General features: G+C 48.5%; 1 protein-coding gene across 2 annotated transcripts; it reads left to right on the forward strand.

Moving 5' to 3' along the window:
* The first annotated feature begins 1,349 nt into the window (after positions 1-1,349).
* RAB41 (RAB41, member RAS oncogene family) lies at positions 1,350-82,100 on the forward strand. Of its 2 annotated transcripts, none has more exons than XM_075324000.1 (8): positions 1,350-1,532; positions 18,574-18,632; positions 40,659-40,712; positions 46,012-46,120; positions 55,638-55,749; positions 61,107-61,200; positions 67,300-67,366; positions 79,845-82,100. In XM_075324000.1, the coding sequence occupies exons 1-8, from the start codon at positions 1,457-1,459 to the stop codon at positions 79,907-79,909; spliced, it is 636 nt and encodes a 211-aa protein (XP_075180115.1). In that variant the 5' UTR covers positions 1,350-1,456; the 3' UTR covers positions 79,910-82,100. The 2 variants fall into 2 exon arrangements, with proteins under 2 accessions (XP_075180115.1, XP_075180116.1); XM_075324001.1 differs by having other exon boundaries at positions 1,351-1,532; positions 46,015-46,120.
* Positions 82,101-144,179: the final 62,079 nt, after the last annotated feature.

Here is a 144,179-nt window from a genome sequence, read left to right on the forward strand (position 1 = left end):
CCTGCTGCCTGCACATTTAGTTGTTGCTGTCTCGCTGTCACACACAGCGATGTGTGCTTCACAGCGGGACAGCAACAACTAAAAAATGGCCCAGGACATTCAGCAACAACCAACGACCTCACAGCAGGGGCCAGGTTGTTGCTGGATGTCACACACCGCAACATCGCTAGCAACGTCACAAAAGTTGTTCGTTAGCAGCGATGTTGCTTAGTGTGACGGGGCCTTTAGAATGGAGTTCCAAACGTTATTCCTTATTGTTAGTAGTTTTTCGTTTGTGAACCCTCCCCACACACCTATTGCCAATCCATATCATACGCATATATAGCCTGGGTCTCAGCTTCCCATACACGGTAAGTTTTTTAACTGCATGAGAGGACACACACAAACTAGGGACCCCAACGTAGAGAAATACTTTGGCGTAGTGTTGGGGCTCTATTGCATTGATCAATTCAGTAGCTAAATTTCTCTTTATTCATATGTTCATGGCAGTAATGCAGATTCCATTTTTCACATTTTCACTTTTACACATAGCTATTGGATTTTTCAAGTCAGTATTCACACAGCAGTTTCTGCTATTTCATGTATTCCCCTTACATAGTCACTGGTGTGCATATCTTTTCAAATTAATAGTATGGACGATTGAGTACGTTTGATTACGCATGTATAGCATTATATAACATAGATTTACGTGAATAACTTCTTAACTACACATAGACTTGATAATTTTTTTAGCAAGTATTATTCAGGACATTGAGATGTTCATTTTGAGCACTTGTGGTCCAGGGAACCTCTTTTGAAAGTAAACTTATGTATGATTGATTACATTTGATTATGCGCGTATAGCGTTATGTAACACAGATTTCCGTGAATAACTTCTAAACTACACATAGACTTGATAATTTTTCTGTCAAATATTATTCAGGACATTGAGATGTTCATTTTGAGCACTTGTGGTCCAGGGAACCTCTTTTCAAATTAAACGTATGGACGATTGAGTACGTTTGATTACGCTTGTATATAGTATTATATATCTTAGAATGTCAAATTCATACAGAACCTTGAGACACTCATTTTGAGCACTTGTGGACCAGGCACCTTGATCAAAATAAAAATTATGTATGATCAGTTGGTTTTAAAACAGTTGGTGCAGCATAGATGAATGAATATCTAATAGCTAACGTCTAACTGCAGACTAACTTGAAACTGGTCACGGGTGGCCATTCTGTATGTACACCATCACACGGGCAGCGCACACCGGAGGATCACCGTCTCTCCGGCCTCACCCTGGGTGTAGTAATATGGCGGCGGATCAGCTGCCTCCTCGGGAGCGCGCACGGACCCTCCCTCCTTCCCTCACACGCTCACGTGCAGCGAACGCGTTCTGTTTGGTGTGCGTGCTCGCTCCTCGGTTCTGGTCGGTTCTGCTCCAGGTCGGTGATTCGGCGTCTGTATCGTCATGACCTCGACCGGCGGCGGAGAGTTTGGAAACCCCCTGAGAAAATTCAAGCTGGTGTTCTTGGGGGAGCAGAGCGGTGAGTGAGCGCATGTGCGGCCGGTGCACCTGGCTGTGTACACAGGAGTGGTTCTGGGGATGGCGGAGGCCTGCGGTGTACGAGCAGAGAGGGAGCACCGGTAATATCGGCCACAGGCAGCCTGATTGGCGGTATATCCGTGTACACCGCCAGAGCTGGGGCTTCGTGACGTCATTTGTGATGTCATAGCCCCGGTCTGATAAGTGTACAGTCATAGCTGCTGATGATGTGTGATATGGATGTCTGATGTCATAGCCTTGGTTTCATCAGTGTACACGTCACAGCTGGAGATGGATGTGTAATGTTATAAATGTGTGTGTGATGTCATTGCAGGGGATGGATGTGTGATGTCATAGCCCTGTTCTGATCAGTGTACATGTGATAGCTTCTGATGTGTGATGTCATAGCTGTGGATAGATGTGTGATGTCATAGCCCTGTTCTGATCAGTGTACATGTGATAGCTTCTGATGTGTGATGTCATAGCCCTGTTCTGATCAGTGTACATGTGATAGCTTCTGATGTGTGATGTCATAGCCCTGTTCTGATCAGTGTACATGTGATAGCTTCTGATGTGTGATGTCATAGCCCTGTTCTGATCAGTGTACATGTGATAGCTTCTGATGTGTGATGTCATAGCCCTGTTCTGATCAGTGTACATGTCATAGCTTCTGATGTATGATGTCATAGCTGTGGATAGATGTGTGATGTCATAGCCCTGTTCTGATCAGTGTACATGTGATAGCTTCTGATGTGTGATGTCATAGCCCTGTTCTGATCAGTGTACATGTCATAGCTTCTGATGTATGATGTCATAGCTGTGGATAGATGTGTGATGTCATAGCCCTGGTTGTTCAGTGTACACCTCATATCTTTCAGTATGTGTGATGAGATGAGGATTACTCCACTTATGTGTATGAGTGCGGCTGGTGTCCTCTTCACTAGAGATCTGTATTTGCGGTGCATCTATCCTGTATCCGCTGTCACTATGGTGTGACGTTATCCACTGATGTCTTTATTTTCCGTGCCTACACATCTGGTATTTCACCTCATTCCAGATATAAAAAATGGGGAAAATGGCTGACATTACTGATGGTCACAATTCTGTCTAGAATTGGCCCATTGTTGACCTCTTTGGCATGTACTGTCAGGGCTACCAGCATCCTCCACAATATTTTACTGGACCCAATCACGAGGACACAGATTTTTCTGAACATATGCCCTGTCCCTTTTTAAAGAGAACCTGTCACCTATAATATGCGTTCTGACCTATCAGCAGACGCATGTGTGCCCTAATTACACCTCCCTACCCATCCTTGTGTTATAAAATTGTATAATACGAAAGTAATAAACATTTTAATACTTTCATATTTCCTATGTAAATAGCAGGGTATTTGGTCACAGGGGCGGCGCCTTGCCCCTGCATACTTTTTGTGGTATCACGCCCCTGTGGGCATGTATCATGGAGTCACATGAGCGACGTCCCCGTCGCTCATTCTATCCTGCGCACGTTTACACTTACTATTGCGGCAGGCTTCTCTTCCGCATTCTCCTTGTCAGTTTCAGACGCGCACTGCGCATGATCAGTGTGCGTCTGAAGCCGGCACGTGAACACCCGGAAAAGAAGCCTGCCACTATGCACGCAGGATAGAATGAGCGATGGTGACGTCGCTCATGTGACTCCATGATACACGCCCACAGGGGCGTGATACCACGGAAAGTATGCAGGGGCAAGGCGCCGCCCCTGTGACCAAATACCCTGCTATTTACATAGGAAATATGAAGGTAATAAAACGTTTTTTATTACTTTCATATTACACAATTTTACAACACAAGGATGGGTAGGGAGGTGTAATTAGGGCACACATGCGTCTGCTGATAGCTCAGAACGCATATTCTAGGTGACAGGTTCCCTTTAATGCCACCCCTATGTCTGTCACTCAAAGCGCCCTCCTCATAAAAGCCGTGCAGCCCATAGATCACACAATTAAAGGGGCTGCACAGCACTTGCTGGAGGTAACATGCTTTTTGTGCACTGTCCTTGAGTTTCCTGACAGTTGTTTCTTGTATAGTGTGAGCCCTCCTACACACCGGACTGTCCACTCACCCATTGCTGCCAACAAAGCTCTCCATGTCTGCCCTGACCTCTGCAGACCAGCGCACCTTCACAGCACAATGCCACTGATTCCATGGTCTTTGTTCGATAGTGTGTATAACACTACAGAACATGGTGAGGGCAGAGCAGAAAGTCTGATCTTCAGCATAAATCCTAATCTGTTTTCTACTTGGGCTGTTGAGACGTTTTACCTGTCCTAACCCTGGAGGTAACAGCTACGCTGCCTCGTGAAATATCAGGGACTTCCCTATAAGAATAAACTATTGTCTTCTGTCCAGACACAATGGATAAATGTTGGTGTATCCTTCCGCTGGTAATCTTGTGCGTGTGGAGGTGACCATCTATTCTCAGACATCGGTTGTCAACCATCTTAGATTTTTTGATGGCCTTTACTCCCCCTTTGACAGTGTTTGATCGTTTTTTATTTGTTTTTTTTTTGGGGGGGATCTAAACTATTATCTCCAAAAGTGGGGGAAAGACCTAAGGCGTTTCTGTTCCTTACCCCCAGTCCTCTGTTTAATGCTCAGGGGTGATGTGGTGCCCATGACATGGAGGCATCCTGCCGCTGTATGGTAGCTGGTGGTGCCAATCTCTCCGTCGATAGGGCAGAACCTCCCCATCAGTATACTCACTTTGAAACCTTTTAGGTTATGTACGCACATTGAGTATTTGGTTGCAGAAATTGCACCATTTCTGCATTAAAGGGAACCTGTCAGGTGCAATATACACCCAGACCCACAAGCAGTTCTTGGTACATATTACTAACCCCAGCCTAACAGTCCCTGTATACACTAGCATAGATAAAGAGATATTTTGAAAAGTATTTCTAAAGATCTTATACCATATGTTAATGAGTGAGGGGACTAGTCCCCTGGGCATTAGTTCCCCTGCCAGTCAGCTCCATTAGCATGTTAGCACGCCCACAGGGGTGTACGATCATGCTAATAAATGTGCAGCGTCAGAGGATGATCTCACTCACCTCTCTGATGCCATCACCGCCCGGCGCTGGATTTTGGCTCAGTGCACATGACCCCAGAGTGTCGTTCATGCGAACTATGAAGCCGGGTGTACGCGTCCTGGCTTCAAGCTAAAGTAGTGTGCATGACCAAAAGTCAACGGTCATGCGCACTGTGCCGAAATCCAGTGTCGGGCGGCGATGGCAGCGAAGAGGTGAATCAGATCATCCTCTGATGCTGCGCATTCATTAGCATGATAGCACACCCACAGGGGCGTGCTAACATGCTAATGGAGCCACCTAGCCAGGGAAGCACCGCCCAGGGGACTAGTCCCGTCGCTCATTAGTATAAGATAAAAAAATCTTTAGAAATACTTTTTCTAAAGATCTCTTTATCTATACTACTGTATACAGGGAAGGTTAGGCAGGGATTAGCAATATGCAACCAGAACTGCTCATGGCTCTAGGTGCATATTGCACCTGACATGTTCTCTTTACGACCACAAGGAGCTAAATGGAGGGGCCTGTTGTACATGCGTCCTGTCACTCCCATAGACCGTGCTAATGCAGCCACAGGAGGGACCTGAATCCTCAGTTGTGGTGACTGGTGTTGGCCTCCATACACCTCAAGACTAATGTTGGCAGAAGACTCCAATGTGGACTGGTTCTGCTGACAGTCCAGTATGTATGGGGGCTCCGGGTTTGGAGAGATGTTGATTGCCCATGTTAGAATTTAGCCTCCCGAGCGTTTTGTTGTCACCAGACGTGAGCTGGTAGAGTTTTCATAGTGAATTCAGGAACGCTCAGTTGACGAGTGCTCCTGTGAGTGGGAGAGTGGTCTGAGATGCTGACAGCCATCGTGTGTATGGCCAGCTTTAGGTTCTGTTCGGATCACGTCACCCATATGTCAGGAGGACTCCCTGCAGCCTTCTACCTCCGGTATATGTCATCCTATAGAGTTCTAGAGGGGCACATCACTCATACGATCATCTCCACTTCTTTGCAGCCATGTCTGCAGATACAGGAGACTTCTTTTCTGCAGGTGTCTGAGTGTGGAGCTGACATTGGGCTTTGTAGATGAAGTTCAGATACATGTTAAAGCTTTTTGATCTGACATTTGCTGAAGCTCTGTCACTCCTGATGCCCTGTTAGTGCTCACGGAGTCTTTAGAGCACCACCGAATGATCTCCAGACATGAGTGTCGGCTGCCAGACAGATCAGAGAAGCACCAGGCAGGGTTAGGGGGTGCTGAATAGGGGCTCCACATGGAGAAAAACACAGCGTGCTGCAGAGTCACCCCCGCAGAGCATGCATGTCACAGCCACTTAAAATAACGACCTCCAGACCACTTAACGCCAGTCCTCATATTGCTGGTAGGACGGCAGTGGGCTGAATAGTGAGGGCTCTAGGTGAGCCATAGACTATACGTGAGAGCAGCGGGGGCAGAGCTGGCACACAGCCGGTCACCGCTCAGCACTGAGTAATCCCACTTAGGCTATGTGAGCACTGAGCGTTTTTTTGACGCTGCTTTTTTGTACGTTTTTGGCCACAAACGCACCTGGAAAAAAACGCTTGCGTTTTTACCTCATTTCGATGGTTTTGGCTGCATTTTTCCAATGCATTGCATGGGTGAAAAACGCAGGAAACAGTTGACATGTCCATTTTTTTTTTACCTCAAAAACGCAGCTAAAAAAAAAAAGTTGTGTGCAGACAGCAAAAATGAAAAGTCATAGATTTTGCTGGGGAAGAAAAGCCATGCAGTGTTGAGGCCAAAAACACACCCGAAAAACGCGCAAAAACGCTCAGTGCGCACATAGCCTTACTGATCTGCAGGTCACCGTTTGTGTGCAGGAGATGGCGGCCAGTCAGAATGGCAGATTAGGACTTGTACTTAATGCCAGCAGTGACCTGTCAAGAGATGTGTGATGGATGCCAGGCTATGGCGCCCCCAGGCTATGGCGCCCATCATCCATAGACTCCCAAGTTCAAAGTTTAAGAAAAAAAAAAAAATCCTAATGAACTGTAATTAATTTTTGCTGGATTTACTTGTATGGTATAGTTAATGCAATGTCCTAAGACAAAAGTGAGCGCTTGAATCAGACTTACTATAATTCCTGCTGCTGGTTCGTAGGCAAAAAACCCCACAAATTGCCTGGGCAGAAATAATAAAATAACTGAAATTTCTCTATATATAGAAAATTTCAAAAACCAGCGCTGGATAGTAAGATTAATACTTTTTAATATCAAACACAAAATGGCAGCCAAAAGACCAAAATATACATACAATCAATAAACACCAGAAACAAAATTATTCATTAGAATTTAAAAAATAATAAATGCTCGTGGAGCCCCGGCCGGTGGCAATCAAAAATATTAAAAGTTAAACCAAATATGAATGAAATGTTGGTGAAAGTAGTTATCCAGATAAAAAGAAAAAAAGCTTCCTCAGAAAGGTATTATTTGCAAAGGTTATTCCTAGGAGACGCCACCTCCGTGCCAGTCCATATACAATGGCAATATTCTTTCTCACAAATAGTTGTGGTAGAAGGGAAACTTGAAAGTTCGTTGGATAAATACTGAAAAACCACACTGCACACTTCCACAGGCCCTGAGTGAAGTGTGAATGAGCCGCACTCTTGCCGAGGAGTCTAGCGGACAGAGGGATCAGTGCACCGGGGGCTTATTACAGGTCCCCGGTGTATATTACCTGACACCACCGCTGATGTTACGGGCTCCGTGGTATGCGGTCCTTGTGTGGCTTTAAATCTTTCTCCCACTGGAGAGGAGGAAATGGTACTGGATCGCGGTTTGCGTATCCTTAGATCCAAGTTGCAATGTACCAATTGAAAGTTAATAGTGCAGGATTGCACTCTCCCGAAGCAACAGAGTCCTTCGTGCACCTGCTTAAGCCTGCTTAGATGTCCACCTGTTCATGGGCCGGCAGATTCCGTAACAGGTAAGAACGAGCAGACAATTACGTCCACTCTGCAATGGTAGAATTAAAGACTGAGCAAAATCCGACGCGCGTTTCGGGGGCGTCACCGGTCCCCCTTCCTCAAGGATAGCTCAGCCATTTCATTAGAACCTATTTATAGCATGGAAAAAGAAAAAAAGAAAAAAAGGAAGAGACTGCGGATTCCCACAGAAAAATACAAATGTGACCATATAAAAACATGTATAAAATTAGTGTATGAGACATTTTACATAGTATATTTAGCGCAGAGATTTTTTGGAGGAGACATTCTCCAAATGGATTTTTTTAAAAAAGATTACTCAAAGAATTCCAAAAAGATTCCAAAGAATTTGCAGAACAATTGCAAGAAAAAAATTTTGGTTTTAATTTACTTGTTCCCATCCATGGTTCATAGGAGCTTTTTTTTTTTTTTTTTGATGAACTGTATATAATAACATACACATAAAAATATAAATATATAAATAGATAAAAAACCGAATATCTTATATAAAACATAAAAAATATATATGCACATATATATACATAGATAGATATACCCATATATATATATGTAGCATTTAATAAAAAACTCCCTTATTTATTAGGGAATATCTTGACTTACATTTTCATTCCTATTGTCATTACCATTAACATCCATTAACATTTATCTAATTTCATTGTTATTTATACTTTTATCTTTACTTTTATTTTTATTTTTATTTTTAATCTTTATCTATACTTTTGATCTATAGTCCCAAACAGGGGGTCCAATAACCCCAACCCCATACCCGTGCCCATATATACACACAAGGTGCACATGCATGGGTATGTCCACATGAAAAAGGGGAAATGAATTCATATAAAAAACCTTTTATATAAAAAACCTTTTCTACAAACAATTTTTTACAAAGAATTTTTTACTCAAAAAAAAAAAAAAAAATTCCTTCCTGAGTACACATCTCCCTAAATTACTCAGTCAAAGGCAAAGAGTTCAATGTCACTATTGAGTCCATTCGGTCTTAGTGTGTTCAACTCAAAGATCCATTGGCTCTCAGTCCTTGACATTTTCCTAATAAAATCACCTCCCCTCCAATCTTTCATTACCTTTTGTATGCCCCAAACTTGAGAGCCTTTAAAAGAACCCCCATGTTTCAACAAAAAGTGCTTAGATAGTGGGTGTTTACTACATTTGTTCTTAATATTTCTAATATGTTCACCCACTCTTCTACATAGGGGTCTAATTGTTCTGCCTATATATCTCTTCTGACAGGGGCATTGAATACAATAGATGACACCTTTAGTATGACAGGTAATCAAGTCATTAATGAACATCTCCTCCTGTCCTTTCAAAAAGGTCTTCCGTGTACTATTTTTTACATTCCTACATACAATACATTTTTTACATGGGAAGTAGCCTTTTAAATTACATATACCTCCATAACCAGAGGATTTTTTCTTTTTCCCTTTTTGTATAGTTGGTGCCACCAAGTTACCCAAGTTATTAGCCTTTCTAAAAACAAACTTTGGGAGGGAAGGCAACAAATCGCCTATTATTTTATCTTCCTTAAGGAGGTTCCAATATTTTCTAACAATATTTTTTAAAACTTTTGTTTGTGCTGTATATTGTAAAATTATTGGTATATTTAACTCTTCTTTTTCTTTTTCATGGTGCATACATACAGTAGATTTAACCTGGAGTAGGTCTTTTCTCTCAATTAATTTAGTTTGTTGATATGCACCCTCCAAAAACTCCTCCTCATACCCCTTTCCCATGAATTTACTAGTTAAAAGGGCAGCTTCCAATTCAAAATCCTCCATCCTACTACAATTCCTATAGGCCCTAATATATTGACTTTTTGGGACATTAAGGAGCCAACTAGGTAAGTGACAGCTAGTTAATGAGATATAACTGTTAGTGTCTGTTGGCTTGTGATAAGTTTTTGTCTCAATCTTGTCATTTTGAATAAAAATATTTAAATCTAAAAAATTAATCATTTTGGTACTGAATATATATGTAAATTTTAGGTGAAATTCATTTGTATTCAAACCCTCCAAAAACTCAACAAGGGAACATTCATCACCTGACCAAACGAACAGTATATCATCAATAAAGCGACGCCAGAGGACCAGGTTCTCCCGAATCACGCCTCCCGGAAAGATGTTAGCCTCCTCCCATCTACCCATATACAGGTTTGCGTAACTCGGGGCGAACCTGGTCCCCATAGCTGTGCCCCACCGTTGAAGAAAGTATTGGACCCCATTACGAAAGTAGTTGTGATTTAATATAAAACACCTGTAATAAGCCCGGTGCACTGATCCCTCTGTCCGCTAGACTCCTCGGCAAGAGTGCGGCTCATTCACACTTCACTCAGGGCCTGTGGAAGTGTGCAGTGTGGTTTTTCAGTATTTATCCAACGAACTTTCAAGTTTCCCTTCTACCACAACTATTTGTGAGAAAGAATATTGCCATTGTATATGGACTGGCACGGAGGTGGCGTCTCCTAGGAATAACCTTTGCAAATAATACCTTTCTGAGGAAGCTTTTTTTCTTTTTATCTGGATAACTACTTTCACCAACATTTCATTCATATTTGGTTTAACTTTTAATATTTTTGATTGCCACCGGCCGGGGCTCCACGAGCATTTATTATTTTTTAAATTCTAATGAATAATTTTGTTTCTGGTGTTTATTGATTGTATGTATATTTTGGTCTTTTGGCTGCCATTTTGTGTTTGATATTAAAAAGTATTAATCTTACTATCCAGCGCTGGTTTTTGAAATTTTCTATATATAGAGAAATTTCAGTTATTTTATTATTTCTGCCCAGGCAATTTGTGGGGTTTTTTGCCTACGAACCAGCAGCAGGAATTATAGTAAGTCTGATTCAAGCGCTCACTTTTGTCTTAGGACATTGCATTAACTTATTTATTTTAACCCCTCTCTGATGAGCTGCTGAATCATATGTGTGTACACTCATACATACATATATGTGTATGTGTATACACATTAATATTGCATGATTCGTTGTAATCCCATTTTTCTAATATTTTGTTTTACACTTATACCCCTGTATAAGTAACAAATGGGGGATCTTTGGGAAAATCGCAGAGATAGAATTGTGAAAGTGCAGAGATTTTTTGGATATTCTGAAGTTGCTAATGACAATGTCATAAATATCCCAGATATAAAAAAACAATTAAGAGAATTGGAGCAACTACTTTTGAAGGAAATGCGTGATTTGTGGGAAGTGGCCACACTTGAGAGATACTTGGAGGCTGACATTATACCTAAAGGGTTGGTGGTCTCAAAAGCTCTTTCAGGGGACATAGGTGACCGTCAGACTTTGATAGAGTGGGATGAACTCTTTAAAGAATTTTCTAGGAAAACAGTCCAATTTATTATAGAAAAAAGAAAAAAACAACTAATAATGAGTAAAAATCGAATTTTACAGCTTTTTGATGAAATAAAACCTTTTAAAAATAATCCGGATATTTCTAATCTATCTAAAAATATTTTAAAACGTATACAAGTAAAGGAAAGAGAAATTATTGAGAAAAAAGAGAAGAAATATGGAAGGGATCTGAGTCTTTCAGTCTTTTCAAATAAGGGAAACCCCAGTATACAGAATGGTCCTAGGAGAAGGGAGTCAGCAGATTTTGGTCATTTTGAGATTTTAGATGAAATTGAATGCACTCCTGAATTAGAATCTATAGAAGATGTGGATTTGTTTTCTGTGCATGAAACTTCTACAGAACAACCTATTCAGAATTTACCGAATGAACCAGCAGGCACTCGAAATTCATTAGGTATTCCTCAGATTGACAATTGTGTCTCTGACCAATTGGTTAATCTAGGAAATGAAAATGCTGTCCCTCAAGTGGAAATATTAGATAGTCTTAGTAATAATGAACCATCTACATCCTCGAGACGGAGGTCTAGTGTAATAGGGGAAGGTAGTGCTTTAACCAGTAGAAGAACGAGGCAGACACGAACACAACCCTCAAAAAATGGAAGGAAAAGTGGGGGCCCTGTAAATCCCCCCAAAGTAGTACGCACTATCACCACTCTGGATTTTTTCAGGGTGGGAAAAAGAAACGCAAGAGGGGATGTAGGGGAGGGGCACTCACCAAAAAGAAAATAAAGAATCAGTCAGTAGATACCTCACAAAAATTTTTTAACCTTAGTCATTACCATTTAAAAACCAATGAGATTTCCCTACTTCAGAAGGGTTTAAAATTTGCGCCATCTACAGGCTTTAATAAGTTTCAGGCTTTTATAGGCATTAAGCAATTTATGAGGAAGTTAGCTCTAAAAAAATATTTTTTGAAAAATCCTGTAGTGAGACAAATAGAGATGAATCCAGGTTTGTCACCTACTATGACAGTACAAAATACTAATTTAAAGAATAAGTCCAATTTTCACCCATTAAGTGAATATTCTGATTCATTTCTCACCTTTCAGAAGTGTGTGGTGAATGATATTAGATCTTTAAAAAAACCTAACAAGTACCAGACTAAGAATAATTTAACGAGAAAAGAAAAACTTGCGATTGAACACTTGCAAGAAAATGAAGGAATTATAATACGACCTGCTGATAAGGGTGGGGGGATAGTTCTGATGGACTTGTTAGATTATGAGAATGAATCAGCTCGACTTCTGGGTGACAAAATTACATATGAAGTTTTAACCTCTGACCCCACTAGTAAGTTTAAGGAGGAGCTAAACTCCTTGGTAAAAAAAGGCCTTGATAAGGGAATTTTAAATAAAGATGAAGCTCTATATATAGGAAATCAGACCCCCAGGCTGGCGGTCTTTTACCACATACCAAAAATACACAAGTCACTTGTGAACCCTCCGGGGCGCCCTATTATTTCGGGGATAGGTTGTTTGACAGCCAACCTGTCCAAATATATAGATGTTCATCTTCAAAAATGTGTTCCACTCTTACCTGCCTATTTGAAAGACAGCACACAAGTTTTACAATTATTACAAGAACTTAAATGGGAAAGAACCTTTATCCTTGGTTCTATAGATGTTATATCTTTGTATACTGTCATTGAACACCAAAGAGGGGGTGAAGCCTCAAAATATTTTTTGAACAAGTCGGGCCTGTATCCCCAACAACAAGTTGATTTTTTGGGGGAATGCATCCATTTTATATTAAATCACAACTACTTTCGTAATGGGGTCCAATACTTTCTTCAACGGTGGGCCACAGCTATGGGGACCAGGTTCGCCCCGAGTTACGCAAACCTGTATATGGGAGGAGGCTAACATCTTTCCGGGAGGCGTGATTCGGGAGAACCTGGTCCTCTGGCGTCGCTTTATTGATGATATACTGTTCGTTTGGTCAGGTGATGAATGTTCCCTTGTTGAGTTTTTGGAGGGTTTGAATACAAATGAATTTCACCTAAAATTTACATATACATTCAGTACCAAAATGATTAATTTTTTAGATTTAAATATTTTTATTCAAAATGACAAGATTGAGACAAAAACTTATCACAAGCCAACAGACACTAACAGTTATATCTCATTAACTAGCTGTCACTTACCTAGTTGGCTCCTTAATGTCCCAAAAAGTCAATATATTAGGGCCTATAGGAATTGTAGTAGGATGGAGGATTTTGAATTGGAAGCTGCCCTTTTAACTAGTAAATTCATGGGAAAGGGGTATGAGGAGGAGTTTTTGGAGGGTGCATATCAACAAACTAAATTAATTGAGAGAAAAGACCTACTCCAGGTTAAATCTACTGTATGTATGCACCATGAAAAAGAAAAAGAAGAGTTAAATATACCAATAATTTTACAATATACAGCACAAACAAAAGTTTTAAAAAATATTGTTAGAAAATATTGGAACCTCCTTAAGGAAGATAAAATAATAGGCGATTTGTTGCCTTCCCTCCCAAAGTTTGTTTTTAGAAAGGCTAATAACTTGGGTAACTTGGTGGCACCAACTATACAAAAAGGGAAAAAGAAAAAATCCTCTGGTTATGGAGGTATATGTAATTTAAAAGGCTACTTCCCATGTAAAAAATGTATTGTATGTAGGAATGTAAAAAATAGTACACGGAAGACCTTTTTGAAAGGACAGGAGGAGATGTTCATTAATGACTTGATTACCTGTCATACTAAAGGTGTCATCTATTGTATTCAATGCCCCTGTCAGAAGAGATATATAGGCAGAACAATTAGACCCCTATGTAGAAGAGTGGGTGAACATATTAGAAATATTAAGAACAAATGTAGTAAACACCCACTATCTAAGCACTTTTTGTTGAAACATGGGGGTTCTTTTAAAGGCTCTCAAGTTTGGGGCATACAAAAGGTAATGAAAGATTGGAGGGGAGGTGATTTTATTAGGAAAATGTCAAGGACTGAGAGCCAATGGATCTTTGAGTTGAACACACTAAGACCGAATGGACTCAATAGTGACATTGAACTCTTTGCCTTTGACTGAGTAATTTAGGGAGATGTGTACTCAGGAAGGAATTTTTTTTTTTTTTTTTGAGTAAAAAATTCTTTGTAAAAAATTGTTTGTAGAAAAGGTTTTTTATATAAAAGGTTTTTTATATGAATTCATTTCCCCTTTTTCATGTGGACATACCCATGCATGTGCACCTTGTGTGTATATATGGGCACGGGTATGGGGTTGGGGTTATTGGACCCCCTGTTTGGGACTATAGATCAAAAGTATAGATAAAGATTAAAAATAAAAATAAAAATAAAAGTAAAGATAAAAGTATAAATAACAATGAAATTAGATAAATGTTAATGGATGTTAATGGTAATGACAATAGGAATGAAAATGTAAGTCAAGATATTCCCTAATAAATAAGGGAGTTTTTTATTAAATGCTACATATATATATATGGGTATATCTATCTATGTATATATATGTGCATATATATTTTTTATGTTTTATATAAGATATTCGGTTTTTTATCTATTTATATATTTATATTTTTATGTGTATGTTATTATATACAGTTCATCAAAAAAAAAAAAAAAAAAGCTCCTATGAACCATGGATGGGAACAAGTAAATTAAAACCAAAATTTTTTTCTTGCAATTGTTCTGCAAATTCTTTGGAATCTTTTTGGAATTCTTTGAGTAATCTTTTTTAAAAAAATCCATTTGGAGAATGTCTCCTCCAAAAAATCTCTGCGCTAAATATACTATGTAAAATGTCTCATACACTAATTTTATACATGTTTTTATATGGTCACATTTGTATTTTTCTGTGGGAATCCGCAGTCTCTTCCTTTTTTTCTTTTTTTCTTTTTCCATGCTATAAATAGGTTCTAATGAAATGGCTGAGCTATCCTTGAGGAAGGGGGACCGGTGACGCCCCCGAAACGCGCGTCGGATTTTGCTCAGTCTTTAATTCTACCATTGCAGAGTGGACGTAATTGTCTGCTCGTTCTTACCTGTTACGGAATCTGCCGGCCCATGAACAGGTGGACATCTAAGCAGGCTTAAGCAGGTGCACGAAGGACTCTGTTGCTTCGGGAGAGTGCAATCCTGCACTATTAACTTTCAATTGGTACATTGCAACTTGGATCTAAGGATACGCAAACCGCGATCCAGTACCATTTCCTCCTCTCCAGTGGGAGAAAGATTTAAAGCCACACAAGGACCGCATACCACGGAGCCCGTAACATCAGCGGTGGTGTCAGGTAATATACACCGGGGACCTGTAATAAGCCCCCGGTGCACTGATCCCTCTGTCCGCTAGACTCCTCGGCAAGAGTGCGGCTCATTCACACTTCACTCAGGGCCTGTGGAAGTGTGCAGTGTGGTTTTTCAGTATTTATCCAACGAACTTTCAAGTTTCCCTTCTACCACAACTATTTGTGAGAAAGAATATTGCCATTGTATATGGACTGGCACGGAGGTGGCGTCTCCTAGGAATAACCTTTGCAAATAATACCTTTCTGAGGAAGCTTTTTTTCTTTTTATCTGGATAACTACTTTCACCAACATTTCATTCATATTTGGTTTAACTTTTAATATTTTTGATTGCCACCGGCCGGGGCTCCACGAGCATTTATTATTTTTTAAATTCTAATGAATAATTTTGTTTCTGGTGTTTATTGATTGTATGTATATTTTGGTCTTTTGGCTGCCATTTTGTGTTTGATATTAAAAAGTATTAATCTTACTATCCAGCGCTGGTTTTTGAAATTTTCTATATATAGAGAAATTTCAGTTATTTTATTGTATGGTATAGTGCAGCCGAGATATCGGTCAGTCGGGGACCAGCATGACCGTTTCCCAGTCTTTGGGCTAATGGAGCCATATGGATGTGCAAGCAGACATCAAGAATGTGAACATGGCCATACTTGGGTGTTATATGTATCGTGGGTATATATACATCCAGTCTCGTATGATGAGGGGACGAGCGTTGTAAAGCTACAGACATCATATGTAGCACAAGAAGTTGTGGACTGAGCAACACTAATGTGCAGGAGCAGATGCCCAGGTCATCAGGACCAGGTCCATGTACACATATGATGTAGGAGACAGTGCCTTCACCTTAGGCTATGTGCACACGCTGCGTTTTTTTGACGCTGCGTTTTTGTGCGTTTTTGGCCGCTAAAAACGCACAAAACTGCACCCGCGGCAAAAAACGCGTGCGGTTTTGGCTGCGTTTTGCTACATTTTTTATCTCTGCGTTTTTCCAATGCATTGCATGGGGGAAAAACGCAGGAAAGAATTGACATGTCCATTTTTTTTTTTTTTTTTTTTTTAAGCTCAAACGCAGCTTAAAAAAAAAGTTGTGTGCGAACAGCAAAAATGAAAACTCATAGACTTTGCTGGGGAAGCAAAGTCATGCAGTTTTGAGGCCAAAAAACGTCGCGAAAAACTCACTGGGTGCACATAGCCTTATACAGCGCACCAGATCTGTTCTCAGTGCTTGTATGTGTATAGAGAGAATTACCTCGGCTGGACATACCGTAAGTGCAACCATAAAAACACAAGATAGATATCAAATGTCACGAACCCAAAATTGAGTCAAATTATGTTTATCAGAATGCATTAAACAGAGGGTACAACAAGAGTGTACAATTATCTGCTGGTAAGTGCCAGAAGTACTAACCCCCTCCCCCAAGTAAAGCAACATTAGCCACTGTAACCATCCATGTACAACTACAGAGACTAAATACAGCCTAAGACTATGTGCTCACGTGTGCGTAATTCATGCAGTTACGCTGCGCTTTGTAGCGCAGCGAAACTGCATGCGTCCTGCGTCCCCTGCACAGTATGGAGATTGTGCAGGGGCCGTGCGCACGTGGCATATTAGAACGCAGCGATTCGGCTGCTGCCCGAATCGCTGCGTTCTAAGAAGTGACATGTCACTTCTTCCGTGCGCTTTGCCGGCAGCCCCTGCTCTGTCTATGGCAGGAGCTGCAGGCAGAGCGCATGTTCTCGCCGGCACCATGCGCTTCAGAACGGAGCTTTTCAGCTGCGCTCTGAAGCGCACCTTTTCGGTGCGGTGCAGAGCGCACACGTGCACATATAGTCTTAAGTCCCCCTTTGCATGTCAGTGATTCCGGTACGTGTAACGTCCGTTATCATATGTACCTGAGACATGGACATATGCAGACCCATTAAAATCAATGAGTCTGTGCACACAACCCTGTATTTTCATGGACGTGTGTTTCGCACAGAGATAATTCTGTTTTTTTTCATCATCACTGATGTCACACGGACCGCACAGTGGTGCGATCAGTGTGACACGTACCAGAGAAAACACGTGTCTTTGAAATCGATTTTCTATACTCGCCTGTCTCCAGCCGCTGTCACTGGCTTGGCCCACTTGCTATGCTGATGAATATTCACTGCACCGCAGACTTGGAAGCAGCAGCAGCGGCAGGGACATGGGAGTATATAAGCACACGCTGAAAACGCACACAACACACATATACACATATGCACCCACAACACAGACTGAAAAACATGCATTTTTATCACAGATGTGTGAAGGGGGCCTTAAATCGAGCTAAAGACACAGAGCAAAGGTCCTGCAAGATGCAAAGAGGGGTTTGTGTATATATCGCTCTATATCTATTATCTATCTATATCCTGTTGTGGGTGGAGGCGGCTCTGTCTTATAAGACTACCATTTACACAACAATCTGTAGGGCTCCAAAGCTGTTTAGTAAAAATGTCACTTTTATTGTCAAATCCTGAGATTTTCCGTAAGCTGATTATTGTCTTTACAGTGCGGCTATAAGGTCAGAGGGTGTTTGAGGTGAGGGCTCACCAAAGCTCACTGTCTTAATTGAGATTCCTATGATCAGATTAAGGTGTAGAGGATACGGTCACGTGTAGGGTTTCTAGACCACCCTATACTGCTCATCTTGAATTGGGCCACTGTGACGTATGCACTGCACCTTACACTGCTGTTATTAATGGTTCATTGTAGTAACATTTGGCTGTTGGCACAAGTTGACATTTTACCTTGTAATGTATGTGAATGAGTCTATATGGCTGCCCACATACGGAGGGCGGTGTGGCTGCCGGCATACAGGGGCGGTGTGGCTGCCGGTATACGGGGCATTGGTGTGGCTGCTGGTACATAGGGGCGGTGTGGCTGCCGGCATACAGGGGCGGTGCGGTGGCCGGTATACAGGGGTGGTATGGCTGCCGGTATACGGGGGCAGTGCGGTGGCCGGTATACAGGGGTGGTATGGCTGCCGGTATACGGGGGCAGTACAGTGGCCGGCATACGGGGGCGGGGCGGCGGCCGGCAGACGGGGGCGGGGCGGCGGCCGGCAGACGGGGGCGGTGGTGCGTCAGCTCACATATAGACGAGTTTGTGAGCTCATTGCCACAAGAGTTCTTATCAAGTGGTCCCTTGGCTTCAGCATGTATCCTGCATACGTTGTGCATAAACTAACACTCTTCTATGTCTTGTCCACTCCATTTAGGATCAGTGGCGCTCTCCTGCCCCACACCTGGTGGACGATAGTGGAATAGCTTTTTAATAATTTCCCTTTCTCCTGCAGTCGGGAAGACCTCGCTCATCACTCGCTTCATGTATGACAGCTTTGATAACACGTACCAGGTGAGTGTCTTGGATCCTGATCTTTGACAGTGAACTAAAGCTAATGCTCCTTTATTATTTAGAGATTACTGTAGCTGGAGGATTAGGTAAAGCAGGCAGCTTGTGGAGACCTCTAATCACCTGTCAGGGATGTGTGGTCTGGCGGTAATCACTAGCTCAATGTTTTATTGTTTCTGTACCAGCTAGGGCTGCACTCTGTGTACACAGCCTGATAAGGAAGCACAAACAGTGCAAATCCTAAAGGAGGGCTCCATTATTAAACCCTTAAGGCCCCTTTACACACTGAGACTTTCTAGCGATCCCACCAGTGATCCCAACCTGGCCGGGATCGCTACAAAGTCTCTGGTAAGCTGTCAAACAGGCAGACCTGGCCAACGACGCAACAGCGATCCGGACCTGCAGAACGACCTAGCTAGTCATTGGGGACGTTGTCAGACCTAAAACACACATCCGTGAAAACCACCGTGAAAACTGTCGGCAGACAGCAGACAGAGTAGCGCAATGAGAATGAACTCGGGTGAACTTCACCCGACTTCATTGTCATGCCGCGGCTCTGTCTGTGTGCTGTGTACTGATTAGCGGTCACCTGTGAAGGATTCACCTGTGGCCGCTAATCCCCCGAGTGACTGAAGTGTCCCCCCCTCTCTCATACTCACCGATCACTGGCGCTGCACGGCGTTCACACTGCTCCGGCGGCTTTTTCTAATTTGAAAAAGACGGCTGCTCATTAAACAATCTCGTATTCCCTGCTTTCCCCGCCCACCGGCGCCTATGATTGGTTGCAGTGAGACACGCCCCCACGCTGAGTGACAGGTGTCTCACTGCACCCAATCACAGCAGCCGGTGGGCGTGTCACTATGGAGTATAGAAATAAATAAATAATTAAAAAAACCGGCATGCGGTTCCCCCCAAATTTAATACCAGCCAGATAAAGCCATACAGCTGAAGGCTGGTATTCTCAGGATGGGGAGCTCCACGTTATGGGGAGCCCCCCAGCCTAACAATATCAGTCAGCAGCCGCCCAGAATGGCCGCATACATTAGATGCGACTGTTCTGCGACAGTACCCGGCTCTTCCCGATTTGCCCTGGTGCGTTGGCAAATCGGGGTAATAAGGAGTTATTGGCAGCCCATAGCTGCCAATAAGTCGTAGATTAATCATGTCAGGCGTCTCCCCGAGATACCTTCCATGATTAATCTGTAAATTACAGTAAATAAACACACACAACTGAAAAATCCTTTATTAGAAATAAAAAACACAAACACATTCTCTGGTTCACCACTTTATTCAGTCCCAAAAAGCCCTCCATGTCCGGCAGAATCCAGGATGGTCCAGCGTCGCTTCCAGCTGTGCTGCATGGAGGTGACCGGAGCAGCAGAAGAAACCGCCGCTCCTGTCACCTCCACGCAGCAAATTAATCATGGAAGGTATCTCGGGGAGACGCCTGACATGATTAATCTAGGACTTATTGGCAGCTATGGGCTGCCAATAACTTCTTATTACCCCGATTTGCCAACGCACCAGGGCAAATCGTGAAGAGCCAGGTGCTGTCCCAGAACAGTCGCATCTAGTGTATGCGGCCATTCTGGGCGGCTGCTGACTGATATTGTTAGGCTGGGGGGCTCCCCATAACGTGGAGCTCCCCATCCTGAGAATACCAGCCTTCAGCCGTATGGCTTTATCTGGCTGGTATTAAATTTGGGGGGGACCGCACGCCGGTTTTCTCTAGTCCCTTCCACGACAGCATAGGAGGTTGTCTCTCCACGCCCTAATTGGGACAGGAAGCACAAGAGAGGTTAAAAAGACCCTCCCACCTCCCATAGCCAGTGTCTTTCCTGTCCCCATGGGGCATGGAGAGGTTTTATTTTTCTCCTATGCTGTGGTGGCCGGCGAACTGCAGTATAGATAATTTTTTTTTTTTTTTTTTCCCCTATCTTAGCCGGGCAGTATCGGTCGGGCCTTCGCCACTCCTCCTCCTCCCATACTGTTTCCTCACTCTGTGTGGGACCGCTGCTCCAGCCTTCTGGAGCTCCTCTGGGGTGATGTGGGCTGTGTAGCTCCCCGGCCGGCGTCCTCCCTGAGCCGCCGGCCGCCTCCTGTATGCACGCTGCAGTACGACCCGGAAGTGCTACCGCGAGCGGGACTTCCGGTCTCGCGACTTCCGGTATGGGCACTTCCGGTCGCGGAGGCAGCGTGACAGACACGCCGTCGCTTCCACGGCCTATCAGGGACCTGATGCGGGAGGCGGGGAACGTTCCCTGTCACTGGGGGGGGCAGGCCCTTCTACATAAAGGCCACCCTGAAGACTTCAGAATCATGGTAAGGACTTCTACTGTGCTTCCTGACATGTCTTCCCCTGCATCTGCATCTGCAGAGCCCAGTGTTCCCCCTGCCACAGTAAGTAAGGAGGGGGGGGTGGTCCCTCATGCATGGTCTCAGGCTGGTATTTATGGCTCCTTCTGGTCTGTGTTTTCCAGGAGGACAAGGCTGCTAAGAAATCTGACAAATGTGACAAGTCAGAGAAGTCTGAGAAGTCTGATAAGCCTGACCGCTATGAAAGGACTGAAAAGATTAAAAAGTGTCCAGTCTGTATAAAAAAGCTCCCTGCAGTCTGGGATAAGAAGCTTTGCCAACAGTGTACGGACCAGATTGTTAGGGCTGAACAACCGTCCCTGGTAGACGAGCTGCGGTCCATGATGAAACAGGAGATTCAGGCCTCACTAGCCTCCCTCCCTGCTCCTGGCCCTTCTTCCCCAAAGAAAAGGAAACTCCAGTCAGCCCCGTCTGATCATGAGGAGGCTGATTCCACCTCGGAGGGTCCCGACGAAGGTTCTTCCTCCGGGAGGTCTGACCAGTCCTTCCTTTTCCCCTCAGAAGATTTGGGGGATCTTATTGGGGTGGTCAGGAGCACTATGGGGTTAGAGGAGGTGCAGGTTCTTCCCTCGGTCCAGGATGAAATGTTCGCTGGCCTGAAAACCGTCAAACAATTAGGGTTTCCGGTTCATGCCAATATTCTGGATATTGTCTCTCAGGAATGGGAATTTCCTGAGAAGCGTTTCCGGGGTGACCCCAGGCGCCGTTTTCCCCTGGAGGCTTCTGGGTTGCATTGGGAGGTCCCCAAAGTGGATGTACAGGTGGCCAGGGTCGCTAAACAAACGGCGCTCCCCTTTGAAGATACTTCCCAGCTTAGAGATCAGATGGATAGGAAGGTCGAGGGCCTCATGAAGCGATCCTGGGAGGCATCGTCTTCTACCATTCAGGCCAATATTGCCTCCACTTGTGTCTCCCGGTCCCTAAGCTTAGGTGGCTCGACCAGTTGGAGGCTCATATTTTCCTTTCGTCACGACAGCACCCATGAGAGAGGGATCCGTCCCCTTCAGGACAGGAAACCTACAGATAAAAAAGGGGCGGTCCCCCTCCCTCATCAGTTGGTTTCCTGTCCTGCATGGAGAGGAACCTACAGTACCTGGGTCCGGTTGAGTCCGTGCGGTCTCCGAGGGAACGGCGGAGCTCAGGGTCCAGAAGCACGGTCGGTGGAGCTCCCCTCGTGGACTCCGTCCTCCGGTGCACCTCGTCCTCTTTCCTTTGGTCCGGCTTTGCCTCCAGGGACACATGCGCGTGCCTACTTCTTCCGGGTTGCTCTGCTCCTGCCGCGTCAGCGCGCGCTCTCTGCTGCCATGTCCCGGAAGTGCACAGGAGCGCTTCCGGGGGAGTGGATCGGGAAGGTTCCTGGTGAAGCCCGTGGACCCCTCCTTCCTGAGCCGGCCGCGGCATGGTCGGTAAGTTGCTGTCTGTCGCCGGCAGTGCACGGAGGCCGGCGCCTCTCCCTGTGTGGCGGTCTGCGGATTCCGGCTGCACGGCGTGTGCGATGTGTCCGGGGCCGCGTCCGCGCTCTGTCTCCTCGGCGGTGACCCGGCAGTGCACGGAGGATCATCAAAGAGTCTCTGCCTGCCCTTCCCCCTGCCGCCCGTCCGGGGTCGGTGCGTTGCTTCAGGCCCGGGAGCGGGCCTTTGGAGCTGGATTCTGCCGCATGGACGGCGGCTGGGCCTCGTGGCCCCTGTGGTCTCGTGGCCTCGGGGCCTTTCTGGCCTCCGGGCCTCTGTGGCCTCCGGGCCTCTGTGGCCTCCGGGCCCCTGTGGCCTCTGTGGTCTCCGGGCCCCTGTGGTCTCTGTGGACTCTGGGCCCCTGTGGCCTCTGTGGACTGCGGGCCCCTGTGGACTCCGGGCCCCTGTGGCCTCTGTGGACTCCGGGCCCCTGTGGACTCCGGGCCCCTGTGGCCTCTGTGGACTCCGGGCCCCTGTGGCCTCTGTGGACTCCGGGCCCCTGTGGCCTCTGTGGACTCCGGGCCCCTGTGGCCTCTGTGGACTCCGGGCCCCTGTGGCCTCTGTGGACTCCGGGCCCCTGTGGCCTCTGTGGACTCCGGGCCCCTGTGGCCTCTGTGGACTCCGGGCCCCTGTGGCCTCTGTGGACTCCGGGCCCCTGTGGCCTCTGTGGACTCCGGGCCCCTGTGGCCTCTGTGGACTCTGGGCCCCTGTGGCCTCTGTGGACTCCGGGCCCCTGTGGCCTCTGTGGACTCCGGGCCCCTGTGGCCTCTGTGGACTCCGGGCCCCTGTGGCCTCTGTGGACTCCGGGCCCCTGTGGCCTCTGTGGACTCCGGGCCCCTGTGGCCTCTGTGGACTCCGGGCCCCTGTGGCCTCTGTGGACTCCGGGCCCCTGTGGACTCCGGGCCCCTGTGGACTCCGGGCCCCTGTGGCCTCTGTGGACTCCGGGCCCCTGTGGCCTCTGTGGACTCCGGGCCCCTGTGGCCTCTGTGGACTCCGGGCCCCTGTGGACTCCGGGCCCCTGTGGCCTCTGTGGACTCCGGGCCCCTGTGGACTCCTGGCCTCTGTGGACTCCTGGCCCCTGTGGCCTCTGTGGACTCCTGGCCTCTGTGGACTCCTGGCCCCTGTGGCCTCTGTGGACTCCTGGCCTCTGTGGACTCCTGGCCCCTGTGGCCTCTGTGGACTCCTGGCCCCTGTGGCCTCTGTGGACTCCTGGCCCCTGTGGCCTCTGTGGACTCCTGGCCCCTGTGGACTCCTGGCCCCTGTGGCCCCTGTGGACTCCTGGCCCCTGTGGACTCCTGGCCCCTGTGGACTCCTGGCCCCTGTGGACTCCTGGCCCCTGTGGCCCCTGTGGACTCCTGGCCCCTGTGGCCTCTGTGGACTCCTGGCCCCTGTGGCCTCTGTGGACTCCTGGCCCCTGTGGCCTCTGTGGACTCCTGGCCCCTGTGGCCTCTGTGGACTCCTGGCCCCTGTGGCCTCTGTGGACTCCTGGCCCCTGTGGCCTCTGTGGACTCCTGGCCCCTGTGGCCTCTGTGGACTCCTGGCCCCTGTGGCCTCTGTGGACTCCTGGCCCCTGTGGGCTCCTGGCCCCTGTGGCCTCTGTGGGCTCCTGGCCCCTGTGGCCTCTGTGGGCTCCTGGCCCCTGTGGCCTCTGTGGGCTCCTGGCCCCTGTGGCCTCTGTGGGCTCCTGGCCCCTGTGGCCTCTGTGGGCTCCTGGCCCCTGTGGCCTCTGTGGGCTCCTGGCCCCTGTGGCCTCTGTGGGCTCCTGGCCCCTGTGGCCTCTGTGGGCTCCTGGCCCCTGTGGCCTCTGTGGGCTCCTGGCCTCTGTGGGCTCCTGGCCTCTGTGGCCTCTGTGGGCTCCTGGCCCCTGTGGCCTCTGTGGGCTCCTGGCCCCTGTGGGCTCCTGGCCCCTGTGGCCTCTGTGGGCTCCTGGCCCCTGTGGCCTCTGTGGGCTCCTGGCCTCTGTGGGCTCCTGGCCTCTGTGGGCTCCTGGCCCCTGTGGCCTCTGTGGGCTCCTGGCCCCTGTGGCCTCTGTGGGCTCCTGGCCCCTGTGGCCTCTGTGGGCTCCTGGCCCCTGTGGGCTCCTGGCCTCTGTGGGCTCCTGGCCCCTGTGGCCTCCTGGCCCCTGTGGTCTCCTGGCCCCTGTGGCCTCTGTGTATCCTGGCCTCTGTGTATCCTGGCCCATGTGGCCTGTGTATCCTCCTGGCCTCTGTGGCCGGTGTGTGTCCTTCTGGCCTCTGTGGCCTCTGAGCCTTCTGGCCTCTGTGGCCTCTGAGCCTTCTGTCCTCTGTGGCCTCTGGGCCTCTTGGCTTCTGCGTCCTCTGGGCCTCTTGGCTTCTGTGGCCTCTGGACCTCCTGGCCTCTGTGGCCTCTGGGCCTCCTGGCCTCTGTGACCTCTGGCCCTCCTGGCCTCTGGGCCTCCTGGCCTTTGCGCCTCCTGGTTTTGGGTCTCTGGGCCTCCTGACCTCCTGGTCCCTGTGCCTCCTGGCCCCCTGGCCTCGGGCCTCTGTGTCTCTTGGCCTCGTGCTTCCTCGCCTCGTGCTTCCGGGCCTCGTGCTCCTGGCCTTGGTCCTCTGTGCCACCTGGCCTTGGTCCTCTGTGCCACCTGGCCTTGGTCTTCTGTGCCACCTGGCCTTGGTCCTCTGTGCCTCCTGGCCTTGGTCCTCTGTGCCTCCTGGCCTCGGGCCTCTGTGCCTCCTGGCCTCGGGCCTCTGTGCCTCCTGGCCTCGGGCCTCTGTGCCTCCTGGCCTCGGGCCTCTGTGCCTCCTGGCCTCGGGCCTCTGTGCCTTCTGGCCTCGGGCCTTTGTGCCTCTTGGCCTCGGGCCTTTGTGCCTCTTGGCCTCGGGCCTTGTGCCTCCTGGCCTGGGGCCTCTGTCCCTCCTGGCCTCGGGCCTTTGTGCCTCTTGGCCTCGGGCCTTTGTGCCTCTTGGCCTCGGGCCTTTGTGCCTCTTGGCCTCGGGCCTTTGTGCCTCTTGGCCTCGGGCCTTTGTGCCTCTTGGCCTCGGGCCTTTGTGCCTCTTGGCCTCGGGCCTTTGTGCCTCTTGGCCTCGGGCCTTGTGCCTCCTGGCCTGGGGCCTCTGTCCCTCCTGGCCTCGAGCCTCTGCGCCTCCTGGCCTCGGTGCCTCCTGCCTTCGGGCCTCTGTGTGTCCTGTCTCTGTGTCTTGTGCTTCCTGGCTGCGTGCCTCGGTTGCCTCCTGGCCGCGTGCCTCTTGCCTCTGTGCTTCCTGGCCTCTGTGCTTCCTGGCCTCTGTGCTTCCTGGCCTCTGTACCTTCCTGGCCTCAGGGCTTCCTGGTCTCTGGGCCTCCTGGCCGCTGTGGCCTCTGTGGCTTCCTGGCCTCTGTGGCTTCCTGGCCTCTGTGGCTTCCTGGCCTCTGTGGCTTCCTGGCCTCTGTGGCTTCCTGGCCTCTGTGGCTTCCTGGCCTCTGTGGCTTCTGGCCTCTGTGGCTTCCTGGCCTCTGTGGCTTCTGGCCTCTGTGGCTTCTGGCCTCTGTGGCTTCCTGGCCTCTGTGCCTTCCTGGCCTCTGTGCCTTCCTGGCCTCTGTGCCTTCCTGGCCTCTGTGCCTTCCTGGCCTCTGTGCCTTCCTGGCCTCTGCCTTCCTGGCCACCTGGCCTCTGTGCCTCTTGGCCTTTGTGCCTCTTGGCCTTTGTGCCTCTTGGCCTTTGTGCCTCTTGGCCCTCTTGGCCCTTGTGCCTCTTGGCCTCTGTGCCTCTGTGCCTCTTGGCCTCTGTGCCTCTTGGCCTCTGTGCCTCTTGGCCCTTGTGCCTCTTGGCCCTTGTGCCGCTTGGCCCTTGTGCCTCTGTCCCTCTTGACCTCTTGGCCTCTGGGCCTCTGGGCCTCTTGGCCTCTGTGCCTCTTGGTCTCTGTTCCTCTTGGTCTCTGGGCCTCTTGGTCTCTGGGCCTCTTGGTCTCTGGGCCTCTGTGCCTCTTGGCCTCTGTGCCTCTTGGCCTCTGGGCCTCTTGACCTCTGTGCCTCTTGACCTCTGTGCCTCGGGGCCTCATGGATGTGTGGGCCTGTGTTTCTGGTCCTGCGTCTCTAGGCCTTGCGCTTTTGTGCTTGCTCCTTGCGGCACTCCTGCCTTGCGCCTCTTACGCCTTGCACCTCCCTGGCCTTCCTCCTGGCCTGGCGCCTCGGGCTTCCTGCTTCGCCTCTGAGTCTCTGGTCTTGCGTCCCGGCATAGGGGGGGTGTTGTGCCTCCCTTTTCTTCGGACTGGGTTCCTGTCCTCCCGGGGCGGCTCCCTCTCTCGGGGCAGCGGGAGGGCCTGGCTCCGGTGTTCCTTCCTGCTCCCTTCGGGCCCGGGCATCCCTGGTTCTCCCTCCTGCGTCGCGTGCCTGTCCTGGGCCCCTGGGGTCTTCTGTCCCGGCCGGCCCTCCTGTCCCTGTGTCTTTCCTTCCTCGCCGCGTCACGGGACCCGCTTGCCGGCGTGCCTTTTGACGGACTTTCCTGCCATCCCATCCTTGCTGCATAGTTGACGGCCCCTCCCCACTTGCCCTTTGGTCGGCTATGGATGCTTTTCCTTGCCTCCCTTCCTGCTTCTTCCCCTGCTGTGGTCACGATGCCCTCTCTTCTCCTCCTCGTCCGGTGCAGTGCTGTCCCTGTTCCTCTGTCTCTTGGTCGCCCTTGCTTCTGCCGGGCGTGTTCGCGCCCGTCCGGCCCTGTCCGTTGGTCCTCCCTTCCTTGGGGTGTTCCGGTTCCGGTTGTTCTTCTGCCGAGCAGGGTGTCTTGCCGGGGTGGCGTCCAGGTTTTTTCCCGCGCTGGGTGCTTTCTCCATTCCTTCGTTTCGCTGCCTGATCGGGGGCTCTGTCCTAGCCTATGTCGCTTAGTCGGCCCCTTGGCGGCGGGGGTTGGTCTTTGTTCTTTTGTCTTTCAGGATTCCGGCTGTGGTCCTCGCGTGGCGTGGCGTCCCTTGTCCCGATGGCTGTGGGATGCTGTTTCCATCTCATCTGTGGTGAAGCAAGTTCCTCTGGCCTCCTCGGTGACGGATCCTTCTCCTGGGCGGTGGCCTCCCCCTTGGGTGGCTGTGGCCGGTGTCTCCATCGACTGTTTTTGTACGGCTGCGCCCTGGTCCTCTCCGTCCGCCTTTTCCGGGCTCTGCCGGTTGGCCTTTGTTCTTCCACTGTCTTCCGTTGGAGGCTTGGCCCTTCACGCGGTTATCCCACCCTCTGAGTATTCTCTCTAAGTCTCTCGTGGGTGCTGTCGTGACGAAAGGAAAAGACTAAATTACTTACCGGTAATGGGATTTTCCTGAGTCCACGACAGCACCCTTTACACCCCTGCCCTTTCTTGTTTGTTTTTCACCATTCGATGTCCTGGGATTCGTCTGTTTTGTGTATTAATTCATTGGCGGTTCCTCTCCCGTTTCTCTGCAACCAACTGATGAGGGAGGGGGACCGCCCCTTTTTTATCTGTAGGCTTCCTGTCCTGAAGGGGGCGGATCCCTCTCTCGTGGGTGCTGTCGTGGACTCAGGAAAATCCCATTACCGGTAAGTAATTTAGTCTTTCCCAGGGTACCCCTCGGGATGAGTTGCTGGAATCCCTTCCCTTAGTTAGGAAAGCTACCAGTTTTTTGGCGGATACCTCGGTGGAGTCGGTCCGCTTGGCTGCCAGGACCTCGGTCTTGTCTAACTCTGCCAGACGTGCCCTCTGGCTTAAGGCCTGGAGTGGAGACTCCACCTCCAAAATGAGACTTTGCTCCCTTCCGTTTAAAGGGGATTTGGTGTTTGGGCCTGCCCTGGATGACATTCTGGACAAGGCGAATGATCGTAAAGCCTTGCCAGATCCTAAACCCTCCAGGAAGCGGTCCTTTCGTTCCCCGATGCCTCAGGCCTCCCAGCCCAGGGGGAAAGGGAAGTCGGGCCGGTGGAGCTATCCTAAGGGAAGAGGGAGAAACATGCTCATCCCTTCCCATGAACAACATCCTCAGCAGGACAAACCGTGACTCTGCTCGAGTAGGGGGACGACTCTCGGCCTTTCTTCCCCAGTGGCAGTCCATCACCACCTGCCAATGGGTCCTGATGATCGTCTCCGAGGGTCTATTGATAGAATTCATCTCCCCCCCTCTACCGGGCCCCCGAGTCACGGCTCTGGCGTCACAGGGTTCGCAGGCCCTGCTGTACTCAAAGATTCAGGAGCTAATGCACTCGGGGGTCGTTTCCTCAGTCCCGAGTCAGGAAGGAGGGGTAGGCCACTACTTCCGTCTCTTCCTTGTCAAAAAGCCGTCTGGCGACGTCCAGATTATCATCAATCTGAAGCGTCTCAACCGGCAGGTCAGATACCGGCGTTTCAAGATGGAGTCTGTGAAATTGGCTATCCCACTGATAGGTCTGCACCACCAGATGGCCTCAATAAACCTGAAGGACGCCTACTTCCATGTGCCCATCCATCCGTGTCACAGGCAATACCTCAAGTTTGCGGTTCTGCACGGGGAGCTTCATTTCCAATTCAATGTACTTCCCTTCGGGATGTCCTCGGCTCCAAGGATCTTTTCAAAGATCATGGCAGAGGTGGTCGCCTTCATACGATTGCAAGGTGTCTGTCTGGTTCCGTATTTGGACGACTTTCTTCTCGTGGCTCCCTCCGCTCAGACCCTCCGGAGCCATGTGGAGAAGTCGTTAAGCATTCTTCGTTCCTTGGGCTGGATCCCCAATCTCAAGAAGTCCCAGCTGCAACACTCCTCCACTCTGCGGTTTCTCGGGGTGCTGCTGGACTCCGACAGACAGGCATCCTTTCTCCCGGGAGACCACAGGTTGACCCTGCTAACCAAAATCTCAACGCTTCGCCGACAGGCTCGCCCGACCCTTCGAGCGACTATGTCGGCTCTAGGTTCTATGACGTCCTGCATTCCCTCAGTCATGTGGGCTCAGGCCCACTCTCGTTGTCTACAGGATCATATCCTGGCGCATTGGGACAGACTCCCTTCCTCCCTGAACAAACGGTTTCGCCTCTCAGGGACCGTCTCCTCATCCCTTCTCTGGTGGCTGCGTCCCAACAACCTGAAGGTGGGGGTTGCCTGGACTCGGACGCCCCTGGTTACACTGACAACCGATGCCAGCCTGCGGGGATGGGGTGCTATGGTGGCAAACTCCCCATTTCAGGAGTCTGGAGTCCTTATGTCAGCTCCCAATCCTCCAACTACCGGGAGCTCAGGGCGGTCAGGGAAGCCCTCCTTGCTGCTCAGGATCTCGTCCGGGACACTCCCGTCCTGGTCTACTCAGACAATGTCACCACAGTAGCACATCTCCGCCATCAGGGCAGTACAAGATCGGGCGCCCTGAAGTCTGTGTCATCCCGGATCTTCCACTGGGCAGAACGGCCCCTGCTATCCCTTTCTGCAGTCCATCTAAAGGGATCCCTAAACCTTCAAGCAGATTTCCGGAGTCGTCGGGATGTTCACCCAGGGGAGTGGAGCCTGGACCAAGCAGTGTTCTGCTCTCTGGTGGCAAGGTGGGGTAGTCCAGAAGTAGACCTCTTTGCTTCAGCAGGAAATCGGAAGGTCGCAACATTTTTCTCCCTGAACCCTCGGGACAATGCGTTGGGGGTGGACGCCTTCTGCCACAATTGGTCCTTTTGCCTCGCCTACGCCTTCCCCCCCAATTCCTCTTCTCGCACGAACCCTGAGGAAGATCAGAGACGACGGAGCCGCAACTATCCTGGTAGCTCCTCTATGGCCGCGGCGGAGTTGGTACAGCCTGATCCTGACTCTCGGGATCGACGGACCGGTCCTCCTGGGTTCAGACCCCAGTTTACTGTCTCAGGGTCCGATTTTCCATCCGGACCCCCAGATACTCAAGTTGGCTGCCTGGCTTCTGAGGCCCGGGTACTGAAGGCCCAAGGACTTTCTGACAAGGTCGTGGCTACTCTACAGAACAACCGTAAACCGGTGACTAATAGTATTTACAATAAAATCTGGATGAGATTTTCCTCCTGGTGTGGTTCTCGGCCTCCTGACCCGCTCCGGCCTAACATTGCGCAGATTCTCGACTTCCTCCAGAGTGGATTGGACTTAGGCCTTCGGCCCAGCACCCTGAAGGTGCAGGTCTCGGCGCTCAGTGCAGTCTTTGACACTGCTCTGGCAGATCATCGCTGGATCCGCCGTTTCTTGGTGTCCGCTAGTAGGCTCTGTCCGCGGCAGAGGGTCCTGACACCTTGCTGGGATCTCAATGTGGTCCTTACCGGACTATCTCAGTCGCCCTTTGAGCCTCTGTTCTCCTGTAGCATCCGTTCTCTCTCTCACAAGACTGCCTTTCTCGTGGCTATTACGTCCGCTCGGAGAGTCGGGGAGCTTCAAGCATTGTCTATTCGGGAGCCTTACCTGACCGTCAGAGATGACAGCATTGTCTTTCAGCTGGACCCTTCCTTCCTTCCCAAAGTGGTTTCGGATTTTCACTGTTCTCAGTCCATCGTCCTGCCTTCCTTCTGTCAGCATCCTAGGACTCCGGGGGAGGAAGTGTTCCATTCTCTGGACGTTCGTCGGACAGTGTTGCGCTACCTAGATATTACTGCACCTTGGCGTATTGATCATAACCTATTTATCCAGCCCTTTGGTCGAAATAAGGGCAGGAAGGTGGCTAAGAGTACCGTCGCCAACTGGATTGTGCGGGCCATTAGAGACGCCTACCTCGCTCAGCATCTGTCTCCGCCTACCGGATTTACGGCGCACTCCACCAGGGCTACCTCTGTTTCCTGGGCTGAACGGGCAGGGGCTTCTCCTGATCAGATCTGCAAGGCGGCTACGTGGTCTTCCCTCCATACTTTCACGAAGCATTATCGTTTGGATCTGGATTCCAACAGGGATTTGGCTTTTGGCAGGAAGGTCCTGCAGGCTGTGGTCCCCCCCCTAGGTATCAATTCGTTGGTATTCCTCCTATGCTGTCGTGGAAGGGACTAGAGAAATAAGAATTATTCTTACCGTTAATTCGGTTTCTAGGACCTTCCACGACAGCACGTAATTCCCTCCCTTATCCTCGATATTCCTGGATATGTTTGTACTTCTCATATGCTATGGGTTCTTTGTAAGACACTGGCTATGGGAGGTGGGAGGGTCCTTTTAACCTCTCTTGTGCTTCCTGTCCCAATTAGGGCGTGGAGAGACAACCTCCCATGCTGTCGTGGAAGGTCCTAGAAACCGAATTAACGGTAAGAATAATTCTTATTTTTTAATTATTTATTTCTATACTCCATAGTGACACGCCCACCGGCTGCTGTGATTGGGTGCAGTGAGACGCGTGTCTCACTGCAACCAATCATAGGCGCCGGTGGGTAGGGAAAGCAGGGAATACAAGATTGTTTAATGAGCGGCCGGCTTTTTCAAATTAGAAAAAGCCGCCGGAGCAGTGTGAACGCCATGCAGCGCCGGTGATCGGGGATCGGTGAGTATGAGAGAGGGGGGGACACTTCAGTCACTCGGGGGATTAGCGGTCACCGCCGGTGAATCCTTCACAGGTGACCGCTAATCAGTACACGGCACACAAACAGAGCCGCGGCATGACAATGAAATCGGGTGAAGTTCACCCGAGTTCATTCTCATCCCGCTACTCTGTCTGTCTTCCGACATGTAGTAACGACATTTTGCATCACACACGGATATTTCTCGGAAGATCAAATAACACGTACGTGTGCCTTGAAACATAAAAAAACATATGTGCACGTTTGGTCGTATCTCCGGTATGTACGGAAATGGACCAAACACGCACGTTTTAAACGGATGTGTGTTGCAGGTAAAGCAGCTTTTTGAAAGGGAAGTTGCTAACAAAGTCGCTGTAAAGTCCCTTTTACACACTGAGACTTTGCTGCACAGCAGGAAACAAAGGACCAAGGAATGGTCCTGAACGATTTGTAGCGATCAGCAACTTCACAGCAGGGGCCAGGTCGCTGATGTGTTTCACACACTGCAATGTCGCTGGGGAGGTCGCTATAACGTCACAAAACCGGTGACGTTACAGCGATGTCGTTTGCGATGTTGCAGTGTGTAAAGCCACTTTTACACTATGTGCACACGTTGCGGTTTTTTGACGCTGCGTTTTTGTGCGGTTTTGGCCTCTAAAAAGGCACAAAAACGCACCCGCGGCAAAAACGCATGCGTTTTTAGCACGATTTGGTGCGTTTTTGGCTGCGTTTTGCTGCATTTTTGATTTCTGCGTTTTTCCAATGCATTGTATGGGGGAAAAACGCAGGAAAGAATTGACATGTCCATTTTTTTTTTTTTTTTTTTTTTTAGCTCAAAAACGCAGCTTAAAAAAAAGTTGTGCGAGGACACGAAAAATGAAAACTCATAGATTTTGTTGGGGAAGCAAAGTCATGCAGTTTTGAGGCCAAAAACGCACCTGAAAAAAGTGCAAAAACGCCGCAAAAATCGCACTGTGTGAACTTACCCTTATTAGTTGAGGGGAAAATCGCAGTATAGCTAAAAACAGAGCGATATTCACAGTGTGTAATGGCTACTAATAATATAATATCATTTGATTCTCGCAAAACGAAATCTTTCAACTTGGTTATCGCTTGTCAGCATAAAATTTTACTGTGTAATATGTCGTTACCGCCTCATCAGACATGGTTTTCTGAACGACTAGCCATCATTCGAGTGACCATTAGCTTGTGTAATAATTAGCTTATACGCATGATAACGATGTGGTAACTATCCACTCGTTAAACAATATGGTTAAAAAAATGTCCCTGTCTAATAGGGTCTTCAGAGCCCCACTGTACAACTACGTCCTGTGTGTGTGTGTGTATGTATATATGTATGATGTATATGTGTGTGAGTGTGTATGTATATATATGTATATGTGTATATATATATATATATATATATATATATATATATATATATATAGAGATATAGATATATATATATATATATATATATATATCTCTATATATATATATCTATATCTCTATCTATCTATCTATCTATATCCCTAGAATGCATATTGGGGGCCTTTTAGGCCCCCATGCTTACATTTTGGCTATTATCTGCAAAATTACTTTAGTTAGAATTTTGAAACTCCAGGTATTCCTCAAGTATGTCGTTGTTGATAATATCCAGTTGTTCATATAATTTTTTTTCATAGGCATTATGGTGTAACAATGTTTCTTTGGTGAAAACTACATCTGTACGAATTGGGGGCCTTTTAGGCCCCCGCTGTTTTTATCATGTTCTCCGAAGTGTTTGTGTCTCAAGATACTTTATTTGTACTCAGTAATGCTGGTGGAGGGGCCAGGGTGTGGATAATAACATGTGAGGATGTCATGTGATTTTTGGAGGGAGTGATAAGGCCATGACATCACCTCAGGTCCTCTGAACACAGTAATGAGCTGTGTATAGAGTACTGAGCAGGGTCGTGGAGTCGGTATAAAATGCACCGACTCCGACTCCTAAAATATATAATAAATTGGGGACAGTAGTGCAATGCAGAATGTGCTGAATATTTTACTAAATAATATTTAGTATAATGCTTATATTTAAGTGAAAAATTTATTGTAGTACAATGTGAACATCAGACATTTAATTATTTTTATGATACAATAATCAAGATATTTGGATAGAACATAAAATATTTATTGGAATACAACTTTAGAACACAAAAAACTAATAAATTGTAAATATGTAATACAATATTTAATATATATGTATATACATATATATATATATATATATATATATATATATATATATTTTATATATAATATATTTTATATATAATATATATATATATATATATATATATATATATATATATATATATATATATATACACACACACACAGATACACAAGATATATATGTAATCTACTGTATATTACATAGTGTGTTACATATTTACAATTTATTCGTTTTTTGTGTTCTAAAGTTGTATTCCAATAAATATATTTTATGTTCTCTCCAAATATCTTGATTATTGTATCATAAACATTATTAAATGTCTGATGTTCACATACACAAGTTCATGTACTACAATACATTTTTCACCTAACTATAAGCAATATATGTAGGAGCCGGAGTCTGAGTCGGTGCAAGAGAAATTGAGGAGTCGGAGTCGAAGGTTTGGCTTACCGACTCCACAGCCCTGGTACTGAGGACAGTATACACTGTGAGCTAATAGCTGAAGGACCTGTGATAAGATAAGCTGTTGAGAAGAAATCGGATTCATTTTCAGTTTCTGTTTCTAAGAAGCTTGCAAAGGCTAGAGCTTGTGAGCCACAAAAATCCAGAGAATTGTACACCACCTAAAAGTTTAAAAGGTAAGAGCTGCTGAGGGTGAGAGGAAGAAGGGGGGACATTACACTTACAGTGTGTCACACACAAGCAAAGAGTGGACAACTCTGATTGTGTTCATTGTTTTTTCTTTTAGTTTGCTAACATCTAGTCAGCAATGGCACAGTCTTCCTCCAAGTGTCTGACTGACCAAGAGATTGAAGCGATTATGTTTCAAAGCGATGATGAAAGTGAACTATCTTTGTCTGATGAAGAATATCTGCCACCAGCTAATCAAACATCCTCATTCAGTGATTCTTCTGATGATGAAGTGAATCTAGTGGATCCTCAAGAAGTAATAAGTAGAACATCCAAAACAAATGTTTTTTGGGACAGTAATACTACATTAGTCGGACATACTCCAATACACAATATTGTGAGACATGCTCAAGGAGCTGTGGGAAGTCCCAGTTACTTTACCCCTAAAGATGTATTCTGTACTTATTTTTCTGACAATATTGCAGAAGAGGTCCTATCATGTTCAAACCTAGAAGGAAGACGTATTGCTTCTGCAAAAAGTCCTGGAAAAATATCTCAAAAGAGGAACTTTATGCATATATTGGACTTTTACTGCTGGCAGGGAGTCAAAAATCGTATGATGTCCCAATACGAGAATTATTTCTGGACCCACTTTCTGATCCACACTATAAGCCGACAATGTCAGTGGGCAGATATGAGGAAATTAGAAGAATCATTCGCTTTGATGATAAGCAAACTCGTGCAGCGAGGTTTGAAACAGACAAATTAGCCCCTATCAGTTATATCTGGAACATATTTATCAAAAATTGCACAAAACTTTACAATCCTAGTACTAATGTTACTGTAGATGAGCAACTTGTACCGTTCAGAGGACGCTGCAAATTCATACAATACATGCCCAGCAAGCCAGCCAAGTACGGAATAAAAATCTTCTGGATGTGTGATTCTGCAAATTATTATGGCATAAATGGCGTAATCTACTGTGGCAAAGAGGTTGGTGCACCAGTACAGAAGGATCTGGGGTCTGAAATAGTCAAAACTCTTGCTGTTCCAATATTCAATTCAGGTAGAGACATCACCATGGACAATTATTTCACCAATGTTAAACTAGGCAATTTTCTGCTTGCAAAAGCTATTACACTTGTTGGTACTATAAAGCAAAACAGACGAGAAATTCCAGCAGCACTCAAACACAATCGTCAGCGAGCACTTTATGAGAGTGTCTTTGGATTCAATAACAAAGCGACTTTGGTATCTTACAAGGCGAAGAAGGAGAAATCTGTAATTTTACTCAGTACCTTGCATCACGATTGCAGTGTTGACAGCAATAACCAAAAATTGAAACCAGAAATCATCCTGCATTACAATGCAACAAAAGGAGGTGTAGATAAAATGGATGAGATAGTGGGAGAATATTTGTGTAAGAGGCAAACAAAACGATGGCCTGTAGTACTATTTTCAAATATGCTTGATGCAGCCCTAAATTCATTCATTATTTATACAGAAACTCATCCGGAATTTCATGCACAGAGGAAGGACAGGAGACACATATTCTTGAAGGACCTTTGTCATGAACTTGTAATGCCTCACATGATAGAGCGAAGCGATTTGAAATGCTTGCCAAAGCAAACTAAAGAAGCAATGAAACTGTGTGGCGTACAGTTTCAGATTATTCCAGAGCCAGGAGAAAGAAAACGAAAGCGTTGTTTCATGTGTCCAAGAAACATAGAGAGGAAAACTGAGCGATATTGTTCCACTTGTAAGGAAACTTTGCAAAGAACACTCTTCTGAAAAAATAACATGTCAGAATTGTTTGGAAGACTAATATAATAGAAAAGAAAGTTAGAATAAAAATGTAGCTGCAGCTAGTTTGCTATAGATTGCTATGCGTTTTTGTGTGTTTTCATGTCTTTGCGTGAAATTTGGGGGAAAAAAAACATTTTTTGCTGTTTTCTGTGAAAAATTATAATTAAAATTTTGTCCACTATTCATATTTTATTGAGCAATTTTGAAATAAACTTGTGAAAGTTATTTAAGTGTGTTTTTCTACATTATGTGCATGGGGGCCTAAAAGGCCCCCAATACGTTAATATGTACCGTATTTTTCGGACCATAAGACGCACTTTTTTTCCTCCAGATTTGGGAGGAAAGTGTGGGGTGCGTTTTATGGTCTGAAGCTGCGGGGTAGGGAGTTGTGGGGGAGTCAGCGCTATGCAGTGGGATCACAGTAGGCGGTGAGGGTCGCTGCTGCAGGAAGCCGGCTGCTGGAGAAACCACGTGTGCCCGCTGCTTAAAGTCAGTGAATATTCATTAGCTGCTCCCCGCCCACCTCTCTCTGCAGTCAGCGGGTGTGAGGAGCAGCTAAGGCTGCTTTCACACCTCCGGTTTCTGCAATGCGGCACACTCCGGCACTTTGCAGGAAAATCGCAACCGTTTTTTTTGCTGCCGGTTGCGTTTTTTCTGCATAGACTTTAATTAGTGCCGCATTGTGCCGCAAAGCCTTGCGTTCGATCCGGTTTTTGCCGCATCCGGCAGATTTAGCCGATGCGGTGGCCGGATGGAACATTGCCTGGCACGTTTTTTCGTGTGTCAAAAAACTCGCATCGCGCCGCATTCGGCCGATGCGGCGCATTTTTCAATGCATGCCTATGGCGGCCGGATGCGGCGCGATGCGGCAAAAACCGCATCCGGCCGCCGCATGTGGTTTTTGCCACTGCGCATGCTCAGTAGCATGCCGCAAGCGGCAAAAACCGGACGGGCCGCAAGGGAAAAACTTATGCAAAGGATGCGGTGTTTTCACCGCATCCGTTGCATAGCTTGCACAGCCGGATTGAGCCGCAGAGCTCAAGCCGGATGTGTGAAAGCAGCCTTATGAATACTTGTTTAATGTAAACAGCGGTCACACGTGGGTTCTCCAGCCCCCGGCTTCCTGCAGCGGCTGAGGAGACTGTGTGTCCGCTGTGTAGGAGGCAGGAGCAGGGGGCCGCTGCACTCATGTATGGCCCGGGGGGAAGTGCAGATCACTGCAGTGTCCGGGCCAGAGCATGGCATACCTTCACAGCACAGCCGCAGTCTGTGCTGAGGGCTCAAATTACTTTCACTTTGCTCCTGCTGCCTCACTAGAAACAGTCTCACGTAGCTGACAAGGTCCTACAGTGATGTAATGCAGAGGGGTGGGCCAGAGCAGCACAGAACAGCACAGTGCTCGCCTCTTCATTACATCACTGCAGGTCCTTGAGATATGTGAGACTTTGTTTGTAATGCCAGAACCAAACTGAAGCATGGTGAGCAGCACAACAGTAAAAGTAAGGCAATAAATAGTATAGTATATAAAGGCATTACTGTACACCTGGATGGGGTTGGATCATATATATACATACATACATATATATATATATATATATATATATATATATATATATATATATATATATATATATATATATAATTAGTGCCTACAAGTAGTATTCAACCCCCTGCAGATTTAGCAGGTTTGATAAGATGCAAATAAGTTAGAGCCTGCAAACTTCAAACAAGAGCAGGATTTATTAACAGATGCATAAATCTTACAAACCAACAAGTTATGTTGCTCAGTTAAATTTTAATAAATTTTCAACATAAGTGTGGGTCAATTATTATTCAACCCCTAGGTTTAATATTTTGTGGAATAACCCTTGTTTGCAATTACAGCTATTAATCGTCTTTTATAAGACCTGATCAGGCCGGCACAGGTCTCTGGAGTTATCTTGGCCCACTCCTCCATGCAGATCTTCTTCACGTTATCTAGGTTCTTTGGGTGTCTCATGTGGACTTTAATCTTGAGCTCCTTCCACAAGTTTTCAATTGGGTTAAGGTCAGGAGACTGACTAGGCCACTGCAACACCTTGATTTTTTTCCCTCTTGAACCAGGCCTTGGTTTTCTTGGCTGTGTGCTTTGGGTCGTTGTCTTGTTGGAAGATGAAATGACGACCCATCTTAAGATCCTTGATGGAGGAGCGGAGGTTCTTGGCCAAAATCTCCAGGTAGGCCGTGCTATCCATCTTCCCATGGATGCGGACCAGATGGCCAGGCCCCTTGGCTGAGAAACAGCCCCACAGCATGATGCTGCCCACGACCATGCTTGACTGTAGGGATGGTATTCTTGGGGTCGTATGCAGTGCCATCCAGTCTCCAAACGTCACGTGTGTGGTTGGCACCAAAGATCTCGATCTTGGTCTCATCAGACCAGAGAACCTTGAACCAGTCTGTCTCAGAGTCCTCCAAGTGATCATGAGCAAACTGTAGACGAGCCTTGACATTCTATAGAATGTAAGCCCGCAAGGGTAGGGCCCTCTTCCCTCTGTACTAGTCTGTCTACTGTAACTTGTATACGTATTTTGTATGTAACCCCCTTCTCATGTACAGCACCATGGAATTAATGGTGCTCTATAAATAAATAATAATAATAATAATGACGCTTTGAAAGTAAAGGTACCTTATGGGCTCGTCTGGAACGGAGACCATTGCGGTGGAGTACGTTACTTATGGTATTGACTGAAACCAATGTCCCCACTGCCATGAGATCTTCCCGGAGCTCCTTCATTGTTGTTCTTGGGTTAGCCTTGACACTTCGGACAAGCCTGGCCTCGGCACGGGTGGAACCTTTCAAAGGCTGTCCAGGCCGTGGAAGGCTAACAGTAGTTCCATAAGCCTTCCACTTCCGGATGATGCTCCCAACAGTGGAGACAGGTAGGCCCAATTCCTTGGAAAGGGTTTTGTACCCCTTGCCAGCCTTGTGACCCTCCACGATCTTGTCTCTGATGGCCTTGGAATGCTCCTTTTGTCTTTCCCATGTTGACCAAGTATGAGTGCTGTTCACAAGTTTGGGGAGGGTCTTAATTAGTCAGAAAAGGCTGGAAAAAGAGATAATTAATCCAAACATGTGAAGCTCATTGTTCTTTGTGCCTGAAATACTTCTTAATACTTTAGGGGAACCAAACAGAATTCTTGTGGTTTGAGGGGTTGAATAATAAATGACCCTCTGAATAAACTTTTCACAATTTAAAAGAAAAATAAAAAAAGAAATAACATTCTTTTTTGCTGCAGTGCATTTCACACTTCCAGGCTGATCTACAGTCTAAATGTCACAATGCCAAGTTAATTCTGAATGTGTAAACCTGCTAAATCTGCAGGGGGTTGAATACTACTTGTAGGCACTGTGTATGTGTGTGTATGTATATATATATATATATATATATATATCTATATATCTTTACACACACGCACACACACACTATAACTATATACACACACACACACAATCCAGATTGGAGGATCACACACATAATGATGGGGAACATACATATTCCACGATGGGGGCCATATATACCTGGAAGGTACCCAGAATGGAGGATATGAGGACAGAATTTGGGGATATTATTACCTCAGTAACACTGTCAGCAGTAAAATAAGTGTGTCATGACCACATTCTTTTACTTTAATTTTATTTTTTTCTATTTTTTCCTCCTCTAAAACAAGGGTGCGTCTTATAGTCCGGTGCGTCTTATAGTACGAAAAATACAGTATATTTTTAAAGTCATGCGTTCCAGGGATAGATATATATATATATATATATATATATATATATATATATATATATATTAGTGGCATTAGCCTGTATTAATAGATTATATACAATATTAGTACAGGATAAGGCCCCATGCACACACTTAGTATTTGTAGCCAAAGCAAGGAGTGGAACAGTCAGAGGAAAAGTGTAATGGAGACATGGGCACCACTTCTGTATTTATCACCTACTCCTTGTTTTAACTTTTAACTACTGAGGTAAAAACTCCCCAAATCCTCAATGTGTGCACGTGGCCTAAAGCCCAATAAGTACCTAGCTTTGTACAGACCATTATTGCTGTGCTGTCACTCGCCTTGATGCAACTATTGAATGCTGGTTTCTGTGTAAAGTGTATTCTATTTTACAGGCTACGATTGGCATAGACTTCCTTTCCAAGACTATGTACCTAGAAGACCGCACGGTGAGTGATGAATTCCTTTCTCTATGACTTCTGTATGGTTGTTTTTGTTTTTTTTATTTTTTCTAGCCAACCGCGCTTTATAATAATAATAATAATCTTTATTTCTATAGCGCCAACATATTCCGCAGCGCTTTACAATTCAGGAGGCTCATATACATATACATATACATATCATATACATAAACATATACAAACAAGTAACAATTATAGAAGATACAATATTTAAAGGGAAAAATGGCAACCCTGCTCGTGAGAGCTTACAATCTACAATGAGATGGGGGGAGGGGCAAGGTACAAGTGCTTATTTACAATGACAATCCAGCCATCTCATGGGGGATAGATAATGGCTTCCTGGACCAGTTGGCCAGAGCCTTGAGATGCATTTGGGTGCCATGGAGTTTGACGTGGGGTTATGTTCTGAGAAGTTGTAGAGGGATTAGGTGAAATTAGTTTGGCTAGGGAGTGTGATAGGCCGCCCTAAAAAGATGCGTTTTTAGGGAGCGTCTGAAGCTGAGTAAGTTGTGATTTGTTCTAACTTCTTGGGGTCGAGCGTTCCATAGGTTTGGTGCAGCTCGGAAGAAGTCTTGGATTCGGGAGTGGGAGGTTCGAATTAGTGTGGATGTTAGTCGAAAGTCATTTGCAGAGCGTAGAGAACGGGTGGGGTGATAGACAGAGAGGAGGGTGGAGATGTAGGGGGGTGCCGCACTGTGGAGAGCTTTGTGGGTGAGAACAAGCTGTTTGAATTGGATCCTGTGATATATGGGCAGCCAGTGCAAGGACTGGCAAAGAGCAGAGGCATCCGAGTAGCGGTTAGCCAGATAGGTGACCTTGGCTGCTGCATTAAGGATGGACTGTAGAGGGGAGAGTCTAGTTAGGGGGAGACCAATTAATAGAGAGTTACAGTAGTCAAGGCGAGAGTGGATCAGGGCCACGGTGAGGGTTTTTGTCGTTTCCATTGTGAGAAAGGGGCGGATTCTAGAGATGTTCTTGAGGTGTAAGCGGCAGGTGCGGGCAAGAGATTGTATGTGGGAGGTGAAGGAGAGATCAGTGTCAAGTATAACACCCAGACAGCGGGCCTGCAGCCTAGGACTTATCGTTGTGCCACACACAGAGAGGGAGATGTCAGGTTTAGGAAGGTTGGGAGATGGAGGGAAAAGCAGAAGTTCAGTTTTGGAAAGGTTAAGTTTCAGATAGAGAGCAGACATGACCTTGCAAACTGCAGTCAGGCAGTCACTTGTGTTCTGTAGTACAGCGGGGGTGAGCTCAGGGGATGAGGTGTATAGCTGTGTGTCATCATATATTTATGATTTATATTCTATACTGGCTCAATCCTGAGAGGGCGATGAATGATCTGCCCAGTGTATGTCCTGTTCAGATTGTGGTGCTGGGGGCGAGCGCTCGGCTCAGCTATAAGACTGAAGAAGGGTGCTGAGTACTGAATCGGAAGTCTCGGCATTTTCGATACTTTGCACATATGCTGGGTGCATAAGGCTACATGCGCACGCTGCAGTTTTTTCTGCACACAAACTGCAACTAAAACCACCTTGTCATAGAGAGCCTGCAAATGTAAAAAAAAAAAAAACGCTTAAAATGTAGGTGCGTTTTTGCTGCGTTTTTGTTAATGCGGTTTTCAAAGGAGAAACAAAATGATAGGATCGGATAATGGATAGATGGCTGGAATAGATGATAGAAAAAAAATAGAAATATAGATACAACATATAGAAAGCACAGAATACATAAAAAGAAATACCAGAATAGCTTGATAGCTTTTTTTTTTTTTTTTTTTTTTTTGGGGGGGGTTAAAAAAGAATGATGTGGAGCCCCCCCCATTTTTTTCATATCCAGCGCAGGAACAGCAGCAGCTTCGGGCTGCAACCCTCAGCTGTGTGCTGTACCTGGTCTGGTTATGAAAAATTGAGGGGATCCCACACCACACCTTTTCTTCTTCTAATTATATGAATTATTAAAAAAAAATGATGTGGGGTTCCCCCCCTTTTTGTAATACCAGCCAAGGTACAGCAGACAATTGGGGGCTGATATTATTAGGGTGGGAAGGGCCATTGTTATTTGTCCCTTTCCAGCCTAACAATAGCAGCCCACAGCAGCTCCAGAAATGGCACATCCATAAGATGTGCCAATTCTGGCGCTGGACCCAGAATTCTTCCCAATTGTCCTGGCGCGGTGGTAATCTGGGTAATAAGGGGTTATCAGCAACCCACAGCTGCCACTAAGCCCTAGGTTTGTGATGTCAGGCGTCTGAGACACCCCACATCACTAATCTGTAAGTGAAATTAAATAACCACAAACAGAAAAAAATCCTTTATTTGAAGTAAAATAAAAAGCCCCCTTTCACCACTTTAACTCCAAACATCCCTCCAGGTCCGAAGTAATCTACACGAGGTCCCACGGTGCTTCAGCTCTGCTATATCCCTGTCCTGTCACAGCGAGCATCATAGAATATGACTGCCCGCTGTGAGTGCAGATAAAGCCGCAGCGATCAGAATTAACTGGGGTGAACACTTGACGTCACAGCTACGGACCCCGCATTACGGCATGTGTTGCAGCATTGATGTCACGGGTTCACAGCTGTGAGGTTCAGCCCGCTACTGAAGTGAGTTGCGCCATCAGCGGTGCCGTCACTCACGTGAGTCCTCCAGCTGCCGCTCACTTAAGTCATGGCCTGATTTGCACTCACAGGTGGAGGTCTCCAGCTGAGACCACATCACCTGAGTGACAGCACCGCTGATCTCTCGGCTCACTTCAGTCACTTGGGTGATTTTCTGTCACAGATGGAGGACTCCAGCTGTGGCAGCGGCTAACCTTAGTGACGTCACCACTGATTGCGCTGCTCACTTCAGTTGCTGCGTGGAGCTTACAGTGAGCAGTCTTGTTCTATGGTGCTTGCTGTGAGTGTCAGATGTAGCAGTGCTGGAAGAGTCATGGGACCTTGTGTGGATTACGTTGGACCTGGAGGGTTGTGTGGAGGTTAATTAAGTGGTGAAAGAGGGTGCTTTTTTTGTCTTTTATTTCAAATAAGGATTTTTTTGGGTGTTTTGTGTTTTTAGTTTCACTTACAGATTAGTAATGGGGGGTGTCTCATAGACGCTTGCCATGACTAATCTTGGGCTTAGTGGCAGCTATGGGCTGCCATTAACTCCTTAATACCCCGATTGCCACCACACCAGGGTAATTGGGAAGAGTCGGTAAAGTCCCGAGGCTGTCGCATCTAATGGATGCGGCAATTCCAGGCAGCTGCTGGCTGATATTTTTTAGGCTGGGGGGTTCCCAATAACGTGGGTCTCCCCAGCCTGAAAATACAGATGTAAGGCATTATCTTGGCTGTACCGCATGCAGTTTATTTAAATTATTTATTGTACTGTACGATGTAGACACACCCACCGGCAGCTGTGATTGGTTGCAGTCAGACACTCCCCCATGCTGAGTGACAGCTGTCTGACTCAGGGCTGTGGAGTCGGTAAACCAAACCTTCGACTCCGACTCCTCAATTTCTCTTGCTCCGACTCCTACATATATTGCTTATAGTTAGGTGAAACATTTATTGTAATACATGAACATGTGTATGTGAACATCAGACATTTAATAATTTTTATGATACAATAATAAAGATATTTGGATAGAACATAAAATATATTTATTGGAATACAACTTTAGAACACAAACTGTAATAAATTGTAAATATGTAATACACTATGAAATATACAGTAGATTACATATATACCTTGTGTATGTGTGTGTGTATGTGTATATATATATATATATATGTGTATATATATATATATATATATATATATATATATATATATATATATATACAATTTATTAGTTTTTTGTGTTCTAAAGTTGTATTCCAATAAATATATTTTATGTTCTATCTAAATATCTTGATTATTGTATCATATAAATAATTAAATGTCTGATGTTCACATTGCACTACAATACATTTTTCACTTAAATATAAGCATTATACTAAATGTTATTAGTTAGTAAAATATTCAGCACATTCTGCATTGCACTACTGTCCCCAATTTATTATATATTTTAGGAGTCGGTGCATTTTATTCCGACTCCACCAAAATGAGCTCCGACTCCACGACTCCGACTCCACAGCCCTGGTCTGACTGCAACCAATCACAGATGGGGGGGAGGAGTGAATATGTATGAGCCTAATGAGCAGGTGCAGTGAATGTCATGAGGCTATCGTACGGGTCGGGAAAAATAATGAGGCCGCGGGAGCAGTGTGACAGCCGCGCGCATCGGTGAGTATGAAGCGCTTGGAGAGAGACACCGACATGCCAAAATCACTCCAGCTTTGGTTTTGCCATTTTGGAACTAAGTTGGTGTACTGCCTTTTTGTTGACAAAACCGTGGGTAAAACATATGCAAAACGCAAACTATTTGTAACCATGCGTTTTTCCTTGCGTTTTTAATCCCGTTATTGATTGCTGGCTCCCCTCCATTTTTCGTTTATTGATTTAATGGGTGACAAAATGTGACAAAATTGCAAGAAAGAATGAACATGTGGCTTCTCTTTTGTCACAAACTTTTGTCAAAAAAAAGTGCTGACAAACTGCAAGGTGCGCACAGCAAATCTGACTTCTCATAGACTTTGCTGGGAAGTCAAAAGTGAAAACGTTCTGACAACAAAACTGAAGACTGGCATTTTACTGGGAAAAAATGAACCACGAGTGTTTGCCTATTGGAAAGCAGCTGCTTGTCGCAGTATCTGTAATGGTTGATGGGTTCTGACTGCAATAGCAGAGGAGGTCTCCAATAGTTATGGTACAGCTGAATGAAGACACCCCCCCCCCCCATGGTGCAGACAAGATTTGGCATAATGCTGCCTGCACTTTGTATAATATGGACAGCAACAGGACATAAATATTGGGTCAGCCTTAAAGAGAACCTTATTCTGTAGATATTCATAGAGAGTTTATGTTGGATTAATCTGATTTTTATATGGGGGACGCTGATAACCTGTTGTGAGGTGATGAGCGGCCTGTGAGGGAGGCTGTACTAATGAGCAGGAGGGGGACCTGTATACTCCTATATTAGTGAGTGCCCCCATCCATGTGCCCATCACGTTTGTTAATATAAAGTGGACAGCACCTTTACGTTTGAGCTTTACCATAGTGGTATATTACTGTAGCTGGGACAGCAATGTAGCGGTGAAAGTGGTGTAATGCTATGCATTAATGTAGCTTTTCTGCTCTTGATGAATTCCCTCCTTACAATATCTGTCCTTGTGTTTCCCTTTCTGCCGTCATTGGCCTGGTACCAGCAGGTGCGGCTGCAGCTCTGGGACACCGCCGGACAGGAGCGCTTCCGCAGTTTGATCCCCAGCTATATACGTGACTCCACAATCGCTGTTGTTGTATATGATATTACAAGTGAGTGACATCAGTACATGAAAAGCTATGTCTAGCCATACACAGGGTCCCATTGTATATGGTCTATACTATATTTCTCCATAGGAAGCGTAAAATAAACATATTTGTATCAACACATGATAAAAATATAAAATGAATCCAGTCCATAAACGCTGTAAGGCTGCGTGCCCACCATTATTTTTTGGTGTGGCTTCTTTATGCTACATATTTTTAGTGTATTTATGCAACATCTATGTGCTTATGATCTGTAGACCGTGCGTCCTTCCTATGGTGCCACAAGTGATCTCCGCAGGAGCACACAGTGGTCCGTGCACACAATTCGGGTCTGGGGCGCTGTGGACGTTTGCTGTGTTCTGCCCTCTGAGGACACTCGCGTCTCCGCACCATAAATTGACATTCTGCTGCTCGGGAAGCCGCACCACAGGTAAAAAGCGCCACAGTGGGCAGGAGATTACTATAAATCCCATCCACTGTGCTTGTACTGTACAACACAGCGTTTTGGACTCCACAAAAACACTGTGGGCACATACCCTTACCGTTCCAGCAAAGTGGATGGGATTTATAGAAATCTCCTGCCCACTCTGCTTCCCTTTTCCTCAGCATAATCTGACCTGTGGTGCCCGTTTTGAAATTTGCAGCATGCCAATTCCCTTGCAGTTATGCAGAATTTTATGTACAGATTTTCCCCATAGACTTGCATTAGATGCCAAAAATCCGCAGGTATAAATTGCATAGGTGTGTTTGCAACAGAAATGCACCAAAAGCCCATGTAATCTACACATGACTTTGTAAAATCCTAATACCAAGAAGTATCAAAGACAAAGTAGCTTATTTAAAGCATAAAGTATGACATGCCTAGGGCTAGGTTCACATTTCCATTGTTTTGCATCAGTCACATGCGTTGCTTGACGCATGTGACTGATGCGTTGTACAACGGATGACAAAGAACAGAATGCATTGTCGGACTCCGTTGTGTGCGGGGGGCGGAGCGCAAGGGGGCGGAGCCAAGCGGGGCCGTGGCGCTGAGGACGTCAGGGACTGCAGGGCTGGGGACAGGTGAGTGTGTGAGTACACATGCGGAGTGCGGGAGGGGGCGGAGCCGAGCGGGGAAGTGTCGGCCTCCCTGCACACGTATCCAGGGTAAATATCTGGTAACTAACCAAAGCGCATTGCTTAGTAACCCGATGTGTATCCTGGTTACGTGTGCAGGGAGCCAGAGAGAGCATGCGCAGCAAAATCCTACGGATTGCGCTGCGCAAAAAACGTTACAGGCTGCGTACCTTCTGCCCCGCGGTCAGTCGTTCCACGACTGATCAGTCGGGCGGAGGGTGCAACGCAGCATCATTAGTCACAATACGCCGCTCATACAAGTCTATGGGAGCAACGGAATCCGACAAACGGATTCCGTTGTTTACAAGAGCAGCGGATTGTGACTGATACAATGTAACAGAAGTGTGAACCTAGCCTAAAAGAGTCAAAAACGCAATAAAAGTGCACACACAAACGCAAGTAATCTAACTTGCCTAATAGGGGCAGAAATACCCGAAATATTCTGCAACATCAAAAGTTCATCATGGAAAAGAGGGCTTTAAAAGAGTGTTAACACAGCACCTTGAAATAATAATAATAATATAATAATAAACAGTGAAAATGAATTACATTATCATATAACCCCCAAATGGTATCTGCAAAAAAACAAACAAATAAGCCCTCACACAGCTTTATTCACGGGAAACTTAAACAGTTACGGGTCTTGAAAAATGCCGACATAAGCCAAAAATAATTTTTACAAGCTTATGACTTTTCTTATCACCAATTAAATCTTAAAAAACGTTTCATTCTAATAACCTGTAGCTGGTGAGTAACTTTTAATTTAAAGGGGTTGTCCTATGAACAAAGTACCTTTTTGATGACTAGATCTTGGAATAATAATTTTCCACAATTGAATGTGTTTATGTAAAATGTTCCTGTGCTGAGATAATCTTATATACGTGTCCCTGCTGTGTACCGTGTAATGGCCGTGTCTGACCGTACAGGGATATGGTCTGATCATACCACATCTCCTGGGCCGGGGAGGAATCAAGAGTATAAAGATATTACAGCACAAGATCGTAAATTATTCATTCTTTGAGGTAAAACATTTTTAAATACAGGCAGAGAAATGTTTTACCTCACAAAAAGAATCAGCTGTGATCCTGTGCTGTAATGTCTTTATACTCTTTCCATCCTCCCCTGCCCAGGAGATGTGGCATGATCAGACAATGTCCCTGTACGGTCAGACACGGCCATTACACAGTACACAGCAGTGGCACATGTATAAGATCTCAGCACCGGAACATTTTTTTTAATCACATCCATTTGTGGAACTTATTTTTATTAAAAGCTCTTAATTTAAAATGTACTTTGTTCGTGGAAAAAACCCTTTCTTTATCATTCCTTTGGGAGACCCATACCATGGGTGTTTAGCTTCTGCCTCCGGAGGACACACAAAGTACTACACTTAAAAGTGTAGCTCCTCCCTCTGAGCTTATACACCCCCTGGTAGCCAGTCCTAGCCAGTTTATTGCTTTGTGTCAGGAGGCATACATCCACACATGCATTCTCATCTGATTTGTTTGACTTTTGGAAAGAGTTTGAAGAAAAGCGGGTCCATGTCTGGACTCCCGGCATGTCCCTTCTCACCCCACTGTGTAGGCGGTGTTGTTAAGGTTGATTTACAAGGCTGCAGCCTTACATGCCGCGCTCCTTCACCATCCCTTCTGGGCTCTGGCTTGAAGTGGGAGCCAGCACGGTCTCCATGCCTGGCAGGAGTCCGGTCTCCATCCACAGCCCCTTGAGGATTCTGTTGGACCGGAGCACTCATCCCCAGGGACATGGCCCTGCGTCTCAGCAGCTAAGTACCTGAGACGTTTATGTTGGGGGTCCCGGTTCTTTATTGTAAGGGTAGAGTATGCTGTATATGATTGTTTTAACTTTTCCGGCGGATTCTCTAGCTTTTGCCTGAGAACCGCGCCGATGGTGCCTGCTTGTCGGCCTCGCCGCTTAAATTTAGGCCCCGGCTTCGCCGGAGGCCTAGTTTCATTTTCCTGCCCTCGCATGTCACTCATGCAGAGGGACAGGTTCAGCTCCTCCCGGCGGCCGTTCTACACAGGGGAGGGACACTCCCCACTGCTGGGGCGTCCCTCCTTCCCTGCAGGTCTCTGTAGCCCTCCAGTTCCCGCTCTTTTGTAGGAACGCCCTCTTCTCAGGCAGAGTTCACTCTGCTCTGGGACATCCTGCATTCTGCATCTCTGCTGAGGTGCTGCGACTGGGGGACCGGGCTTCGGGATCTGGAGGGCACACAACACCGCGCTCAGCGGTCTGGTAAGCCACAGCCGGTCTCCGGTTGTGGACCTCTGTATACCAGCATGTCTCACACAAGGAGCAAGGCCCAGTGGTCTCTCAGGCTGCTGCTGCACCTGTGATTGAACCCCTGGCCTGGGTAGAGTCCTCGCCTAAGAGAGGGAAGAGTGTGTTCTTTAACCACTCCAGTTTTCAGACCGCTGTGACCAAACCCAGGGCCTGCCCTGACAAAGCGTGGTTCTGATGACCGGTTTCCATTTCCACCTGAGGTGGTCAAGGAGTGGTCTCACTCCCCAAAGGTAGATCCCCCGGTGTCTAGGCTATCAGCCCGGACCGTTGTGTCGGTGGCTGACGGCACCTTACTTAAGGATTCCACTGACCGTCAGATTGACCTTCTGGCCAAATCTGTGTAAGAAGCTGCGGGGGCCGCGTTTTCCCCGTCTTTTGCAGCAGTGTGGGCTCTCAAAGCCATCTCTGCTTCTCTAGAGGAGATGCATTCCCTCACCAAGGAATCTATGCCTGAGATGGTTACCTTAACTGCTCAGGCTTCAGCCTTTTCATCTTATGCCATGTCTGCCATGCTGGAGGCTTCTCACCGCACTGCGGTGGCTTCAGCTAATTCTCTTGTTATTCGCAGGATTTTGTGGCTTCGAGAGTGGAAGGCAGATGCTTCTTCCAAGAAGTTTCTTGCTGGGCTCCCTTTTGCTGGTTCACGGCTGTTTGGTGAACAGCTGGATGAAATCATTAAAGAAGCTACTGGCGGGAAGAGTACTTCCATGCCACAAACCAAGACCAGGAAACCCGCCCAGGGTAGGAATCAATCGAGGTTTCGTTCCTCCAACTGGTCATCCTCTAAGCCTTCCGCCTCGTCCGCTAACTCAGCCAAGGATCAGAAATCCAACTGGCGCCCAAAAGCGCGTCCGCAGAAGACCGCAGGAGGTTCTCCCACTAAGGCAGCTTCCTCATGACTCTCGGCCCGCTCCAGCCACGTCCTTAGTCGGTGGCAGGCTCTCCCACTTTGGCGACGCTTGGTTAAAGCAAGTCTCCGATCAGTGGGTGAGAGATATCATATCTCACGGCTACAGGATAGAATTCTCTTCCAGCCCTCCAAACAGATTTTTTCTCTCAACTCCCCCCTGCTCCAAGGCCGCCGCCTTCTCGCAGGCCGTGGCGTCCTTGCAGGCAAACGGAGTGATTGTCCCAGTTAACGCTCAGGAACAGTTCAGAGGTTTTTACTCAAATCTCTTCCTAGTTCCAAAAAAGGACAGTACCTTCCAGCCCATCCTGGATCTCAAGCTTCTCAACAAGCATGTCCGGGTGCGGCATTTTCGCATGGAGTCTCTGCGATCAGTCATTGCCTCTATGACCCAAGGGGAGTTCTTGGTGTCCATCGACATCAGAGATGCCTATCTACATGTGCCAATCGCAGTGTCACATCAGCGTTGGTTACGTTTTGCGATAGGAGAGGATCATTTCCAATTCGTGGCTCTCCCCTTCGGGTTAGCCACGGCCCCTCGGGTATTCACCAAGGTCATGGCGGCAGTGATTGCGGTCCTGCACCTCCAGGGGTTAGCAGTGCTTCCTTATCTGGGCGACCTTCTGGTCAAGGGTACATCCAGCGCAGACTGTCAGCGGAGTGTTTCGCTCACTCTCGCCACCCTAGCCCAATTCGGGTGGATTGTCAATCTTCCTAAATCCACTCTGACTCCGACCCAGAGTCTCACGTACCTAGGGATGCAGTTCGAGACTTTGCCGGCACTTGTGAAGTTGCCCTTAATCAAACAGCAGTCTCTCCGGCTAGCGGTGCGCTCTCTCCTGAGGCCCCGCCGTTATTCCCTCAGGCGCCTGATGCAGGTGCTGGGTCAAATGGTGGCCTCCATGGAGGCGGTTCCCTTTGCCCAGTTCCATCTGCGTCCTCTGCAGCTGGACATTCTCCGCTGTTGGGACAAGCGGCCTTCCTCCTTACAGAGGTTAGTGGCTCTGTCGCCACGGACCAGGAGCTCTCTTCAGTGGTGGCTTCGACCCCTCTCCCTGTCCCAAGGGCGCTCCTTCCTGACTCCGTCCTGGGTGATTCTTACCACGGATGCCAGCCTTTCCGGCTGGGGAGCGGTACATCTCCACCACAGAGCACAGGGCACTTGGACTCCGTCCGAGTCAGCCCTTTCAATCAATGTGCTGGAAACCAGAGCTGTGCTTCTAGCTCTCCTAGCCTTTCACCACCTGTTGGCGGGCAGGCACATTCGAGTCCAATCAGACAACGCGACAGCGGTTGCCTACATCAATCACCAAGGCAGGACACGCAGCCGCCTGGCAATGTTGGAGGTCCAACGCATTCTTCAATGGGCGGAGGACTCCAAGTCCACCATATCCGCAGTCCACATCCCTGGCGTAGAAAACTAGGAGGCAGATTATCTCAGCCGTCAATCCGTGGACGGTGGTGAGTGGTCCCTGCACCCGGCAGTGTTTCAGTCAATCTGCCGCAAGTGGGGCACTCCGGACGTGGACCTAATGGCATCCCGTCACAACAACAAGGTTCCGGTTTACGTGGCTCGCTCCCACGATCCTCAGGCCTTCGCCGCGGACGCTCTGGTTCAAGACTGGTCCCAGTTTCGTCTGTCCTACGTGTTTCCCCCTCTAGCTCTCTTGCCCAGAGTACTGCGCAAGATCAGAATGGAGGGCCGTCGAGTAATCCTCATTGCACCGGACTGGCCCAGGCGAGCTTGGTATCCGGACCTGCTCCAACTGTCCTTGGAGATGCCGTAGCATCTTCCGGACCGTCCAGACCTGCTCTCGCAAGGTCCGTTTTTCCGCCTGAATTCTGCGGCACTCAAATTGACAGCGTGGCTCTTGAGTCCTGGATTTTGACGGCTTCTGGTATTCCTCCTGAAGTCATCTCTACTATGACTCGGGCCCGTAAGTCTTCCTCCGTCAAGATCTATCACAGGACTTGGAAAATTTTCCTGTCCTGGTGTCGCTCTTCCGGCCATTCTCCTAGGCCATTCTCGTTGCCGACCCTTCTGTCTTTTTTACAGTCCGGTCTGCAGCTAGGACTGTCCCTCAACTCTCTCAAGGGACAAGTCTCAGCTCTATCAGTGCTGTTCCAGCGGCGTTTCGCCCGGCTGGCTCAGGTCCGCACCTTCATGCAAGGTGCGTCTCACATCATTCCGCCTTATCGGCGGCCCTTGGATCCCTGGGACTTTAACTTAGTCCTCACGGTATTGCAGAAACCCCCTTTCGAGCCCCTTAGGGAGGTTTCTTTGTATCGTCTTTCTCAAAAGGTGGCCTTTCTAGTTGCCATAACTTCTCTCAGGAGAGTCTCTGATTTGGCTGCGCTCTCCTCGGAGTCACCTTTTTTGTTTTTTCACCAAGACAAGGTAGTTCTCCGTCCGACCCCGGACTTTCTTCCTAAGGTGGTCTCTCCCTTCCACCTTAACCAGGATATTTCCTTGCCTTCCTTCTGTCCAGCCCCTGTTCATCGCTTTGAGAAAGCGCTGCATACTCTAGATCTGGTGCGTGCTCTCCGGATTTATGTGTCTCGCACCGCTGCGCTTAGGCGGTGCACCTCTCTTTTTGTGCTAACCACAGGGCGGCGCAAGGGTCTCTCTGCTTCTAAGCCGACCTTGGCCCGTTGGATTAGATCGACCATTTCGGACGCCTGCCAGAGTACTCAGGTGCCTCCCCCGCCGGGGATCAAAGCACACTCGACCAGAGCTGTCGGTGCCTCTTGGGCTTTTAGGCACCAGGCTACGGCTCAACAAGTCTGTCAGGCTGCCACTTGGACTAGCCTGCATACCTTTTCGAAGCACTACCAAGTGCATGCTCATGCTTCGGCAGATGCGAGCTTGGGCAGACGCATCCTTCAGGCGGCTGTCGCCCACTTGTGAAGTTAGGCTCCGCCTACTTCTTAGTTTTTCTGTTTATTCCCACCCAGGGACAGCTTTGGAACGTCCCATGGTATGGGTCTCCCAAAGGAACGATAAAGAAAAAGAGAATTTTGTTACTTACCGTAAATTCTTTTTCTTATAGTTCCGTATTGGGAGACCCAGCTCCCTCCCTGTTGCCTGTTGGCAATTTTCTTGTTCCGTGTGTTATCACCGGCTGTTGTCGTGGACAGAGTCTCCGGTTGTTCCGGTTCTTACTCGGTTCTACTTGTGGGTGGCTATTCTCCTTCAGCTTTTGCACTAAACTGGCTAGGACTGGCTACCAGGGGGTGTATAAGCTCAGAGGGAGGAGCTACACTTTTTAGTGTAGTACTTTGTGTGTCCTCCGGAGGCAGAAGCTAAACACCCATGGTATGGGTCTCCCAATACGGAACTATAAGAAAAAGAATTTACGGTAAGTAACAAAATTCTCTTTTTTACTATGAACATCCCCTTTTAAAGGGAATCTGTCGTTTAAAAAAAACCACACTATTAATCTGTACCTATCGGGTTAATTTTTTATTTATTTTTTTTCTTATTTGCTTTCAGTCCTAGAGACACGGTTGTCGTGGTTTCACCGCTCTGTGCATAGTGAACCACAGCTGTAACCGGCACTGACTGCCAGCCAGCACTGTACTGTGAGGTACTGCTGAGCCGGCTGTCAGTCAGTGCCAGAGGGGCGGTTACATCCGCCGTTCATTATGCATGGAAATGTGACTGAAGCCGTGTCAGCGCCACCCCTATGACTGAAAGCCAGGGCTGCTGGGAGGAAAGTTAATTTCCTTATGACTATGGAGCTCTGTGTTGCTGCTGCATGGGATCCGGATGTTATTAATTAATTTAATAACTTATTTAATTTAATAATTTAATACAGATTAATAGGTTGTGTTTTTATCTGATACTTCCCCATTATATCCTCTCGTTAGGGCTTTTTCTGTGTCTGCTCTGTATAGATCACATCCTGTTGCATTTGTAAAATGGCGACATACCGTATTTTTCGCTTTATAAGACGCACTTTTGTTCCCCCAAATTTTGGGGGAAAGTAGGGGGTGCGTCTTATAAGCCGAATATACGGGGGGGGTGTATATATATGTATATATATATATGTATATATATATATGTATATATATATATATGTATATATATATATGTATATATATATGTATATATATATGTGTATATATATGTGTATATATATATATATGTATATATATATATGTATATATATAATATTATAGTGTATGTACACTGCAGGGTCCAGGAGAGGTGGGGGCGCTGTGCTGGGAGCAGGTGAACGCTGCGGCGGCAGCGTTTGATCTCCTGCTCCCGCTCATATAATATGCACAGCCACTGTCCATCTCCAATGGTGCTGAAATCGCACCGCAGTGAGGGGCTGGGGCAGCAGTGTATATTATGTCTCTGCGCCTCCCTGTGATTGCACACGCGCCTCCCTGTGTTAGATTTGGCCCCCAGGCTGCTGCTCATCCTAAAATAAAAAAGCTTTACTTACCCCCTGCAGCGTTTCTCTCCATGTCCCTGCTTCCACTGTGATCAGGCAGGCAGAGATCTCAGTGTGCTGTGCCGATCACATGACCGCACTGAGAACCAGGAAGTAAGGAAGAGAAGCACGGAGGGAGACAGGAGGGAGATAAACGCTGGAGGAGGTAAGCAAAGAGGGTTTTATTTTACTATGGGCAGCAGCAGGGGGGCGATATCTAACACAGGGCGACTTGTGCGATCTATATAGGGGCTATGGGCAGCACTATGGGGGTGATATCTAACACAGGGGGACTTGTGCGATCTATAGGGGCTATGGGCAGCACTATGGGGGTGATATCTAACACAGGGGGACTTGTGCGATCTATAGGGGCCACGGGCAGCAGCATGGGGGCGCTATCTAACACAGGGGAACGTGTGCAATCCATAGGGGACCATAGGCAGCACAGGGGAATGTATGCAATCCATAGGGGGCCATAGGCAGCACAGGGGAATGTGTGCCATCACAAGGGGGTTATATTCAATATAAGGGGGCCATATCCAGATTAAGGGGGCTAATTTTAAGATGGGGGGCTATGAGGGACATATACCCTATATGATTTGTTAGAGGGACACTGGCATTATAAGATGGACCCCATTTAACATTAAAAAAAAAAAATTCTCTTTTCCTTCACCAAATTTGGGGGTGCGTCTTATAATCAGGTGCGTCTTATAAAGCGAAAAATACGGTAAGTCTAATCTCTTCCTTTTTAATTCAGATCTAAACTCCTTCCAACAAACATCCAAATGGATAGACGACGTCCGAACAGAGAGAGGAAGTGATGTAATAATCATGCTTGTGGGGAATAAGACGGACCTGGCAGATAAGAGGTAACAGCACCTGAGCTGACCGGACACACCAGGGCTCAATCGCTGCGTTAATGCATTGTACAGCCGCACTTCTAGCACTGCATGTGTGTGCTGCTATTTCTTCTTTTTATATGGGTTTTAACTTTGCTACCGCACTTTTCCCTGCATCTCCCTCTACATCTTGGCCTGTAGAGGGAGTGCTTTCTGGGGGGATTCCTTCTAAATACAGCAGTGGGGCATAGGAAGAGGAGTTCTCTGCTAGACAATACTTCATATGACGTTCCAAAGCGGCTCCACACTGTGCACCGAGCTCTAGGTGGCTTTGATTTGATGGGCGTGGCAAAAAAATATATAGAAGGATATCCCAGTTTACACCGTTGTCCAAAGATGAGCATCATCATAGCATATGCCACCATGCTAATTCTCCTACATCGTCAGATTGTCTAGTCAACTGATTTCACCAAATTGGTACATCTGCCCTATTGTGTTAAAGCAAAAATCCAATCGTAAAAGTGGCATCAGGGGCCACATGTTCATGATGAGGAGAGTGCGCTGAGGAGGTGTCCGGACACTTCCACCCTATAGGCAGGGATAATAAATGTCTTGTCCGATACCACTACCACTTATACACAGGGGGCTTTCAATAACAGGGTATTCGTGCATTACATCTTTCCGTGCTCTGGATGTAAGCTGAGCAGTTGACAATCTTTGTAATAAACTGCAGGACTAATTTCTAATTTTTGGCTTTTCTGGCTTACCGCCCTCCCATTGTTACCATATCTGTATATGATGGGATGTTACATCCACTGCATGGCTTTTTTTTTTTTCTCCTGCCGCCAAGATATCTATAGTGCTTTATGAGCAGCAGTGTGAGCCAAGTCTCCCACTTCTGCTGCTCCACTCCTCAAAACCTCCCGAAATGATAGAGCACGATAAGCTGCAGCTGCATCTCCCTCCTTCCCAATTTCCTTGCATGTTACTGCAGAAGAATGCTATTGGGAAGAGGCCACTTTACCAATCAAACATGTATTACCAATGTTGTATAAAGGACGCTGATACATGGAAATGAGCAAGCTGTGTAGTATTAGATGACTTTCAATTTAATTTCCAGCAATACTCTTCATTTTGTACAGTATTTTATTTTTCATGCTAATTTTTTATTTTATGCTTTTTTTGGTTTTTTTTTGTTTTTTTCTTCATTGTTCATTTGTTTCCTGAATGCAAAATTAAGTAACTTTCCAAAAATGTTATTAATAATCTCCTAGCATTTTCATGTAAGACACTCATTCTACAGAACTGTGCTCCTAGGCTTTCATGGCTCTCCCTCCATTCTCTCCACATAAGGCCTCACTCACTGCAGAAAAGAAAATATCAGTTTTCATCTGTTTTTGGTCAGTGTTTTTTGTTGTTTTTTTTTGTTTTTGTTTTTTTTTAAACAATTTGTCTGCCATCATTTTGTTATATGCAAAAGATCAAAATACAAATCTAAGGCACTGATTTATTAAGACTGGCGTTTCATACTCCAGCCTAATGGCTGGCTCGCTGGAGTACGATGCCCTGTCTTCATTAACCCCTTAACAACCACGGGCAGTAATATTACGTTCTAGCGGTCATAGTGTTACTCCCCGTAGGCTGCTCAGCTGAGTTATACAGCTGTCATGTGTGCCTGCTAGGCACGAGTGGAATTGCGTTCCACCCATGCATTTTAACCCCTTAGGCTAGGTTCACATTTCCGTCAATTTGTATCAGTCACAATCCGCGGCTCTGGTAAACAACGGATCCGTTTGGCGGATTTTGTTGTTCCCATAGACTTGTATGAGCGGCGGTTTGTGACTGATGATGCTGCGTTGCATCCTCCGCTCGACTGATCAGTTATGGAACGACTGACCGCTGGGCGGCAGGAATGCAGCATGTAGCGTTTCTTGAGCAGCGGAATCCTTTTGATTCCGCTGCGCATGCTCTCTCTCGGCGGCCGAACGATCAGCTGATCACCCGGCGGCCTGCTTCTATGAGCGATCAGCTGATCACCCGGCGGCCGGCTTCTATGAGCGATCAGCTGATCACCCGGCGGCCGGCTAATGAGAGCGATCAGCTGATCACCCGGCGGCCAGCTAATGAGAGCGATCAGCTGATCACCCGGCGGCCGCCTTCTGTGAGCGATCAGCTGATCACCCGGCAGCCGCCTTCTGTGAGCGATCAGCTGATCACCCAGCGGCCAGCTAATGAGATCGATCAGCTGATCGTTCTCTCTCTCACGTTTTACAACGGAGTCTTGACAATGAATTCTATTCTTGTCATCCGTTATACAACGCATCAGTCACAAGCGTCAAGCAGCGCATGTGACTGATGAAAAACAATGGAAATGTGAACCTAGCCTTAAATGGTGCTGTCAATATGTGACAGCACCATTATAATAGCGATTGCTCTAACTCATTTATATGTATAAATACATGTGTGGTCAATATAAAGGACTGGCACATGACTTATTTCTTCCAAAGACAGTACTAAGGACCAGGGGGCACTCACTGCGAGTGGAAGAAAAGCGATTCCGACACCTAAATAGGAAAGGGTTCTTTACAGTTAGAGTGGTCAGACTGGAATACACTACCACAAGAGGTAGTAATGGCAGATACTATAACCGCTTTTAAAAAAGGGCTGGATGATTTCCTCAGTACACACAACATTGTTGGTTATAAATGACTCAGTGACTAAATGTAGAACTGGTGGAGGAAGGTTGAACTAGATGGACCTAGGTCTTTTTTCAACCTAAGTAACTATGTAACTTTACTCACAGGCCGATAAAGTAAGTCACATGATGTGATCACACGGATCCGGTGGTTGTCATGGTAGCACAGGGTCATGTGATGACTCCGACAGCCGAGTGCTGCTTGTTACAAGAGATAATTTCTCCTGGTCTTAGTGGTGTTGCTCTGATCGGGAGAAATGAATGAGCGATCAGACTGCAGATCGTTATAGTCCCCTAGTAAGATTAAAAAAAAAAAAAAGTTTTAAAAAAAGCTAAACGTTCAAATTTTTGCCCCATTGAAAATTAAAGGGTTAAAAAAATAAAAACATATACACATTTGGTATCACCACGTTCAGAAATGCTCGATCTATGAAAATATATAAAATCAATTAATCTGATCGGTAAACTGCATAGCGGCAAAAAGATTCCAAACGTCAAAATTAAGTTTTTGATCGCCACAAATTTTGAGCTAAATACAATAACAGGTGATCAAAACGTAGCATGTGTGCAAAAATGGTACCATTAAAAACGTCAGCTCAAGATGCAAAAAATTTGCCATCACTGACTGAGCCATAGATCCCAAAAAATGAGAACAGTACGGGTCACGGAAAATGGCATAAAACGTGCGCCACTTTTTTTGGACAAACTTCAGATTTTTTTTAACTCCTCAGATAAAAGTAAACCTATACATGTTTGGTGTCTACGAACTTTTACTGACCTGAGGCATCACACAGACACATCAGTTTTACCATATAGGGAACACAGTGAATAAAATCTCAAAAACGATCGTGCAATTGCACTTTTTTTTGCAATTTTTCCGTATTTGGAATTTTGTTTGCCATTTCCAGTACACTATATGATAAAACTCATGGTTTCATTTAGAAGTAGAGCTTGTTCCTCAAAAAATGAGCCCTCACATGACCATATTGACTGAAAAATAAAAAAGTTACGGAAGAAAAATAACGGAAAAAAAAAGGAAAGCACAAAATTGGCTGGTCGTGAAGGGGTTATTAGGTGTAATTTGGCACATGCTCTGTGGCGTGTGCCTCGTCATACATGCTTCACCAGTCAGGGAATGAAGTAAGATTATGTGGCGTCAAACGCCAGCACTTTTGCTTAATTTGAGGGGTAGTCGTGCTTTGTCTGGCTTCTGCCCATTCTCGCAGTGTATCTTCAAACTGGCATGAAAAGGGCAAAAGTTAAATTTTTCCCATTTTCATGCTTCAAAAAAAAGGGCAGCTTTTCAAAGCATTTTCTGCTATTATTCTTACGGACCTGTTCACTTGAATGGGCGAGTTTGATCAGTATATTGGGTCAAAAATGGATACAGATGTGCATTCTGCCAGTGAAAAACATGTGAATGAGGCCTTATGGTATGTGCACACGATCAGGACCCGCTGCACCTCTTCCGCAGGAGACTGCAGCTGCTTCGTGCCTATGATCAGGGTTTGGGCCGCTGCTGTCTTTCTCCCTGCAGAGAACACTCGTGGCTCCACAGAACTGACATTGCTTGCAGCTCGGAGAGCCACACCGCAGGTCAGTCTACACTCTGGGCAGTACACACACAATGGGCATGAGATTTCTAGAAATCCCATCCACTGTGCTTGTACTGTACATCACAGCATTTTGGACACAGCTGAAACACGCTGTGAACCCTGATCGCAGCCTTAGAGAGGAGGGGGCATTGCAGATCTGAATGTGGTTATGGGTCTAAGGATCTATTTTCTCAGGGAAGGCAGAGCATACTAGGTGTAGATGGGGAGGTAAGTATATGAAGAGGAAATCCCCGGTGGAGACAGCCGCAGCCGGCACACACTGATCTCACAGCCAACATTTATTACGGGGAGGGACACACTACTACAGTAGAATCCTGAACTTGGAACAGATCTCTTATCAGGAGCTCTGAAATAAATAAATGAGGATTGTGTAGTCACACGAAGTGCAAACCTTTCCTTTCTCTAACAGTAACCACTAACCGTGTAAATAATACAAATTCTGTTGTAGGTGTCCGTAGCCTTTGCTGTAGCAGGGATGCCATTGTCTTGCAGGGATGCCATTGTCTTGCAGATATATTTATGCACTGCCCATTTTTCCTTTTCATTTGCTCACTTTCTCAGTTTGTGTGTTACTTTATTGGTTCTTATTTCTCCATTCTTCATTTTGATTTGCTCTGATTTTTATTTCCGTTCATCTGGTTTTGTTCCATTGCTGTAGACAGGCTTCTGTTCAGAGGGCGAGAGACATCTCGGGGACTGAATGTCTTGTATATTGAAACAAGTACTAAAGCAAGCTGTTGTGGCTCACAGGTACGTGTCTGGCTGCTGGAGGCCATGGGTAGCACTCCTTACTACGGGAACACTCTTTTGCTGCCATTAAAATACATGGTGAAGGAGTGTGATTGTTAGTGCAGGGGTGCTGCAATGTGGCACACAAGTGATGGTGCGATCTGCTTATGTATGCTGGGGCGCTAGCTCTACTCCAGTCATCCATGGTGGAAGCAATGCTGGGAATGTGCTCTGAAGCATTAATAACAAATAATACTCCACCATGTGGCTGCTTTCCGTGTGGTGCAGTAAATAGACATTCCTTAGATCATTTTACAATCTTTTTGTGTTTCCTTCATTACAAATAGGCAAATTACCACTGAGGAGGGAGAGCAGAGAGCCAAGGAGCTCAGCGTCATGTTCATCGAAACTAGTGCTAAAACGGGCTACAATGTCAAGCAGGTAAGTGTCGTCCCTCCACAATATTTTCCCTCCAGGCTATTAGCCATATCTAGGAGTGTTTTCTTCTGCTGATCTGTACATAGCCCTATGGTGATATTTGCTTCAATAGAAGCGCAAGGGATCTGATTGTCACATCCAAAAATCAGGCTGTTCACAGCTGCTGCGGCTTAAATCAAAAACACCAAATTTATCAGCTCCATCGACATCGGACAGCTGACCTGTCATTAGCCATACACCAGCCAGCCATATAAATATATGCCTCCAGACCTATAGACGCATTCAGGGCCAGGTATACCCATTACACTTGGGTGTCATGTAAATGAAGGCTCCTGAAAACCAACAAATCTAAAAGTTGGAGCGATTTATTATTACACTATTATTGATTAGACCTTGACGATCCACATGAAAGTTAAGGGGAGTCAAACTGCGAATACAGTATGCAGGATAAAAATGTAAAGTAATGAATATGAACAGAATGGAATTCATCAGCCTCCTTATTTGTCCCACATCAGGTTCCCTGTAACCGCTTCAGAGCCGCCAACTGCAAATATACGTCTGCATATGCTGGGTTTTGCGCAGCGCCGACGTATAATTACAATCCGCGAGAGCAGAGAGCTCCTTCTCTTACCTCTCCAGCTCCTCTGTGACGTGATCACAGTGGTGCTGAGGGTTGTCATGGCAACCGGAGGTCACAGCCTGCAACAGGGTCTGACAGGCGATCTGCAGCCTGACAATGATAGTATAATGCATTGCCATGCTGCTAAATGGCAATGCATTAAACAACGATCAGACTAAGAAAAGTGAAGGTCCCCCTTAAGGACTAGGTAACAAAGTAAAAAAAACAAACCTTGCAAAATGTAAAAAAAATAATCCCAAAACAATACATATATTTATTTAAAAACAAAAAAAAGACCTATTTGGTATCGCCAGCCCAACCTGATTTATAAAACTGTCACACTGTTTAACCCCTTCATTGAAAAGTTTTTTTATAAAATACAGCAAAAAATGCTTTCTCATCGTACTGCAGAAAAAAAGTAGAATAAAACACAACCAAAAAGATGAACATAAACAAAAATGTTATTACTGAAGTTACATTTTGTCCCGCAAAAAATGATCTGCCACACTGCTCCATCAGCTGAAAAATATTATAGTTCTGTGAATACAGCAATGCCCCCAAAAATGAAAAAAAAATTGTGTAAAAGCGGAAAAACATGATATAAGGCCCTGTGCGCACTTGCCGGTTTTTGCCGCGGATTTCCTGCGGTTTTGCTGCATGTTTCGCTGCATGTTATATTCATAACATCTCTGCAGTGATTCACCAGCAAAACCTATGGGAAAAAAATGCTGTGCGCATTATGTGAATTTTGGCAGCTGCATGTTTTGCTGCGGGATTCCCACAGCAAAAACAATTGCATGTCACTTCTTTTCCGCAGTTAGCTGCGGCATTTCACTCCATTGACTGCCATGTAATCATGAAATCCCACAGGGAATAACACAGGCAACAAATTCTGTGCGGTTCATTGCGTTTTCCTGCGTTATTCCCTGCGGTATTTCGCGGTTTCGGGACATAATGTTCATTGCTGCCCTGCGGTTTGCAGGGAAGTGATGTCATTATGACAGGAAGAGGAAGCTGAGCAGAGAGTAAACACACACAGACAGACATCACAGACATAGAACACAGACATATAGAATACACATAGAAAGCAAACGGAAATATAGAAAGCTCCGCCGTATTTTTACCGTCCAGCCGAGGTAAACACACAGCGGCGTCCCGTATTCTCAGGCTGGGGAGGGTGAGGGGCAGGGTTAATGCCCCCCTCCTCCTGCAGCCGAGAATATCAGCCGCAGCTTCCCCGGGACTGTCGCATGCATTATGCGGCAGTACTGGAGTGTCCCCGGCTCTTCCAGATGCCGTGATGCGGTGGCTATCCAGGTAATAATGAGTTAAATGACAGCGGATCGCCGCCATTATCTCCTCTTCCCACAATCGCGTACAAGATTCCTCCCGTGCATCCCCCATACTCTGGAACGCTCTACCTCAGCACATCAGACTCTCCACTACCGTGGAAAGCTTCAAGAGGAACCTCAAGACCCAGCTCTTCCAACAAGCCTACAACCTACAGTAGCCCTCAGTCCAGTAGACCACTGCGCAACCAGCTCTGTCCTCACCTATTGTACCATCACCCATTCCCTTTAGACTGTGAGCCCTCGCGGGCAGGGTCCTCTTTCCTCCTATACCAAGTCTGTCTTGTACTGTTAATTGTTGTACGTACACCCTCTTTCACTTGTAAAGCGCCATGGAATAAATGTCGCTATAATAATAATAATAATTTAAGTCCAGGCTTGATCATGGCAGCGTCTGAGACAGCTGACATGATCAACCCGTAAGTAAAGTGAAAAAACACACACGCCGAAAAATCCTTTATTTTAAATAAAACACAAAAAAGCCCCTGGTTAACCCCTTTATTAACCCCCCCCCGAAACACACAGCTCCGGCGTAATCCACGTCCTGCGATGCTTGCATCCAGCCGCGACTGACACACAGCGCTGAATGCAGCCTCGCAACGAGACAGACAGCAGAGAGGTAACCACAGGGCATTTCCCAAGGCCGGTAATGTGAACACACTACCGCCGGGAAAAATGCAGCGTTTGCTCACAGGGACTCTGTCCCCTCTGTCTGTCTGTCCCCTCTGTCTGTCTGTCCCCTCTGTCTGTCTGTCCCCTCTGTCTGTCTGTCCCCTCTGTCTGTCTGTCCCCTCTGTCTGTCTGTCCCCTCTGTCTGTCTGTCCCCTCTGTCTGTCTATTTATCTATCTATCTCAGAAGGAAATTACTTTTGTTTTTTTGTTTTTTTTTCTTTTTCAATGTGCTTTATTGCATTGAATGCATTAAAGCACATGTACCAACCCGCATGCAGCAAAACCGCGGCAATACCGCAAACAATACCGCGGCAAACCGCATGCGGTTTTCGGGTGCGGATTGCCGCGGTTTTTTACCGCGGGTGCGGTAATCTTTCAGATTTTCAGTACGCACAGGGCCTTAATGTGGTATCGCGATAACCATACTGACCTGAACAATAAACCTGTGTTGTTACTTTTACCAAACAGTGAATGGCATTAAAAAAAAAATCGCACAAAACCAGTTCCTGTATTGTTGTTTCATATTAATTCTGCCTACCAAAAATGAGAATAAAGTGTCTTTTTTTTGGGAAAAACATGGTATTTATTAACTATTTGTGTGACATAACTCTCTGGTTTAAGGGCATTAAGATGAAAGGTTTGGAAACTGCGTCATTTTCGCCAAAGTTTCGATATTTTCACAATAAACGTAAAAGATATTGTCTTAAATTTACCACTATCCTGAAGTACAATATGTCACGAAAAAAGTGTGAGAATCACCGGGATCCGATGAAGCCTTCCAGAGTCTGTCAAAATGACACTGGTCAGAAAAGAAAAAAATGGCCTGGTCATGTAGGCAAAAACAGGCTCTGACGCGGAAGGTTAAAGTGCAGCTATTGATGCGATCACATTATACAGTACAGACCAAAAGTTTGGACACACCTTATTCAAAGATTTTCTTTATTTTCAGGACTCTGAAAATTATAGATTCAGATTGAAGGCATCAAAACTATGAATTCACACATGTGGAATGAAATACCTAACAAAAAAAGTGTGAAACAACTGAAAATATGTCTTGTATTCTAGGTTCTTCAAGGTAGCCATCTTTTGCTTTGATTACTGCTTTGCACACTCTTGGCATTCTCTTGATTAACTTCAATCAATTGGTTCTCACTTCACAGGTGTGCCCTGTCAGGTTTAACACGTGGGATTTCTTGCCTTATAAATGGCGTTGGGACCATCACTTGTGTTGTGCAGAAGTCTGGTGGATACACAGCTGATAGTCTATTCAGTAGGACTATGTCCCCACGGGAGCTCGTACCTGTGGATGTATCCGCAGGTACGGCTGCAGGTTTCCCACAGCTGCCCGTCGGCATCCGCAGCTATTTTTAGCTGCGGTAGTACAGCGGAATAACTGCGGTAAACCTGCGGATATTCATGCGATTTACCTGCAGACATCCCGGCCTCTATCTCCATAGTGGAGGGCTGGGATTTCCGCAGGTAATTCCGCAGGAATAATTGACATGCAGTTACGTGCGGCTGCGGGACATCCGCAGCATATTCCGCAGTCGCACATTCCGCAGCGTGGACACACACTCCCCATGACCCATAGGATAACATGGGGAGTGTCTGTACATGCTGAAACCTGCGGATTTATCTGGAAAATCCAGAAAAATCCGCAGGTTTTCCGCGGCAAAATTCGCAGAAGCAAGCTCCCGTGGGCACATGGCCTTAGAATTTGTATTATGGCAAGAAAAAAGCAGCTAAGGAAAGAAAAACGAGTGGCCATCATTACTTTAAGAAATGAAGGTCAGTCCGTCCAAAAAATTGGGAAAACTTTGAAAGTGTCCCCAAGTGCAGTGGCAAAAAACATCAAACGCTACAAAGAAACTGGCTCACATGAGGACTGCCTCAGGAAAGGAAGACCAAGAGTCACCTCTGCTGCGGAGGATAAGTTTATCCGAGTCTCCAGCCTCAGAAATCGCAGGTTAACAGCAGCTCAGATTAGAGACCAGGTCAATGCCACAAAGAGTTCTAGCAGCAGACACATCTCTAGAAAAACTTAAGAGGAGACTTTGTGTAGCAGGCCTTCATGGTAAAATAGCTGCTAGGGAACCACTGCTAAGGACAGGCAACAAGCAGAAGATACTTGTTTGGGATAAAGAACACAAGGAATGGACATTAGACCAGTAGAAATCTGTGCTTTGGTCTGATAAGGCCAAATTTGAGATCTTTGGATCCAACCACCGTGTCTTTGTGCGACACAAAAGGTGAACTGATGGACTCTACATGCCTGGTTCCCACCGTGAAGCATGGAGGAGGAGGTGTGATGGTGCTTTGCTGGTGACACTGTGTTGGGGATTTATTCAATATTGAAGGCATACTGAACCAACATGGCTACCACAGCATCTTGTAGCGGCGTGCTATCCCATCCGGTTTGCGTTTAGTTGAACCATCATTTATTTTTCAACAGGACAATGACCCCAAACAACCTCCAGGCTGTGTAAGGGGTATTTGACTAAGAAGGAGAGTGATGGGGTGCTACGCCAGATGACCTGGCTTTCACAGTCACCAGACCTGAACCCAATCGAGATGGTTTGGGATGAGCTAGACCGCAGAGTGGAGTCAAAAGGGCCAACAAGTGCTAAGCATCTCTGGGAACTCCTTCAAGACTGTTGGAAAACCATTTCCGGTGACGACCTCTTGAAGCTCATCAAGAGAATGCCAAGAGTGTGCAAAGCAGTATTCAAAGCAAAAGGTGGCTACTTTGAAGAACCTAGAATATGACATATTTTCAGTTGTTTCACACTTTTTTAAGTATTTCATTCCACATGTGTTAATTCTTAGTTTTGATGCCTTCAATGTGAATCTACAATTTTCAGAGTCATGAAAATAAAGAAAACTCTTTGAATGAGGTGTGTCCAAACTTTTGGTCTGTACTGTACGTGCAGTCTGATCTGTCAGTATCGTGATGGAGCTGAGTAGAATGGTGCATTGCTCTGTGGGGAAGGACTCAATATACTTTACAGTATAGTCCCCGAATCCCTGCTGACTCTGGGTCCAAGCAGGCAGTGACTGACAGCTATGTGCACGCACACTCAAACAGGACAGGCGGTCAGTCAGCAGGAAGCCGAAGGGCATAAACTATAAGATATATTCAATCTGTTCCCCACAAAATGACAAACTTACTGTAGGTGATGCTGACAGATCACACTGTACAACGTGACAGGTTCCCTTTAGTGCACAACAGGAAACCATTGAAGTTTTGGTGAAAACCTCAAAAAGCGTTCTTGACTAAATGTCAGTGTTCATTTCTGGAAGTGTTGCCAGGGATTTCCAGACCCATCATAATAGAAAAGTTTTTTTGTTTTAAATAAAGCCCCTTAAATCTAGGACCCTCTTGTGTCGGCTATCCTTTGATGATAATGGCTGTGTTGTTGTCGGGTCCGTCTGTAACTTCTGACATTTCTTCTCCCATGTCAGCTCTTCCGCCGTGTGGCTGCTGCTCTGCCTGGTATGGATAACACAGCAGAGAAAAGTAAAGAAGACAGTATCCTTTTGTAAAACAGTCCATGGAGCGAATACTGACACTCGGTATAGTTATCTCCTGTGACTTCAGCCATGTTCTGCGATAACAATACATTAGTGCAGACAGCGTATGACCCACACACAGGGAAGCTGCAGCGCTCGCCGCCATACATTCCTCAACTTTATTTAAAAAACTTAAAACTTCAATAAAAAGAAAAAAAAACTTAAAACAGCAGGTGACAGGTGTAACACTAAACCCGGACATCAGCAGTTTTGTGCTAGGTGTGCGCTTTGACCTGGTCTTTTTTATTGTAGGTGAGTGATAGTAACAAGAGGTTACAGTAAACCATACAAAGAAGAGGAAACTATCATCTGGCTGCATATCATGTAGTTAAGAACTGCTTTATCTTAAAAAGGTCGGACACTTTTTGGCGTAATTTCTACAGTGTAAATGATTGTGTACTGAACTAAGCAAGGCACTCACATTCTTACCCCTGTGCTGCATGTTAACCCCTTCCCGACATTGACAATATGGGTACATCCAATTTTGCAGTATGTTCTCAGAAATGGGTGTACTGGTACAACCTGGTGATTGTGCAGGCACAGGAAGTGTGCCCGCACCATCGCCACCCGGAGCTCGGCTTCAGTAATAGGTGAGACCCAGCTGCCACAACGAGGGCCGGTGCCTGCAGTACCACCCCTGGTTGTTTAACCCCCTAAATGCTGCGATCAATAGTGATCGCAGCATTTAGGAGGCTGCGCTCCCACCCATTAGGGACCCCTGCGTCGTGATCACAGGGTCCCGATTGTTGCCATGGTAACTTGAGCTCAAATGACGAACTCAGGGTTACCTGTCTACAGGGAAAAGAAATTTAAAAAAACTCGCCAGAAAAAAAGCCACCAACCAACAAAGGTCAAAATGGCAAATACACTTGCAGGTTGCAGCCGGCCCACTATAATAAAGGTGGGGGCAACACAGGTGCAGTATACAGATGAGAGAACCACTCACAGCCTACCAACTCATGGAGGGGGTGGCTGCTTGTATTGAACATGCACACTAGTGAGGTTTACATAGGGCGCCATTCACACAGGTACATGCAACTGTCTACAGTGGCCTTTTAGACCAGGACAGGAGCATGGTCTAAGAAGCGATCTGTCAATGTAAGGGCTCATGCGCACGTAATTGCTGAATATTCTGCAGCGATTTGACAGCACATGTGCGCTTCAAATCGCTGCAGAAACACTGCATAATGGATGCAGTTTTTTGTATAAAAAAAAGCCAATTTCATGCGCTATGGCTGCTGCCCCCACCATAGACAGAGTGGGAGCTGCACAAATTAATTGACATGCTCATTTTATGAACGCACGGATTTGGGTCACAATTTTAGCATCCAAATCGCTGCGTTCATAAAGGCATTGTGCGCACGTATCATGCACAATCTACATAGATTGTGCAGGGGACGCAGGACGCATGCATTAACGCTGCAGTGCAATACGCAGCATAAATGCATGTAATTACGCAATATGCGCATGAGCCCTAATACTGACAGGTATAAAGTATTGCAGTGCTGGTACATTGCAATGCATTATACCTGCAATCAGACTAAAAAAAAGTTAATGTCCTATATAGGAACCATGTAGAAGTGGAAAAAAATGTAAAAATATTTAAAAAATAAAATCAAAGAATAAAAAAATTGAATAAACGTATACCAATAAATACGTATATTCATGTAAAAACAAAAATACAAATTAGATACTGCTGCTATCTATAAAAGTCACACTAGCTACCCCTTTAGTGAACTCTAAAAATAAAAATATCAAAAATTGTCTTTTCATTTTACAGCTGACAAAAAGTGGAATGAAACTTGATCAAACTCGCATGTAAATAAAATTGTTACAGCTGAAAATGTCAACTTGTCTCAAAAAACAAGCCACCATACAGCTCCGTCAGTGAAAAAATAAAACTGCTATAACTCTCAGAATTCAGCAATGCAAAAAACAATTTTATATTTCGATAAAATTGGTTTTGTATGACAGCATCAAAATATAAATATGGTACCACTGTAATCGTATTGACCCCAAGTATAAAGCTCTCATCACTTTTACAACACCGTGAACAATGTACAAAAAAAATCCCAATTGCTTTTTCTTGTTGATTTTGACTCCCAAAAAGCAGAATAGAAACCGTTCAAAAACTATTGTGGCCCAAATACTACCAATAAAAGCACCAACTCCTCCTGCAACAAAGCAAGCCCTCACATGACTGTCGGCAGAAAAATAAAAAAACTATAGCCTTCAAAATAGTGATGCAAAAAACCTTTATTTCTTCATCGTTCCTTTGGGAGACCCAGACCATGGGTGTTTAGCTTCTGCCTCCGGAGGACACACAAAGTACTACACCTAAAAGTGTAGCTCCTCCCTCTGAGCTTATACACCCCCTGGTAGCCAGTCCTAGCCAGTTTATTGCTTTGTGTCAGGAGGCATACATCCACACATGCATTCTCATCTGATTTGTTTGACTTTTGGAAAGAGTTTGAAGAAAAGCGGGTCCATGTCTGGACTCCCGGCATGTGCCTTCTCACACCACTGTGTCGGCGGTGTTGTTAAGGTTGATTTACAAGGCTGCAGCCTTACATGCCGCGCTCCTTCACCATCCCTTCTGGGCTCTGGCTTGAAGTGGGAGCCAGCACGGTCTCCATGCCTGGCAGGAGTCCGGTCTAGATCCACAGCCCTTTGAGGATTCTGTTGGACCGGAGCACTCATCCCCAGGGACATGGCCCTGCGTCTCAGCAGCTAAGTACCTGAGACGTTTATGTTGGTGGTCCCGGTTCTTTATTGTAAGGGGAGAGTATGCTGTATATGATTGTTTTAACTTTTCCGGCGGGTTCTCTAGCTTTTGCCTGAGAACCGCGCCGATGGTGCCTGCTTGTCGGCCTCGCCGCTTAAATTTAGGCCCTGGCTTCGCCGGAGGCCTAGTTTCATTTTCCTGCCCTCGCATGTCACTCATGCAGAGGGACAGGTTCGGCTCCTCCCGGCGGCCGTTCTACACAGGGGAGGGACACTCCCCACTGCTGGGGCGTCCCTCATTCCCTGCAGGTCTCTGTAGCCCTCCAGTTCCCGCTCTTTTGTAGGAACGCCCTCTTCTCAGGCAGAGTTCACTCTGCTCTGGGACATCCTGCATTCTGCATCTCTGCTGAGGTGCTGCGACTGGGGGACCGGGCTTCGGGATCTGGAGGGCACACAACACCGCGCTCAGCGGTCTGGTAAGCCACAGCCGGTCTCCGGTTGTGGACCTCTGTATACCAGCAGCATGTCTCACACAAGGAGCAAGGCCCAGTGGTCTCTCAGGCTGCTGCTGCACCTGTGATTGAACCCCCGGCCTGGGTAGAGTCCTCGCCTAAGAGAGTGAAGAGTGTGTTCTTTAACCACTCCAGTTTTCAGACCGCTGTGACCAAACCCAGGGCCTGCCCTGACAAAGCGTGGTTCTGATGACCGGTTTCCATTTCCACCTGAGGTGGTCAAGGAGTGGTCTCACTCCCCAAAGGTAGATCCCCCGGTGTCTAGGCTATCAGCCCGGACCGTTGTGTCGGTGGCTGACGGCACCTTACTTAAGGATTCCACTGACCGTCAGATTGACCTTCTGGCCAAATCTGTGTATGAAGCTGCGGGGGCCGCGTATTCCCTGACTTTTGCAGCAGTGTGGGCTCTCAAAGCCATCTCTGCTTCTCTAGATGAGATGCATTCCCTCACCAAGGAATCTATGCCTGAGATGGTTACCTTAACTGCTCAGGCTTCAGCCTTTTCATCTTATGCCATGTCTGCCATGCTAGAGGCTGCTCACCGCACTGCGGTGGCTTCAGCTAATTCTCTTGTTATCCGCAGGATTTTGTGGCTTCGAGAGTGGAAGGCAGATGCTTCTTCCAAGAAGTTTCTTGCTGGGCTCCCTTTTGCTGGTTCACGGCTGTTTGGTGAACAGCTGGATGAAATCATTAAAGAAGCTACTGGCGGGAAGAGTACTTCCATGCCACAAACCAAGACCAGGAAACCCGTCCAGGGTAGGAATCAATCGAGGTTTCGTTCCTTTCGTTCCTCCAACTGGTCATCCTCTAAGCCTTCCGCCTCGTCCGCTAACTCAGCCAAGGATCAGAAATCCAACTGGCGCCCAAAAGCGCGTCCGCAGAAGACCGCAGGAGGTTCTGCCACTAAGGCAGCTTCCTCATGACTCTCGGCCCGCTCCAGCCACGTCCTTAGTCGATGGCAGGCTCTCCCACTTTGGCGACGCTTGGTTAAAGCAAGTCTCCGATCAGTGGGTGAGAGACATCATATCTCACGGCTACAGGATAGAATTCTCTTCCAGCCCTCCAAACAGATTTTTTCTCTCAACTCCCCCCTGCTCCTAGGCCGCCGCCTTCTCGCAGGCCGTGGCGTCCTTGCAGGCAAACGGAGTGATTGTCCCAGTTCCCGCTCAGGAACAGTTCAGAGGTTTTTACTCAAATCTCTTCCTAGTTCCAAAAAAGTACGGTACCTTCCGGCCCATCCTGGATCTCAAGCTTCTCAACAAGCATGTCCGGGTGCGGCATTTTCGCATGGAGTCTCTGCGATCAGTCATTGCCTCTATGACCCAAGGGGAGTTCCTGGCGTCCATCGACATCAGAGATGCCTATCTACATGTGCCAATCGCAGTGTCACATCAGCGTTGGTTACGTTTTGCGATAGGAGAGGATCATTTCCAATTCGTGGCTCTCCCCTTCGGGTTAGCCACGGCCCCTCGGGTATTTACCAAGGTCATGGCGGCAGTGATTGCGGTCCTGCACCTCCAGGGGTTAGCAGTGCTTCCTTATCTGGACGACCTTCTGGTCAAGGGTACATCCAGCGCAGACTGTCAGCGGAGTGTTTCGCTCACTCTCGCCACCCTAGCCCAATTCGGGTGGATTGTCAATCTTCCCAAATCCACTCTGACTCCGACCCAGAGTCTCACGTACCTAGGGATGCAGTTCGAGACTTTGCCGGCACTTGTGAAGTTGCCCTTAGACAAACAGCTGTCACTCCGGTTGGCGGTGCGCTCTCTCCTGAGGCCCCGCCGTTATACCCTCAGGCGTCTGATGCAGGTGCTGGGTCAAATGGTGGCCTCCATGGAGGCGGTTCCCTTTGCCCAGTTCCATCTGCGTCCTCTGCAGCTGGACATTCTCCGCTGTTGGGACAAGTGGCCTTCCTCCTTACAGAGGTTAGTGCCTCTGTTGCCACGGACCAGGAGCTCTCTTCAGTGGTGGCTTCGACCCTTCTCCCTGTCCCAAGGGCGCTCCTTCCTGACTCCGTCCTGGGTGATTCTCACCACGGATGCCAGCCTTTCCGGCTGGGGAGCGGTACATCTCCACCACAGAGCACAGGGCACTTGGACTCCGTCCGAGTCAGCCCTTTCAATCAATGTGCTGGAAACCAGAGCTGTGCTTCTAGCTCTCCTAGCCTTTTACCACCTGTTGGCGGGCAGGCACATTCGAGTCCAGTCAGGCAACGCGACAGCGGTTGCCTACATCAATCACCAAGGCGGGACACGCAGCCGCCTGGCAATGTTGGAGGTCCAACGCATTCTTCAATGGGTGGAGGACTCCAAGTCCACCATATCCGCAGTCCACATCCCTGGCGTAGAAAACTGGGAGGCAGATTATCTCAGCCGTCAATCCGTGGACGGTGGTGAGTGGTCCCTGCACCCGGCAGTGTTTCAGTCAATCTGCCGCAAGTGGGGCACTCCGGACGTGGACCTAATGGCATCCCGTCACAACAACAAGGTTCCGGTTTACGTGGCTCGCTCCCACGATCCTCAGGCCTTCGCCGCGGACGCTCTGGTTCAAGACTGGTCCCAGTTTCGTCTGTCCTACGTGTTTCCCCCTCTAGCTCTCTTGCCCAGAGTCCTGCGCAAGATCAGAATGGAGGGCCGTCGAGTCATCCTCATTGCACCGGACTGGCCCAGGCGAGCTTGGTATCCGGACCTGCTCCAACTGTCCGTGGAGATGCCGTGGCATCTTCTGGACCGTCCAGACCTGCTCTCGCAAGGTCCGTTTTTCCGCCCGAATTCTGCGGCACTCAAATTGACTGCGTGGCTCTTGAGTCCTGGATTTTGACGGCTTCTGGTATTCCTCCTGAAGTCATCTCCACTATGACTCGGGCCCGTAAGTCTTCCTCCGTCAAGATCTATCACAGGACTTGGAAAATTTTCCTGTCCTGGTGTCGCTCTTCCGGCCATTCTCCTAGGCCATTCTCGTTGCCGACCCTTCTGTCTTTTTTACAGTCCGGTCTGCAGCTAGGACTGTCCCTCAACTCTCTCAAGGGACAAGTCTCAGCTCTATCAGTGCTGTTCCAGCGGCGTTTCGCCCGGCTGGCTCAGGTCCGCACCTTCATGCAAGGTGCGTCTCACATCATTCCGCCTTATCGGCTGCCCTTGGATCCCTGGGACCTTAACTTGGTCCTCACGGTATTGCAGAAACCCCCTTTCGAGCCCCTTAGGGAGGTTTCTTTGTATCGTCTTTCTCAAAAGGTGGCCTTTCTAGTTGCCATAACTTCTCTCAGGAGAGTCTCTGATTTGGCTGCGCTCTCCTCGGAGTCACCTTTTTTGGTTTTTCACCAAGACAAGGTAGTTCTCCGTCCGACCCCGGACTTTTTTCTTAAGGTGGTGTCTCCCATTCCACCTTAACCAGGATATTTCCTTGCCTTCCTTCTGTTCAGCCCCTGTTCATCGCTTTGAGAAAGCGCTGCATACTCTAGATCTGGTGCGTGCTCTCCGGATCTATGTGTCTCGCACCGCTGCGCTTAGGCGGTGCACCTCTTTCTGTGCTAACCACAGGGCGGAGCAAGGGTCTCTCTGCTTCTAAGCCGACCTTGGCCCATTGGATTAGATCGACCATTTCGGACGCCTACCAGAGTACTCAGGTGCCTCCCCCGCCGGGGATCAAAGCACACTCGACCAGAGCTGTCGGTGCCTCTTGGGCTTTTAGGCACCAGGCTACGGCTCAACAAGTCTGTCAGGCTGCCACTTGGACTAGCCTGCATACCTTTTCGAAGCACTACCAAGTGCATGCTCATGCTTCGGCAGATGCGAGCTTGGGCAGACGCATCCTTCAGGCGGCTGTCGCCCACTTGTGAAGTTAGGCTCCGCCTACTTCTTAGTTTTTTCTGTTTATTCCCACCCAGGAACAGCTTTGGAACGTCCCATGGTCTGGGTCTCCCAAAGGAACGATGAAGAAAAAGAGAATTTTGTTACTTACCGTAAATTCTTTTTCTTATAGTTCCGTATTGGGAGACCCAGCTCCCTCCCTGTTGCCTGTTGGCAATTTTCTTGTTCCGTGTGTTATCACCGGCTGTTGTCGTGGACAGAGTCTCCGGTTGTTCCGGTTCTTACTCGGTTCTACTTGTGGGTGGCTATTCTCCTTCAGCTTTTGCACTAAACTGGCTACCAGGGGGTGTATAAGCTCAGAGGGAGGAGATACACTTTTAAGTGTAGTACTTTGTGTGTCCTCCGGAGGCAGAAGCTAAACACCCATGGTCTGGGTCTCCCAATACGGAAGTATAAGAAAAAGAATTTACGGTAAGTAACAAAATTCTCTTTTTTGTAAAATAGTGGATTTTAGTATGATAGTAGCCCAAAAAAACTATAGACATCTAGTATCTCTCTAATCGTACTGACCTGAGGAATAAAGCCTCAATATAAGAATAAAGGAGTCACTTATACTGCAAAGTGAACACCATAAAATATAGAAATAAAGCTAGTTCTTCAACTGCTGTTGAATTATTTATTTTGCCTCCCAAAGATCGCAGTAAAGCGCGGCTCACATTTATCCTCTGCCCTATGCTGAGCGCTTACACTGGGGATTGCGTGTAAATCTCTGAAAAAGAAAACGTGATTCAGACAAAATTCCAATGGATAATTCACTGTACCGAAACGGCTTTGCAGCTGTCACTTTGAGCTCTCATCTGACCTGTGGTTCGGCGGTGTTCATCTTTTTACATGTCTTGTTAGACATGCACAAAAGTGCGGTCAACAAAAGTTGTTTGTTTTTTTGTTTTTTTTTTTACTTTTTGAAAAGACAGACTCTGCTGAACAGAGGACGAACAGAGTCCGGACTAACTCTGTTGCCTCATTATAGTGAATGGATCTGTTGTGAGTTTCACCTGCATCATGTATTCCAGAAATGTAGGTGGAAACTCTGATGTAAGTGCTCAGCATAGAGCCAAGGATAAAAGTGAACTGATCCAAAATGTTCTCTACTCAAAATTGCCACCAAATAGCATTCATCTCAACCCACAGAAAAAGTCCCCACTCAGGCAGGTCCGTCACCTGTTAATGGAAATATAAGAGACTTCCACGTTTTCTGGTAGCACAAAGGCTCTGGAAAAGCTCTATGGCTCCCCTCCTACCAATCCAGCTCCTTCCACAGTGCTGGTGCTGTGTGGCATGCATTGTTGTGGTGGTTTTGTGTTGGTGGGGCGGTGTGGCCTTGAGCCATGGAGGCTCAGCCTAGCAGTATGGTGCTGTGGGGCACCAGGTAACCTGCCCTGCTGGTGCACTGTTGCTGTGGTTAGCACACGGCGCCGCACCTTTTAAGGCTTAAAATAAGTTAGGGGCTCACTCATAGGTTCGCTGTGACATGGCAATGGGCTTCATACAGTCTGATCAGAATGTTATAAAAGTAAACCACACCCAAAATAAACTATCGAGGTAAGATTCATAAGAGACCACCTGAGACAAACCTCTAAAACATAAGTCTTTATTGATATTAAAACAATGAGACACCAAGTGTCTAATAAACATAGAGGACAAAAGACAATGTGCTCGTGAAGGGCCAGATGGAAGGTAGAGAAAGCGTGCAGGAATATACTAATAAATGGATAGTTAGATGAGTTCTAAGCAATCTAAGAGGGACTTAGGGTACCTTCACACTTAGCGATGCAGCAGCGATCCGACCAGCGATCTGACCTGGTCAGGATCGCTGCTGCATCGCTACATGGTCGCTGGTGAGCTGTCAAACAGGCAGATCTCACCAGTGACCAGCCCCCAGCCAGCAGCGACGTGCAAGCGACGCTGCGCTTGCACGGAGCCGCCGTCTGGAAGCTGCGGAGACTGGTAACTAAGGTAAACATCGGGTATGGTTACCCGATGTTTACATTAGTTACCAGCGCACACCGCTTAGCTGTGTGTGCAGGGAGCAGGGAGCCGCGCACACTGAGCGCTGGCTCCTTGCTCTCCTAGCTACAGTACACATCGGGTTAATTAACCCGATGTGTACAACAGCTACATGTGCAGAGAGCCGGAGCCGGCAGCACAGGCAGCGTGAGAGCTGCAGAGGCTGGTAACTAAGGTAAATATCGGGTAACCACCTTGGTTACCCGATGTTTATCTTGGTTACAAGCTTACCTCAGCTGTCAGACGCCGGCTCCTGCTCCCTGCTCGCTTCATTTGTCGCTCTCTCGCTGTCACACACAGCGATCTGTGTGTCACAATGGGAGAGCGCCTTTGAAGAAAACGAACCAGGGCTGTGTGTAACGAGCAGCGATCTCGCAGCAGGGGCCAGATCGCTGCTCATTGTCACACACAGCGAGATCGCTAATGAGGTCACTGCTGCGTCACAAAAAGCGTGACTCAGCAGCGATCTCGGCAGTGAGCTCGCTGTGTGTGAAGCCCCTTTAAGTAGATCCTCCACTTATCCACTTATCCTTCCTACCTGCGGAGAGTGTTATAATGTACTGAACACGCCCCGCTCCAGGTGGCTATCTATGGCTGTCCCTGATTTTCCCTGGCCTATGCCCACCACCAACCAGGTGAATTGTGTACAAACCAGAACAAACATATAAAACAGTTAGATTTGTTGGTTCCTGAACTGGACTGAATCCTATGTTCCAGTCAAAATACTGTATCAACAGCAGTTAGGATCAAGCTCCTGGGTCCACCAAGTAGGCCGGTACCCAAAGCTTCTCTGATCAGAATGTTATACCATGAACCTCATGTTCAGGTATATATATTTTTGCTTAGCTGTATTAGATCACAGTGATTTTTAAATGTGTGGTTCATGTCTTTTTCTACAGCTATTGGATTAGTATTCGGAGGGTACTAATTCCTTTGGAGCCAACCACCAAGATCCTGTAGATCCACAGTGAAAGAAAGGAAGGACCTACACACAGTCACGTGGAGATGCTTAATTAGGATTTACTCAGAATATCTCATATCCATCCATAGATTACATCGCTGTCAGTATAGAAAAGAAAAACAATATATTGGGTAAATACCCTTCATCAGATGTGTTGTGATAAATGCTCTCAAAATTAAGGTACCGTCACACTAAGCGACGCTCCATCGATCCCACCAGCAACCTTACCTGGCAGGGATCGCTGGAGCGTCGCTACACGGGTTGCTGGTGAGCTGTCACACAGGCAGATCTCACCAGTGACCAGCCCCCAGCCAGCAGCGATGCGTGGAAGCGATGGTGGACGAAGGTAAATATCAGGTAACCAACTGTGTGTGCTTCACAGCGGGAGAGCAACAACTAAAAAATGGCCCATGACATTCAGCAACAACCAGCGACCTCACAGCAGGGGCCAGGTTGTTGGATGTCACACACAGCAACATCGCTAGCAAGTCGTGCCTCAGCAGTGATGTTGCTAGCGATGTTGCTTAGTGTGACGGTACCTTTAGGAAGGACCAGAGTTTGTGATGGCTTTTCCCAGAGCAAAAGTAGGCAAACTAGGATCAAGTATTGTGTAAACTGATTAAGGGTAGATAGAAAAAAAAAAACAAACACCGTAATGTATTGTGTATACCGTATTTTTCGGACCATAAGACCCACTTTTTTCCCCCCAAATGTTGGGGGAAAGTTGGGGGTGCGTCTTATGGTCTGACTGTGGCTGCGGGGAATGAGGTGCTGCGGTGGAGCTGGTCATCGGGGGCACGAGCAGGCTGTAGCAGCCTGCTGTGGACATGTGGGCCCGCTCATTACATATGCACGCCCATCCTCCCGCCCATTTCTCAGCGCAGAAGCCGGCGCTGACAGGTGGGCGGGAGAACGAGCGGGGACGCGCGCATAGTAAAGAGCCGGTCCGCATGATCACCCCTGGCAATTACAGCCTGGGGTGATCATGTGCGGCTGTATTCACTGCCCCCCACGCGTCATCATCAGTGCGGGGTGCAGTGAATCAGTACACTCACCGGTCCCAGTGTATGGAGCCGTCCCCCTGCAGCACGCGATGTCTTCCTGTCTGTGCCGGTGGTCAGTGGTGCAGAGAGGAAGATGATCGGTGCTGCAGGGAGTGAGGAACAGGTGAGTATAAACGTTTATTTTTTTTTTCTCTGTGCTATAGGATACAGGCCATATACCAGGATGGTATATGAGCACGATGGAGGCATATAGCAGGATGGGAGTATATGAGCAGGATGGATGGGGGTATATGAGCAGGATGGATGGGGTATATCAATAGGATGGGGGTATATGAACAGGATGGATGGGGGTATATGAACAGGATGGATGGGGGTATATGAACAGGATGGATGGGGGTATATGAACAGGATGGATGGGGGTATATGAACAGGATGGATGGGGGGTATATGAACAGGATGGATGGGGGGTATATGAACAGGATGGATGGGGGTATATGAACAGGATGGATGGGGGGTATAGGAACAGGATGGATGGGGGGTATATGAACAGGATGGATGGGGGGTATATGAACAGGATGGAGTATATGAACAGGATGGGAGTATATGAACAGGATGGGAGTATATGAACAGGATGGGAGTATATGAGCAGGATGGATGGGGGGATATATCAATAGGATGGGGTATATGAACAGGATGGATGGGGGAATATGAGCAGGATGCTGGAATATTAGCAGGATAGGGGTATATGAGCAGGACGGGGGTTTATAGCAGGATCATATACAAGGCAGGAGGATCATTACCAGGATGGAGTACCTTAGTAGAGAATTTGGGGACATTACCCCCATAACAGTGTCAGCAGCAGATCCTCGCCCCATAACAGTGTGTCATGACCACATTTTTTTTGCTTAAAGTTTTATTTTCCTCCTCTAAAACCAGGGTGCGTCTTATAGTCCGGTGCGTCTTATAGTCCGAAAAATACGGTAGTGAAGGTGGTGTAATCTATGGATCTGAGGTTTTCTGAATTGTAATTGCTCTACACGTGCCTTATGGTGTGCAGATCTTCCACCCATTGCCAGTTGAAATTGTCCCATACCAGCTGAGTTCACTGGTTCCACAGTGCAGTAATCACTGGCTCCTCTGGTTTCTGCTCTAAGGGTAATAATTTAATGCTTGTCACAAAATGATAACATGATGTATTCGGCAGCTGTAGTGACTTTATTTCCGTTACGTGTCATGGTTTGTAATAAAAGCTACATAGTGAAATATTAGTGATAAGTTCTCTATTGGTGCATGCACAAACCATTGCTAGTACTTGGATTACCCTCAGACCAAGTAGTATTCCTTAACCCGTGTCTTCTAGTGATTGACATCAAGCTGGAGAAGCCTCCTGAGCAGCCGGTGACTGAGAGCGGCTGTTCCTGCTAACAGTCAGACTTCAGTCTGCATCGGAGAGTCCGCTGCTGTCTAAATGCATTAAAAGAAAAAGCAAAGCGTATATTTATCTTAGATTCCCAGTGTGTGGATGCAGTATGTGTTTCATCATCTTTAAGGGGGATGTTGGATACCCGGGAAAACGCCACAGCCCGCCTCATCTCACTCAAACTGCATGGTGTCGTGTAAGACTGGAGAATGAGAATATTATGTATGTATAGTTTTTATTTCTTGCACTTTTGGGCACCCAGTTGGTGTCTACTTAACTCTATCAATGTGATAAACTTAAATGGAACTTTGTGCTGACATGTTCTTGTCTGTTGCGGTGGCCAAACCAGGATGCAGACATTGTACAAGTAGCAGGGTGCACGGAGTTAACTCAAAACTCGGTAAAGAAAACTGAGGTTGCTTTACAAGAAAAAGGGGCTATCTGTGTGCCATGGCCTATGTTTCCCCCAGTTAGATTTTTCTTGTAGTGCCCTGTGTTCCTCACAAATGCTAGCTTTCTTTTTCTTATGTATACTTTTTATATTGTTATGGTTGACGACTGTTTATTCTGCTTACTGATTCTACATCTGTTCCTGTTGGCACGTTGACCAAAGTGACTTCACCTTCAAAGTTGCCTATTTTTATTATCTTGTCTTTCTTACACACTTCATATACAACAGTTATTAAAGGGGTTCTCCCAGGAAATAAAGACTTAGCAAATGAAAAAATAAATACATATTATATATTGACTTATTCAATTTTTTACACTTGGGGTAATTAAAAGCTTTTTGTTTGTTTTGGGGTTTTTTTGTTTTAAATGGCTGCCGACACATTACTGCACACAAAACCATCTCACACATATGGTAGGATTGGTTGTGTGACTAGAGCACTCTTGCCTTCTCTGGTCGTTCCCTATGAGGAGAGGCAGGAGGGAATGTATGTGCACCAAAGCTAAGGAAACCTCTCAGCTGAAGCACAGGCAGCTAGGTCAGAGGTTGTGAGGAAGGGCAGGACAAGATGCGGTCTTTGGTAGATGTTGTTTTTTAACAGTGTAAGTGCTGCTGATTGCATAGACTGTTGGAAAACGTTTGACAGGCTCCATCTCCTGTGGTCCTTCCTCTGTGACCCAGCTGCCTGTGCTTCAGCTGAGATGTCATCTCTGCTTTGATGCGCACACATTCCCTTCTGCCTCTACTTGCACAAACCATCCTGCTGTGTGCTTAGGATGGGTTTTGTGTTCAGTAATATGTACAATAATGTGTACAGCAGACAATTTGACTAATCTTATCATTGCCCCTTAGACAAGTGAAGTGTAAATAATTAAAAGTATTATAAAGTACTTTTTCTTGCCTCCCCCCCCCCTCCAGAGAACCCTGTTAAATGGATATTACATAGTAGAAATATGAGTGTTAGGAAACTTTTAAGGACTGGATAAACCTGTAGTAAGTTGGTTTCAGAAGTCTATTCTGAAAAGCCTTTCAGTTGCTTCTTTAGCAGCAGATTGTAAAGTGCCAGTTTGTACCTACTAACATGGGATCTTGTGGCCTGGTGTTGTAGAGCTACTGTAAGAATAAGTGAAATGCAGTAATAGACACTATTCTTCATACCTGTCTGCTGAAGCTGTACCTAACAATGCCTTTTTATATGAATAATGGCTCTGCTTTCTTAAACAAAAATTGTTGCCATTGCCCATAGCTACTAGGGCCATATGTGATGTAGGAGGTGGCTGTGGGTTACACAGATCAGTTCTAGTGTTGTCCATAGTTTGTACGTATCTTGCTTTGGCGTGCCTCCTCCCTATCATCCTAATCCCACCCCCGGGCTATGTCCTGATGGCTCTGCTCCGTTTTCTCCCCTGTGCACTGCCTGTGCTGCATCCTGGTCGTGTCGCTTTGCTGTTTCTTTGTGTACAGGGTTTTCCCAGCACTCTGGGTACGAGCCTTCGATCTGTCAGTTGTATTGTTATTGCAGATATCTGGATTGTACAAAATAAAAGCTTAAAAAATAAATAAAAATCAGATAATTGATAAATTATATAGTGAAAACGTTATCTCTACCTGAATACTCTTTTGGATGTCTTCTATTGCGTATCTGCCCCATATTACTTCTCCATAGCTGTAATACAAGTAGGTGTGAATATTACTGAGTATACTCTATGAACACAGCTGTGTCACTGAATAAAATCTACACCTATTAACTCGTGTTTTCCTTGTACTTTATTCAGATCAGATTCCGTTATAACATCAAAACTTGCCAAAGTCTTTTTTTTCTCTTTACCAAAGTTATACTCTACTTGTATGACCCCCATTACCTTCACTGGCCTGAATGGTTCTGCTGAGACATCTGTCATTTTGACAGTAAAAATATCTCTGCGTGTTATGCGGATGGAACCTCAACCACAGAACCTAAGGTTATATGTTCCTCCTAACTCAGTACCCATTAATAAGATCTTAATTCTATGTGACCCATGGATTTATTTTCCTTTGCATGTACTTCTAACTAAAAAGTATTGGGATTTATTACAAATGCTTCACCATTTGCCTTCTATAGTCTGTGTTGCACTGTATATTGGGGGATGCAGCATGAGTTAACTGGGAAACCATCCGTGATCTTGATCTGAGGATCCAATGGGAGAGTTTGTAATTTGTTTTTTCTTCAGCGCTCTATTGGGAGACCCAGACGATTGGGGTATAGCTACTGCCCTCCGGAGGCCACACAAAGCACTACACTAAAAAGTGCAAGGCCCCTCCCCTTCTGGCTATACCCCCCCGTGGTATCACGGGTTCTCCAGTTTTCAAGCTTTGTGCGAAGGAGGTCAGACATCCACGCATAGCTCCACAGATTTTAGTCAGCAGTAGCTGCTGACTATTTCGGATGGAAGAAAAGAGGGCCCATATAGGGCCCCCAGCATGCTCCCTTCTCACCCGTGGATGGTGTTGTAAGGTTGAGGTACCTATTGCTGGTACAGGGGCTGGAGCCCCACATGCTGTTTTCCTTCCACATCCCCTTGTAGGGCTCTGTGGAAGTGGGATCCTGCCGGCCTCTAAGCTCTGACGCCGGGCTCCATCCACAGACCCATAGCACCTGATGGATACGGAGCAGGAGTACAATCAGGGACAAGGCCCTGCATCATACAGGTACTCTGTGTCCCCGGCAGGCACAGACACACTCCGGGCTGGCTGGGTGTTGTAGTGCGCCGGGGACCGTAACGCTAGAGCTAGTGTTCCTGCAGTTTACTGGGGGACTTTTGTGTTGTGGGAACGCAGCGCCGACCCCCACTGGACCGGCGGCGCTGCTGTGACTTGTAGTGCGCCGGGGACACGCCGACCGCGCTTTTACGGCGGCGGCGTTTATAAATCCAGTCCCCGGCTTTTGCGGCCTAGCTCCGCTTCGTTCCCGCCCCCACCCTGTCAATCAGGGTAGGGGAGAGACGCTGTTTCGCAGCAGCGACGAGGGCTGGAGCCTGATTTACATGCTCCAGCCCTCTCACTAGGCACAGAGGGAAGCAGGCTTCCCGCTCTTAGTCAGGAACGCCCAGGGCCCGCCCCCCCTCCTCTCCCAGGACGCCGGCAGCCATTACATGCAGTCTGGCTAGAGGAGGGACGCAAGGCTCTGGGAGACCTGGACTAGGGGGCTTTTGGAGACCACACACCCGCTCTTAAGCGGGCGGTAAGCGGCATTTCAGCTGGCCCCTCTAGTGCCTCAGTGTGTATTGGTGTACTGTGTCACCAGATATATATATTTATTTATTTCTTGCACTGTGAGGTCGCTTCCTGGCTGGATACCCCAGATCGCTCTGAGGAGGCAGCAACATGTCATCCACAAAACGCAAGGCTGCCAAGGCTAGGGCTGTGTACACTGCGTGTGCTGCATGTGGGGCTGCTCTACCAGCAGGTTCCAAAGACCCCCATTGTGTGCAATGCTCAGATCCGGTGCTGCTTCGCCAGCCGGAGTCCGGAGGGGTAGTGACCCAGGCTGAGACGCTTGTAAGTCCTGCCCCGGTGTCAGGGACAGACTTTGCAGTTTTTGCTGATGGAATGTCTGTGACTATGGCAAAAATCCTTGAAACTTTGCAATCCATGACTGGGGCTCAGTCTATGGACACGGCGAGGTCTCTGTCCTCTAATCCCCCTCAGTTGGAATTAATCCAGACTGCAAGGGGGTCCCCGGCTTCCCAGGCTGAGTATTATGACTCAGATGATAGCCCCAGCCACCCTAAGCGAGCTCGCTGGGAAAGACCCTCAACGTCATCACACTGCTCAGGGTCTCAGCGCAATCAGTCGCCCTGTGATGCGTCTGAAGAGAGTGATCAGGAGTCTTATCCTGGAACCCCTCTCAATCTGGATACCCCGGATGGGGACGCCATGGTAAACGAGCTTATCTCAGCCATCAATAGACTGTTGGATATTTCTCCCCCAGCTCCTTCTGCAGAGGAGGCAGCTGCAGAGCAGGAGAAGTTTCGTTTCCTCTATCCCAAGCGTAAATTGAGTGCTTTCTTGGATCACTCTGACTTCAGAGAGTCAATCCAGAAACACGATGCTCATCCAGAAAGGCGTTTCTCTAAACGTTCTAAGGATACACGTTTTCCTTTCCCCCCTGATGTGGTCAAGCGCTGGACCCAGTGTCCAAAGGTAGACCCCCCGATTTCCAAACTTGCAGCTAGATCCATAGTTGCAGTGGAGGATGGCGCTTCACTTAAGGATGCCAATGACAGACAGATGGACCTTTGGTTAAAATCTGTCTATGAAGCTATCGGCGCGTCGTTTGCTCCAGCATTCGCAGCCGTATGGGCACTCCAAGCTATTTCAGCTGGTTTAGCAAAAGTGGATGCTATCATACATCCAGCGGTGCCGCAAGTGGCGTCCCTTACCTCGCAGATGTCTGCGTTTGCGTCTTACGCTATCAATGCGGTCCTAGAATCTACCAGCCGCACCTCAATGGCGTCCGCCAATTCGGTAGTTTTGCGCAGAGCCTTGTGGTTAAAGGACTGGAAAGCAGATGCTGGTTCCAAAAAATGTTTAACCAGCTTGCCTTTATCTAGAGATAGACTGTTTGGCGAGCCATTGGCTGACATCATTAAACAGTCCAAGGGTAAAGACTCTTCCTTACCCCAGCCCAGATCAAGCAAACCTCAGCAGAAAAAATGGCAGCAGAGGTTTCAGTCCTTTCGAGGTTCGGGCAAGACACAATTCTCCTCGTCCAAAGGGACTCAGAGGACGCAAAGAGTCTCAGATTCCTGGCGGGCTCACGCACGCCCCAAGAAAGCAAATGGAGGAACCGCTTCCAAAGCGGCTACCTCATGACTTCCAGCCCCCCCCCTCCGCATCTCCGGTCGGGGGCAGGCTCTCCCGCTTTTCCGACATTTGGATGTCACAGGTCAAAGACCGGTGGGTGACAAACATTTTGTCTCGCGGGTACAGAATCGAGTTCAGTTCTCGTCCTCCAGCTCGGTTCTTCAGAACCTCCCCACATCCAGACCGAGCAGATGCCCTGCTGCAGGCGGTGGACTCCCTAAGAGCGGAAGGAGTAGTGGTTCCTGTACCGCCTCAGGAACAAGGGCGAGGGTTTTACTCCAATCTCTTTGTGGTTCCAAAAAAGGACGGCTCGTTCCGTCCTGTTCTGGATCTAAAGCTGCTCAACAAACATGTGCACGCCAGACGGTTCCGGATGGAAACCCTCCGCTCTGTCGTTGCCTCAATGTCTCAAGGAGACTTCCTTGCCTCAATAGACATCAAAGATGCTTATCTCCACGTGCCAATTGCTACAGAACATCAACGTTTTCTACGTTTTGTGATAGGAAACGACCATCTTCAGTTCGTAGCTCTGCCATTCGGTCTGGCGACAGCCCCCCGGGTCTTCACCAAGGTCATGGCGGCGGTGGTAGCAGTCTTGCACTCTCAGGGACACTCGGTGATCCCTTACCTAGACGATCTACTTGTCAAGGCACCCTCTCAAGAGGCATGCCAACTCAGTCTACATGCTACGCTGGAGACTCTACAGACGTTCGGATGGATCATCAACTTTCCAAAGTCGAATCTGTCACCGTCACAGTCGCTAACGTATCTTGGCATGGAGTTTCATACTCGAGCAGCGAGAGTGAAGCTTCCGCTGAACAAGCAGCGGTCCCTACAGACAGGGGTGCAATCCCTCCTTCAAGGCCAGTCGCACCCCTTACGGCGCCTCATGCACTTCCTCGGGAAGATGGTGGCAGCCATGGAAGCAGTTCCCTTTGCGCAGTTTCATCTGCGCCCACTTCAATGGGACATTCTCCGCCAATGGGACGGGAGGTCAACGTCCCTGGACAGGAAAGTCTCTCTTTCCCAGACGGCCAAGGACTCTCTACAATGGTGGCTCCTTCCCACCTCATTGTCTCAGGGAAGATCCTTCCTGCCCCCATCCTGGGCAGTGGTCACGACAGATGCGAGTCTGTCAGGGTGGGGAGCAGTGTTTCTCCACCACAGGGCCCAGGGGACGTGGACTCCGCAGGAGTCCACCCTTCAGATCAATGTTCTGGAAATCAGGGCAGTGTATCTTGCCCTACTGGCCTTCCAACAGTGGCTGGAAGGAAAGCAGATCCGAATCCAGTCGGACAACTCCACAGCGGTGGCATACATCAACCACCAAGGAGGGACGCGCAGTCGGCAAGCATTCCAAGAAGTCCGGCGCATTCTAATGTGGGTGGAGGACACAGCATCCACCATATCCGCGGTTCACATCCCAGGCGTAGAAAATTGGGAAGCAGACTTCCTCAGTCGCCAGGGCATGGACGCAGGGGAGTGGTCCCTTCACCCGGACGTGTTTCAGGAAATCTGTCGCCGATGGGGAGTGCCGGACGTCGACCTAATGGCGTCCCGGCACAACAACAAGGTCCCGGCATTCATGGCGAGGTCGCGCGATCAAAGAGCTCTGGCGGCAGACGCATTAGTTCAAGATTGGTCGCAGTTCCGGCTCCCATACGTCTTCCCACCTCTGGCACTCTTGCCCAGAGTGTTACGCAAGATCAGATCCGATTGCAGCCGCGTCATACTCGTCGCCCCAGACTGGCCGAGGAGATCGTGGTATCCGGATCTGTGGCATCTCACGGTCGGTCGACCGTGGTCACTGCCAGACCGACCAGACTTACTGTCCCAAGGGCCGTTTTTCCATCAGAATTCTGCGGCCCTGAACCTGACTGTGTGGCCATTGAGTCCTGGATCCTAGCGTCCGCAGGATTATCTCAAGGAGTCGTAGCCACAATGAGACAAGCTAGGAAGTCAACGTCTGCTAAGATCTACCACAGAACGTGGAAGATTTTCTTATCCTGGTGCTCTGCACAGAGAGTATCCCCTTGGCCATTTGCATTGCCCACCTTTCTTTCCTTCCTGCAATCGGGGTTGGAAAAGGGCTTGTCGCTCAGCTCCCTTAAAGGGCAAGTCTCGGCACTATCTGTGTTTTTTCAGAAGCGTCTAGCACGTCTTCCTAAGGTGCGCACGTTCCTACAGGGGGTCTGTCATATTGTGCCCCCGTACAAGCGGCCGTTAGATCCATGGGATCTGAACAGAGTACTAGTTGCTCTGCAAAAGCCGCCCTTCGAGCCTCTAAAGGACGTTTCCTTTTCTCGCCTGTCACAGAAAGTGGCGTTTCTTGTTGCGATCACATCGCTTCGGCGAGTGTCTGAGCTGGCAGCTCTGTCATCCAAGGCTCCCTTCCTGGTGTTCCACCAGGACAAGGTAGTGCTGCGCCCCATTCCGGAGTTTCTCCCTAAGGTCGTATCCTCGTTTCATCTTAATCAGGATATATCCTTGCCTTCCTTTTGTCCTCAGCCGGTTCACCGGTATGAGAAAGACTTACGTTTGCTAGATCTGGTGAGAGCACTCAGAATCTATATTTCTCGCACGGCGCCTATCCGCCGTTCAGATGCACTTTTTGTCCTTGTCGCTGGCCAGCGCAAGGGGTCGCAGGCTTCTAAAGCCACCCTGGCTCGATGGATCAAAGAACCAATTCTGGAAGCCTACCGTTCTGCTGGGCTTCCGGTTCCTTCAGGGCTGAAAGCCCACTCAACCAGAGCTGTGGGTGCGTCCTGGGCTTTGCGACACCAGGCTTCGGCTCAACAGGTGTGCCAGGCAGCTACCTGGTCGAGTCTGCACACTTTCACCAAACATTATCAGGTGCATACCTATGCTTCGGCGGATGCCAGCTTAGGTAGAAGAGTCCTGCAGGCGGCAGTGACATCCCCGTAGGGGAGGGCTGTTTTGCAGCTCTAACATGAGGTATCTCTTTACCCACCCAGGGACAGCTTTTGGACGTCCCAATCGTCTGGGTCTCCCAATAGAGCGCTGAAGAAGAAGGGAATTTTGTTACTTACCGTAAATTCCTTTTCTTCTAGCTCTTATTGGGAGACCCAGCACCCGCCCTGTTGTCCTTCGGGATTTTTTTGTTGTTTGCGGGTACACATGTTCATGTTGAACGGTTTTTCAGTTCTCCGACGTTATTCGGAGTTAATTTGTTTAAACCAGTTATTGGCTTCCTCCTTCTTGCTTTGGCACTAAAACTGGAGAACCCGTGATACCACGGGGGGGTATAGCCAGAAGGGGAGGGGCCTTGCACTTTTTAGTGTAGTGCTTTGTGTGGCCTCCGGAGGGCAGTAGCTATACCCCAATCGTCTGGGTCTCCCAATAAGAGCTAGAAGAAAAGGAATTTACGGTAAGTAACAAAATTCCCTTCTTTTTTTTAGCTCCTCTTTGCTGTTTTTTGTTTTTGTTTTTTGGGGGGTTTTTTTTAGCGCATACCACATCAAAGGTGAATGTGCTGGCAAACAGACCTTTTGAAAGGCACATGGTGCAAATATTTTTTAAACCCCCCCAACACATAAATTTTAAGTGTTTTTAAAAAAAAAATAAATTGAGCCGTGAACAGCCAAGTGACAACTCAGCGTCTAGCCACTTGTGTGTATGTGGGGTGAACAGTTTGTAATTAGGCCAGACGTATTGCCAGCAGAAGGGTTAGACTCTGTCACTTGTACCATCTTGTGTTCATGCTGGAAATGTATGATATGCTTTTGCCTGTTGGTGACCAAATAAAATCTTTCTAACGTGTGGTTCCCTCACCCTATGTTGTGTGAGTAGTCTTCTGCTCATGGGGAAGGAGTGTGGGCGTTCAGTGGGATGAGCCCTGGTCTGTGCGGTCTTTCTGAAGACAGCCAGGCCAGCAGATGAGAGCACCCACTGACCCTCATGTCTCCACGAACCCCATTAGTGATTAAGAGTTGTCCACCACTAGGACAACCCCTTCTGATTCTATGTTTCTCTCACTTCCCTTCTTCCTCAGTACGGATTGCAGGTAGCTGATGTGAACAGCAGTATAACGGTATATACAGTCATTGCTGAAAGTGTGGGCATCCTTGGAATTGTTCCATAGAATATAGTATTTCTCCCAGAAAATCATTGCAATTACACATATTTCCTTTGTGTGTAACAAAATACACTAAGTGTGTGTGTGTATAGGAACAACACACAGAGGGAAAAAGGAAAATTGGACATAATTTCACACAAACCCCCAAAAGTTGGCAGGCAAAATTTATGGCACCCTCTACTTAAAGGGAACATGTCACTAGGTTTTTCCACTATGAAACCAAAAGTGTCACCTCCTGCAGCTCCTGGGCTGCATTCTATGAAGGTGCACCTTGTGCCCTGATTCCTCTTGCAGACACCAAATATAACTTCATAAAACCTGACTGTTAGGTATGCTAATGACCTGTGGGGCTCAGATGGGTGTGCTCATTTTTGTCTCCTGTCCCTCCTTGTGGCCTTCTTTGCCATCCTCCTTTTATTATTGACGGCCAAATCTTGCGTCTGTGCACTCATTCCCCGACTCGCAAAGGCACAGTTCACCCTCGTACAAGCCAATGCGGTCAGGTTTTATAAAGTTATATTTGGGGTCTGCAAGGGCAGTCAGGGCACAAGGTGCACCTTCATAGAATGCAGCCCAGGAGCTGCAGAAGATGACACTTGGTTTCATAGTGAAAAAACTGGTGCCAGGTTCCCTTTAATATTTGGTTGCAGACCCTTTACAATAAATAATGTAATAAACAAAAGCACTAGGAGTTTTTATGGTGCAAATATAGAAAATTTATTTCAATGTCAATAAATAACAAGAAAAGGATAAAGGACGTATCAAGCACAGAATCAGGGAATTAAATACCTGGGTCCCGTGGACCACAATAATAAATACTTGTAAAAAATTAATATAGGGGGACAAGATTTTTAGAAAGGCTAAGTGAATTTCACAATGAATTTATATACCAGGCCAAGCACAGAAAATTATCTATGTCGAACAACCCCTTATATAATAAAGAGGCTATATGTGGTATAGTTATAGTGAGGGTCAGCAATCATTACATAAGCCAACATGAAAAAGTGGGTTTAAATGAGGTGCCTGCCTGTTCACAGCGGTGGTGCACGGGAGTCAAGTCAGAGGGAAACCTCCACCCAGGTCCTGTGGACCCCAGCCGAGTAGTAGTCAGAGTGATAGGACTTTGCCATAAAAGGCCCACATGGAGTAACATGTATTTTAATAGATAAGGCAAAACGTTCCAGGTAATCCACTTAAATTAACCCTTGAAGCTTGTGAACCCGTGAGCTGTATGTAAAATAAACTAGAAATTCACAGGGTCTCAACAGCAGCTCATATTCAGAGGTGGGTTAAGAATGGAACGCTTACCTAATTTCAAAGGTGGTGCAGGGGAGCCAGACCAGAGGGAACCTCCGACGGCCGTTTCGCGGTATACTACCGCTTCTTCCGGGAGGGGTGAGTGCGGTGTGAGGGGGCCGTGCCTCCCTTTTTGAATGTCCGCCACCCGGTTACATGATCTCAACCACGCGACCGGATGACAGGGAATTCAGGGACGCCCGCGCAGCCGCACAACGATGCCCCGTGCAGCGCACTAAGTGCGCATGCCACGTCAGAGGGAGCGCAGCGTCACAGCTCCCCGACAACAGGAGGGATGCACGGAGCGCAGACTGCCCGGACATACACATAGGCACCCGTAGAACACGTGAGCCCCCCTAGTGGCGGATAAAGGAGAGCAAAGTGATTAGAAAAATTATATTATGGCATTCATGAATATTCCATATAAACCACTACATGTGTGACACATCACCAAGCATGTCACTACGCTCAGAAGGGGGATGTGTCACCGCCGACGAACCTGACAGTTGCTCAATGTGGAAAGTGACACATGTAGGGTTTATTTGTTCAATTTATTGGCAAAATGCCCCTACTATGCTTTCCTAACAATCAAAAGGGAGGCACGGTTAAGAAAGTATAGAATTGTGTGCAGAAAGTCTGAAGTGGCTGAAACATCAACCAAGACAAAAAAGTTATGTAATATAATGGGGGAGAATAACCATCAGGTGTAAGTATACTAGCATGTGAATAAAGATATGTGATGTGTCAGAAAGCACATAGTACATGTGTTATGACATAAATAACATGATACAATATAGATATGTGTGTTTAGTCAATCACAAATAAGGAAGGGAGGGAAAAGAGGGGGGGAGGGGAAGAAAGAAGGAAGGAAATAATATATATCACATGCATAGATGTTCATATAGGTAATGGCAAATTCTTCTTCACGACGGATTCATTGTCCTAGGTAAATGGCTTGGATGGTGTCAGCAAACACCGCAGTAGGTCAAAAAGAAGGGAAGATGAAGAAAAAGATACCTAATGACATAGAAAATATGAGTATATATACAGGGAATAAATTAAAAACATGGACAGGAGGATCTTGTTTATTTAAGTTATAATGCATCTCAGACCCGCATATGGTGGATTCACAATCCTTGACTCTTGACCCCTCCAATATCACAAATTTATCAATACTAATATGAAGGCAGTAAAAAGTGTGTACTATAAGGAATCGGAAGGATTCAAGAGTCAAGGACGGGGAGGGGGGGAAAAAAGAGGTGGAGAAACAGAAGACCCAAGCCTCAAAAGAACATAGCATATTACAAAAAAGGGGCAAAACTAATAGACTCGTTCAGACCAGCAGGGGTGAGTGTGCCCAAAATAGAGATCCAGTGCGTCTCAGTCTGTGCAAGACGCTTTTTCAGGTTGCCACCCCTAATGCCGCCATGCACGACATCTATCCCCAGAACCTTCAGTGATCTGGGGTTACATTGGTGCGCAGTCTTAAAATGTCTGGGTAGGGTTTTTAGGGTTGAAATATCAGTTACCGTCTTGGCTCCACAGATGTCCTTCACATGTTCTCGTGTACGGACACGGAGTTCACGTGAGGTTAGGCCAATATATATCAAGGGACAGTCACATGTGGCATTGTAAATGACATGGGTGGTATGGCATGAAATGTATTCCTTAATTTGAAAGGTGCGAGAACCATCAGCAGAGGAAAAGGAATTCCCCCTGCTGATGTTAACACATGCCACACAGTGTCCACATGAGACACAACCCCTTCTAGGTGTAGTAACCCCAAAAAGGTTTGAAGGGGCCGGTACATAGTGGCTGCGCACTAAGAGGTCACGAAGGTTTCTGAATCTCCTAGATGTCATGGAAGGGACATCAGGGAGGCAACTTTTGAGGGCTGGTTCGGCCTGTAGAATGGGCCAGTGTTTCATCAATATGTTGCGCACACTTTCCCACTGCTGATTATATGTTGAGATAAACCTGATGGTATTCTCTGACTTCTTGGGTTTAGATGGTAATAGGAGTTGTCCCCTGGTATTATGAATAGCACGATTGTAGCCATTCTTGATGGCTCTCTCACTGTACCCACGATCGCGGAACCTCCCCTTAAGATCATCGGCTTGACGCCGAAAACTGGCCTCTGTCGAACAGATCCGCCTCATCCTAAGAAATTGACCAATCGGGACTGCTTTGATGGTTGAATAACTATGTGCAGAGGATGCATGCAGAAGTGAATTTACCGAAGTGGATTTCCTGAAAACATCAGTCTGGACAACCCGATGATGGTCCAACTCCAGACTGATATCCAGGAAATCGATCTTATTGAGGTGGAATTGGTAAGTAAGTTTGATATTGTAAGGGTTTTGATGCAGGTCCTTAATAAAATCCCCGAGCTCCTTGGCTGTGCCCTGCCACAAAAACAAATAGGAATAAATAACTGCAATCAATCGCTTCCTATATCAAACCTGGCGGGGCAGCTCAAGAAAATGCATTTTTTTGCCAAAAATCTCATGTATAATATGTACAGTTGGAAGTAGTGCTGTAGTGCACATTTAGTGCTGGCTTTTTTGTTTTTTCTTCATTGAATTGGTCGGTGGCTGACCCCCACCTTGCTATGCACCCCAATTTGGGATGTATTCCCCCTGTCTGGATTTTGGCGGTTGGTTGCTGTTCACATTCAGTCATCAGGCCCTGTCCACAGGCTATTTACTTCATGCAGCATTTGCTTGGACCTGTCCCGCCCACAGCCATGACTCAATCATAGGTACGGGATTGAAAAAGACCAAGTGAGTGCTGCTAAGAGCAGTTCTACTATTTCATATGTGAGGCCGTCTGGCACATTTTTTTTAATCAGATACATTTTTATTTTTCACCAAGTATACAAAACATGTGTTTATATTTTCAGCAATAACGAGCAGAACTATAAACTTTCCCTCCCCAACATCCCCTCCCCCTCCCCCCTCAGCGTACATATTACCCATATCAATATCAAAGATCTTACATTTTAACCCTTCAATAGCATATATTGGAATGTATAGAACTAACTATCTCTGCCCCTAGTGCAACATCTCCCAACTCTAATATTTATCCATATTGCAACCACGGATTCCACAATCTATCAAAAAGTGCAAGTTGTTTCCTTTTCCCATATATGCTTCTCTCCATTCGAACAATATGATTAACATATGCGACAAATTCCCTTCTAGTCGGTGGGTCCCCCTGCATCCAGTGTTTGGCAATTATTTTCCTTACCGCATACAGCAGTCTGGCTATCAGTATTTTAAAATTGTTGTCTACTCTAATTTCTTCCACGTAATCTAAAAGACATACCAGGGGTTGTCTGGGAAGTTTACATCTATAAGCTCCTTCTATTCTATTAAGAACAGTTATCCAAAAGGGTGCCAACCTGGGGCACATCCACATCATGTGGAAAATCCCGGCACCTTCTCCATTACATCTAGGACAGTCGGAGTTACTCCTCAATCCCATTTTACACATAATTAGCGGGGCTCTATATGCCCTATGCACCACGTAGCGGTGGGATAATCTTGCTGGTTCACTCATTGATAATTTCGGTATGTATTCCAAAACACTATCCCATACCTCATCAGTGATCCCGTCTATCTCTGCCTCCCATTTAGACCTAGTGTTTACAGGGTGATCAAGCAAATATGTATGCAGTAGGTCCCTATATATAGTAGATATGATTCCTCTTGTGGGTTCACTACTACACACATATTTCAGTACTAGGTCTGCCTGTACCAGTAATGATTGCTTAACCCCCTGAGCCACCACTGCATGCACCAATCGTTTGTACTGGTACCACCCAAGTGGGGATATCCCAAACTCATCCTGTATTTGTGTAAATGATTTCAGACATCCCTGGCTAAGGATTTGCCTCATATACCATATACCTTTTACGTGCCCATTCCTTAATTTTGCCTATCTTGTATATCTCAGAGCAGTTTTCATTGTCCCACAATGGAGAAAATTCAGTTATTGCTGTAATCTCTCTTATTTGCTTGATCTTCCTCCAGATTTTATTCATCAGGCGAAGTGTGGGGCTCGTTTGTCCTATTCTCCCATATGATCCGTCCTTCAGTCCAAACACTAATGGCTTCCGATGCAGAACATGCCCTAACAGTCTGGATGCTGGCTCTACCACCCCTGAATCTGCCCATCCCCTGAAATGTTGACTCTGAGCTGCCAGCTAATATATTCCCAGATTTGGTAGTGCTAGCCCCCCTCATCCTTCAGTCTCTGTAGCGTCTCGAGTTTAAGTCTGGCTTGTTTGTTCTTCCATATTAGAGCACGGAACATGGAATCAATCTCCTTAAAGTGACTCTGAGGGATCCAAACAGGAGAATTGTGCAACACATACAGTATCTTGGGCATAAGCACCATTTTAATAAGATTAATCCGTCCAATTACTGATAAATAAAGCTTATTCCAAGCAGTTATCTTACTTCGCAGTTGCTTCAGCAAAGGAACTAGATTAATAGTAATGTAATTCCCAATTGGCATGGATACCTGAATGCCCAGATATCTAAACTGGTCCACAACCCAAAGTCTGTTGACCTCATCACCCAGGATCGACTTATCCACTCCCGCGTCCACCTGAAACAGATTCGATTTGGTCGAATTGATAGTCAGTCCAGAGATTCCCCCCGTACCGCTCGATCACCTGCATGGCACAGCTCAACGATGCCCCTGGGTCTCCCAGAAACAATTGAATGTCGTCTGCATAGAGGGCTATCTTCTCTTCTAGATGGCCATATACAAATCCCTTTATGTCTCTGTTCTGCCGTATAGCAGCCGCCAGTGGTTCCACTGCTAGAGCAAAAAGGAGAGGCGAGAGCGGACATCCTCGGCGAGTACCCCTTTGTAGATCCACCGTGTGTGACAACATTCCATTAATCCTCACTTTAGCTACTGGTCTAGTATATAACAGCTGTATCCAGGATATAAAATTAGGGCAAAATCCCATATGTCTTAGCACTCCCCACAAGTATCCCCATTCCACACTGTCAAATGCTTTATGAGCATCTAATGAAGCTATTACTCTCTGTCCCGGATTGTCCACCGGCTGTTGCATGTTAAGGTATAATCGTCGTATATTTTTTGCCGTGTATCTATTAGGCATAAAACCCGACTGATCCTGGTGGATTAGGGTAGATATCACTTCTGTTGATCGATTAGAGAGTACTTTGGCCAAAATTTTTACATCCGTCGTTAACAGTGAGATGGGCCTGTATGATTCAGGGAGTTTTGGATCCTTATCCTCTTTAGGTATTACTGTTATTACCGCCTCCCTCAGACTCTGACAGTGTCCCCCTCTCCCTTGCCTTCTCAAAGACACTCAGCAAATTGGGTAAGAGTATTTCTTCCAAAGATTTGTATACCTCCACCGGTAGACCATCTACCCCCGGGGCTTTTTCATTTGCCATGCCATGCAAAGCTCTTTCTATCTCCTCAAGTGTGATAGGGCGCTCTAGACTGTGTTTCTCTGTCTCTGTAATTTTGGGTACTGTCATTGTACCTAAGAAAGCCTCTAGGTCGCTCTGTCTCGTCTCTCCTCTAGTGGAATATAATTCCTCATAAAAGGCTGGGAACGTGTCCAGAATATCTACCCCCTCCGTAACCAAATCTCCCGTTGTGGTGCGAATGCAATGCACAAAGGATGATTGTCTCTGGGCTGCCGTCACCACCGACAACAGATGTCCCACCTTTTCTCCTTCCGCATAAAAGTTCTCTTTTTGAAAAGCCTGCTTTCTAGCTACTTTCTCCAATAGCACCTTATTGACTTCTTCCTGAGCTGCTTTTAGCTTCTGCCTATTCTCTGGTGTGGGCTGTGTTACCATCCCTGCTTCTGCTCCCTTCAAGACCTCTAAGCAATCAATTTCCCCCTGTCTACTACGAGACTTACACCTGCAAACGTCTCTAAATAAAAGGCCTCTCAGGTATGCCTTCATGGCGTCCCAAACTACCAATGGATCCGCACTACCTCGATTAAGGGCAAAATATTCCAGAATCTCACTGGCTATACCGTCCATGTCAATACTTTTTACCCAAACCGGATGTAGCTTCCATTCTCTTGTTAGCCTCTCCCCTACTCCCCGTTTTTTAATAGATACCAGTATTGGACTATGATCCGATATTACTCTAGCCAAATATTCAACATTTGAAATTCCAGAATCCATCATTTCATTTCCCAAGGCCAGGTCTATACGGGAAAGCGTACCATGGGTCGCTGAGTGACAGGAAAAACAGGTCACCCCTAAATTCCTTATCCTCCAAACGTCTACCAACCCCAATTCTTGAATAAAGATACCAAATGCTGTCGCTCCGTCCCTCCTCGCCTCCCGTGAGTTTCTGCTCCTGTCCCAATATGCATTTATGACATTATTAAAGTCACCGACCAACAAGAATGGCAAATTCCCCCATTTAGCCGAACACTCTCTCACCTCTCTAATTTTGACACTAGTGTAAGGCGGTGGAACATATATAGCAGTAATGCATAATAATTGTCCATACAACTTACAGATCACCATTACATATTGTCCCTCTGTGTCTATCCATGTCTCCACTTCTTCATATAGGGCGGATCTATGGACTAAAGGGAACTTTACATGCTACGACATCGCTAGCGATCTCATTAGCGATGTGTAATTTTAGATCGCAAGTGCGATCTCGAGATCGCACATGCGTAAAATGACCTATGTGCAATCTCGAAAGATCGCACTTGCGATCTAAAATTACACATCGCTAACTAGATCGCTAGCGATGTCGCAGCATGTAAAGTACCCTTAACACAGAGACTCCTCTAGCATAACTAGAAAAAGTAGAGTGATACGCCTTTTGCACCCATCGCTTGTTCAGTACATTTGTCGTTTCGCTCGTCAAATGCGTCTCCAATAAACACATTATTGATGGTCTCTGGTCTAGCATATATTTTATCATTGCGTCTCTTCTACCTCTATCTGACAGTCCCCTTACATTCCAACATAATATTTTAATCTCCTCTCCCATGTTGAAAATTACTGGTTATCTTTAAACAAACATCCTGTCCCTCTGTACGCTGAGTCTTTCCCGTCCCTAACCCGCCCCTTAGAACCACCCCAACAAAACTCCTCCACCTCCGATTTACATCTTTATCTCCCTTATAGGGAAGGAGGTCTGTCTCCCCCAGACCGGTCAACCTCCTGCCTCCTTTTCTCTCATACCAAACCTATCTCATCCCAGTGAGCAGAACCCCCTAACTCACCTCCCGCCTTCACCATATTCGTTTTCATTTGCATATATCATATAATGTAAACTACTAACATATGAATTTTTGAAAACTTAAACATTTACAGTTAGGTCCAGAAATATTTGGACAGTGACACAATTTTCGCGAGTTGGGCTCTGCATGCCACCACATTGGATTTGAAATGAAACCTCTACAACAGAATTCAAGTGCAGATTGTAACGTTTAATTTGAAGGTTTGAACAAAAATATCTGATAGAAATTGTAGGAATTGTACACATTTCTTTACAAACACTCCACATTTTAGGAGGTCAAAAGTAATTGGACAAATAAACCAAACCCAAACAAAATATTTTTATTTTCAATATTTTGTTGCGAATCCTTTGGAGGCAATCACTGCCTTAAGTCTGGAACCCATGGACATCACCAAACGCTGGGTTTCCTCCTTCTTAATGCTTTGCCAGGCCTTTACAGCCGCAGCCTTCAGGTCTTGCTTGTTTGTGGGTCTTTCCGTCTTAAGTCTGGATTTGAGCAAGTGAAATGCATGCTCAGTTGGGTTAAGATCTGGTGATTGACTTGGCCATTGCAGAATGTTCCACTTTTTAGCACTCATGAAATCCTGGGTAGCTTTGGCTGTATGCTTGGGGTCGTTGTCCATCTCTACTATGAAGCGCCGTCCGATCAACTTTGTGGCATTTGGCTGAATCTGGGCTGAAAGTATATCCCGGTAAGCTTCAGAATTCATCCGGCTACTCTTGTCTGCTGTTATGTCATCAATAAACACAAGTGACCCAGTGCCATTGAAAGCCATGCATGCCCATGCCATCACGTTGCCTCCACCATGTTTTACAGAGGATGTGGTGTGCCTTGGATCATTTGCCGTTCCCTTTCTTCTCCAAACTTTTTTCTTCCCATCATTCTGGTACAGGTTGATCTTGGTCTCATCTGTCCATAGAATACTTTTCCAGAACTGAGCTGGCTTCATGAGGTGTTTTTCAGCAAATTTAACTCTGGCCTGTCTATTTTTGGAATTGATGAATGGTTTGCATCTAGATGTGAACCCTTTGTATTTACTTTCATGGAGTCTTCTCTTTACTGTTGACTTAGAGACAGATACACCTACTTCACTGAGAGTGTTCTGGACTTCAGTTGATGTTGTGAATGGGTTCTTCTTCACCAAAGAAAGTATGCGGCGATCATCCACCACTGTTGTCATCCGTGGACGCCCAGGCCTTTTTGAGTTCTCAAGCTCACCAGTCAATTCCTTTTTTCTCAGAATGTACCCGACAGTTGATTTTGCTACTCCAAGCATGTCTGCTATCTCTCTGATGGATTTTTTCTTTTTTTTCAGCCTCAGGATGTTCTGCTTCACCTCAATTGAGAGTTCCTTAGACCGCATGTTGTCTGGTCACAGCAACAGCTTCCAAATGCAAAACCACACACCTGTAATCAACCCCAGACCTTTTAACTACTTCATTGATTACAGGTTAACGAGGGAGACGCCATCAGAGTTAATTGCAGCCCTTAGAGTCCCTTGTCCAATTACTTTTGGTCCCTTGAAAAAGAGGAGGCTATGCATTACAGAGCTATGATTCCTAAACCCTTTCTCCGATTTGGATGTGAAAACTCTCATATTGCAGCTGGGAGTGTGCACCTTCAGCCCATATTATATATATAATTGTATTTCTGAACATGTTTTTGTAAACAGCTAAAATAACAAAACTTGTGTCACTGTCCAAATATTTCTGGACCTAACTGTATCAATCGCCGCCGCACAGCCAGAAGAAATAAATAAATAAATAAATAAAAAGTTGGAATTATTATCCTCCTCCTGTCATTGTCCAGCTTAGTTTTAGGAAACTTCTCCCTGCCCCATCTAACACTCAGGGACAGGAGCAAGAGATCAACAATAATAACCTGGAGGAGAAAGGGGAAAAAAAAAAAGTGTACCATCACTGCCATAAAAATGGGCTTATGAAGTCTCCTTCTCCTCTAGCATATGCAAGTGCTTATGAGTAGCCAGTCCTGTAGTCCAGGAAAATCACAAAATTGCAGTGTCACTCAGCCAGCTTCTATCCTTCTCCTGTTTGCAGATTTCTTGCCTTGGTGTCTATCCATTTCATGGCCTCCTCTGGATCAAGAAAAAAGTGCACCTTCTCCAGAGCTGCTACTCGAAGTTTTGCTGGGAACATCATGGAATATTTAACCCCCAGCTCACAGAGTCGTCTCTTTACCCCTGTAAATTGCATTCTTTGCTTCTGTACTGATACTGAGTAGTCAGGGTATATAGCCACTGGGTGTCCATCAATTGTCAGGTTCTCCAGATCCCGCGCCTTGCGTAGAATAATATCCCGGTCCCTGTAGTTAAGCAGTTTCGCCAGCATCATACGGGGCCCCTTGCCAGGTGGTTGCGGTTGCATTGGAACTCTGTGCGCCCTCTCAATTGCAAATAACTTTGTCAAATTATCAGCGGCAATCTTTTCTTTAAGCCATGTTTCTATGAATTCAGTAGGATTCCTTCCCTCTACTTTTTCCGGGATGCCCACCAGTCTTGTAATGTTTCTCCTTGAACGGTTCTCCAAGTCATCCGTTTTTGCGGACAACTCAGATATTTGACGCTGGAACTTTTTCTCTGCTTTTTGCAGTGTAACTATATGATCCTCAGCGGTCCCCCACTCTTTCCTCCACAGCACTGGTTCTCATATCAGTTTTCTTCTGATCTTTTTAGAGCGTAGCTATATCTCCCTGTATTCCCAGAACCTGCTGGGTTAATGTTGTGAGGGCCTGTTTGCAAAAGGAGACCACCTGAAACACATCCTTAACACATCCTGTATTTCCTCTGCTGCCTGCTGCTCTCCTGAATCTTCCTCCTGTTTATCTTCTCCTGGTTTTCCCTCTATTCCTTCAGCCTCCTCCAGATCTTCCTCCCCCTCCTCCCCTTTCTCCTCTACCATCTTACCGGGCCCCTCCAGAGACTCCTCTGATTGTCTTGCAAACTGTGCCAGCTTTGCAGCTGCTACCATGCGATGCTGGCAGGCTGTGTTTACTTTCTCCGCCTCCTCTCTGACCTCGGTGCCATTTTGTGATCCAGGCCATCTGCTTGCTCCAACTTCCCAGGACATGTTGCCGGTGCAGGAGCTGAGACTTCTCCTGCTGGATGCCAGTACCTTCCCTTGCCCTCCGGTGTCACTATAATCGTCAGCCGTGCGGCGGCTCCAGCGGTATTACGGTGAGTCAGCAGGAGAGTGTCTCCCTGAGTGTGCTCACATCCCGGTCCAGGCTTTGCCCCCCCCCCCCCCCTCCCCTGTCTGACACATTTTATAAAAAATATTTTAGCGTAGGACTGCCCCAAAGAGATTTGCCGTGACATGGCGGGGTAGCTCAAGAAATTGCAATTTTTTGCTAAAAAGCTGAAATTTATAATATGTATAGTTGGAATTTTTAGTGCTGTAGTGCACATTTAGTGCTGGCTTTTTTGTTTTTTCTTCACAATATTTCTGAGATTGTTATTGATGATATTTTTCAACAATTTTGGTTCTGATGGTTTTGGTACTTTTCTCCTCTTTCTGTTCTCCATACATAGTTGGGTACACATACATGCACACACACAGGCACACAATGAAACCCTTTTTTATCTGGTTTCAGGTGTGATTTTCAGATTGCCCACACCTGTTAGCTGCCACAGGAGAGTTTGAATGAGTGTCACATGCTTGAAATAAAGGTGTTTACCCACAATTTTGGAAAAATGCCAACAATTTTGTCCAGACCATTTTAGGGGTTTTGTGTAAAATTGTTTACCATATTTTTACTTTATAAGAAGCACCTGATTATAAGACGCACCCCAAATTTGGTGAAGGAAAAGAGAGAATTTTTTTTTTAATGTTAAATGGGGTCCGTCTTATAATGCCAGTATCCGTCTAATAAATCATATAGGGTATATGTCCCTCATAGCCCCCCATCCTAAAATTATCCCCCTTAATCTGGATATGGCCCCCTTATATTGAATATAGCCCCCTTGTGCTGGCACACGTCCCCCAGTAATGCCACATGTACCCCAGTAATGCCACACGTCCCCCATTGATGGCACACGTCCTCTACAGCTGGCACAAGTCTTCTATAGATGGCATCCCCCTGTACTGCCCATGGCCCCCTATGGATGGTATACGTCCCCCTGTACTGCCCATGCCCCCCTATGGATGGCACACTGTGACGGGGTGTACAGCAGAGCAAGGAGGGACAACAGGCCAAGGAACAATCCAAAGGGCTTTATTGGAACCACAAAGATAAAGCACCAAACATACAGTTAGGTCCAGAAATATTTGGACAGTGACACAAGTTTTGTTATTTTAGCTGTTTACAAAAACATGTTCAGAAATACAATTATATATATAATATGGGCTGAAAGTGCACACTCCCAGCTGCAATATGAGAGTTTTCACATCCAAATCGGAGAAAGGGTTTAGGAATCATAGCTCTGTAATGCATAGCCTCCTCTTTTTCAAGGGACCAAAAGTAATTGGAGAAGGGACTCTAAGGGCTGCAATTAACTCTGAAGGCGTCTCCCTCGTTAACCTGTAATCAATGAAGTAGTTAAAAGGTCTGGGGTTGATTACAGGTGTGTGGTTTTGCATTTGGAAGCTGTTGCTGGGACCAGACAACATGCGGTCTAAGGAACGCTCAATTGAGGTGAAGCAGAACATCCTGAGGCTGAAAAAAAAGAAAAAATCCATCAGAAAGATAGCAGACATGCTTGGAGTAGCAAAATCAACAGTCGGGTACATTCTGAGAAAAAAGGAATTGGCTGGTGAGCTTGGGAACTCAAAAAGGCCTGGGCGTCCACGGATGACAACAGTGGTGGATGATCGCCGCATACTTTCTTTGGTGAAGAAGAACCCGTTCACAACATCAACTGAAGTCCAGAACACTCTCAGTGAAGTAGGTGTATCTGTCTCTAAGTCAACAGTAAAGAGAAGACTCCATGAAAGTAAATACAAAGGGTTCACATCTAAATGCAAACCATTCATCAATTCCAAAAATAGACAGGCCAGAGTTAAATTTGCTGAAAAACACCTCATGAAGCCAGCTCAGTTCTGGAAAAGTATTCTATGGACAGATGAGACCAAGATCAACCTGTACCAGAATGATGGGAAGAAAAAAGTTTGGAGAAGAAAGGGAACGGCAAATGATCCAAGGCACACCACATCCTCTGTAAAACATGGTGGAGGCAACGTGATGGCATGGGCATGCATGGCTTTCAATGACACTGGGTCACTTGTGTTTATTGATGACATAACAGCAGACAAGAGTAGCCGGATGAATTCTGAAGTGTACCGATATACTTTCAGCCCAGATTCAGCCAAATGCCGCAAAGTTGATCGGACGGCGCTTCATAGTACAGATGGACAATGACCCCAAGCATACAGCCAAAGCTACCCAGGAGTTCATGAGTGCAAAAAAGTGGAACATTCTGCAATGGCCAAGTCAATCACCAGATCTTAACCCAATTGAGCATGCATTTCACTTGCTCAAATCCAGACTTAAGACGGAAAGACCCACAAACAAGCAAGACCTGAAGGCTGCGGCTGTAAAGGCCTGGAAAAGCATTAAGAAGGAGGAAACTCAGCATTTGGTGATGTCCATGGGTTCCAGACTTAAGGCAGTGATTGCCTCCAAAGGATTCGCAACAAAATATTGAAAATAAAAATTTTTTTTTTGGGTTTGGTTTATTTGTCCAATTACTTTTGACCTCTTAAAATGTGGAGTGTTTGTAAAGAAATGTGTACAATTCCTACAATTTCTATCAGATATTTTTGTTCAAACCTTCAAATTAAGCGTTACAATCTGCACTTGAATTCTGTTGTAGAGGTTTCATTTCAAATCCAATGTGGTGGCATGCAGAGCCCAACTCGCGAAAATTGTGTCACTGTCCAAATATTTCTGGACCTAACTGTAAATATAGATCCTTAAAGTCTGCAAGGAGTCCACAAGAAAACAAAAGATCCAGGGGCACCGCCTGGTATTCCGATGCCAGGGAAAATAGGGCAATGGTCCTTATATGAGTTCCTTGAGTCCAACAGGTGAACAACAAAACGCAATCCCACGTGGCCACTGATCTCCAGTCTGTAACTGTCCATACACCGGCTCTAGGATCCAGCCTCAGCTATTGCCTCCCAGAGGATCAATCTTCTTTCTTCAAGTTTCACACAGACTGACAATCTCCCAGGTAAGCAGAGAGTTTACACTAGTTGGACTCTAGGCCCACCTCCCCCTACTCCCAGGGATGGAAGTGCCTCAAGAGGCTACAACCTTGCACTATAGGGGGTGATTACCTACAATAGAAATGTACACAGAAGTAGTTCAAATAAGACAATGAACCAAGCTTGAAATAGGAATCTGTACAGCAAGATACACCTCCCCCATATCCCACCATCACAACCTGTCCCCCCTTTTTAATAAGTGAGTATGCCACGAGGTCTACACAGACCTCTGGCCATCTCACTTACGTCCATGTTGCTCAGCTGTGAATAGTCTATGGTTCTTCTGGCTGGGACAGTCCATCAGCATTCTGGTGTTGGCTTCCACACTTGTATTGGATGGAAAAGCTGTAGGTAATCCCTTGTAGAGCGATAGGGTTGGAAGGACAAGCTTCCTTTTGTGTCCTCCCTCACTCAAACTCTGCTTTCTGCACCCACAAATTGGCATTGTATATCTCCCACATCATTGCCTAGAAGAATGTCTGCAGGAAGGCCGCTCATCACACCGATTATGCATTGTTTTGCCCCAAAGCCATAATCCAGGGTTACACTTGCTCTTGGAATATATCTCTGAGTACCTCCAGCCAATTCAATGGCAATTCCTGGTCCCTTTTGAACTGCTTCTGGTTGAATTACTCGGGGATCTGCTATGATGAGAAAAGCCCCAGTGTCACGAAAGCCAACAACTTTTTGGCCATCCAGCACAACCTCCTGTAGATGTTTATGCCGAAGATCATAAGAACGGGTGGCTGTGGCTCGCACTCCATAGACTCCTGGTAGGGAAGTCAACATATCAGAGTCACTTGGCAAATCATCAGGGCCAGAATCCAGCTCTTCTCCTGTTGATCCTGTTGAAGGTGTCTGTAGATAATGGACAGGCAAAGGTGGTCTGCAGCTGTTCTGCCTCTGAACACCTGGACAGTGAGCTTGCAGATGACCAGGCTGTCCACATTGATAACATCTGCGCTGCGTCTCACTCCTTCCAGTTTACCTTCTGGAGAAGTAGGTAGGAGACCTTGGTGACTGATAGGGAGGTGCAGGTGCTGGAGGTGGTTGTCGATTTGGAGGATGACTCCACGGGATAGATGGGCATGTGGCCCGCAGATGCCCGGGATGCCCACAGCTATAACATCTTCGCTCTTCTACTTTCTCTCCTCGTCGCATTCCAGAAAATGTGGTAGAAACAACTGGAGGCACATACACACGGGTATCCACATGTGGTGGTGATCTAGGAGGTCGAGGAACATTGGGCACTGAAGGACAAGGAACCTCTGGTGTTGGGGAGCTGGTCATTTTTGCTCCCTCTGCTAGCAGCTTCTTCCACTGAGGCTTGATAGTGAGCACCTCATCAGCTAGAGCTGCAGCTTCCTCCACAGTGGCTGGTGTCCTTTCACGCACCCATTCCCGGATCTCAGCGGGGCACTTGAAGTAAAACTGCTCTTTTAGGAGGACCTGGAGGACGGTCTCCAAGGTTAAGGCCTCCTCTGCCTTCAGCCAACGATGCCACAGATGTTTGAGTTTGTGGGCATACATCTTGAAAGACACTTCATCACATGCTAAAGTACGGAATTGAGTCCTGTAAGTGTCTGGCGTTACAGCATAATGTTCTAGAATAGTCTGTTTAATATCCGCATACTCACAGTTCCACCGAGGGTCCATAGATCTATAGGCTGCGGCAGCTCCACCCTCTAAGAGCCCAACCAGATGCTGGACACGCTCCCTTTCTGGGACTTCCATTAATCGACACTGATGCTCAAAGTCCTGGAAGAAGCCCTCAATGTCACCAGCAGCCTCATTAAACTGCTTGAAGTCTTTGCGGGACACTCTGGGAAGTTCCCTCATGGTGGGTGCTGGGGTTACAGTCTGTCTGGAACCTCTACCGGCTTCCACAACGAGCTGCTTATCCAGCAATGCCATCTCCTCCATCCTGCGCTCCTTTTCTTTAGCTCCACGCATGACCTCCATCTTATATTCTATGGTGGTCTCCTCTCCCAGCAAGGCCACCTCATACCACACAACCCACTGACTTTTTTGGGTATTTACCTCCGGCTGCCGTCTTTCTTCCGTTTGCTGGGAGGATCCTTCCTCAGCGTCATTTTGCGAGCAAACTCCTTCCAACGCCTCAATCAGCTGCTCCTTGGAGAGTCCCTTGTAGCTGACTCCCAGTTCACGGGCCTTTGTTTGTAGGTTCACCGCAGTCCAGTTCTTGTACTCTGAGGTTCTGGTTCCAGCTGTTGATGGGCCGTTGCCCTCCATTCCTTCTGCTCTGATCCCATCGCTGCCACCAGTTTGTGACGGGGTGTACAGCAGAGCAAGGAGGGACAACAGACCAAGGAACAATCCAAAGGGCTTTATTGGAACCACAAAGATAAAGCACCAAACATAAATATAGATCCTTAAAGTCTGCAAGGAGTCCACAACAAAACAAAAGATCCAGGGGCACCGCCTGGTATTCCGATGCCAGGGAAAATAGGACAATGGTCCTTATATGAGTTCCTTGAGTCCAACAGGTGAACAACAAAACGCAATCCCACGTGGCCACTGATCTCCAGTCTGTAACTGTCCATACACCGGCTCTAGGATCCAGCCTCAGCTATTCCCTCCCAGAGGATCAATCTTCTTTCTTCAAGTTTCACACAGACTGACTGAATCTCCCAGGTAAGCAGAGAGTTTACACTAGTTGGACTCTAGGCCCACCTCCCCCTACTCCCAGGGATGGAAGTGCCTCAAGAGGCTACAACCTTGCACTATAGGGGGTGATTACCTACAACAATAGAAATGTGCACAGAAGTAGTTCAAATAAGACAATGAACCAAGCTTGAAATAGGAATCTGTACAGCAAGATACACCTCCCCCATATCCCACCATCACACACACGTCCCCCTGTGCTGCCCATGGCCCCCTATGGTTGGCACACGTCCCCGTGTGCTGCCCATGGCCCCCTATGGATGGCACACGTCCCCGTGTGCTGCCCATGGCCCCCTATGGATGGCACACATCCCCCTGTGCTGCCCACGGTCCCCTATGGATGGCACACATCCCCCTGTGTTTGATATGGCCCCCATGCTGCTGCCCATAGTAAAATAAAAAACTCTTTACTTACCTTCTCCAGCGCTGTCCTCCCTCGTGTCTCCCTCCATGCTGCTGAGCTCCTGCACTTCCTGCTTCTTGGTGCCGATGATGAGATCGGCAAAGCAGAGTTACATCATTTCTGCGTGCCTGATTACAGCGACAGCAGAGAGACTGGGGAGACACGCTGGAGGAGGTAAGTAAAGAGTTTTTTATTTTAGGATGGGCAGCAGCATGGGGGCCATATCTAACACAGGGGGGGGGATGTGCCATCAAAGGGAGGCGCAGGCACATATAATATGCGCCGCTCCCCTAGCCCATCACCGCGCGTGCGGTTTCAGCACCACAGTGATGGACAGCGGCAGTGCATATTATATGAGCGGGAGCAGGAGATCTCGCACTGCCTCCTGCAGCCTCCACCAGCCTGCCTCAGCCGCCAGCACCGCTCCAGAGCTGCCCCCACCTCCCCTGGGCCCTGCTGTATATAATCTGCATATTCGGATTATAAGATGCACCCCCTACTTCCCCTCTGTTAGGGCCGGGTGGACGGACAGACCCAGGAGGTGGATCCACTGGGCCGAACACCTCACTGAAGGCAAGGGGTCTGGTAGCCGGAGCACTACAGGTAGCAGGGCAGTCCGTTCAAGGAAGTGGAGTGTAGAAGTCCCTGGGACCACGGAGTCACCGAAGGTAGTCCGGGTGACGGAGCTCAGGTTCGGAGGCCGAGATGTTGTCAGGCAGAGTCCGGAACCGACGGAGCGAGAAGACGGGTCACCACAGGGATCAGAGATGGTATGGACTGACGGGATGGCGGACAGTCACCGTTCGGGGTTCGGGAATCGTCAGGACCGGATGGCGAGGCAGGAGCGGCTCTAGGAGAGAGAGAGGTAAGTATACCGCAAGACACAAGGAGACCTGACTCCTAGCTTAGCAAAACACGAAGAACAGGCCGCGCCCACTTGGAAAGGATCCCCCTATATACCCTGTACCCGATTCATCAATATCCTGTTGGAGGACACTGGCCCTTTAAGAGAGGGTCAATGACCGCGTGCGCGCCCTAATGCGCATGCGCGAGGCCCGGGTGCCAGAAGCCAGAGCAGGGAGCGGTGAGCAGGAAGCAGGAGAGCCGGGCTGGGGCTGAGTTGCCGACGGGCGCCGTGAGCGGGGACCGGGCTGCCTGGGGACCGCAGGCGATGAAGCAGGAAGGCTGTGGAGCGGGGAACCGGGAGGCCTGGCACGGGAGCGGCAGAGCGCGGCCTGAGAGCGGGGAAGCGTGGCAGGGGAGCCGGTAAGCAAGGCAGGGGAGCCGGGGAGCATGGCAGAGGAGCCGGGGAGCATGGCAGGGGAGCCGGGGAGCGTGACAGTACCCCCTCCCCCACGCCCCCCTCCCCGCAACCGGGACAGGAAGGCACGTATCACAGGAGTACCCACATTCTCCCGGGGTTCCCAGGACCTATCCTCAGGACCATACCCTGCCCAGTCCACCAAGAAGAACTGTCGGCCCCGTACGGTTTTCATGGCTACGATATCCCTTACCGCATAGATGTCATCGTCAGCAATAGGAGGAGGAGCAGAACTGGCAACAGCGGAGAAAGGACCAAGGACCACCGGCTTGAGCAGGGAGACGTGGAAGGAGTTGGGTATTCTCATCGTGGCCGGGAGCTGCAGCTTGTAGGAGACCTCGTTTATTTTGCTGATGACTTTAAACGGCCCGATGTAGCGAGGACCCAGCTTGTATGATGGTAGCTTCAATCGGACGTACTTGGAAGCAAGCCAGACCAGATCTCCTGGAGAGAAACACGGAGGATCCAGACGCCTCTTGTCTGCATGTCTCTTCATCCGCAGGGAAGCACGTCCAAGGGACGCCTTGACAGAGTCCCAAATTGTTGCAAAGTCACGGACTACAGCATCAGCAGCAGGGACATCCGAGGAAGAGGATACAGGTAAAGGGATGGAAGGTTGAAGTCCGTAAACGACATGGAAGGGAGAGCTGGAGGAGGACTCACTGACGTGGTGGTTATGGGAGAATTCAGCCCAAGGAAGAAGCGTGGACCAGTCGTCGTGATGGGCGTTGACGTAGTGACGTAAGAAGGAGGTCAAGATCTGATTGACTCGTTCCACTTGGCCATTCGACTGAGGATGGTAGGCTGAAGAAAAGTCCAGAGTCACTCCCAGATATTTGCAGAGAGCCCTCCAGAAGCGGGAGGTGAACTGAGTTCCTCTGTCGGACACAATGTGTGATGGAAAGCCATGCAACCGGAAGATGTGTTGTACATAGGCATCAGCGAGTTCCTGGGCAGAAGGCAGTCCAGCCATAGGGACGAAATGAGCCATTTTGGAGAACCGATCCAGCACGACCCATATGACAGTGTGTCCGGAGGACAGGGGCAAGTCCGTAATAAATTCCATTGCAACGTGTTGCCACGGAACGGAGGGTATAGGCAGAGGCAGAAGACGGCCATATGGCAGGTGTTTGGGCGTCTTGTTCCTGGCACAAGAGGAGCAGGCTGAGACAAAAGAAGCGACGTCCGTGCGAAGGGATGGCCACCAGTAGTGACGTACAATTGTACTCCATGTTTTCTTCTGACCAGCATGGCCGGCTATTTTCGAGGCATGGCCCCAGTGCAACACTTTTTGCCTGTCAGTCTCAGAGACATAGGTCTTCCCGGGTGGTATCTGGGCCAGGGTGACAGGGGCCACCGGAATGATTTTACTAGGGCAGATGATGGGCTGGGATGTCTCCTCCTCCTGCTCCATGGGCATGAATGACCTGGACAAGGCATCTGCTCGTACATTCTTGTCCGCGGGTCGAAAATGGAGCTGAAAATCGAACCTGGCAAAGAACAAGTACCACCTGGCTTGCCGTGGGTTCAGTCGCTGAGCGGACCGCAGGTATTCCAGGTTCTTGTGATCCGTGTAAATGATCACGGGGTACACTGCTCCCTCCAGAAGGTAGCGCCATTCCTCCAGAGCCAGTTTGACGGCCAATAGCTCTCGGTCACCGATGGTGTAGTTGCGTTCAGGCGCTGAGAAGCTCTTGGAGTAGAAACCGCAAGTAACCATCTTCCCGGAGGAGGACTTCTGCATGAGCACTGCTCCGGCTCCCGAGGAGGAGGCATCCACCTCCAAGGTGAACTGTCGGTTTAACTCAGGACGGTGGAGCACAGGGGAGGAAGCAAATGCCTGTTTCAGGGAGCCAAACGCGGCATCGGCCGCAGGTGACCAGTCCTTTGGATTAGCCCCCTTCTTGGTCAAGGCGGAGAGAGGTGCAGTCAGAGCAGAGAAGTGAGGGATGAACTGACGGTAATAGTTTGCGAATCCCAGAAAGCGTTGGATTGCCTTCAGTCCGGAAGGAGGGGGCCAGTTGAGAATGGAAGAGACCTTCTCCGGGTCCATCTGCAGACCGGTATCGGAGATTACATAACCCAGGAAGGGAAGAGAAGACTGCTCGAAGACACACTTCTCGTACTTGGCGTACAGACGATTCTCCCTCAGTCTTTGTAGTACCAGCTGCACGTTCTCTCTGTGGGTCTGGAGGTCCGGAGAGAAGACCAGGATGTCATCCAGATACACCACCACACAGACGTAGAGAAGGTCCCGGAACACGTCGTTCACCAATTCCTGAAAGACTGCTGGTGCGTTACACAGGCCGAAGGGCATCACACAGTATTCATAGTGCCCATCGCGAGTATTGAATGCGGTCTTCCATTCGTCCCCAGAGCGGATGCGGACCAGGTTGTAGGCACCCCGAAGATCCAACTTGGTAAACACACGAGCTCCTCTAAGCCGATCAAACAATTCGGGGATGAGCGGCAGGGGGTATTTATTTTTCATGGTGATTTGGTTCAATCCCCGGTAGTCAATGCATGGGCGTAGGTCGCCCTCTTTCTTCTTAACGAAGAAGAAGCCTGCTCCAGCAGGAGAGGAGGATCTCCGAATGAATCCCCTTGCCAGGTTCTCTGTGATGTAAGTAGACATGGCCCTTGTTTCAGCAGGAGACAGCGGATATATCCGTCCTCGAGGTGGTGTAGTTCCCGGGAGTAAGTCGATGGCACAGTCGTAAGGACGATGTGGCGGCAGTACCTCTGACTTCTTTTTATCAAAGACGTCCGCTAAGGACCAATAGGCCGAGGGCAGTCCCGGTAGGGACTCCGGAACCGGAGGGCGTCGGATGGGCTGTATAGTCTTCAGACAGTTCTCGTGGCAAGAGGAGCCCCATCGGGTGATTTCACCAGTACCCCAGCTGACTGACGGTTCGTGTGTCCGTAACCAGGGGAGTCCCAGCAGGATTTGATGAGACATGTGTGGGAGGACGTAGAGTGCGATGTTCTCGGTGTGCAGGGCACCGATATGTAGTTCCACCGGGTTGGTGATCCACGAGATGGTGTCAGAGAGGGGTCTCCCTTCTACAGAGGCAATCACGAGGGGTTTGTCGAGTGGAGTAACAGGCACCTGGTACTTGTCCACCATGGCCTGCTGGATGAAATTGCCTGCTGCCCCGGAATCGAGGTACGCCTCGGCCATGAACCGCGTCTCTCCCGTTGTCACTTGAACAGTCCACGTAACCGGGTCTGAGAGAGTCCCAGCACCTAGGGTGGCCTCTCCTACCAGCCATAGGCTTTGGCGTTTCCCGGCCTCTCTGGACAGGAGCGTAGAAGATGTGTGCCCTCTCCGCAGTAGAAGCAGAGGCCCTTGGCGAGCCGTTCTGCTCGGCATTGTTCGGACTGCCGCAAACGGTCAATCTGCATGGGCTCGTGGACCGAGACACCAGACGACGTTGACTGAAGTACGGCGGGCTTCTGCGGAGGAGAGGAATGCCGTATTGGACGTCTCTCACGGGACACCTCTTTGGATCGTTCCTGGAATCTGAGGTCCACGCGGGTGGCTAGTGCGATCAGGGCATCCAGAGTAGAAGGAACGTCGCGGCCTGCCAGCTCGTCCTTAATACGACTGGAGAGTCCTTCCCAGAAGGCGGCGGTGAGGGCTTCATTGTTCCAGCCCAATTCTGAGGCCAAAGTGCGGAAGCGGATGGCATACTGCCCCACCGTCATGGTCCCCTGACGTAGCCTGAGGAGTGATGAGGCAGATGCGGCGGCACGGCCGGGTTCGTCGAAGGTGGTTCTAAACGCCTGCAGGAAGTCCTGGATGTTTGTGGTTACAGGGTCCTCCTTTTCCCACAAGGGGTTCATCCAGGCCAGTGCCTCACCCTCTAGATGGGACATCACAAACGCCACCTTGGCTTGGTCGGAGGCAAACAGGTGCGGAAGCAGCTTGAAATGGAGGGAGCACTGGTTTAGGAATCCTCTGCAGGTCTTGGGATCTCCGGCATATCGGGGTGGAGAGGCCAAGCGAAGTTTAGATGCTTCCGAGGGAGCCGCCGCGGGAACCGTGACCGTGGACTGTGCAGTGGTAACCTGAGATGCCAGGGACGTGGCAGATGCTTGCAGCGTGTGCAGGCGGGTATCCACCGAGGTCATGAAGGCCAGTATGCGGGACTGAGTCTCGCGCTGACGTCCGAGTTCCTGCTGCAAGTTGCCCAGCTGGGCCGCTAGTGCTTCGGCGGGATCCATGGCCTGTTCTTACTGTTAGGGCCGGGTGGACGGACAGACCCAGGAGGTGGATCCACTGGGCCGAACACCTCACTGAAGGCAAGGGGTCCGGTAGCCGGAGCACTACAGGTAGCAGGACAGTCCGTTCAAGGAAGTGGAGTGTAGAAGTCCCTGGGACCACGGAGTCACCAAAGGTAGTCCGGGTGACGGAGCTCAGGTTCGGAGGCCGAGATGTTGTCAGGCAGAGTCCAGAACCGACGGAGCAATAAGACGGGTCACCACAGGGATCAGAGATGGTATGGACTGACGGGATGGCGGACAGTCACCGTTCGGGGTTCGGGAATCGTCAGGACCGGATGGCGAGGCAGGAGCGGCTCCAGGAGAGAGAGAGGTAAGTATACCGCAAGACACAAGGAGACCTGACTCCTAGCTTAGCAAAACACGAAGAACAGGCCCCGCCCACTTGGAAAGGATCCCCCTATATACCCTGTACCTGATTCATCAATATCCTGTTGGAGGACACTGGCCCTTTAAGAGAGGGTCAATGACCGCGCGCGTGCCCTAATGCGCATGCGCGAGGCCCGGGTGCCAGAAGCCAGAGCAGGGAGCGGTGAGCAGGAAGCAGGAGAGCCGGGCTGGGGCTGAGTTGCCGACGGGCGCCGGGAGCGGGGACCGGGCTGCCTGGGGACCGCAGGCGATGAAGCAGGAAGGCTGTGGAGCGGGGAACCGGGAGGCCTGGCACGGGAGCGGCAGAGCGCGGCCTGAGAGCGGGGAAGCATGGCAGGGGAGCCGGTAAGCAAGGCAGGGGAGCCGGGGAGCATGGCAGAGGAGCCGGGGAGCATGGCAGGGGAGCCGGGAAGCCTAGCAGGGGAGCCGGGGAGCGTGACAGTACCCCCTCCCCCACGCCCCCCTCCCCGCAACCGGGACAGGAAGGCACGTATCACAGGAGTACCCACATTCTCCCGGGGTTCCCAGGACCTATCCTCAGGACCATACCCTGCCCAGTCCACCAAGAAGAACTGTCGGCCCCGTACGGTTTTCATGGCTACGATATCCCTTACCGCATAGATGTCATCGTCAGCAATAGGAGGAGGAGCAGAACTGGCAACAGCGGAGAAGGGACCAAGGACCACCGGCTTGAGCAGGGAGACGTGGAAGGAGTTGGGTATTCTCATCGTGGCCGGGAGCTGCAGCTTGTAGGAGACCTCGTTTATTTTGCTAATGACTTTAAACGGCCCGATGTAGCGAGGACCCAGCTTGTATGATGGTAGCTTCAATCGGACGTACTTGGAAGCAAGCCAGACCAGATCTCCTGGAGAGAAACACGGAGGATCCAGACGCCTCTTGTCTGCATGTCTCTTCATCCGCAGGGAAGCACGTCCAAGGGACGCCTTGACAGAGTCCCAAATTGTTGCAAAGTCACGGACTACAGCATCAGCAGCAGGGACATCCGAGGAAGAGGATACAGGTAAAGGGATGGAAGGCTGAAGTCCATAAACGACATGGAAGGGAGAGCTGGATGAGGACTCACTGACGTGGTGGTTATGGGAGAATTCAGCCCAAGGAAGAAGCGTGGACCAGTCGTCGTGATGGGCGTTGACGTAGTGACGTAAGAAGGAGGTCAAGATCTGATTGACTCGTTCCACTTGGCCATTCGACTGAGGATGGTAGGCTGAAGAAAAGTCCAGAGTCACTCCCAGATATTTGCAGAGAGCCCTCCAGAAGCGGGAGGTGAACTGAGTTCCTCTGTCGGACACAATGTGTGATGGAAAGCCATGCAACCGGAAGATGTGTTGTACATAGGCATCAGCGAGTTCCTGGGCAGAAGGCAGTCCAGCCATAGGGACGAAATGAGCCATTTTGGAGAACCGATCCAGCACGACCCATATGACAGTGTGTCCGGAGGACAGGGGCAAGTCCGTAATAAATTCCATTGCAACGTGTTGCCACGGAACGGAGGGTATAGGCAGAGGCAGAAGACGGCCATATGGCAGGTGTTTGGGCGTCTTGTTCCTGGCACAAGAGGAGCAGGCTGAGACAAAAGAAGCGACGTCCGTGCGAAGGGATGGCCACCAGTAGTGACGTACAATTGTACTCCATGTTTTCTTCTGACCAGCATGGCCGGCTATTTTCGAGGCATGGCCCCAGTGCAACACTTTTTGCCTGTCAGTCTCAGAGACATAGGTCTTCCCGGGTGGTATCTGGGCCAGGGTGACAGGGGCCACCGGAATGATTTTACTAGGGCAGATGATGGGCTGGGATGTCTCCTCCTCCTGCTCCATGGGCATGAATGACCTGGACAAGGCATCTGCTCGTACATTCTTGTCCGCGGGTCGAAAATGGAGCTGAAAATCGAACCTGGCAAAGAACAAGTACCACCTGGCTTGCCGTGGGTTCAGTCGCTGAGCGGACCGCAGGTATTCCAGGTTCTTGTGATCCGTGTAAATGATCACGGGGTACACTGCTTCCTCCAGAAGGTAGCGCCATTCCTCCAGAGCCAGTTTGACGGCCAATAGCTCTCGGTCACCGATGGTGTAGTTGCGTTCAGGCGCTGAGAAGCTCTTGGAGTAGAAACCGCAAGTAACCATCTTCCCGGAGGAGGACTTCTGCATGAGCACTGCTCCGGCTCCCGAGGAGGAGGCATCCACCTCCAAGGTGAACTGTCGGTTTAACTCAGGACGGTGGAGCACAGGGGAGGAAGCAAATGCCTGTTTCAGGGAGCCAAACGCGGCGTCGGCCGCAGGTGACCAGTCCTTTGGATTAGCCCCCTTCTTGGTCAAGGCGGAGAGAGGTGCAGTCAGAGCAGAGAAGTGAGGGATGAACTGACGGTAATAGTTTGCGAATCCCAGAAAGCGTTGGATTGCCTTCAGTCCGGAAGGAGGGGGCCAGTTGAGAATGGAAGAGACCTTCTCCGGGTCCATCTGCAGACCGGTATCGGAGATTACATAACCCAGGAAGGGAAGAGAAGACTGCTCGAAGACACACTTCTCGTACTTGGCGTACAGACGATTCTCCCTCAGTCTTTGTAGTACCAGCTGCACGTTCTCTCTGTGGGTCTGGAGGTCCGGAGAGAAGACCAGGATGTCATCCAGATACACCACCACACAGACGTAGAGAAGGTCCCGGAACACGTCGTTCCCCAATTCCTGAAAGACTGCTGGTGCGTTACACAGGCCGAAGGGCATCACACAGTATTCATAGTGCCCATCGCGAGTATTGAATGCGGTCTTCCATTCGTCCCCAGAGCGGATGCGGACCAGGTTGTAGGCACCCCGAAGATCCAACTTGGTAAACACACAAGCTCCTCTAAGCCGATCAAACAATTCGGGGATGAGCGGCAGGGGGTATTTATTTTTCACGGTGATTTGGTTCAATCCCCGGTAGTCAATGCATGGGCGTAGGTCGCCCTCTTTCTTCTTAACGAAGAAGAAGCCTGCTCCAGCAGGAGAGGAGGATCTCCGAATGAATCCCCTTGCCAGGTTCTCTGTGATGTAAGTAGACATGGCCCTTGTTTCAGCAGGAGACAGCGGATATATCCGTCCTCGAGGTGGTGTAGTTCCCGGGAGTAGGTCGATGGCACAGTCGTAAGGACGATGTGGCGGCAGTACCTCTGACTCCTTTTTATCAAAGACGTCCGCGAAGGACCAATAGGCCGAGGGCAGTCCCGGTAGGGACTCCGGAACCGGAGGGCGTCGGATGGGCTGTATAGTCTTCAGACAGTTCTCGTGGCAAGAGGAGCCCCATCGGGTGATTTCACCAGTACCCCAGCTGACTGACGGTTCGTGTGTCCATAACCAGGGGAGTCCCAGCAGGATTTGATGAGACATGTGTGGGAGGACGTAGAGTGCGATGTTCTCGGTGTGCAGGGCACCGATACGTAGTTCCACCGGGTTGGTGATCCACGAGATGGTGTCAGAGAGGGGTCTCCCATCTACAGAGGCAATCACGAGGGGTTTGTCGAGTGGAGTAACAGGCACCTGGTACTTGTCCACCGTGGCCTGCTGGATGAAATTGCCTGCTGCCCCGGAATCGAGGTACGCCTCGGCCATGAACCGCGTCTCTCCCGTTGTCACTTGAACAGTCCACGTAACCGGGTCTGAGAGAGTCCCAGCACCTAGGGTGGCCTCTCCTACCAGCCATAGGCTTTGGCGTTTCCCGGCCTCTCTGGACAGGAGCGTAGAAGATGTGTGCCCTCTCCGCAGTAGAAGCAGAGGCCCTTGGCGAGCCGTTCTGCTCGGCGTTGTTCGGACTGCCGCAAACGGTCAATCTGCATGGGCTCGTGGACCGAGACACCAGACGACGTTGACTGAAGTACGGCGGGCTTCTGCGGAGGAGAGGAATGCCGTATTGGACGTCTCTCACGGGACACCTCTTTGGATCGTTCCTGGAATCTGAGGTCCACGCGGGTGGCTAGTGCGATCAGGGCATCCAGAGTAGAAGGAACGTCGCGGCCTGCCAGCTCATCCTTAATACGACTGGAGAGTCCTTCCCAGAAGGCGGCGGTGAGGGCTTCATTGTTCCAGCCCAATTCTGAGGCCAAAGTGCGGAAGCGGATGGCATACTGCCCCACCGTCATGGTCCCCTGACGTAGCCTGAGGAGTGATGAGGCAGATGCGGCGGCACGGCCGGGTTCGTCGAAGGTGGTTCTAAACGCCTGCAGGAAGTCCTGGATGTTTGTGGTTACAGGGTCCTCCTTTTCCCACAAGGGGTTCATCCAGGCCAGTGCCTCACCCTCTAGATGGGACATCACAAACGCCACCTTGGCTTGGTCGGAGGCAAACAGGTGCGGAAGCAGCTTGAAATGGAGGGAGCACTGGTTTAGGAATCCTCTGCAGGTCTTGGGATCTCCGGCATATCGGGGTGGAGAGGCCAAGCGAAGTTTAGATGCTTCCGAGGGAGCCGCCGCGGGAACCGTGACCGTGGACTGTGCAGTGGTAACCTGAGATGCCAGGGACGTGGCAGATGCTTGCAGCGTGTGCAGGCGGGTATCCACCGAGGTCATGAAGGCCAGTATGCGGGACTGAGTCTCGCGCTGACGTCCGAGTTCCTGCTGCAAGTTGCCCAGCTGGGCCGCTAGTGCTTCGGCGGGATCCATGGCCTGTTCTTACTGTTAGGGCCAGGTGGACGGACAGACCCAGGAGGTGGATCCACTGGGCCGAACACCTCACTGAAGGCAAGGGGGCCGGTAGCCGGAGCACTACAGGTAGCAGGACAGTCCGTTCAAGGAAGTGGAGTGTAGAAGTCCCTGGGACCACGGAGTCACCAAAGGTAGTCCGGGTGACGGAGCTCAGGTTCGGAGGCCGAGATGTTGTCAGGCAGAGTCCAGAACCGACGGAGCGAGAAGACGGGTCACCACAGGGATCAGAGATGGTATGGACTGACGGGATGGAAGCGTGGCAGGGGAGCCGGGGAGCATGGCAGGGGAGCCGGGAAGCCTAGCAGGGGAGCCGGGGAGCGTGACACCCTCTCCCCAAAAAAATTTGGGGGAACAAAAGTGCGTCTTATAATGCGAAAAATACGGTAATTTGCTTGCTTTTTTTTCTGGATTTTTTTTTTTTTGTGGTGTTCCAGTACACAGGAGATAGACGTGTATAACAATATGTATAATTGCAATAATTTTCTGGTAAAAAATACTTCATTTTCTTGAGGAGACTGACACACCAATCTGACCTGCCAGTAGTGAAGAGACTTATAGCTTCAATGCTCCTTCAATGCTCCTCGAAATATGCAAATTGTCTCTTCAGGGAAGAAGTAGATGAATTTTACTGCCACCTATTGGAAGTAGCAATCATAAAAGTCAAAATTGACCTTTTAACCCCTTTACGACCAAGGACGTACTGGTACGTCCTTGATTGCATATCTTCCGTTACTGCAGTAATGAGCCCGTGGTAATTCCCCACATATTTGCTGATCTGATCAGCAGAGTTATGTGGCTAACAGGTGCATCAGATATCATCCCGTGCCTGTTAACCCTTTAGAGCTCTCTGTCAAATACTGACAGCGCAATTTAAATGGCCGCGGCAGGATCGCGCTGTTCCCCACCACCATCGGCACAGGAACGCTGTATTTCTGCTGATCAGAGCGACACTGCTCTGATCAGCAGAAATGAATAAGCGTTCGGACTGTGCATTGATAAAGTCCCCTAGGGGGACTAGTAAAATAAATAAAATGTAAAAAAAAATAAAACCCCAAATCCTAAAAGTTTATATCACCTCCCCATTGAATGTAAAACCGTTAAAAAATCCATATATTTTAAATTGCTGCGTTCAGGAATGCCCAAACTATCAAAATCTAAAATCAGTTAATCTGATCTGTACACGACATGGCGAGAAAAGAATTCCAAACGACAAAATTACATTTTTTGGTAGTGGCAAATTTAAAAGAAAAAATGTGTGTCGCCCTGGGCAAGCCAGGGGACACGGGTCACACACCACCACACCCCACACTCCAGGTAGGCACATCACAGCTAACCTACAAATCCTTGTTGCCTTCCTCCAGGAGTCTGATGATGCACACCAGGGGGTGGGCCAGGCGGTTGGCTCCGCCCACCAAGGAGCTCACAGCTCTGGAGGCAGGAAGAAACCAGGCAGTCTAGTCAGGGAGGAGGAAGTGGAAGGAGTGGAGGAGTAGTCTAGACAGGGCTAAAGTAAACAACTAAGTGAAAGTGAAGGAAGGAAAGTAGTAAGGGAGAAAAGCAAGTAAAGTGACAGCGAAGGAAGACAGCCTGAAGGGTCCAGCTTTGTGAGGGCCAGAACAGCAAGGTCAGCAACGGCGGTGACTGTCTGGAGGGGGACCGTTTGGAAGTTCCTGGAAGGACCCCGTTGGCTGTGTGCCCGGTGGTCTGGAGCAGTGTTCCGAAGGACAGTCAGCACCAGGGCAGGGGCCTCTCGGACCCCGGCAAGGCTAGGAGTCGCCAGATTTGCCAAATCCGTCAGTGACGGGGACGCAGCTCCCCCAACAACCAAGTCCCGAGTGAAGGCAACAGCCCAACCTGAACCGGGGAGACACCGCCACCGCCAGGGCACCAGTTTCCCCAGGGCCAGCGCCTGCGGGCAAAGTGTAGAGCTCCTCCGGCCCAGATTGCAGCCGGGGAGCGGGTAACCGGAGGGAATCCACCGATACCACCAGTCAAACAAAGGTGCAAGGAAGAGGGACATCACCGTCACCTACCGGGAGTGCAGGTGCAGCCGTCTGTGGGACCGTCCTACCAGCCGTTTGGTTTACCGTACAAACTGTGTCCGTGTGTCAGGCTGAGTGAGTACCATAGTGCCGCAAGGCACAGCGCTGCCCCCGCGTCCCTGCGCCCACCGGGCCCTACACTTTACATCTCATCACCGGGCCCCGGGATCACCAACCCCTACCCACGGAGGGGCAACACAACACCTGGCTGCTCCGCATCACCATCCCCGGGACCCCCATACTGAGCAGCGGTGGTGCAATCACCACAACCGTGGGTGACGTCACGAACTATAACAATCCCCACACCAAACACCCCCTTTCACTCACGGGCGAGGAGTGTCGCTCGAGAAACCCCGGGATCCGGCCCACAGCTCGAGCCACCAGGAGCAGCTGCCGGACCCGAGCAGAAGGGGTGAGCGCGGTGTGCTGACACCCTCCTCCCCGCCCGCGACAACTTGGCGTCACGAACAGGATCTTACCGCTCTGCCGTCAGGTAGAGGTGCGCCTTGTTACCGCCGGAGGCATCCGGCAGAAAAATTTCAGAAGCCGCCATATTTGGCGCGAAAAGTTCCCGCTCGAGCGTCTTCTCGAGCAGTAGAGGCGCGAAGGCCAAAACCCCGCCCCGAGAGAGGAGGGGCCGGAAAGAGCTAAGGGGGACGCGATGGCGGCTGGACGCATGTAGCTGCGGCTATAAAAGCAGGGACACCAGGACCTTGCAAGAATACCGTTCCTGGAAGCAATCAGAAAAGCCACCATGTGGATGCCGTCCCGCGACACCGTACCCCCCCGCGCCTGGAACCGCGGCGTGGGTGGAGATCCGGACCGCGCAGCTCTACCAACGGCTGCAGGTGAAGATGCAGCTCCTCATGGAGGAGTGGGAGGCCGACATGGCGGACGTTGTAGCCACCGTGCGGAGACGCGAGGAGGAGGTGGAGAAAGGGAGGGTGAGTGACCCACGTCCCGATGCCCTTGCAGGGCCGGTCATCGCGGCTGTGGGGCCCGGTCCAAGCCCTCTCCCCCTGTTGCCTCCCTCGCCACCCGTCCCGGAGGCCGTGACCCCGCCACTAGGCCTGCTACCACCGCAACCGGTAGCAGTACCCAGCGTCCCCGCCCAGGCGGGCCGACCTGTAATCGGAGCCCGCGGCACACCGGAGGTGTTACCGTGGAAGACGCCGAAAGTAGAACCGGAGGCATCCCTTGAAAAACTTCCCGAGCCGGAGCCGATGACCCGTTCCGAGCCGAAGGCCCGGCAGCGGAAAGCCCCTATGCCCATCCCCCACACCTCGGCTGAGGTGGCGCCGGGTTGTTGCTGCAAGGCAGCGCCCAAGGCCATGACACCGCGGGATACGCCGCCCACCTTCCTGACAGTGGGTAACGTTTTGGATGTCCCGCGGGGCCCGACCCGTGCGCCGGCGCTGGCAGCAGCGCCGTACTGGGATAGGGAGCCGGTACCGCTGGGCCTGGAGATCGAGGAGAGGGAGCGGAAGAAGGCCGAACTGGTGGCCAGAGCGATCCGGGAGAAGGAGCACTTCCGGCGGGCGACCTCCCGTGCCCGAGGACCGTTGTACGTGGGGCAGGTGAGGCGGTTTGATGTCCGCCGGGGCTACGGGTTCATCTACGAGCCGGGCCTGGAGGACGACGTTTTTGTAGCCCGGCGGGATGTGAATGCCCACCTGCCCGAGGAGCATCCCGGCCGCAATCTGATGCCGGGAGACATAGTACAATATGCCCGGTTCTTTGGGGAGCGGGGGTGGTTCGCGCTGGACGCTACACTGAAGGGCAGCCCAGAGGCCCTAGCAAGCGCCGCGCCCCCTCCCTTGGAAGGAGCACTGGAGCCTGGAGGACCGGAGTAGGGCCGTGGGTGCCCGTAGCAGCAGTCCCCGTTGGGACCACCAGTGAGTTTAAGAGTGTTGTTGTTGTTTGAAAGTTTGCAAAAGAATCATAAGCAAAATGAAAATTACCGAGTACATAACCTGATTGTCTGCAGTGATTGAACCGGCAGGAGCCGGCACCGTTGTCCCCGTGGGGACCGCTAAAAGTTTTGCATGGGAACTATCCATGGACAAGCCCGTGAACTTGCAGGGCACCACAAACGTTAAGTGGCTTGTAAATATGTTGGGTACCGTTACCGTTTCCGCTATACCGTCTCCGGAGAGGCAGGTTGGAGGGAGGGCCCTGAGCAGAGCAGGCCAGGGCCCAGCCACCAAAGGAACCGGTGGCCACCCTCTGGAGGGGAAGGACAGATCCCGCTCGGGTAACTTGTGCTGGACTGTGGGTCAAGGGGTGCTGCCTGGGTTTTAGGGGCAGCATCAGGGCCAGGTTGCTTGGGTGGGAGAGAGCGGAAACCGTGACCGTATACCGTTGCAACGTTTAAGTAAATGTGCCTCCCGTCTTGGGAAGAGTTTTGATTAAAAATGTTATTTATGTTTGCTTAACCCTGTTACCCCTTTTACAGAAAAATAAAACCGGTGTAGGACGGCAGCCCGCGGACGGTCTGCATTTTGCTAAGGGGGAATGTGTCGCCCTGGGCAAGCCAGGGGACACAGGTCACACACCACCACACCCCACACTCCAGGTAGGCACATCACAGCTAACCTACAAATCCTTGTTGCCTTCCTCCAGGAGTCTGATGATGCACACCAGGGGGTGGGCCAGGCGGTTGGCTCCGCCCACCAAGGAGCTCACAGCTCTGGAGGCAGGAAGAAACCAGGCAGTCTAGTCAGGGAGGAGGAAGTGGAAGGAGTGGAGGAGTAGTCTAGACAGGGCTAAAGTAAACAACTAAGTGAAAGTGAAGGAAGGAAAGTAGTAAGGGAGAAAAGCAAGTAAAGTGACAGCGAAGGAAGACAGCCTGAAGGGTCCAGCTTTGTGAGGGCCAGAACAGCAAGGTCAGCAACGGCGGTGACTGTCTGGAGGGGGACCGTTTGGAAGTTCCTGGAAGGACCCCGTTGGCTGTGTGCCCGGTGGTCTGGAGCAGTGTTCCGAAGGACAGTCAGCACCAGGGCAGGGGCCTCTCGGACCCCGGCAAGGCTAGGAGTCGCCAGATTTGCCAAATCCGTCAGTGACGGGGACGCAGCTCCCCCAACAACCAAGTCCCGAGTGAAGGCAACAGCCCAACCTGAACCGGGGAGACACCGCCACCGCCAGGGCACCAGTTTCCCCAGGGCCAGCGCCTGCGGGCAAAGTGTAGAGCTCCTCCGGCCCAGATTGCAGCCGGGGAGCGGGTAACCGGAGGGAATCCACCGATACCACCAGTCAAACAAAGGTGCAAGGAAGAGGGACATCACCGTCACCTACCGGGAGTGCAGGTGCAGCCGTCTGTGGGACCGTCCTACCAGCCGTTTGGTTTACCGTACAAACTGTGTCCGTGTGTCAGGCTGAGTGAGTACCATAGTGCCGCAAGGCACAGCGCTGCCCCCGCGTCCCTGCGCCCACCGGGCCCTACACTTTACATCTCATCACCGGGCCCCGGGATCACCAACCCCTACCCATGGAGGGGCAACACAACACCTGGCTGCTCCGCATCACCATCCCCGGGACCCCCATACTGAGCAGCGGTGGTGCAATCACCACAACCGTGGGTGGCGTCACGAACTATAACAATCCCCACACCAAACACCCCCTTTCACTCACGGGCGAGGAGTGTCGCTCGAGAAACCCCGGGATCCGGCCCACAGCTCGAGCCACCAGGAGCAGCTGCCGGACCCGAGCAGAAGGGGTGAGCGCGGTGTGCTGACACCCTCCTCCCCGCCCGCGACAACTTGGCGTCACGAACAGGATCTTACCGCTCTGCCGTCAGGTAGAGGTGCGCCTTGTTACCGCCGGAGGCATCCGGCAGAAAAATTTCAGAAGCCGCCATATTTGGCGCGAAAAGTTCCCGCTCGAGCGTCTTCTCGAGCAGTAGAGGCGCGAAGGCCAAAACCCCGCCCCGAGAGAGGAGGGGCCGGAAAGAGCTAAGGGGGACGCGATGGCGGCTGGACGCATGTAGCTGCGGCTATAAAAGCAGGGACACCAGGACCTTGCAAGAATACCGTTCCTGGAAGCAATCAGAAAAGCCACCATGTGGATGCCGTCCCGCGACACCGTACCCCCCCGCGCCTGGAACCGCGGCGTGGGTGGAGATCCGGACCGCGCAGCTCTACCAACGGCTGCAGGTGAAGATGCAGCTCCTCATGGAGGAGTGGGAGGCCGACATGGCGGACGTTGTAGCCACCGTGCGGAGACGCGAGGAGGAGGCGGAGAAAGGGAGGGTGAGTGACCCACGTCCCGATGCCCTTGCAGGGCCGGTCATCGCGGCTGTGGGGCCCGGTCCAAGCCCTCTCCCCCTGTTGCCTCCCTCGCCACCCGTCCCGGAGGCCGTGACCCCGCCACTAGGCCTGCTACCACCGCAACCGGTAGCAGTACCCAGCGTCCCCGCCCAGGCGGGCCGACCTGTAACCGGAGCCCGCGGCACACCGGAGGTGTTACCGTGGAAGACGCCGAAAGTAGAACCGGAGGCATCCCTTGAAAAACTTCCCGAGCCGGAGCCGATGACCCGTTCCGAGCCGAAGGCCCGGCAGCGGAAAGCCCCTATGCCCATCCCCCACACCTCGGCTGAGGTGGCGCCGGGTTGTTGCTGCAAGGCAGCGCCCAAGGCCATGACACCGCGGGATACGCCGCCCACCTTCCTGACAGTGGGTAACGTTTTGGATGTCCCGCGGGGCCCGACCCGTGCGCCGGCGCTGGCAGCAACGCCGTACTGGGATAGGGAGCCGGTACCGCTGGGCCTGGAGATCGAGGAGAGGGAGCGGAAGAAGGCCGAACTGGTGGCCAGAGCGATCCGGGAGAAGGAGCACTTCCGGCGGGCGACCTCCCGTGCCCGAGGACCGTTGTACGTGGGGCAGGTGAGGCGGATTGATGTCCGCCGGGGCTACGGGTTCATCTACGAGCCGGGCCTGGAGGACGAAGTTTTTGTAGCCCGGCGGGATGTGAATGCCCACCTGCCCGAGGAGCATCCCGGCCGCAATCTGATGCCGGGAGACATAGTACAATACGCCCGGTTCTTTGGGGAGCGGGGGTGGTTCGCGCTGGACGCTACACTGAAGGGCAGCCCAGAGGCCCTAGCAAGCGCCGCGCCCCCTCCCTTGGAAGGAGCACTGGAGCCTGGAGGACCGGAGTAGGGCCGTGGGTGCCCGTAGCAGCAGTCCCCGTTGGGACCACCAGTGAGTTTAAGAGTGTTGTTGTTGTTTGAAAGTTTGCAAAAGAATCATAAGCAAAATGAAAATTACCGAGTACATAACCTGATTGTCTGCAGTGATTGAACCGGCAGGAGCCGGCACCGTTGTCCCCGTGGGGACCGCTAAAAGTTTTGCATGGGAACTATCCATGGACAAGCCCGTGAACTTGCAGGGCACCACAAACGTTAAGTGGCTTGTAAATATGTTGGGTACCGTTACCGTTTCCGCTATACCGTCTCCGGAGAGGCAGGTTGGAGGGAGGGCCCTGAGCAGAGCAGGCCAGGGCCCAGCCACCAAAGGAACCGGTGGCCACCCTCTGGAGGGGAAGGACAGATCCCGCTCGGGTAACTTGTGCTGGACTGTGGGTCAAGGGGTGCTGCCTGGGTTTTAGGGGCAGCATCAGGGCCAGGTTGCTTGGGTGGGAGAGAGCGGAAACCGTGACCGTATACCGTTGCAACGTTTAAGTAAATGTGCCTCCCGTCTTGGGAAGAGTTTTGATTAAAAATGTTATTTATGTTTGCTTAACCCTGTTACCCCTTTTACAGAAAAATAAAACCGGTGTAGGACGGCAGCCCGCGGACGGTCTGCATTTTGCTAAGGGGGAATGTGTCGCCCTGGGCAAGCCAGGGGACACAGGTCACACACCACCACACCCCACACTCCAGGTAGGCACATCACAGCTAACCTACAAATCCTTGTTGCCTTCCTCCAGGAGACTGATGATGCACACCAGGGGGTGGGCCAGGCGGTTGGCTCCGCCCACCAAGGAGCTCACAGCTCTGGAGGCAGGAAGAAACCAGGCAGTCTAGTCAGGGAGGAGGAAGTGGAAGGAGTGGAGGAGTAGTCTAGACAGGGCTAAAGTAAACAACTAAGTGAAAGTGAAGGAAGGAAAGTAGTAAGGGAGAAAAGCAAGTAAAGTGACAGCGAAGGAAGACAGCCTGAAGGGTCCAGCTTTGTGAGGGCCAGAACAGCAAGGTCAGCAACGGCGGTGACTGTCTGGAGGGGGACCGTTTGGAAGTTCCTGGAAGGACCCCGTTGGCTGTGTGCCCGGTGGTCTGGAGCAGTGTTCCGAAGGACAGTCAGCACCAGGGCAGGGGCCTCTCGGACCCCGGCAAGGCTAGGAGTCGCCAGATTTGCCAAATCCGTCAGTGACGGGGACGCAGCTCCCCCAACAACCAAGTCCCGAGTGAAGGCAACAGCCCAACCTGAACCGGGGAGACACCGCCACCGCCAGGGCACCAGTTTCCCCAGGGCCAGCGCCTGCGGGCAAAGTGTAGAGCTCCTCCGGCCCAGATTGCAGCCGGGGAGCGGGTAACCGGAGGGAATCCACCGATACCACCAGTCAAACAAAGGTGCAAGGAAGAGGGACATCACCGTCACCTACCGGGAGTGCAGGTGCAGCCGTCTGTGGGACCGTCCTACCAGCCGTTTGGTTTACCATACAAACTGTGTCCGTGTGTCAGGCTGAGTGAGTACCATAGTGCCGCAAGGCACAGCGCTGCCCCCGCGTCCCTGCGCCCACCGGGCCCTACACTTTACATCTCATCACCGGGCCCCGGGATCACCAACCCCTACCCACGGAGGGGCAACACAACACCTGGCTGCTCCGCATCACCATCCCCGGGACCCCCATACTGAGCAGCGGTGGTGCAATCACCACAACCGTGGGTGGCGTCACGAACTATAACAATCCCCACACCAAACACCCCCTTTCACTCACGGGCGAGGAGTGTCGCTCGAGAAACCCCGGGATCCGGCCCACAGCTCGAGCCACCAGGAGCAGCTGCCGGACCCGAGCAGAAGGGGTGAGCGCGGTGTGCTGACACCCTCCTCCCCGCCCGCGACAAATGCAATAACAGACGATCAAAATGTAGCATCTGCACAAAAATGATATAAATTTAAAAACGTCAGCTCGAAGCAAAAAATAAGCCATCACTGAGCCCCAGATCCCAAAAAATGAGAAATCTGCGGGTCTTAAACATGGCGCCAAAAGCGTTATTCTTTTTTGGGACAAACTTCTGGGGGTTTTTTTAACCCCTTAGATAAAAGTAGAATTATACATGTTTGGTATCTACGAACTCGTACCGACGTGAGACATCATATGGACACATTAGTTTTACTATTATTGTGAACTCTGTGAATAAAAGACCCCAAAAACAATCGTGCAATTGCACTTGTTTTGCGATTTCACCGCACTTGAATTTTTTTTCACGTTTTCCAGTACACTATGTGGAAAAACTAATGATTTCAGAAGTACAGCTTGTCCCATAAAAAAAATAAGCCCTCATTTGGCAAGATTGATGGAAAAATAAAAGTTAGGGCTCTCCGAAGAATGGGAGGAAAAAATAAAAATGAAAGACGGAAAATCGCATGGGCATGAAGGGGTTAAAGGGAAACCTGTCACCAGGTTTTTCCCTTATGAGCAGCAGCCACCACCAGCGAGCTCTTATATACAGCATTCCAGAAGTCTGTATATAAGAGCCCAGGCCGCTCTGTATTAAGTAAAAAACACCTTTATAATACTCACCTAGGGGGCGGTCTGGTCCAATGGGTGTCGTTGGTGGTGGGTCTGGCACCTTCTCTCAGCTGCAATCGCAATCCTCCTCCTTCTGAGCTTAGTGTGAATGACACATTCTACACAGGCCAGCATTGCAGCCTACGCAGGCGCCTTTTGATCTGCCTTTAGCAGGGCAGATCAAAGTACTGTAATACGCAGGCGCAAGGAAAGGTCAAAGACTGCCCCCACATGCGCACTACAACACTTTGATGTGCCCTGCTGAGGGCAGATCAAAGTGCGCCTGCACAGGACCACAATGCTGGCCTGTGTGGATGACGTAGAACGCGTCATCCACACAGGTCTCAGAAGAAGGAGGATGGCGATCACACAAAATGGAAGAGACGCTGGACCAAGACCAGTGGCACCAATGGTACCGGACCACCCCCTAGGTAAGTATTATAAAGCTGTTTTTTACATTATACAGAGCGGCCTGGGCTCTTATATACAGTATTCCAGAATAATGTATATAAGGGCTCACTGGTGGTGGCATCAGCTCATAAAGGAAAAACCTGGTGACAGGTTCCCTTTAATGAACCTTGTCATATGACTTTGGGTTTATGCCAAATCAGAACCTCAATTTGCAGACACGGTGTGTCGGGGGGATTGCCCCTCGTCAGTGCAAAGTATGAGATCTAATCTGGCTGTATCAGAAGCTAAGACTGGGTTTGAGGGGAAAACTTTTCTCCCTGCAGAGGCTGACACACCAATCTGGCATGCCAGTAAGGAGACTATAGGCCGCTTTACACGCTGCAACATCGCTCAAGCAATCTCGTTGGGGTCACGGAATTTGTGACGCACGTGACGCACATCCGGCCGCTTTAGCGATGTCGTTGCGTGTGACACCTAGTAGCGATTTTGAATCGTCGCAAAAATGTTCAAAATCGCTCATCGGTGACATGCCCCCCTATTCTCGATTATCACTGCTGCTGCAGTTTGCGATGTAGTTCCTCGTTGCTGCGGCAGCACATATCGCTATGTGTGACACCGCAGGAACGAGGAACCTCACCTTACCTGCGCCCGCCGGCAATGAGGGAGGAAGCAGATGGGCGGGATGTTACGTCCCGCTCATCTCCGCTCATCTCCGCCCCTCCACTTCTATTGGGCGGCGGTTCAGTGACGCTGCTGTGACGTCGCTATGACTCTGAACGAACTGCCCCCTTAGAAAGGAGGCGTTTTGCCGGTCACAGCGACATCGCTAGGCAGGTAAGTAGTGTGACGGGTCGCACAACCAATGGGGGGCGGGTACGCACGCTAGCGATATCGGTCACGATATCGCAGCGTGTAAAGCGGCCTTTATAGCTGCAATGCTTCTTTGGGAAATAGTAAATTGTCTCTTCAGGGAGGAAGTAGATGAACTCTAGTGTCACTTATTGAAAGTAGCAATCCAATTCGCATATTTCCCAGAAGACCATTGCAGCTATAAGTCTCCTCACTACAGGCATGCCAGATTGGTGTTTCAGACTCTGCAAGGAGAAATGTTTTCGCCTAAGGGCTGGTTCACACTAAGCGACAGCGACAACGAGGTCGCTGTTACGTCACCATTTTCTGTGACGTAACAGCGACCTTGTAAGTCGCTGTTATGATCGCTGCTTAGCTGTCAAACAGACGAAGCAGCGATCATAACCGCGAGAGCAGGGAGCTGCGCACACTGCTTAGCGCTGGCTCCTTGCTCTCCTAGCTACAGTACACATCGGGTTAATTAACCCGATGTGTACTGCAGCTACATGTGCAGAGAGCAGGGAGCCGGCAGCACAGGCAGCGTGAGAGCTGCGGAGGCTGGTAACTAAGGTAAATATCAGGTAACCACCTTAGTTACCCGATGTTTACCCTGGTTACAGCTTACCACAGCTGCCAGATGCCGGCTCCTGCTCACTGCTCGCTTCATTTCGTCGCTCTCTCGCTGTCACACACAGCGATCTGTGTGTCACAGCGGGAGAGCGCCTTTGAAGAAAACGAACCAGGGCTGTGTGTAACGAGCAGCGATCTCGCAGCAGGGGCCAGATCGCTGCTCAGTGTCACACACAGCGAGATCGCTAATGAGGTCACTGTTGCGTCACAAAACCGTGCCATAGCAGCGATTTCGGTAGCGATCTCGCTATGTGTGAAGCACCCCTTAGACACCACTTTATCTCCTCATACAGCCAGATCAGATTTCATACTTTCCACTGATAAGGGGCAATCACCCGAAAACACTGTGTCTGCAAATTGGTGTTCTGATCTGGCAAAAATCCTAATTTATATGACGAGGCTCGTTAAATTGTCCCTTTTGACTTTTAGGATTGCTACTTTCAGTAGGTGGCATTAGAGTTTGTCTCCGTTCTCCCTCAAAAGACAACTTTCATTTTCTTGAAGAATTTTAATGGTGCCAACACTTTAGCAATGACTGTAGACATCATGTGTTTGTCAGGCCGTTCTACCTAGAAACGTGTCTGAAAAAAATGCTCAGAAAACATTCAAAAGCTAGAAATGCACATTTTCAATATAGACGACTTGCTGTATTGTATGTTCAGACTTTTGAGCGTCTTTTAACCTTTTCGGGTTTCAAATGATGCAGAGTGGCTTAAAGACGTGAGCTGACCAATCTTCAATCATTTTTTACTGTGGCAATACTTTTATAAAAACTTAACAATACTGCTTATCTTTTTAAATGTTTATCCATTGCTTTAACATTATTGGTTAGAGAAAACAAATGCCTGGAAAATGCGTGAAAAAAACGAGCCATAAACGATGGAAAAAAGCTAAAAGTAAAGCCCATCACTGGTGGTCAAGAACAATGCACAAGCGTCCATGAAATTGCTAAAAAGATTCTTCAGGACAAAAGTGAATAAATGTTTCTTTTGGAAAACTGGACGGTTCATCTGAGCTTAAAGGGGTGGTTCATCCATTTTTTTTATTTTCTCAATGAGTGTCACTTACCATTATAAGCGTTTTCTGCATTGGCCTCTATTTCCAGTTCTGGCACTGAGCGGCGCTATCCTCCTGTCACATAACCCCCGGTGCTGCGGCCGCTGGTATCCTCTTATGTCCCGTCAATTCCGGGCTCTCAAACTTGACGCTTACGTCAGAGGATGCAGGTGCCACTCTCAGTGATTGACTGGGCTGTGGGCGGTGACTACCGCACATCACAGCCCAGCATCGAGGGAAGGATCCGGAGGGCTCCAGTGTGGAGGGGTGAAGACAGAGCACGCGCTTAGCATCCGTCAGCTGTCGGAGGTACGGGGCACCAGTGTGAAGTACAGGGGGGGGTTTCTTCAGCTGAAATCCCCCCTGTCATGCAAGTATGTGATCACACTATCCGCCTGCTGTGCTCAGCTGTCAGGAGAGCCTGCGGTGTCGGCAGTGTGATCATGTGCTCCCACCAGCAGCACAGGTGAGTGGACGCTGCATGGGACCAATCTGCTCCACTCTGTCACCTGCACAACAAGTCCCAGAGTGGAGACAGTTAGTGACATGCTCTGCTCTGACACATAGTGTGCTGCATGTCACTATCTTGCTCCAGTCTGTGACTTCTGCTGCATAGGACCCACTTTCTCCACTCTCACCTGCACAACAAGTCCCAGAGTGGAGCAAGATAGTGACATGCAGCACACTATGTGTGGCGCCCTGGACAAGCCAGGTCGTCACAGGTACAACACCAACACACCCCACACCCCGGCTAGGCACACCGAAGCCAAACACAAAAATCCTTGTTGCCTTCCTCCAGGGGCTGATGTCCACACCAGGGGGTGGGCCAGGCGGTTGGTCCCGCCCACCGAGGAGTTCACAGTCCTGGAGGCGGGAAAAGAAAAGAGTTCAGTGAAGTTTAGCTTTGGAGAGGAGTGGAGGAGGAGTGAAGTGTGTGGTAGTAGAGGAGACTGACCGTGTCCGTGTGCGTGGCCCGGGCATATACAGCAAGGTTGGCAGACGGTGGTGACCGTCTGCAGGAGAGGCCGATTGGAGCGAACCGTAAGGACCGTGGACGGGCGGTGGCCCGGCGGTACCGGATCGGAGAGCAAAGAGAAGCCAGCACCATCCGGCAGGGCTTACGGACCCTGACCAGGCTAGGAGTCACCGTTAAACCGGTCAAATCCGTTAGCGAAGGGAACCTCCGGGGTTTCCTAGCAGTCAAGACCCGATTGAAGGCAACAGCTCACACCGTAGAGGGAAACACAGTTACCGCCAAGGCTACAGTTCCCAGGGCCAGAGCCTGCGGGCAAAAGGGGCTCCCTCAACATCCATCACAAGCTGGGGAGCGGGTTACCGGTGGGAAGCCATTGGAACTGTAAACGCAACATAGGTGCAGGGAAAGGCAGTCACCATCAACCTGCCGGGAGGAGAAACACTGCAGCCATCTGTGGGACCCGTCCATCCAGCCATTTGTTTGACCAGAGACTCCGTGTGAATTACTGGCTGAGTGAGTACCACCGTGCCGTGCGTCACCGCGCTGCCCCCGCGACCCTGCACCTCACCAGGCCCCGTAACCCACCTGCCATCCATTCCTACCCCTCACCGGGCCCCGGGACAACCAACCCCCTACCCACGGAGGGGAGAACCAACATCCAAGCTGCTCCCTGTCACCGCCCCCGGGATCCCCGTCCAGAGCAGCGGTGGTGTCACAACCTCACCACAACCGTGGGTGGCGTCACGGACAATCAATCCCCAAAACCATTTCCCTTTTCACTCATGGGCGAGGAACGCCGCTCGAGTCCCCGAGATCTGGCCTACCGCTCGAGCCACCACCGAGCAGCAGCAGCAGAGCAGCCAGACCCGAGTAGTGGGTGAGCGCAGCGTCCCCCTCCCTGCCCACGACATATGTGTCAGAGCAGAGCATGTCACTAACTGTCTCCACTCTGAGACTTGTTGTGCAGGTGAGAGTGGAGAAACTTGGTACTATGCAGCAGAAGTCACAGAGTGGATCAAGTTAGTGACATGTATTATCCGGTCACCTACACAACAAGTCCCAGAGTGGAGACAGTGATAAATGATAAAAGCTCTATTACCATGATTAGGCAGTGCAGACAGAAAGGAGGGGAGGGAACAGTTTTGGTGGAGATCTGAGGGGAGGAAACAGTTTGGGTGGAGATCTGAGTGGGTGTGAGATAGATTGCTAGTTACTGCAAAGGATTATGGAAGTTGTAGTAACTGAACCCAGGACGTCAAGAGAGCGATTAACTCCATCAGAGCTGGAGCCAGAAATGAGGATGTGCTGCTAGAGCACAATAAAAGGTAATATTGCTAAAATAACATGATAGATGTGTGGAGAGGCACATATTTGCAAGATTTATGAGAAAAAAAAAATCAGTTTTGGTAACTGGACAACTTCTTTAAGTCATCGTGTGCACATGTCCTAGAGATCACACGGACTGAAAAGGCCATATCCATAATGAGGAGGATGGGAATACTGTCATCATACAGGTGACTGAGCAGCTTATCTGCAGTTGAAAGGTTCTTGGGAATGACAAGAATGACAAATGTTAACAAGACAACGCCTTGTTAGAGCTGATACCTGAGTGACGTGATGTTTAGGCTTCACTAGTAGTTGACATGGAGGGAAGTGTGTGTGTCATGTGTACATTTTATGTATGTTTGTGTCTTCATAATAAATATATAAAGTAACCGTAATTCGATGAACAAAAGAATCATGAAATCACAGAAATGTAGTAACTCAGGTCTACAACGAAAATACTGCATTGGATTTTTCAACAGTTTCTGAGAAACTTAAATGCTGGATACTGGAAAAAATACTAAAAAAATCCTTCACGTCAGGTTTTCTTGGAAAAGTTGTGTTTTGGGTATACAGTTGCATAATTGGAACAGCGGGACCACAGTAATGCCTATTTTTGTTCAGTTTAACCCCTTCACCCCCTTCTATTTTCCATTTTTATGCTTTCCTCCTTCCATAACTTTTTTTATTTTTCCGTCATATGAGGGCTTATTTTTTGTAGGACAAGTTTAATTTTTGAATGAAAGCATTAGTTTTACCATATAGTGTACTGAAATATAGAAAAAAAGTTCCAACTGCTGTGAAATTGCAAAAAAAAAAGTGCAGTTGCACGATAGTTTTTTTTTTTTTTTTTTTAGTTCATTTACCATGTTCACTATATGGTCAACTGGCCTGGCATTATGATTCCTCAGGTCAGTACGAGTTTGTCGATACACAAATGTATAGTTTTACTTTATCTAAGAGGTAAAAAAAATTCAGAATTTTGTTAAACAAAGTTGCGCTTCTGTCGCCTTTTCTGAGATCCATAGTGATCTCATTTTTTGTAATCTGGGGCTCAGTGACAGCCTATTTGTTTGTGTCTTGAGCTGGCGTTTTAATTTATACCATTTTTGTGTAAATGCAATGTTTTGATCGCCTATTATTGCATTTTCATGCAATGTTGCGGTGACCGAAAAAACATTTTGGCGTTCTAAATGTTTTCTCGCTAATCTTGAATGCATCGATACCAAATGTGTGGGGGAGGGGGATTGTTTTTTTTCCTCAATGAGGCAAAAGGGAGTGATGTGAACTTAAGTTTATTTTTTATTTATTTTTTTTACACTGCTTTTACCAGCCACCTAGAGGATTTTATGACTGCACAGCAATAATTTCTCCTGATCAGAGTGGTGCTTCAGCATCGCTCTTATCAGGAGAAATGCTGTGTTACTGGGAGTGCCGGCGCTCTACTGACATTCACAGAAAACACATCATGACCGTGGCAGGGGGTTATCTGACTCCACGATACCATGACAACCCATTGGCACACCATGATGGCGTCACAGAGCTGTCGATGGTTTCAGGGAACAGCACAGTTCCCACCAGTGCACTTTTTAAATTGTGAATTCAGTTTGACAGCTCAACCTAAGGGCTTAACAGACCACCCACGCCTGTTAGCCGAACGTGTTTGCTGATAAGATCATCGTTCTCATGGTACAGGCATAGAGTGAATTCACATCATTTTAAGAGGTCAATCTGGTTTATTGTAGTGATGTTTCTGGTCTCATTGAATATGAATCATCCCTATACCACTTATTTATAGATTCTTCCAAAATAAGCCAAAAAGCAGTCTTGCTGCATAATGGAAATTTAATTTGCATCACTCCCTGTTGCACACCCAGTGCATCTGCAGGAAAGTTATGAAAACTTGGCTCTGATTCTTGAAAAAAAATCAAAATCATGAAGATCATCGTTGGATGATTTGTGGAGACTTCAAAATACTAAGCATATTACTAAGCCAGCAGTCAGGATATACAAAGTATCCCTGCGGTTTGTGCTTCTGGGATAGTCAAGCCAGCGATCTTCATGGAAAAAAACTGACTGGCCAGCTTGAGACACCCTAACTCCAGGAGAAGAGAACGTATCTGTGAAAGCCTGGTTCCTCGAGAAAGAGTTCTCTTACCACCTCTTCAGTAGAGATGAGCGAACCGGTCCCGGTTCGGCTCGAGGTCGGTTCGCCGAGCGGAGGTCCCGTTCGAGTTCGGTTCGTCGAACGTTCGACGAACCGAACTCGAACTGCATAGGAAACAATGGCAGGCAATCACAAACACATAAAAACACCTAGAAAACACCCTCAAAGGTGTCCAAAAGGTGACAAACAACTCACAACACAACACAAACACATGGGAAAGTGACAAGGACATATACTCATGCGAAAACAAAACAGCTGGACAAGGAAAAAGAGGAGGACACACAGATATAGGCATGGCACGCCCTTCTAAAGTCATGTAAAACACCGCAAGGTGACTCCAAGCGGAGTCTCCCTTTTTTCCAAAAATTGGGCCCCACACACACCCACCCCTTCAGTGGCAGCAGTTGTGCCCCAGTTGTACACTTCACAGCTAGATTTGCATCAAGCACATTCAAAAATATGCCATTCTTATCCGTCCCCAGGATGACACCGGGGTAGGTAGCAAAGTCTTTCCTGATCCCAGCTCTGTTCATCTTGGCTTCTTTTAAAAACACAGCAAGCAAGGGTTACTCCAAGCGGAGTCTCCATTTTTTCCAAAAATTGGGCCCCACACACACCCACCCCTTCAGTGGCAGCAGTTGTGCCCCAGTTGTACACTTCACAGCTAGATTTGCATCAAGCACATTCAAAAATACGCCATTCTTATCCGTCCCCAGGATGACACCGGGGTAGGTAGCAAAGTCTTTCCTGATCCCAGCTCTGTTCATCTTGGCTTCTTTTAAAAACACATCAAGCAAGGGTTACTCCAAGCGGAGTCTCCATTTTTTCCAAAAATTGGGCCCCACACACACCCACCCCTTCAGTGGCAGCAGTTGTGCCCCAGTTGTACACTTCACAGGTAGATTTGCATCAAGCACATTCAAAAATACGCCATTCTTATCCGTCCCCAGGATGACACCGGGGTAGGTAGCAAAGTCTTTCCTGATCCCAGCTCTGTTCATCTTGGCTTCTTTTAAAAACACATCAAGCAAGGGTTACTCCAAGCGGAGTCTCCATTTTTTCCAAAAATTGGGCCCCACACACACCCACCCCTTCAGTGGCAGCAGTTGTGCCCCAGTTGTACACTTCACAGCTAGATTTGCATCAAGCACATTCAAAAATACGCCATTCTTATCCGTCCCCAGGATGACACCGGGGTAGGTAGCAAAGTCTTTCCTGATCCCAGCTCTGTTCATCTTGGCTCCTTTTAAAAACAATGTAAGCAAGGGTTACTCCAAGCGGAGTCTCCCTTTTTTCCAAAAATTGGGCCACACACACACCCACCCCTTCAGTGGCAGCAGTTGTGCCCCAGTTGTACACTTCACAGCTAGATTTGCATCAAGCACATTCAAAAATACGCCATTCTTATCCGTCCCCAGGATGACATCGGGGTAGGTAGCAAAGTCTTTCCTGATCCCAGCTCTGTTCATCTTGGCTTCTTTTAAAAACACAGCAAGCAAGGGTTACTCCAAGCGGAGTCTCCCTTTTTTCCAAAAATTGGGCCCCACACACACCCACCCCTTCAGTGGCAGCAGTTGTGCCCCAGTTGTACACTTCACAGCTAGATTTGCATCAAGCACATTCAAAAATACGCCATTCTTATCCGTCCCCAGGATGACACCGGGGTAGGTAGCAAAGTCTTTCCTGATCCCAGCTCTGTTCATCTTGGCTCCTTTTAAAAACAATGTAAGCAAGGGTTACTCCAAGCGGAGTCTCCCTTTTTTCCAAAAATTGGGCCACACACACACCCACCCCTTCAGTGGCAGCAGTTGTGCCCCAGTTGTACACTTCACAGCTAGATTTGCATCAAGCACATTCAAAAATACGCCATTCTTATCCGTCCCCAGGATGACATCGGGGTAGGTAGCAAAGTCTTTCCTGATCCCAGCTCTGTTCATCTTGGCTTCTTTTAAAAACACAGCAAGCAAGGGTTACTCCAAGCGGAGTCTCCCTTTTTTCCAAAAATTGGGCCCCACACACACCCACCCCTTCAGTGGCAGCAGTTGTGCCCCAGTTGTACACTTCACAGCTAGATTTGCATCAAGCACATTCAAAAATACGCCATTCTTATCCGTCCCCAGGATGACACCGGGGTAGGTAGCAAAGTCTTTCCTGATCCCAGCTCTGCTCATCTTGGCTTCTTTTAAAAACACATCAAGCAAGGGTTACTCCAAGCGGAGTCTCCCTTTTTTCCAAAAATTGGGCCACACAGACACCCCATCAGTGGCAGCACTTGTGCCCTAGTTGCAAACAGGATGTTTTGATTTGCATCAAGCACATTCCAAATCCACAAGCATTTACTCTCCCCAGGATGACACAGGGGTAGTAAATTCCTTCTGGATCCATGACTTGTTCATTTTGATGAACGTCATTCTGTCCACATTGTCACTGGACAGACGCGTGCGCTTATCTGTCAGCACACACCCAGCAGCACTGAAGACACGTTCAGAGACAACGCTGGCAGCTGGACACGACAAAATCTCCAAGGCGTAACTGGAGAGCTCTGGCCATTTTTCTAGATTTGAAGCCCAAAAGGAGCAAGGCTCCATTTGCAAAGTCATGGCATCGATGTTCATTTGGAGATACTCCTGTATCATCCTCTCCAGCCGTTGACTATGTGTCAGACTTGTTGTCTCTGGTGGCCTTGCAAAAGAGGGTCTAAAAAAATTATGAAAAGATTCCATAAAATTGCTGTTACCAGCACCAGATACGGTCCTACTGGTACGGGTAGACTGTTGAAGATGACGAGACCGTCCCATGTTTGTCAAGTTACAACTGGGAGATTCCCTCCCTGCACCTGCACGGTTGTTTGGTGGAAAAGCCGAGCTAAGATCGAGTAACAGCTTCTGCTGATACTCCTGCATACGTGCGTCCCTTTCTATGGCTGGAATTATGTCACAAAATTTGGACTTGTACCGGGGATCTAATAGTGTGGCAATCCAGTAGTCATCATCACTTCTAATTTTGACAATACGACTGTCATGTTGGAGGTAGTGCAACAAAAAGGCACTCATGTGTCTTGCGCAGCCATGCGGACCAAGTCCACGCTGTGTTTGTGGCATAGAGGTGCTAACCGTTCTTTCTTCCTCTGACATCTCCCCCCAACCTCTTTCAACTGAAATTTGACCAAGGTCTCCCTCATCCGCTGAGTCTTCCATGTCCATGGACAGTTCGTCCTCCATTTCTTCATGTTCTCCTGCACCTTGCTCAACATTTCGCCTGCTACTATGCGCCCTTGACGATCCCTGTCCCCCATGGTCCCATGCCTGCTGCGTTGGTGATGATGAACGTCTGGACCTTGGTGATGTTGTTGTCCCTTGCGCATATGAATCCTCCTGTAGTTCCTCCCCTTCATGTTGTCCCACCCCCTGACTCCGAATAGTGTTTAGCGTGTGCTCCAGCATGTAAATGACTGGAATCGTCATGCTGATAATGGCATTGTCAGCGCTAAACATATTCGTCGCCATGTCGAAACTGTGCAGAAGGGTGCATAGGTCCTTGATCTGAGACCACTCCATCAGGGTGATCTGCCCCACCTCTGCATCTCGTTGGCCCAGGCTATACGTCATGACGTATTGCACCAGGGCTCTGCGGTGCTGCCACAGTCGCTGTAACATGTGGAGAGTTGAATTCCAGCGTGTCGCCACATAGCATTTCAGGCGATGAACCGGCAGGCCGAAAGACTTCTGGAGCGATGCAAGTCGCTCAGCTGCGGCGCTTGAACGGCGGAAGTGAGCAGACAGTTTTCGTGCCCTGTTCAGAAGGCCATCTAGGCCGGGATAGTGTGTTAAAAATTGCTGGACGACAAGGTTCAACACGTGAGCCATACAAGGTACGTGTGTCACCTTGCCCAGGCGAAGGGCCGCACCCAGGTTTGCAGAATTGTCGCACATGGCCTTACCAGGCTGCAGGTTGAGTGGAGACAACCATTTATTAAACTCGGACCGCAGAGCTGACCACAACTCCTCAGCTGTGTGACTCTTATTCCCAAGACATGTCAAGCTAAAGACCGCCTGATGCCGTTGCGCTCTGCTGCCAGCATAGTAATGAGGGGTGCGTGATTCCTTCTGCGCAGTGAGAACGCTGGTGGCCTGACCAGGCAGGCTTGGGGCGGAGGTGGAGGAGCCAGATGAGGTGGAGGATGCAGAAGCAGTGGCGGAACTTGGACAGACAGAGGATTGACACACAAGTCGTGGGGACGGCAAGACTTGTGCAGCAGACCCTTCACCATCTATCACCATAGTTACCCAGTGCCCAGTCAGCGACATGTAACGTCCCTGTCCATGCTTACTGGTCCAAGTATCGGTGGTGAAATGCACCCGTTCACACACAGAGTTTCTCAAGGAAGCGGTGATGTTGTGTGCGACATGCTGGTGTAGCGCGGGCACACCTTTCTTAGAGAAGTAGTGGCGACTAGGCATCTGGTACTGGGGCACAGCGACAGACATAAGGTCTCTAAAATCCTGTGTCCACTAGGCGGAAAGGCAGCATTTCGGTAGCCAACAGCTTACAGAGGGATAGAGTCAACCTCTTAGCTTTGTCATGGGTCGCAGGAAGTGGCCTTTTATTTGACCACATCTGAGGGACAGAGATCTGGCTGCTGTGTGTAGACGGTGTTGAGTAGGGTGTCCCTGGAAAAATGCAGGTTTGTGAGGAAAGTGCAGGCGGAGACATGATGTTGCCTTCATCCAACGTTGGTGCTATCGATGTCGGAGAGAGCTGTACACACTCACTTGTTTCCCCTTCCAAACCAACTGACGACCTACCAAGCAAACTGCCTGTTGCGGTTACAGTGGTGGAAGTTGTGCGTGGAAAAACAGGTGTGACAGCTGTCCCCACAGTCCTAGAAGATGAAGAGCGCGCGGATGCACTGGAAGGGGCAGGCGGTGGATGGTTCGCTCCGCTAGGCCGCATTGCAGCACGGTGAGCTTCCCACCGGGACCTATGATATTTATTCATGTGACGATTCATGGAAGAAGTTGTCAAACTGCTGAGGTTTTGACCTCTACTAAGAGAACCATGACAAATTTTACAGATCACATAATTTGGGCGATCTTTTTCTATGTCAAAAAAGGACCAGGCTAGGCAAGGCTTAGAGGCCATGCGACCTCTTGATCCACCCCGAATAATGCTCATAGGCAGAGTGGTGGCTGAGGATGCAGTTGTAGACGTGCTACCAGTGCTCTGACTCTGTCCAGGAAGGCGCAAGGTAACTTCGTCGTCGGTTGCATCCTCCTCCACCGCCTCTGTTGACCTCCTCGAGTGTCTGACTGTGGGTTGACAGTAGGTGGGATCTAGAACTTCATCATCAATTGTTGTGTTTGCACTCCCCTCCCCCTCAGACCGAGCCTCTTCTTGCCCTGACCGAATATTTAAGTTGTCATCCCAATCGGGTATCTGCGTCTCATCTTCATCAGTATGTTCCTCATTGTCTATAACCACAGGTGTTACAGTTTGTGACAAAGGGTCAACATTATGCTCAGAAACTTGGTCCTCACGGCCTGAATCAGAGTCACAAAGGTTCTGGGCATCACTGCAGACCATTTCCTGTTCTGTACTCACTGTAGCTTGGGAGCAGACCTCTGATTCCCAGGCTATAGTGTGACTGAACAGCTCTGCAGACTCAGCCATCTCAGTTCCACCATACTGTGCAGGGCTGATGGAGACTTCAGAGCTGGGAGAAAGCAAGTTTGATTGGGATGACAACTCAGAGGACTGGTGTTTTTTGGATGCGGTACTTGAAGTGGCTGAGAGGGCACTTGTTGGACCACTTGAGATCCATTCAAGCATTTTCCTTTTTTGCCCATCATCTACCTTTGTTCCTGTTGTTCGTGTCCGTAAAAAAGGGAGCACATCGGATTGTCCACGGTAAGTAGTAGACATCTTACTTTTGCTGGTAGATGGTCTATCTTCAGCAGATGATAATGGAGCTTTGCCACCTTCCCCACGGACAAAACCTTTTTTGCCTTTTCCACCACGCCTCTTCCCCTTTCCACCAGCATCTGTCATTTTGCCACTTATGTTGATTGCGACAAGATTGTGGACTGAAAATGTGGTAGTAAAAATTGAGAGGTGGTGTAGATTGCAGTGGTGGTCTAGCTTTATTAACAGCAGAATAATAAAGAATAAATATCCCTGACAATGCAACTACGGCCCTTAAACTGGCAGCAAAAATTGCTAGTATAATGGCTTAGTTATAATGAGTTGGAGTGTGCAATGCAGGCAGACGCGCTCTGCAAATGTCTTTGCACTAGTGTGACTATAGCAAAGTCCAATAGCCACGTATAGGATGCCACTAGGTACACTGAGTGTTTGCTAGTATAATGGCTTAGTTATCATGAGTTGGAGTGTGCAATGCAGGCAGACGCGCTCTGCAAATGTCTTTGCACTAGTGTGACTATAGCAAAGTCCAATAGCCACGTATAGGATGCCACTAGGTACACTGAGTGTTTGCTAGTATAATGGCTTAGTTATAATGAGTTGGAGTGTGCAATGCAGGCAGACGCGCTCTGCAAATGTCTTTGCACTAGTGTGACTATAGCAAAGTCCAATAGCCACGTATAGGATGCCACTAGGTACACTGAGTGTTTGCTAGTATAATGGCTTAGTTATAATGAGTTGGAGTGTGCAATGCAGGCAGACGCGCTCTGCAAATGTCTTTGCACTAGTGTGACTATAGCAAAGTCCAATAGCCACGTATAGGATGCCACTAGGTACACTGAGTGTTTGCTAGTATAATGGCTTAGTTATAATGAGTTGGAGTGTGCAATGCAGGCAGACGCGCTCTGCAAATGTCTTTGCACTAGTGTGACTATAGCAAAGTCCAATAGCCACGTATAGGATGCCACTAGGTACACTGAGTGTTTGCTAGTATAATGGCTTAGTTATAATGAGTTGGAGTGTGCAATGCAGGCAGACGCGCTCTGCAAATGTCTTTGCACAAGTGTGACTATAGCAAAGTCCAATAGCCACGTATAGGATGCCACTAGGTACACTGAGTGTTTGCTAGTATAATGGCTTAGTTATAATGAGTTGGAGTGTGCAATGCAGGCAGACACGCTCTGCAAATGTCTTTGCACTAGTGTGACTATAGCAAAGTCCAGTAGCCACGTATAGGATGCCACTAGGTACACTGAGTGTTTGCTAGTATAATGGCTTAGTTATAATGAGTTGGAGTGTGCAATGCAGGCAGACGCGCTCTGCAAATGTCTTTGCACTAGTGTGACTATAGCAAAGTCCAATAGCCACGTATAGGATGCCACTAGGTACACTGAGTGTTTGCTAGTATAATGGCTTAGTTATAATGAGTTGGAGTGTGCAATGCAGGCAGACGCACTCTGCAAATGTCTTTGCACTAGTGTGACTATAGCAAAGTCCAATAGCCACGTATAGGATGCCACTAGGTACACTGAGTGTTTGCTAGTATAATGGCTTAGTTATAATGAGTTGGAGTGTGCAGAGGACAAGAGGGTACAGTGGCAGGATTGTGGGGCTCTGGGTAGAGGAATGGAAGCCTGCCTTTCTATTCCCTCCTAATGGTGAAATGCAGGGAGGAAATCCCTGACCTTGGCTACACAGACGCTGTTGCTGTTTTCAGGACCTGTCACCTATGGCTCTCTGACCCTGCCGGTTTGAGCCCTTAAAAGGACTGCTATAAAGTGCTCTCCCTAAGCTGTCTAACGCTGTGTATGCAGCGCATACAGCTGTATCGGCGATAGGACTCAGGAGGACGGAGCTGCGACAGTGATGTCTGACACCAAAGACGCAGAAGGCAGATAATGGCGTCCTGGAGGAAAATGTCCGTTTTTATAATGCAGGGACATGTGACATGGACATCCTATCACACATGCCGTTGCTTCTCTGGCTAAAAGTCCACTTAGCTGTGTGTGTGTCTGGGATTGGCTGACATGCTGGCCCGCCCCACAAGACGCGCGCGCTTAGGGAAGGAAGACAAGAAAAAAAAAAAAAATGGCGATCGCCATTATAGAAACAGCAGTGATCTGAAGGCGCTGTTCACGCACACTATACACTGAAATGTCATAATAGTGTGATTCACAGAGTGACTTACACTATTACAGCAGAAACCAAGCTAGGAATTAGCTGTTTTTTTGCTGCTAGAACCGTTCTCGAATGTTTCTAGAACTATCGAGCTTTTGCAAAAAGCTCGAGTTCTAGTTCGATCTAGAACATGCCCCAAAATCACTCGAGCCTAGAACTGGAGAACCACGAACCACGAACCGCGCTCAACTCTACTCTTCAGAGCAAGTGGCAGCAGCGGCAGAGACAGGAGGGCTGGAGAAGGTGAGTAAATGTATTTTTTTTTTTTCTTTTCACTGACACGTGTGTTTTCTCCGGCGCATGTCACACTGGACCGCATCCACACTACATCCGTGTGGTACGGGTGCGGGCCATATAACACCCGTGCTGCCGGAGAAAACGTGGACATGTCAGCGTGTAGAAAAACACACACGTACAAACGCACACGGACACACGTTCCGTGCGGTTTTACGTGTGTGTGCCTGCTACCATAGGGTAGCATTGGTGTACGTGTATCCGTGCCGCCGGGACGTGCAAAAAATGGCAAACACGTACCGGCGGCACGGATGTGTGTCGGAGGCCTGAAGGAGTTTTTGTAGGACCTGACATACGTAAACTTTGTTCTGATTTCTTGTTTCCAATATCCATGAATGAAACTGAAAGAGAAGCGTGGGATTCATTCAAAGATGTAGTGCATACGTTTTTGAGAAATTGCAAAGATCCAGGTTACAAAAACAATGTAAAACAACTGCATTTAAAGCTCAAGGCTGCAACATGAGCTTAAAGGTCCATTTTTTACATTCACACATGGACTACTTTCCTGAAAACCTAGGAGCTTACTATGAGGAGCAAGGGGAAAGATTCCACCAAGATGTTAAGGAAATGGAGAGACATTACTAGGGAAGATGGGACGTAAACATGATGGGTGACTACTGCTGGATGCTGAAGCGGAAACTGGAAATACCGGAAAAAGAAAGCTCACCAAGAGAACATTGTAAAAGAAGAAAAAACGGTTCACAGGCCAACAGAGTAAAGCCTGCTTTACACACTTCAATAGATCTTTCAATCCGTCGTCGGGGT

Source organism: Anomaloglossus baeobatrachus, chromosome 9, assembly GCF_048569485.1.
Source record: "Anomaloglossus baeobatrachus isolate aAnoBae1 chromosome 9, aAnoBae1.hap1, whole genome shotgun sequence".
Classification (NCBI taxonomy): domain Eukaryota; kingdom Metazoa; phylum Chordata; class Amphibia; order Anura; family Aromobatidae; genus Anomaloglossus; species Anomaloglossus baeobatrachus.

Bases quoted from the DNA above. Each gene is read 5' to 3' on its own strand.
- RAB41 (XM_075324000.1), top strand. From the start codon at position 1,457: ATGACCTCGACCGGCGGCGGAGAGTTTGGAAACCCCCTGAGAAAATTC. The intron at 40,713-46,011 runs GTGAGTGATGAA...GCCTGGTACCAG, and splicing joins TGTACCTAGAAGACCGCACG to CAGGTGCGGCTGCAGCTCTG. The intron at 67,367-79,844 runs GTATCCTTTTGT...CGTGTCTTCTAG, and splicing joins AGAGAAAAGTAAAGAAGACA to TGATTGACATCAAGCTGGAG.